Here is a 114783-nt window from a genome sequence, read left to right on the forward strand (position 1 = left end):
AGAGGGAGCAAGAGATTGAAACTCAAAGCTTCCAACTCTTTCATATTAGTATTTCTCCATTCATGAGCTAGAATACTACTAACCTAACACTGCAATTAGGCACTCCCTTCCCAACACTATTGTACTGGGGATTAAGTTTCCAACACAGGTTTTGGGGGGAATGAATTTGGAATATAGCAAGAAGATAATCAGTTGTATGGAGTCATGCAATTCAATAAATTCAACAACTGGACATTGAAAGCCTCCTTATGTCACCACTGCTTTTGCTGTAAAAAGAAATTTTTTTAAAAATCCCTTATCTAAATGGAGCATTTTAGAAAGAGAAAACAGACTAGAAAAGGCAAAATAAATAATTGTGGCAGAATTTAGAAACTTCTTAGTGCTATGGAAATAAAAAGAATGAGAAAGAGGTAGCAAACATACAGAGGTGACCATTTTAAAAGGAATACTAAGGGGCTGAGAATATGGCTTAGTGGTAGAGTGCTTGCCTAGCATGCATGAAGTCCTGGGTTTGATTCCTCAGTACGACATAAACAGAAAAAGTCAGAAGTGGTTCTATGACTCAAGTAGTAGAGTACTAGCCCTTCAGTAAAAGAAGCTCAGGGACAATGTCCAGGCCCTGAGTTCAAGCTCTAGGACTAATAGTAATAATAATAATAATAATAAATTGATTAATTAATTAAAATAAAAAGAATACTCAAAGAAAGCTTCAAGTAAAAGGTAATCTTTGAGCAAAAATTAAAATTACAAGGGCTGAACAAGCTTGGTGAAACAGAGCACTTACACAAGTAAGAAACAAAGAAGAATTAGCATCCACAGACACACACAGCAAGAATGAACAGAAGCCAACAACCCATCATGCATCTCTGCTCCCGGTCTCAGGAATGTTGACTGAGGCAGAGGCCCTCATGCCTGTATGTGCTCCTTGATGCACCTGTATGTGCACCCTGAAAGCACAATCCTGAGTTTTCTGGTCCCCTTTGCACCTTACTGCTAGGGACTGAACTCAGGGCAAGTACTACACCACTTGAGCCACACACTCCAGGCCTCTCCTGAGTTTTATACTTTGGGAGCCACTTGGATCACTGAGTTCAAGTCCTGTTCTAACAGAAGAAAGGACATAGCCTTGGCTGTTCCAGACAAATGGACATTTTATCTTGGTAGATCTTAGGCATTCTGATAACTATAAGAAGGAGAGTAGGAGAGCTAGTTTGGTGCAAGCCATCCAGGCCTGGTATGCTATCAAGAGGTGAGTATACAGGTACATATCTGAGGATATTGGAAGCCAACTTCAGTTTCTGTATTCCAGACCTACAAAGAAGCCAGTGTAGCTAAAATGGAGTCAGCAAGTGGAAGAGACACGTAATATCAGAGAGAAGCACTGATGCTTTAGAGCATGTAGAAAGGTCACTATAAGGACTTCAAACATTTATTCACAGCATCATAGGAAGGGAGACAATGGCTTTGAGAAGAGATGGTTATCTGATGATTACCTGATTTCACTGGAAATATAAATGCATTACATCTACATAACAAAAGTCAAATATAAAATAGAATTGAGATTTCTCAATCAGTATATTCGTCATTTGACCCACAAATATTTAAATAACCAAATGTAACTAACCACAAGTGTTTAAGTAACCAAACATAAACCTAAATTCTTGAGATAGAACCAGGACATAACGCATAGAGACATATAACAAGAATATAGAACTAGCCACAGGAGTTTAAGATTTAGTGGAAGAAAGACATGAGGGAAAAGTCACACATCAGATGTGATTTTCCATATTGCTTTACATAACTTTCTCAATAGCAGAAGAAAACACTTTGTTACTATTTGTAATAATTTATATGTGTTTACACAACACAAACTCTTCTTCCATTTTACTTCAGTCTTCACAGAAAGTTATAATTATTCATTTCAATCCTGATAATTGTTCATTTGAATCTTGAAAATTAATGTTTAAAACAAGTACTCTCAATCATTTTGCCTGAAGCTACAGGTCCTTGTAAATCATTTATAAGAACATACTGACCAAACACTCAAATCTGAAGTGCCCTCAGTAGCTGTCTGTCCTGTCCATTACTCAGGTAAAAACTTTCTCCTGTGGAAAAGTGACTTGTCTAACACACAAATCGAGCAAAAACACTTTTCCCAAGGCAATTATGATACATTCAAAAATATACTTATAGAGATGCAATTTGCCATTTAAACTATATAATTATTTTAGCATAACCACAGAATTGTACATGTACATCATAAGGAAAATCAATTTTATATCATATAGAAATCCCACACCATCGATCTTTCAATTCCTCCTTTCTCCTCACATACCCACTAATCTATCTCCATAGATTTATCTGTTCCAGACATTAATACAAATTAAGCCATGTGGTGTTTTATGACAGGCTTCTTTCACTTCACGTGTTCTCAATTCTGTTCAAGCTGTAGCATAAAACCAATGCTTCATGTAAGATTGCAGCCAATGTAAACCCTGTGATTACCCATAGAATGGAATATTATTTGACCAGAAATTAAACTACTTATTTTGCTTCCATTTTGAAGATTGTAATGAAGTAGTCTGTGCAATTTAGCAATGGCTTCTCAGCTTTTTGTGAAAGCAGCTCCCGCCTTTTTTTTAAAGGTATAACTTAGTTGTACAGGGTCTTTCATTTTAATATGTTCATTTATGGATACCATGCATCTTGATTGGAGTTACACCCATCCTTCTCTTTCCTCTCCTCTCTCCCATACCACTTTCATTGCATTTCTTTGTTGAATTTTCATGAATGTATATGTTATTATGACATATTTGCCCCCCATCCTCCTCTCTGTTCATCCACACCCCTCATTACTACTCACACTCCAGTCCAGACATGTTTTAATATCCTAATATTCTTTTGGTTAAACATTGTGTTAATCATTTGAAGGGATTTTACCATTGTATCTCATACCTGCAAATGTCATATTTTATTTTTTTGGGGTCCGGTTGTGGGGCTTGAACTCTGGGCCGGGGTGCTGTCCCTCAACTCTTCAGCTCAAGGCTAGCACTCTACCACTTGAGCCATAGCGTTACTTCCGGCTTTTTTTTTCTTTTTGCTTATGTGGTGCTGAGGAATCGAACCCAGGGCCTCATGCATGCAAGGCAAGCACTCTACCACTGAGCCACCTTCCCAGCCCAAATGTCATGTTTTAATCAGATTATATATATGTGTGTGTGGGGCTGGGAAGGTGGCTCAGTGGTAGAGTGCTTGCCTTGCATGCTCAAGGCCCTGGGTTCGATTCCTCAGCACCACATAATCAAAAAGAAAAACGCCGGAAGTGGCGCTGTGGCTCAAGTGGTAGAGCACTAGCCTTGAGCTGAAGAGCTGAGGGACAGTGCCCAGGCCCAGAGTTCAGGCCCCATGACCGGACCCCCAAAAAAAAAAAAAAAAAAAAAAAGAAAGCATATATATGTGTGTGTGTATGCATGTATTTATATATAAATATGTACATATACATTATATACTACATAATATACATATTACATATAATGCATATATATTATCTTGTATATATGCACACACATATATGATAGTTTATGTGTTTATAAATCTTTATATTTTAGGTTTGACATCCACATATGAGAGAGAATACACAATCTTGGTCATAAGTCTGTCCTAAGTCTGGCTTACTTTGTTTAATATGTTTTTCAGGTTTATCCTACATTAGGTGGTGAGTAGAGCAGGAATTAATTGTCTCAAATTAATCGTCTCCTACTATTGAGCTTAGATCCTTCTGAGAACCAAGCATTGCAGAGCATGCCTGCTATCCCAGTATTCTGATGGCTAAGAATTGCGGGTTTGAGGCCTACCTGGACTACATAGCAAGACCTTGGGAACATGGAATGACGTAGGGAACATGGTGGGAGAATGGGGGAGATGATGTATTGTAGTCCTAAATTAATATGTTGAATTAAGTCTATTTGTACAACTACTTAAAGATAATTTCTGAAAGTTTTTTAAATGGATCCTGTCTCAAAAGCCAAATACAAACAAAAGGTCCTTTGAACTCTTTCATTAATGTTCCCTATGCCATGAGGTTTTCCTGTGTGGCTAAGTAAGAGAAGCTATCATCCCTAGTCTAGATTTACCTCCAGGCAGTCTTCCCTAGTCCTCTCAATTATTCCCTACCTGTGTGGTCTTCTCGCAAAGCACAAGCCAATCTAAGAGAACTCTCCCCATACATGTTTGAGGTTTTCTCTATCAGCTCTCTTCAGCACTATATACTCTAAAATGTGGCTAGTATGCTCTTCCCAGACATGCAAGTCAGATTGTTCTCAATTTCTTCTTTGACCATATCCTGGATATTCTCTCATGAGAAAAAAAAACTGTACTCCATTGGATTATAATCTACTATTTTATGTATAATAAACTTTGAGGGTCGTTTCAAAGATAAATCAACCCATTTTTATGTACAAGATGCTATGTCAAATAATGAACTTTACAACTTTGGCAGGTGGGGATGGGGGGGGTGAGCGGGTAGGGATATTAAGGGAAAACAAAGGAGGAGGCAACAATGCTTGATAAAAAATGTACTCAATACCTTATGTAATTGTAACCCCTCTGTACGGTAATTTCACAATAAAAAAAACTTACTAACAAAAAAAACTAACAAACTCTTTGCTAGATCTCCAGTCCTCAAAGACTGCTTGGCAGATTTCAGACTTGGAAAGTCCTTGAAATCAATATCTCCTCCACTTCGGAGTCACAGAAAAAAGGTTATACATGAAATGTATAACCTTCTATTGGTTCTGTTTCTCTGGAGAACATATCTAATGTTGTTGGATATGTGTTTTTCATGAGAAATTCAAACTAGTAGAGCTCTTAACTCAATAACAATGCTATCTTGAGTTCTTTATAGTACTTCTAAATTTAATATATTAAGGTCTATATAATCCAATTTATCTCTGTAAATAGTGAGCCTAGTAATGACTGGAAATATTGAGTAGTCAAACCTTGAACAAAATGGTTTGCAAGTTTGCTTCTCTGCTGGATGTTGGTGACAAACAAGCAAGTGTAAAACTTTAAGATCGATTCTACTTTGTGTGCTATGTCTAGGATATCCGTTACACTTAAATGGTATTCTCATCCACAGTCCTCCTTCATACTACGGCCCATATTCCTCTTCCCACTACAGCACTACTGGGTTTGTGGCAAAAGAGAATCATTCCCTATACTTCTCTGAAAGATATATTAAGGGAAATGGCCATTTGCTTCACAATATGACTAGAAAAATGTAAAGCCAGAAATGCTTGTAGCTATCTTCTTCAGTTATTGTATGAGAGAAGGAAAGTCACACAAGAAGAGACAAAAGAAAGATCTGAGAGTATCTGTCAGAGTCAGATCTCTATTTCAAGCTTTGAGTTTTGGTTTTCTGAAAGTTGGAGTTCTTTCTTCTTTTATATCTTTTTTTGGTTTGTTTGATTTGCATTTTATTTCATTGTTGCCAGTACTCGGGTTTGAACTCAGGGCCCCTCACTTGCTAGATAACTGTTTTACCACTGTGCCAGTCATTTTGTCTTTATTATTAGAAAAGTATAAGTATTTCTGCCTAGGCTGTCCTCAGACCAACCATATAATTTTTTAATTTTATTAATTTTTTATTAATTTTATTTTATAATTTTAAATGCTGTACAGAGGTTACAGTTACAGTTTCATGAGTAAGGTAATTAGTATATTTCTTGTAGAGCCTTCCTTCCCTATCTCCACCACCCTTCCCCCCCCCAAAGTTGTAAAGTTCATTTCCAATATAGTGTCTTGTAAGTATCATTGTTGCAATGGGTCATCCTGTGTCCTTGTTTCAGCATTTTGTTATTCCCCTTCCCCTCCCCAAATTAGAAAAATATATATACAAGATGCGAGGTACCAAAATCAAATACAGTGACAACAGGGAATATACCATAGGAGGAAGAACATACAAAAGAAACAAACAAAAAAATCACAAAGTACATTAAAAAACAACAACAACAAAGAAAAACCTCTTGTGTCCATATCTCAGGGTTCATTTCACTTAGCATCATCTTATATGGTCATAAGTACATACATAGCTTTTGAGCTTTTCTGCTCATGTGATAAGATTATCCTAGACATACACTAATTTCTACAATGCCTTCCACATAGCTGGGATTATATGCATATGCTACTATGTTCAGATAGGGATCTTACTAAATCTTGTCTCTACTTGGCCTTGAACCATGCTTCTTCTAGTATATTCCTCCTCTGTAGCTGAGATTATAGGTATGGACCACCACTCCTGGACAGTTTTTCTTCTTATAATCCTTCCCAATATTAGAAAGTAAATTATTTCTCCTTCTTCTATCAGAATTGAGTTGATGGGTCAATTCTTTAGTGATTTCTTAATATGAGAGCACACTAGTGGAACTGGGCACCAGAAAAAATTGGGCTGTACCAGTGCAGAAGATGTGTGTTAATATGATAGAGAAATTGTATATGTGATTTGTCAGTGAGTTGGTATGTTCCAAAAGCTAATATTCTGATGAATAAAGTTGTCATACTTAATTACCGTAAAGAAGAAAAGTACCCTAAAATGCCAAACATTGAAAAGATATGATGAAATTTCTCATGAAAGTATGGGTATAGCTCCTGTGGAAAACAGTCTGAGGATTTCTCAAAAAGTTGAGCAGTGGATCTAAGGCACTGATAGAGCACTTGCCTAAAGACAAAAAGAAATTAAAAATATTACCACATGCCCCAGCATCCATATGGATATATTTATATATTTGTAATGTATATTTGTACATAGAATTGAAGCAAAGACTCAAACACGTATTACATTCCCCACTGTTTATAGCAGCCTTATTCATAGTAGCCAAAAAGTAAGGAGGGAAAAGCAAGGTTCTATGAATAGTTGAAAGGATGAACATTAAGTGCTAAATTCTCATCCATAAAAAGAAATATCATTTGATGTATGCCATACCATGAATGAACCCTGAAACTATGTTAAGTAAAAAAAAAAAAATGCAGTCAGGACAAATGTTGTAAATAAAGTATCTAGAATAGGCAAATTCAGACTTAGATCAGGGGAATGAGAATAGATATTGTTTAACAAGTATAGTTTCTAAAACCCAGAACAGCCAACATTACATTACAACCTATACCTTCTTGTCCAGCATTTATTGTACATGGTAGCAGGACACGGATCCTCAAGGGCTCTGTAATCTCTATCCCTATAACCTTGCTGGACTGAAGCCCAAATAGCTTCTCTCTTAAGCTGCTTTACTTGTTGCTTCCATTGCCCTGTACCACTTAACATTCTGCATTACTTTAAAGCCAGCATTACATAGATGGTGACATTTGCTTGAGCTCTGTTTGGCCACTTTCAACAACAGTGGTAATGACCTTTCAACGCCTAGACAGTTGAAGTTGAAGAAACAAATCCAGGTACTCTAAGCAAACAGGGCACTTCAGGACTACTGTCTTCTCAAAATGAAGTTTTTTGTTTTTTGGTTTCTTTTTTTTTTTTTTTTTGGTCGGTCATGGGGCCTGAACTCTGAGCCTGGGCGCTGTCCCTTAGCTCTACAGCCCAAGGTTAGCGCTCTACCACTTGAGCCACAGCGCCACCTCTGGCTTCTCCTGCTTATGTGGTACTGAGGACTCGAACCCAGGGCCTCATGCATGTAAGGGAAGCACTCTACCACTGAGCCACTCTACCACTGAGGGCCTCCCAGCACTCAAACTTAAGTATTTTATTGAAGCCTTTGCTATAATCACCAAGATGTCCTCATGACATCTTTTGTATGATGGTTCAGTTCACAGTCACCTGGCTCAATTGTTTCTAGACTGTGGTAAGGCAGACCATTATGGTAAACATATGGAATGCAGAGCTTCTCAGCTCGTAGCTGCCAGGAAGCAGAGAGCAAATAAGAAAGGAGGGTCTAGAAACCAAATATACCCTTCAATAAAACTCCCCTATGGAATACTTCCTCCAACCAGGCCCCATTTCCTAACTTTCATCGCCTCCCAATAACATTAATATTTAACTCCGTAAGTGGCTTAATCCATTGATATAAGTCAGACTATACATGATCTAATCACTTCTCAACAATTGGACCACCAGCTTGTGGCTAAGTCTTACATAAATATCCTCACTATAACACAGACTGTTAATAAAGATCAACTTTCATTATTATTACTATAGTTTACTTTTTCTTCTTTTTTTATGGTTTTTGGAAAGCGTCCTGCTTTGCAGTAGAGGCTGGCCTGATATTCACTAAAGTGTACCAGCATGTCCTTGAATAAAAGGCCCTCCTGCTTCTCTCTACCAAGTACTGCAAATACAGGTATGTAACCACCATGCTCAACTCTACCATGCCCAACTCTATTATGTTGTCTTATTTCAGTAATATTATTCAAAAGTTTTTTGGTTTTTTTTGGGTCCGGTCATGGGGCCTGAACTCTGGGCCTGGGCGCTGTCCCTCAGCTCTTCAGCTCAAGGCTAGTGCTCTACCACTTGAGCCACAGCGCCACTTCTGGGTTTTTTCTTTTTGCTTATGTGGTGCTGAGGAATCGAACCCAGGGCCTCGAGCATGCAAGGCAAGCGCTCTACCACTGAGCCACTTCCCAGCCCTGTTCAAAAGTATTAATAACCTTTAAAACTTAATAATGGTCCCTAAAGCACCATCATGGTGATACTAGTAATTTGACTATACCAAACAGTGATTCCTTAAGTGTAAAAGTGAAAGTTCTTAACAGAATATAGAATTTGGTACTATCCACTAAGGTTCTAGTACTGTATCTCCTTTGACGATTGGAGAACCATTATATTGTATATTTCAAAGTGACTTATAATGTAGTTAAATCTAATACTGACATCATTAAAGAGAAGTTACGTTATATTTTATTTTCTATCATTTCAAGTTAGTCTAGACTCAGTACCTTAGGTAGTAAAGCAAAAAGATTTGAGGGGCTAGGAAGGTGGCTCAGTCGTGGAGTGCTTGCCTACATGCATGAAGCCCTGGGTTCCTCAGCACCACATAAGCAGAAAAGGCCAGAAGTGGTGCTGTGGCTCAAATGGTAGAGTGCTAGCCTTGAGCTGAAGAGCAGCACCCAGGCCCAGAGTTCAGGACCCACAATCGACAAAAAAAAAAAAAAAAAAAAATGATTTGAGTCTGAGGCTAGCCTAGGTTGCATAGCAAGACTCTGTCTCAATAAATAAAGTCCATATATTTTAAATTAGCTTTACTAATAAAATTTTACCCTCACATATGCAAAGATTATCAATGAAGGAATGTGGTGGTAGTGGAAACAAAGAGTCTAACAGTGAAGGAAGTGGCACTGTGGCTCAAGTAGTAGAGCGCTCGCCTTGAGTTGAAGAGCTGAGGGACAACACCCAGGCCCAGAGTTCAAGCCCCACGACCGACAAAAAAAAAAAAAAAAAAAGAGTCTAACAGTGAAGTACTAGGTCTAGGTTTCATCAGAACTAATGACAATAATATTCTATACAGAATACTGATTCTTGATTTTTTTTGGGGGGGGAGGGGTCCTGTCGTGGGGCCTGAACTCTGCCTGGGCGCTGTCCCTCAGCTCTTCAGCTCAAGGCTAGAGCTCTACCACTTCAGCCACAGTGCCACTTCCGGCCTTTTTTTTTTTTAATTTATTTATTTATTCATTTATTTATTTACTTATTTTGCTTATGTGGTGATGAGGAATCGAACCCAGGGCCTCAGGCATGCAAGTCAAGCACTCTACCACTGAGCCACCTTCCCAGACCATGATTCTTGATTTTCTAGCTATTTTTCTACCATTGGTTAGTCTGGAAGATATTAATGCCAGTGCTATGATTTAATTAGAGAACTAGATGTAGATATTAACAGTTGTATATATACCAGGTATCTTCTCTGCAAACAGTAAGCTTAGTTGAACTTTGACCAACTATATTGATGTGGATAGTAAAATTAGAAATGGAACCTCATGTGGAAGTGTTTTAAAGTCTGTATTCTGTGAACAAATTCATAAAGCAGAGCTTGGGAACATCCATTATTCATCCGTTTCATCATTGTGAAAGTGTAAGAATCAAGTGGCTTGCCTATGGCTGGAGGGATCATTAATTTTCTGAGAGGCAATTTGTCAAGAAGCACAGGTTATGTCAACTGAGATTATCTAGGCCTTTTTTCCCTTTAATTCAGAAAGGAAACAAGATGAAAGTGTTATACTATCAACTGAAAGTGGAATTCTTAAAGGAAAGCCACATACTCTGGGGTACCCAGAGCTGACAGCTCGCATCTGTGCAAATGCTTTTTGGGCTGGTCGAGGCTGTGAAGAATTGGCATACAATGTAAGAAGACAATTTGAGTCTGTGGACAAAGGGGAAAAGAAGATTTTCTGTGTGACAACACATCACTTTTTCTCTCTTTCTCATTATATAGCACAGGCTGGCCTTGAACTCTAGATCAAGCTGGCTCAGCCTTCTCAAGTGGGATTACAGTTGTGTACCACCATGACTGGCACTAGAATGTATGTTTAGCGCATTTTTAAAATGCAAGGTTCCTATGGGTGAAGTCCATATTGAGCAGCTACGAATCTTTTGTTGGTACTTGGCTGTGCACTATTTTTCCATACATGCCTATATACATGTATACATTTCATACTTGTGAATATGATGCATATGATGTCTGCCAGTTTGCAATTGTACAGTAAGTAAATTTTTTTTTTGTTGGTCGTGGGGCTTGAACTCTGGGCCTGGGCGCTGTCCCTCAGCTCTTCAGCTCAAGGCGAGCGCTCTACCACTTGAGCTACAGCACCACTTCCGGTTTTCTGGTGGTTTATTGGAGATAGGAGTCTCACGGTCTCTCCTGCCCGGGCTGGCTTTGAACTGCGATCCTCAGATCTCAGCCTCTTCAGTAGCTAGGATTACAGGCGTGAGCCACCAGCACCTGGCCAGTAAGTAAATTTTTGCTAGTAGAAATTTGCCTTACTGCAAAAGATAGCAATGGTAATTAATAGATGATTAGACTGATGGAACATGTGGGAAAGCATACATACGATAAATAATTCCTCCCTTTAAGTTGTTCTCTCAGGCTGTTATAGAAATAAGGCTATGTTGTTCAATAGGAACTGTACCTATGCCTGTCTAAAAAAACAGCAATTTTGCAGTGATAGGCTAATTGGTGCAGAGTGGGAATATAAACCCAGAACTTGGTCTGAAGTGAAAAAAACAGGAATAATAGAAAACCTGTATTTATTAGCCAAAGGTTACAGGCCCAGTTATTGTAGAACAAAAGGCAGTCAGAAATTTAACAAAATTCTAGTAACAGGAAAGACGAAGTACTAAAATGGCTTTACAAACCTCCCTAACTAGCTCTAAAAGTATATATGTACAAATATAAAGACAGCATGGCTAAGACAGCCAAAGCCTGTGGGTGTGGAACAAGTGATAGAGCACCTGTGCAGCAAGTGCAAGGCCCTTGAGATCAAACCCCAGTGCCCTTTTTTAAAATACATAATTAAAAGCTACAGACATAGTGGCTACTCAAGAGGTTAAGATCAAGAAGATGGTGATTTGAGGCTAGTCTGAGCAAAACGTTCACAAGATTTTATCTCAATCAATATTTGGGTGTGTTAGTGTGTACCTGTCATCCCATCTGCTTGGGAAACATAAATATGATTGTAATCTAGTGAAGACCTATTAGGAAAAAGAATAAAAGCAGAAAGGATTGCGGATGGTGTTCAAGAAGTAGAATGCCTGCCTGACTAGCAAGCATTCAAATGCTAGTACCAGCTGGGTACCAATAGCTCACAAGAAAGAAAGAAAGAGAGAGAGAGAGAAAGAGAGAAAGAAAGAAAGAGAGAAAGAGAAAGAGAGAAAGAAAGAAAGAGAGAAAGAGAGAGAGAGAAAGAGAAAGAGAGAAAGAGAGAGAGAAAGAAAGAAAAAGAGAAAGAGAGAAAGAAAGAAAGAAAGAGAAAGAGAGAGAGAAAGAGAGAGAAAGGAAGGAAGGAAGGAAGAACGAGCTCAGACTTCCCAAGCAGAGCTTAAGCCCCAACACTAGCCAGTATCACATGTGAATGAAACAAGCAAGATATAGCATAACTGGTTCCAACACTGAATGAATGCATCCTTCCCTCATCACACACACACACACACACACACACACACACACACACACACACACACACACACACACACACACACACACACACACACACACACACACACACACACACACACACCAATCAGAAAGTAGAGGCTTAAAGACTAAACTTGTTTGAAATAAAACACTGTCCAGATCATTGTCACTGTCCATATCATTGGCTAACTATGAAGCTATGCAGACATAGGAAGACTACCAACAGGCAGACAGAATGAAAATGGAAACTAATAGTTTCTAAAACTGAGCAAAAACATCAACAGTTGAACACCTTAGAGGAGACAGAATCTACAATTTGAGTCTACTCAGGATGCTAAAATAAAAACAAAAACCCCTAAACATAAAAACAAATTGTCTAGAGTTGCTACAACATAGTAACTAGAATGTCTAGTAGTCAACTGGAAATTGCTATATAGTAAAGAAACATGAAATCCACCAAAGGAAATGAAGCAGCAGTCAATGGAGACTGGATCTGTATGGACCTATATATTAAATTAGCAAAACATCAATAAAACTTCTTAAATATGCTAAAATAATTAAAGGTAAATATATTTTAAAATATGAACACAAAATAGGAATCTCAAGAGAGAAATATGATCTATAATAAGGAGCTGAATATAAAGGCTAAAAAGCAAGGGCTGGAGATGTAGTCCAGTGGGTACAGCAAGTAGTTGGCCTAGTATTGCACAAAGCATGGGTTAAATCCTCAGCACTGTAAAATAACTAATACTCTAAAGCTAGAAGGCATAATAATTGAAAATTAAAAATAATTACTGTGTGAATTCAACAGCAAATCTGAGATTGTGGATTAGGGAATCAGTGTGTCAGTGAGGGAACATGGTAGAATAAACAGTACTTTACTTCAGTACAATCAAACAAAACACCAGATGTGTGGTTTCTGGAAAATGTGGGTGGCAAGGAAAGGCAAGGGAAGAACAATAATAAACAGCAGAGACCAGGGGAAACACAGAAATACTGGACTTTACAAAGAAATAAAGTCTTGATATAGTGTACTCAGGAAAATCCTACAGATTACTGAGAACCCCTTCATAGAAAGGAAAGCAAGGGAAGAGGAAAGCCTCAGGAAGCCTCCCTCCTCCTGTTCCTGGTACACAAGCTGGCATTCTATAAAACTAAAGCTTAATCTGAGTTCTACACTCCACACAGCAAGTAAACACCTTGCTGTTCCTAACTTACCAACTGTGTCATGTAAGAGAACCCTAAGAATTCTTACAGAAAAGCTCTGACAGAGCAGAACTCTCAAACTTCAAAGGCTAAGTAAGCAACCATCCCCAAGAACTTAGTGTAGACACAAGAAACTGACTTGCAATCAGATTCGGGGACAGATTAACTACGGTAAGAAGTACAGGAAGCTAGAAACAATCGCATGAAAGAAAAAAAAACATTTGAATACATATCTTAGGGTTCATTTCCCTAACATCACCTTATCTGACCTTTTCTGCTTGACTCAGACATATACTAGATATTGCAAATAAGGCACATTTATAAGATTATTTCTTTGTTGCTTTGTATGTCCCTCCCCCACAGTATAACCCCTGCTTTCGCTTTCACTGTATTTGATGTCAGTATAATTTGTGGAGGGGAAGGGGAAAAACAAATGGTTTAAATAGGGATACAGGTGGACCCATTGCAACAATGAGATGTACAAGTCGTTATGTTGAAAATGAACTTTACAACTTTGGTGCGGGGAGAGGGGGGGTGGAGAAGGGGGTAGCGGGGAGGATTGGGGGGGTGGGGGGAGGATGGGAAGGGGAAACAAAGGAGGCGGCTACAATGCTTGATAAGAAATGTACTCATTATCTTGCCCATGTAATTGTAAACCCTCTGTACAGTATTTTCACAATAAAAAAATAAAAATTTTTTTTAAAAGTACAGGAAGCTCAAATCATGCAGACTCAAAGGAAAGCTATAGGCAAAAACATAGTGGAAATGTCAGCTCAAACTCTATTGAGAGATAAACAACAGCTATTTGTGAATATAAGCAAAGATGCTAGAACAGAGAACACAGGCTTGGACCACTGTTGCTTACCCAACCAGTGTAGACCTCTTGATTAGCCACAAGGGAAAGGAACTACAAAGGACTCCAGTTCATTTTCTTCTGAAATGGTTCTTGATCAGGTTTGGTTCCCTGAACATGTTCCTCCCCCACAGTATAACCCCTGTTTTTTCTGTATTTGATGTTGGTATAATTTGGGGAGGGGAAGGGAAAAAACAAAATGCTTAAATAGGGATACAGGTTAACCCATTGTAACAATGAGATGTACAAGATACTCTGTTGAAAAATGAACTTTACAGTTTAGATGGGGGAGGGGGAGGAGGTAGTTGTGGAGGTGGGAAGAAAGGGATAGTAGGGGGAAAACAAAGGAGGAGGCAACAATGCTTGAAAGAAATGTACTCATTACCTTGTTCATGTACTTGTAACTCCTCTGTACAGTATTTTCACAAAACATTTTAAAAAAAGAAAGAAAATGAGCTACCACCCAGTAACTGTGAGAAACTACACCAAAACCCTGCCACTACACAATCCTGCCCAAAAGAGTGTAGGTGATTAAAACCAGGCTCAGAAAGACAAATACCATATTTTGGGGGTTTTTTGTTTGTTTGTTTGGGTTTTCTTTTTTTTTTTTTGCTTATATGTGGTATCTAGATTTGAAGAAAAAGAATACAAGAAAGAAAAGCAGGATTATTTGGGGAAGAAGGTGCTAATCAGACAGGGTGAGAGGGTGTAAATTATTTGATTAAGTACTTTAAGCATTTGGACTTATGTTAATATACAATTTCTCACATATACTTTTAAAGAAACTATGACCTAAAGGAAATTACAATGTCTAATGGATTAAGGATATACTTTATACTTGACTGAAGAAAACACTGAAGTCAGAGAATCCAATGAAAGCTGCTTAGATTACCTTTTGAAAAAGATCCCAAGTATTACTTACAATGTGGAAATAGTGCTTCTGTAGGGAGACGTATCAATGTTACTACATTTTGCAATAAAATGTCCATCTTAATTTTCTAGTTAAAAAAACTAATATAGCCGGATGCCGGTGGCTCACGGCTATAATCCTAGCTACTCAGGAGGCTGAGATCTGAGGATCACAGTTCAAAGCCAGCCCAGGCAGGAAAGTGTGTGAGACTCTTATCTCCCAATAAACCACTAGAAAACCAGACATGATGCTCTGGCTCAAGTGGTAGAGTGCTCACCTTGAACTGAAGAGCATAGGGACAGCACCCAACCCCAAAGTTCAAGCCTCACGACCAAAACAAAAACTATATAATATAAATATAGACAATATAACCAGACAATACAATACATGAACAGAAATCACGTCAATATCATATCACTACAGAAATCTTCATTAGAATAAATTAGTCAGCATGGGCAGGGATTGAAGGGTTATAGTTACAAACCAAGGAATGCCAAAGACTGCCAGCAAGCCAACAGAAATTAGAAAGAAAGAAGAAAGTTATCCTCTACAGGTTATCCTCTAAGACAACACTACCATGATGACATCTTGCTTTGAGACAAAACAATTTAAGTCATGAGTGGTGTTTTGTCAACTAAGTCCTAGGAAACTAATACAGACAGTCACTATATGCAGTTTTCTATTATTAGATTATTTAATTATCAATGGTCTTATATTTGGAATGGTTCTAAATGAACAGACAATTTCTTCTGGCAAGGATGTGTTCTATATTCACTGTGCGGATGATTTCATATTCCTTCTATGTTATTAAAATAGTACATCAACAGGGACATCACTACAGGCAATGTGGGTATTCATGGAAAAATTAGAAGGTACATATGGCAGTATGAAATGTTTACTAAAAATATGAAATGTTTAATCCAAATTTACATAAACTGAATAAAATTTTTATTTTAAAATGACAATTACAAAAACATCCCAATTATACAGTTATTTCATATATACGTATATACATTTATATATACACATGTGTGTAATATGTACATAATATATTTACACACACAAACACATTTAAACTTTGCCTTTTCATCTCTTTATTTGAGTAAAAAGAAGAACACTTTCTTCATTCAGGAGGTTTTTGATGTTGTAATAATTACCTAAAAGTGAAGCAATAAGAAAAAAAATTATTTCCATCTCCATAGGAGTCCAAGCATTCCATCACCATCTGAACACTGCAGAATGTAACAGAAAAACAATTCATCTAACTCTAAATCATTTCATTCAGTTCCATAAATTGGAAGATCTAAGTGTTAACCATTACCTCTTAATTTAGATAAAGCCTGAAAGAATATAAATTTCTCACCATTCTGTAGCAAATGTAGAAATAAATTAGACATGGTGCAAGAAAACCTCTGCCTGCAAGCAATCATCATGAGGTTTCCCTGAACTAGATCTATACATACATAAGGAAGTATAAAAAGTACAATGTTAAGTAAAACACAGATTTCAAAATTTTTTAAAGGCAAAACCTGTTCTTAACACTAAATTAGTTTCTATAACAGCAAAAGTGAAATGGACGGGGTCATTTGAGACGGTGATTACCATTACTTTGACTTTCCATGTATTAGAAATAACTACACATTATAATTAACTGAATTAATAAATATTAACAAACAACACTGTTAATACATAAGAAGTACATAAAAAGTGTTTCCTGGCATCAAAATGTAAGCTCTACAGGGATATTCTTCCCAAGCTCTTAGAGAATGGTGTAGCTATAAAAAAGAACTTATAAAGTAGTATGGAGGTTCCTCAAAAGACTCCACACAGAGTTCCCCTATGACCCAGCAATCCCACTTTTGGGCATTTACCCAAATTTCACAAACAAGACCACACTAAAGCTACCTGCACGACTAGGTTTATTGCAGCATTATTTACCATAGCTAAGATATGGAACCAACCCAGATGCCCCTCAGTAGATGAATGGATCAAGAAGATGTGGTATATATACACAATAGGATTCTATGCCTCCATCAGAAAGAATGACATTGCCCCATTTGTTAGGAAATGGAAAGACTTGGAAAAAATTATACTAAGTGAAGTAAGCCAGGCTGAAAGAAACATAGGTCCCATGGTTTCCCTTATTTGCAAAAACTAGTATATGACTGAGTCAAGCAGAAAAGGTCAGTTAAGTTGATGTTAGGGAAATGAACCGTTAGGGAAATGAACCCTAAGATATGTATTCAAATGTTTTTTTCTTTCATGCGATTGTTTCTAACACAATTATAAGATTATTTCTTTGTTGCTTTGTATGTCCCTCCCCCACGGTATAACCCCTGCTTTCACTCTATTAGATGTTGTTATAATTTGTGGAGGGGAAGGGAAAAAACAAAGGGATACAGGTGGACCCATTGCAACAATGAGATGTACAAGTTGTTATGTCGAAAACGAACTTTACAACTTTGGTGGGGGGGGGGGGGGGGAGGGTTGGGTGGGGGAGTGGGGGGAGGAGGGGAAGGGATGCGAAGGGGAAACAAAGGAGGAGGCTACAATGCTTGATAAGAAATGTACTCATTATCTTGCCCATGTAATTGTAACCCCTCTGTACAGTATTTTCACAATAAAAAAAAAGAACTTATAATTTGTTGGATGAATAAAAAAAGAAATGGGTCAATTAAAATACTCATACCCAATGATTGTGTTGTACAGAAGTACACTGATCTGTTTAAAATAAACCACTAAAAGCAGGCTATATACATGTCTTAGAGATAACAGAATAGTTTTTTCCCTATCCTAGAATGTGACATACTTTCTATTTAATATGTTCATATCCAACAATAATTCTTATTAAATTTAATGTATATTGGTGGTTCATACATGTCATCCTAGCTACTTGGGAGGCTCACAGTTCAAGGACAGCTCGGGCAGAAAATTTTGTGGGGCTTCTTCTCAAGCAGGGGCCACCAGGTCCAGTGGCATGCACTTGTTATCCCAACTAACATCATTATCCTAGCCTAAAATGGGTTGACTGAAGCCCAGGCACTGCCTAAATGGGTTGATTGAAGCCCAGGCACTAGAATGGACAAGATACAAAACTCTGTATATCAAAACTATAGCATAAAAAGGCTGAACGCAGAGGTCAGAGGTAAGAGTGCCTGCATAGCAAGCACAAAGCCTTAAGTTTAAAACCTAGCACTGGTTTTAGAATGCTTGCCTAGCATGCATGAAACCCAGGGTTCAATTCCTCAGTGCCACATCAACAGAAAAAGCTGGAAGTAGTGCTGTTGCTCAAGTGGAAGAGTGCTAGTCTTGAGCCAAAGCAGCTCAGGGAGTGCCCAAGCCCTGAGTATAAGCCCCAGGATTGGTTTAAAAAAAAAAAAAAAAACAACTAGCACTGTCCCAAAAAAAAGTCAGGTTCAAAAACACTATACATTTATCAAATGGTAAAATAAAAATATGTACCCAACTACTTTGACAGTACTTCTCCCTGCCTCCCCCATTCCAGGGGTTGAACTCAGGGTCATTCAAGTTCTTGTGCTTGCTCAGCTGGCATACTCTACCACTACAGGCAAGCCTTCAGCCCTGCTTTTTGCTGTTTTAAAAATGGAAGTCTTTCAGACTTTTCTGCCCAGACTGGCTGCAAAATGTGATCTCCTGTCTCACAGCCTTGTGAGTAACTAGGATTATAAGTGTGACCCACTGATGTCTGGCTAGTACTTCATTTTGTCCATTGTGGCTTCTTTAGTTTTCATGGTGTACATAAGCAACAAATATATATTTAAACTACATGAAATAAAATGTCTTTTGTTATTCTTACCTGAAGGAACATAAAATGAATCCCCAGTAGTTATTCTGTAAGGTGTTTCATGTAAGGTACACAAAAGATCACCAAAACTGACATAAAAAACCTACAAAATACATTAAATCACAATAATGACATTTCAGATTTCCTTACAGGAAATACAATATGCAGAATAATAACTCTCTTTGGATGACTCTCAAATCTTCAGAACCTATTTTGTTGACTTCATCCTTTCAGATTCCTAAGAGATTGCATATTAAACAATATTCCTGGGGCTGGGAAGTAGTGGTAGAGCGCTTGCCTTGCATGCCTGAGGCCCTGGGTTTGATTCCTCAGCACCACATAAGCAAAAAGAAAAAAGCCGGAAGTGGTGCTGTGGCTCAAGTGGTAGAGCGCTAGACTTGAGCTGAAGAGCTGAGGGACAGCGCCCAGGCCCAGAGTTCAGGCCCCACGACCAGACCCAAAAAAAAAAAAATATATATATATACATATATCCCTTAGCTATAATTTTTTTAAGTATGTTTTTTAAATGAAGGCACATTAGATACCTTAAAATTCTACAATTTTCATGTTCAGAATACAAGATTACACACATACACCCAAGATCAATGTTGCATGGATATGTCTCCAATGAGGAACAAAGGTGACTTTGAGTCTATTGCTAACCAGTTAAAAGACAATGTTGCTGTAATATTATCAGTACTTTGTGGTACTGAGGACTAAAACCAGAGCCTTATGATGGTTTAGTAAGCATTCCACCACTTGAACTATGCTCAAAGCCCTTTTGTTTCTAATATACTGTCTCCTCTTGCTAACTTTGCCCAGGTTGGCTTCAAACTCCAGATCTTTCTTCCTCTGCCTCCCAATTTATTAATAGGCACATACTACTGGTCCCTACTTAAAGAATTTTTGATGTCTTTTAATTTTGGCTTCTCAAATGCATGATCAGAGAAATATGATTAGACAATCTCTATAATGCTCTCCAGTTCTGAAATTCCAATGATTTGGAAATTTATAATCTAAAATCCTTTAAGTAAAGATCATGCCTTAAATCCCATAACCTAAGGTTATAGTGTAATACACAGAACTAGTATCTTTTTTTGTATCTAATAACTTTTTTTTATTACCTTTAAGTAGTTAAGTAGTTGAGTTGTCATTTAACAAGGCAGTTTATGAATATATCTTGATCAATGTCATTCCTTTCAATAATCTAGTATTTTTAAATAACCTTTCGCTAATTGACTCCAAAGAGTCAGTTAGATATTTTTTTTAAAAATTCTGTGCAATAACAGGATTCAGAGTAATATGACATCATAACGAAGAAAATAACACTTTAATGCCTCATCAAATTCAATAATTCACAAGTATACCTATAAAAAACAAGAAGCGGACAAAATCACGCCTGTAATCCTAGCTACCCAGGAGGCTGAGATCTGAAGATCACAGTTCAAAGGAAGCCCAGGCAAAAAAGACCTAGTGAGATTCTTGTCTACAATTAACCACACAAAAACCAGGAGTGGCACTATGGCCTTGAACACAAAAAGGCTCAGGGACAGCACCCAGGTCCTGAATTCTAACCTTGCAACCAACAAAAATTAAAGAATATTTAAAAAAATAACTCACCAATATATCTTGGCCAACATGCTGCTTTCCCTTTTCTTCACAGGGTCCTAGTATCAATTTCCCAGTAGAAAAAAATGGTGTATCCAATGTTTTATATACTCTCAACTCACCATGCTCAATAAAAAACTGGTATGTATCTCGGAGCCTTATAAGATCTAGGGGAAAAACAGTAATGCAAAGCAATAACAATGATGTTGATTAATATTATACATACGTTTTTTACAATAAAGTTATTTCTAGATATAAAACTTGCCTTACATAAATAAACATTGTTACCATTGATGACCTTTTATTCTGAAGCTGAAATACCAGAGGTCAAATTTCACACACAGCATAACTGAAGGCAAGTGAATTACATACCCAGGCATACAACTGTGCTTATGTGCTACCCTTCTCTTTTTTATCCCTTCCTCCCTTCCTCTGTACTTCAATTTCCCTTTCTGTAAAAAACGAATAATCGTTAAGCTACGTTAACCAGCTGCTGTGAACATCAGAGTTAATGTTTAAACTATTTAAAACAATGTCTGGCTCAAAGTAGGCACTGTTAGTTTTAGCATCATAATAATGGAATTATTGTTCTTTCTATTAAAGCTAAAATGGAAAATAAGTTGAAATACAAAAAAGAGTATATTTTTAAATAGTATAGCCTATAATACAAATAGCTCATCATCATGAAAATAAGTAATTAAATAAGTCTTCATTTAATCAATTTAAGACTATACTTGTTCACTATTTTACTTTCAAAAAATTCCCAATGACTGGCAAACCATTCCAGTCCTTATAATTAACACATTATTTAATTATCAGCTTTGTTTAATCATCAGCTTCTGCCAAAATAATAACTTAAGATGTAAAGTGAAACCTATTTCAAAACCAAAATTCTAAAAGGAAATATCATTGCTACCATTGTGTTTGACCTATTCATACTCTGACTTAGGATAAATAATCCTTTTTACTAACAGGCACAGTCCTAACAATTGATGAGATATTTTACCTATTTACTGTATGTAAATATTGACTGGTAAATAGACAAGTCCCTATGTCCTAAGCCTCTACCCATCTATAATCTACCACTTGGGATCTTGATCTATGGGCATCCCAGAAACTAAGCAAGAGGCTTCTAGGATTTCTGCCCGGCTTACTAATTGAGGCTGATATTGGTATAGCTAACTGATGTCCTTGATGGTCACCCTCACAAAGGATTTGTCTTCAGTACTATGATAGATCCACAGATTCAAAAAAATGCCTGGCTCTGCCACAATCCATGCCTGGCCCCATAATGAGTATATCCTGGGGTCTTCGAACTAACTTGATATTTTTATCCATGAACAACTCCTGTTCTCATATTATTTTCTAGTAAAAAAAAAAAAAGACCCAGACTCTGTTGGGTAAGGGGTAATACTTATTCTTTGGCTGTCCTGCTATTTGAACTCAAGGCTTTGTGCACGCTAAAATAGCACTATATCATTTGAGCCACACTCCCAGAACTTTTCTTCCCCAGGCCAGCTCTTAGCCTTCCAAATAGCTAGGAGTTCACAAATGAGCCATCAGTGCCTAGCTAAGATAATCTTCCTGATTGCAATGTTAACACCTGCAGTCTAGAGAACAGTAAGTCCCTGATAGAATGATATCCATATTTCTCCACAGTTCTTCTCATATAGGATGCTTATTGGAATTAAGCCATCAGTGCTAAAACAGTGAAGAAAGTAGGCATATGAATCATAAAGTCACCAGTTTGTTATCATTAAAAATCTTCCATATCATTCTTGAATTTACCCATATGAATAATCTCTCTTGTTTCTGGATCCTTTACTTCTGTTGGCTGCAAAGGATCTCCTACAGGTATATCCAAAGTTACTTTAACTTGATTTTCTGTGAAAGAGATACCATTAAAATATAAACTTACTTAAAATTCTTCTCAGTTATATTTAAAAAGTCCAATACAAAATACAGTTAGAGAAGTTATGCAAGAAAACTGACAGAGATCACTTTTTGTTTATAAACAGTCACTCTAATACACAAAAATTCAAAAACATTCAAAAAACATCCCACAATGATTTAATATAGAAGCACATATCTGAAACTTCCTATTTTTCTGTAAACCAATATAACATATGAACTCAAATGCTTATTTCATGAACAATCTAAATGGAATTTTACATACTGTGAAAAACAGAATTACACAATAAACTTTAGAAAAAAATTATTAAAATGTCTACTGTAACCATAGTATGGGTATGGAAAAAGAAAGTTCCATTTTGACTGTGTAATTTACTCAAGAGAAAATGTTTAAGAACATGCCATTAATGACACTTTTCTAAGAATAAAATTAGCTTACTTTAAAAACTTGACAAAAAAGTTGGACTTTTACTTAATTATATCAGAAATTCTTAAACAAAAATCTCAAATTTTGCAGTTTCTTCCCAAAGTATTGTTTTTTAAAATAAAATATAAAAGTTACTTTTAAGAATAAGTTCATACTTCTTTCATTGCTGTCAAGACAGATCCTTTTCCTATTAGTTATTTTGTTCACTTTGCCCACATTTTCTTTTGCTTTCCTTTTAGATGATACTATGTCTGGGGATAGTATTCCACCAATCACAAATCCTCCTGAAATTCAACAACAAAGAAGGTAAAAAATATCAAGCAAAAAAACTTGAAACAAAACTCTTTAAGTATGTTCCATTTCCAGGAAAGTTGGTATTTCTAGATTCTATAGCAAATAGCTCAATTTCGAACACAATACTAACCAGTTTTACTGTGTCTCTACTACTCTAAAAGTCTAGACACATTGATAAAATATGACTAAATAATTACTTACTTGAAATCAATAGTTTTCAGTGAAGTTGGTTAAAATAAAAAAAGCAGAAGCCAATAATGACTTAGTAGTAGGATATATATGTGTGTCCTCTGAAGTCTACTCACGAAAAAGAATTTTAAGATAACACTATAGTTTATTGCCTAATTGCTACTACTTTGTAGAAAAATATTAGAGAATGGTTGATAAATATAATTATGGAAAATACTTCAACTTAACCAGCTATTATATTCTTGTTCTAATCTAATGTTTCATTTGATGTAACTAGAAACCTTGTCAGAAAATAATAAAACACAACAAAGCGTACAATCAACTAGGTACCAAAGAGATTTTTTTTTTTAAATGATCACCTCTGCAGTAATCAGGTAAATCTGGATCCTAACCTACTCTTATCCTGTTTTTGGAAGGTAATGATTAAATGAGGTAATGTAAATATATAGGACAGTACCTGGTACATGAGTTATAGACCTAGTACATGTGTTATAGAACTTTTTAGTTTTTTTTTTTCTTCTTTTGGTGCCAGCTCTCAGCTTTTTCTCTCATAGCTGGCACTTTATTACTTGAACCACACATCTACTTCCAGCTTTTAACTGTTTAATTGGAGATAAAAGTCTCAAGCATTTATTTATTGGGCTGTTCTCAAATCTTGGTCTCCTGAGGATTATAGGCCTGAGCAACAGAGTGGTGCAAGGCTTAGTTTTCTATACCGTAAGGTAAAACTTCACCTGATGGTCTCTCATGATAATCTACTCGCTCCCCTCGCCAGTATTCCAAAGGTCTCAAACGTATTCTCTTGGTCCTTCGAACATTTGGTGTATGGGAAGGTAATACTGAAAAAGATTTTAGATAAAATGTAAATATTTAGTGAAGAGGATTGTTTAGTCATGGGATTCATATTATCTTTTAAATCATAAACGCTTCTAGAAAAAAAGCTAGAAAAACAAAATTTTAAGATATGATTTTGCAGATACAGAAAGAAGAGCCAATGCAAAATCAGGCTTCTAAGTGGGTCAAGACATATAACCTTGCTAATTCCCAGGGCTAACAATGTGGAAGACACTCATCTTCATCTAAACAATGCAAACCTGCATATATGAAATACTTTTTCATTATACTGTCAAATTCCTATATCCTTTTATGCTGTGTGTCCTAATGATTTCTAATTCTGAGAGCTCTCCATTATAATTATATTGTTTTAGTGAGTATCTTCTTGCTTTTTCAATTTATTTTTCTTTATTCATAGTCAGTTGCTAGGTTATTTGGCACACACAACTTTTATTTTTCTATCTTAATCATAAATGACTATCATTAAGTCCTTAACAACTTCAGCTTTAACCTTAATCAAGTTTTGTGTATGTGTGTGTATGGTGGTCCTAGGACTTGAACTTAGGGCCTGGGTACTATCTCTGAGTTTTTGTGCTCAAGACTAGCATTCTACCACTTGACTCACAACTTTACTTCTGGTTTTTGTTTTTTGGTGATTAGTTGGAAATAAAGAGTCTTCATGGACTTCTGTGGCCAGGCCTGGCTTTGAACCTTGGTCCTAGAATCTCAGCCTCCTGAGTAGCTAGGATTATAGGCATGAGCCTATAGGCACTCTGCCTAACCTTAATCAGTTTTAACTTTAAATTCTAATTTGTCTAAAACTTTCTAACATTTACCTTTCTGTTTACTAATTCTTCCATAATCTTTTATTTTATACCTACACTTTCATAAACTCCTTTCCTTTCCCATTCTTCCTCCCTCCCCTCTTCTCCCTCCTGCTATTTCTCCCTCCCTCCCTTCCTTCTCTTCCTTCTTCTTCCTCTCCTTGCCCTCCAAGAAACTGGTTCTTACTCTTCCTATTTGGTAACTTTCAGGCAACTTTTACCATAATTCTCTTTTGTCCTAACTTCCGCCCTCAAGACAGCAAGTTATTTTAAAAAGTAGTATGGATTCCAAACTAGTACTATGAAAATCCTTAAACAATTAATGTTTTCCAATTTAAATCAGCTTTATGTGGTAGACATATTATTCTCAAGGTAATGAGTGCCGTTATACAATCACCTCTCTAGAATGCAGCTGGTGACTGTGACTTGCCCCACCTACCAAAATAAACAAATGCTGGGATGTAGCTCAGTGATAAAACACCGGACTACGGGCTGGGAAGGTGGCTCAGTGGTAGAGCGCTTGCCTTGCATGCATGAGGCCCTGGGTTCGATTCCTCAGAACCTCATAAGAAAAAAGCCGGAAGTGGCACTGTGGCTCAACTAGTAGAGCGTTAGCCTTGAGCTAAAGAGCTGAGGGACAGCGCCCAGGCCCAGAGTTCAGGCCCCATGACCGGACCCCCAAAAAAAAACAAACACCGGACTAACATGCACAAAGCCCTGGGTTCAACCTACACCACTGCAATTTTTTTTTTTTTAGTTGAGACTTAGTAGCATTCCATTCTTCAGTGGAAATAATATACAAAAGACTTACCTAATTTATGATGTAATTTCTTATCTGGTGCTACTTTAGATCTTTTTACTGGTGAACCATCTGTAGAATGCAAATGATAATGTTATAACTAATGCCTTCATATTCCATATTGACCTACATTCACTTAAATTCCATGTTGACTTGGCCAAGTAAAGTGTATTTTAAGCAAAACTTGACAGGACAATACATTTTACTGCTTTTCTCTTTTTCATTGTAAAGGAAGGAAAACTAAGAAAAAACAATATAGTAATATAACATTTCTCTAGTTTTTTTTTTTTTGGGGGGGCGGGGGGTCCAGTCGTGGAGCCTGAACTCTGGGCCTGGGTGCTGTCCCTCAGCTCTTCAGCTCAAGGCTAGCGCTCTACCACTTGAACCACAGCGCCACTTCCGGCTTTTTTCTTTTTGCTTGTGTGGTGCTGAGGAATCCAACCCAGGGCCTCATGCATGCAAGGCAAGTGCTCTACCACTGAGCCACCTTCCCAGCCCCGACATTTCTCTAGTTTTTGACACAATGAATAAACTTAAATAACATTACCAGTTAAATATAACAAACACAATTTTTCTATTGTTCACTAACAGGAGAAATAAATCACTGATGAATTCTGTAGAATTAATGTAACCTATGATCCACTCAAAAATATAAGTGTAAACTTAATTGTTCAGACATTCAGCTTTAATTGTGGTGAAGGATTTAAAAATAGCAGTCCTCAGTTCCCTTTCTATGAAGAATTCTTCCCTATCATGAAACAATGTTTCACCAGATACTGGTGGCTCTTGCCAGTAATCCTAGTTAATCAAAAAGCTGAGATTTGAGGATCTAGGTTCAAAGTCAATCCAGGCAGGAAAGACTAAGAAATTCTTATCTCTTATTTCCCAGCAAGAAGGCAGAAGTAGATCTAGGGAAGGCGAGGAGAGGAGGAGGGGAGGGGAGAACAGGGAATATCTCCTGCCTGTAGTAACTTGCAATGCAACAAAATGACTTCCTAGGATTTGGAAGGCTAGCAGGTTCCACTAGGGAATCTCACTTTGGGGGAGACAACAATGATACAAAGATTAACCATCTGAGATTGTCATGCTGTGAGAAAACCAAAGATGGTCATGAGTAAAAGCCATGTATAAATGAGATTCTGAACTTGCCCTATGCTTTCCTGTCATTCTAGATGAGTACCAAAAACAAAATTGAGAAAGTCATTTTAGATGTCTAGCCCAGCTGAACTTCTGTATGACTGCACTCAAAAGCTTGTAGCCAACTATAAAACCATGAAAACACCATTAAGGACTATCTAGTAAAACCAACTTGACAGAACCACACAATCAACAACTGTCCAAAGACCCTGAATTTAGGGTTGTTATGCCATGATACATAACTGGAACATTTCATGCTGTATAAAATATGCATATTTTACTGAAAAGTAAGTCAAAGCTTTTATTCTATTCTCAGGTGCGACATAGAAGAAAATTTTTCAATAGCAGTGGCCCTTGGAGGCAGTTGGTGGTAACATAGAAGAAATTGAACAAATAAGCAATTGTTCTGGGAATTTGGGATTTGTACTGGAATTATGGGAATCAAGTTTCTCACTACTTGAGAAGAATTTTATTTTTTTAAAAAGTAGGGGAGAAGTCTATGTTGGAATGGTATTATTTTAAATTCATGGATTCTAAATAGAAATAATGATATGTATTCCCAAGTTACTGTGTGTGTGTCTGTGTATGTGTGTGTGTGTGTGTGTCTGTCTGTCTGTCTGTCTGTCTGTCTGTCTGTCTGTCTGTCTATCTGTATTTCTTATCTAGGTTCACTGAAAAAGCAAAGAAGCAGATAGCAACCAATACTCAGATCTGGGATTCTAGATGGCATTTACTTTAAAAAGAAATAGGTTCCTTCAAAGAAATAACTAATTCCAAAGCTAGTCAGGGAGAAAAGCCCACAATATCTTATGTGATTTTTCCCACCATCACGCCCCTGCTCCCCGAAAAAGTAGACAGCATTCAAGAATGATAGAAATATGACCAAAAAACTCACCAAGACCAGATGAAAGAACACCGCCTGCATATACCTGGCATAACATGAGTGTTAGAATAAATGATAGTTTAACATTAAAACCCCATCAAATAAAAGAAAAAACCAGTAGTCCACACTGATGTAAATAAATGGGGTCAAAAATTTCTTACAAGCCAGGTGCTGGTGCCTCATGCCTGTAATCCTAGCTACTCAGGAGGCTGAGATATGAAGATTGTGGTTAAAATCCAGCCCAGGCAGGAAACTCTGTGAGACTCCTATCTCCAATTTAATTACCAGAAAATCAGAAGTAATACTGTGGTTCAAGTGGTAGAGTGCTCACCTTGAGCTGAAGAGTTCAGGGACAGCACTCAGGCCCAGAGTTCAAGCCCCACAACCGACACACACACACACACACACACACATACAGTAGGCAACCAAGTAATTAATGAAGTAAAAGTGAATAAAATATGGATCCTATGGCTTATAAATGGAAGGGTAAAATGTTGTTCTCCCTATTGTATAACCCATTGTCACTGTATTTGATTCTGCTGTCCTACATCTTGTATATACATTTTTCTAACTTGGGGAGGGGAAAGGAAAGAACAAAATGCTGAAACAAGGATACAGGTAGACCAATTGTAAGAATGAGACGTACAAGACACTATATTGAAAACGAACTTTACAACTTGGGGGGAGGGGAGAGTACGGGAAAAACAAAGGATGGGGGTAACAATGCTCGATAGGAAATGTACTTATTACCTTACTCATGTAACTGTAACCCATCTGTACAACAACTTTATAATAAAAAAATTTAAATAAAAAATAAAAAGAGCCGGGCGCCAGTGGCTCACGGCTGTAATCCTAGCTACTTAAGAGGCTGAGATCTGAGGATCGCAGTTCAAAGCCAGCCCAGGCAGGAAAGTCCATGAAACTCTTATCTCTAATAAACCACTCAGAAAACCAGAAGTGGCACTGTGGCTCAAGTGATAAGAGTGCTCGCCTTGAACTGAAGAGTTGAAGGAGAGCGCCCAAGCCCAGAGTTCAAGTCCCACAACCGACCAAAAAAAAAAAAAAGAAACCAGTAGTCCACACTGATGTAAATGGGGTCAAAAATATTTCTTACAGTAGGCAGGCAACCAAGTAGTTAATGAAGTAAAAGTGAATATGGATCCTATGGTTGATAAATAAAAGGGTAAAATAGGATAGGATATAGAAACATCAAAATATCACTCCACAAAGAAAAAAGGAACACATATTACAGAAGTGAAAAACTTGGCAGACAGTAACTTGAGACTAGATTAAAACCATCAGAAGTAGATCAGTTAACACCATACCACCTCTCCCACTGTGATGCACAAAGAAAAGAATCATTCTTTAATACTCCTGTCAAATACTTTTGTCATTGCTTTGATCATGAAGAAACATCAGAGATACTCAGGTTGAAGATCACCCTAAAGAATGAAAGCCTATATTCTTCAAAAATGTCAAGGTTAGGTTAGAAAAAGGCTACAGAACAATTCCAAGACAAAGAAAACTAAGAGACATAGCAATTTAAATGCAATCCATGATTCAGGACTGGATTGTAAACCACAGGGAAGTTTGGATAGGCTGCTGCTAAAATTTAAATGAAAACAAAATGATTAACAGTGTTGTATTAATGTTCATTTCTCATCTAAAGAGAATAGTTCTGAACTCCAGAATATTCAAGAATAATAGTTCATCACGTACGCAGCTGCTCTCACAAACAGTTCACAGACAATAATATGTAAACATATAGAGACATATGTAAACATAGAAGAGACAAGGCTCTACCACTGAGCCACCTTCCCAGCCCACAATTCTTGAACATTGTTACCCCATCCCTACTTTTCTCCCGCTTTCCCTCCTCCCTGACTCATCCCGCTCCCATTCCCACCACAAGTTGTAAAGCTCATTTCCAACATAGTGTCTTGGGAGTATCACTGTTGCAATGGTTCACCCTTTGTCCTTTGTCTCACCATTTCTGTGATTTCCCTTCCCTTCCCCAAACCAGATAACCTTATAAACAAGACAAAGGGTACCTAAATCAAAATCAGTGACAACAGGGTATAAACCAAAGGGGGAAATAACTGCAAACAGTACACTTTAAAATTACAATGTTAATTTTTGGGCTTGCTTTTGACCTTCCCAATGGGGCACTATTTCATCAGCAGCATGGTTCTCTAACTCATCTTGTCTGTGTCTGTACTGATAGTTATGAACCAGAAAGTCCTATTAATATAAATATATAAATAAGTATTGGATTCTTTTTAAAAGAATCCTTCCCTCATTTTCTCCCACTTACCCTACCCTCTCCACTCCTCTCCTCAACAAATTATAAAGTTCATTGCCAACATAGTGTCTAGTAAGTATCATTGTTGCATTAGTTTATCCTTTGTCCTGCTGTTTCTGTGATTCCCTTTCCCTTCCACAGATCAGTTATACTGTGTGATTTTTTTTTTTTGTTTCTTTTGTATGTTCTTCCCCTATAATCCCTGTTTTCACTGTATTTGATTAGGGTGCCCTGCATCTTGTATACACATTTTTTTAACTTGGGGAGGGAAAGGGAAATAACAAAATGCTGAAATAAGGATACAGGTTGACCCATTGTAGCAATGAGATGTAAAAGACTGTTGAAAATGAATTTTACAAATTCGAGGGGTGGGGGGAAGACGAGTTGGGGAGGTGATGAGGGAAAGGATGGTAGGAGAAAAACAAAAGAGGGAGTAACAATACTCGATAGGAAATGTACTTATTATCTTACTCATGTAACTGTACTCCTTCTGTACAGTATCTTTACAATAAAAAATATATTTTTAAAAATTCGAAAATAATTTAAAAAATTCCCTTTTTAAAGTTACTATGGAAAATTTATAAAAAAGTAAGCATACATTTGAATTCCAAACAATGTAATTCAAACAAGTAATACAGAGCTGGGAGAAGTGACCAATGTCTATAATCCTAGCCATCTGGTAGGCTGGAAGGATATTGGTTCAAGGCCTAGCCAAAGTATGTAAGATGTCATCTCAGCAGAAAATACTGAATATGTTGACATGTGCCTGTCAAAGCAACTACAATGAGAAGTATAAATAGGAGGATCATGACAGTGAGTTGCCAGGGGAAAAAAAAACAGACTCTATCTCAAAAGTAATCAGCAGAGCAAATGAGGCTGGAGGAATGGCTGGAGTAGAAGAGTAACTGTCTAGAAAGCTTGAGGCTCTGAGTTCTAACATTCATAAATAAATAAATTTACCCATTTACGCATGCATATATAAATATATACATGTGTACATACACACACACCCCACAGGGAAAACTCTCTACAACAGTGAAACTAAATATGAAAATACTAACAAAAGAACAAAACTACTTAAAATAACAGCCAACATTAGCTAATTACCACACACTAGGTTTATTAAGCTATGCAATTAGAATATCACAATTTTACAGATAAGCAAAGGTAATGAAGTCATAAAATTCAATGCATATTCTATAAACCTAAGAAAACTGAAGAGGAGAAGTTGGGAGGGATGGGGGAGAAGGATGAAAGGGAATATACAGATCAAGATGTATTGTGTTCATAAGCACTTTGTCGAATGGCAACTCCTTTGTACCATTACTTAAAGGTAAAAAAAAATATATTTTTTAAAAAGTAGGGCATTGTTGGATCATGCCTGTAATCCTAGATACTCAGAAGGCTGACAATGGTTTAAAGCTAGTCCAGACAGGAAGCCCATGAGATTCTTATCTTCAAATAATCACCAAAAAAGCCAGAAGTGGAGCTGTGGCTCAAGTGCTAGAGCACTAGCCCAGAGCAAAAAGAGCTGAGACAGCCAAGTGCCAGTGGCTCACGCCTATAATCCTAGCTACTCAGGAGGTTGAAATCTGAGGACCGTGGTTCAAAGGCAGCCCAGGCAGGAAAGTCCATGAGACTCTGATCTCCAATTAACCACCAGAAAACTGTAAGTGGTGGCTCAACTGGTAGAACGATCACCTTGAGCTGAACGGACAGCACCCAGACCCAGAGTTCAAGTCCCATGGACGACAAAAAAAAAAAAAAAAAAAAGCTGAGACAGCAATCAGGCCCTGAGTTCAGGCCCCAGGACTGGCGCACACGCGCGCGCACACACACACACACACACACACACACATGCATATATGTATCACATATACATACATATATTTTGCATAGATACACATAGATATACATTCATATATAAATATACACAAAAATATAAAAGGACAGCTAGTAAAGTCACAAATTAAGCCTAAGTCAGTATGAAGGATTTAAAAACAATTCTACCATATAATTCAACTATATTGCTCCTGATCATATACACAAAGGTATTAAAGCCAGTATACAATAGATACCATATACTATACTACATACTATCCATTATATGTACTATATATTACTTCTAGCAATATATATTTAGATATATTTCTAGGAACCAGTCTAGGTGTCATTAATGGATCAATGGAAAAAGAAATTATGGTATAAATACATAGCAATATTATTCAGCCATAAAAATAAATACAATCTTAGCTGGGCACCAGTGGCTCACATCTGTAATCCTAGCTACTCAGGAGGCTGACATCTGAGGCTCACAGTTCAAAGCCAGCCCAGGCAGGAAAGTCTGTGAGACTCTTCTCTCCAATAAACCACTAGAAAACCAGAAGTAGAGCTTTGGCTCAAGCGGCAGAACACTCGCCTTGAACTGAAGAGCTAAGGGACAGTGCCCAAGCCTGGAGTTCAACCCCACGACTGACAAAAAAAAATACACTCTTGTCATCTGCAGGAAAACTGATGTTAAGCAAAATGAGCTGGACTCACAAAGACAAATACTACATGCTTGGTCCCATTATGTGGAATCTAAATTGAAAAAAAAATTAATATCAAAGAAGATTTACTTTTAGTATGGTGAGAGGGGCGCACCAGAGAAAGTGAGTAGGGAGATAAGAAAGAATGAAGGAGTAAGATCTCAGTATATTTGATACACAGATGAGAATAGCATAATGAAAAACTATTTTGTGCAAAAAGATCATAATAACTTTATCTATAAAGTCTAAAAAAAAAAGCTAAAATTGTACTCAGAAAAAATTTCTTCCTGGTCCATAATTACCAGGTGCCATAATCTTGTGTCATTATGATTCCTTTTAGAGTTAAGTGTTGAGTAAAATAGCTTTTAAACTGTAGAGACATACATTTTAAATTTTCCTAGAATTTATTCCTATTTTTCTCCCTATGTGAAGTTATGTGAGTTATTTGTAATTTAATACGGAGATATTGATATATTTAAATAAGGCATATGATTTGTCTGGTAAATAAATAATTCTATCCTAAAAAAAAAAGAAAAAATTTCTTCCTTAATAATTATACAAAATGTTTAAGAATTTAAAAAGAGGAAAAACATACATCTAAAGACAAGAGAAAAAGGAATTAAAAAGGAAAGATATTAGTGAGTTAGGAAAGGAAAAAGTAATGTAACAAATCATACTTAAGCACACATTCTGTGGGAGAATGAAATAAATTATGCCTCTCTTTAAGCATTTAAAAAAAAACTTTCACATGGGAATAAATTATGGCCTCTCTTTAAACATTTAAAAAAAGGGGGCTGGGAAGGTGGCTCAGTGGTAGAGTGCTTGCCTGGCATGTATGAGGCCCTGGGTTCGATTCCCCAGCACCACATAAGCAAAAAGAAAAAAAGCCGGAAGTGGTGCTGTGGCTCAAGTGGTAGAGTGCTAGCCTTGAGCTGAAGAGCTGAAGGACAGCACCTAGGCCCAGAGTTCAGGTCCCACGATCGGACCCCAAAAAAAAAAAAAAAATTAAAAAAAAAACTTTCACATGGGAAGTTTTATTTCAAACAAAGAAAAAATATATACTATAACCCAAGACTACTGACATCCATCAGTAGATGGTTAAACCTGCTCTATGTATCCCTTAATATTTGTATTAGCTGAACATGTTTACACACTGGAGTACATACTTAAGTATGAGTATTTTATTATGTTCTACTTAAAAGAAAGAACTGTCAGTCACTATATTCTTTTAATTTTCCCACTAAAAAGTAAGGATCTCACAATTAAGTAGTCAATATACATTTGTGATTAGTAAAAATGTAAGTAAACAAAACACAACAGAATTTATTATATACCTATAATGTCATAAAAAAGTAAAACAATAGAATAAACAGTAATTTACCTGAACTTTCCTGAACTTTGTCATCCATATCAGAATTATTCTTTCCAGGCATTAAATGATTCTTGAACTGAGATGGTCCACTTAAGATAAACAAACATCATAAAAGGTAAGCTTAATGATCATTTTTACCCTAAAACTATCAGATTTTGTTCTTATAAAACTAATAATGAGCTATAGATCACCAAGAATATACTTACATATATGCTGCATACAACAATAATAATAATTATATGCTGCATACAACAAAATTATATATTTATATGCTGCATATAATTATATAATATAATTATATATATTATATGCTGCATACAACAAAAATTTTACAAGTATGGTAACTGATGATAACACATAGTAACCTTTACATAAAACTAACTTAGGGATCACTTATAAATTTAGTCAACTCTAACGTCAAAATTATTTAATAGCCGGGTGCTGGTGGCTCCCACCTATAATCCTAGCTACTCAGGAGGCTGAGATCTGAGGAGCTCGGTTCAAAGCCAGCGTAGGCAGAAAAGTCCATGAGATTCTTATTTCCAATAAATCTGCAAGTGGTGCTGTGGCTCAAGTGTTAGAGCACTAGCATTGAGCTGAAGAGCTCAGAGACAGTGCCCTGGCACAGAGTTCAAGCCCCACAACCGAAAAAAAAAAATTAATGAAAATCAAAATATAAGAAAAATGAAAAATAAATCAGCAAATCTTCACTTGAATAAAACATAGCCTTTATTTTTTTTAATGGACTATAAAATATAGCCTAGAAATTGTCAGAAATAATACAAGTTATTCTAGTTCAAGATCTTTCTTCTTTTTAAGAATCCAAGCTTGGGGCTAGGAAGGTGGCTCAAGTGGTAGAGCGCTAGCCTTGAGCTGAAGAGCTGAGGGACAGCGCCCAGGCCCAGAGTTCAGGCCCCACGACCAGACCCCCCCCCCCAAAAAAAAAAAATCCAAGCTATAGCCAGGCACTGGTAGCTCACACCTATAATCTTAGCAACTCAGGAGGGTGACCATGGTTCAAAGCCAGCCTGGGCAGCAAAGTCCATGAGACTCTTATCTCCAATAAACTACAAAAAAAGAAAAGAAAAAAAAGAAGAAAAAAAAGCTGGTTCAAGTGGTGGAGCACTTCATGAACCAAAACAGGAACAGGAACAGCACCTGATTTCAAGCCCCAGGAGGGAAGAATTTAAAAAAAAAAAAAGAATCCAAGATATGGTAGTTGAAAATCCCAAAGAATAAAGAAAACTGTCATTCTTAAAAGCTCTAAAGGTTTGCTATAAATTATCTTTCATTCCCTTTGTGAAAGGTTTATAAAGTGAAGTCAGATAAAATACAAGTAGATTAACTTGAGCTGTTTTATCTATTAGTTGTTTGATATTATTTTCCTTTCAAAAGATAGAATCCTCCTTCATGAATGTAGTCTGGACTTGTGGTGAATTATTGCTAAGGAACAGAATACAATAGCAGGGAGTATAAGCCAGGAACCGCTAGTTCATACTTTAATCCCAGTTACTCAGGAGGCTGACATCTGAGGATCATGGTTCAAAGGCAAACTGGGCAGGCAAATTTGGGAGATTCTTATCTCCACTTAAACAGCAAAAAGAGAGAAGTCAAGGTGTGGCTCAAGTGTTAAAAGTGCCTTGTTTTGGGCATTCACCCAGATGATCACAAACAAGGCCATACTAAAGCTACCAGCACAACTATGTTTATCACAGCATTATATATATATATAATATATATATATATAATAAAATATATATAGCTCTAGTCAACAGCCATGAGATCCAGCTAAGGGGGTTCTTTAGACTCATTAACTCTTAGAGGACTTATAAAACTGAAAGATGTCTTGATTGCTCTCTTGTAAAAATATCTAAGCTAGAAATAACTAAGACTCTACCAGATTTCTGACCCACAAAAACTATAAACAATAAAATTTAAAAAGCTTACAAAATAGCTTACACAGTAATGGATAATTAATATAAAAAGTAAATCCTATTATCCTTAGAAAATATGCATACCTTTCTTCCAAATCTGAAACTTTAGAATTTCCAGCATCCAAATTAGACACTAATGGTATGTTGCATGGATATTCACTGGTAGGAGATTTTAGATGAACATTCAGTGCATCTTGATCCTTGGAATATCCAGTAGTTCTGTGAAAATAAAAAGTTTGAAACAGTTCATAATTCTGCAAAAACTCTCTTCCAGAAACAATATGCAGGTGAGTACATATAAACAATGTATGTAATATTGGCTAGAACTAATATCAGCTCACCATGTTCAGGTCCTAACATTCAACTAGTTCTGAAACAAAACAGACTCTGGGAACCTACCAAAATTTCTAATTTGCAACTTTCTGTTGAGAGAAATGGTGCAAACCTAGACTTAAAGAAAGTAGTGAGGAAAGGACAGTGGGTAACATTACTAGATGCAGCTTATGATATACTTAATCTATTACAGTTCACTATGAAATCAATAAATAACTAAAATTGTTTTCACTGATATTCATACTCTGTCTACTTTAGAGGACAATAGGGTCCACAGAGGAACACAGCTCATCTCTGTCTAGTTTTTTTTGTGTGTATACGTGCACACATGTGTGTGTGTGTGTGCATGCGCGTGCATGCACATGTGTCTGTGCTGGGGCTTGAACTCAGGGCCGACCAGCTAACCCTAAGCTTTTTTGCTCAAGGCTAGCACTCATCCTCTTGAGCCACAGCTCTATCTGGTGTTTTGGTGGCTTATTTGGAGACAAGAATCTCACAGACTCATGCCTCCACTGGCTTTAAAAAGCAATTCTTAGATCTCAGTTTCCTGAGTAGCCAGGATTATAAGCATGAGCGATAGGCACCAGCTTTAACAATCATCTTTTGTTTTATTTTTTATTTTAATTTTATCTTCAAGGTGATGTACAGAGGGGTTACACTTACATAAGTAAGGTAGTGATTACATTTCTTATCTAATTTGTTACCCCTTCCCTCATTTTTCTCCCACCCCAATCCTCCTCCCAAGTTGTCAAGATCATTTCCAACATATTGTCTTGTATCACTATTGCATAGGTGTCCTTTATCTCACCATTTTGTTATCTTTCCCTTCCCTAATTCAGATAAATTATACAATGCCTGATAACAGGGCGTAAACCATAGGAGGAAAAAAAATGCAAAAGAAAAAAAGAAATCTCATAGTACATTGAGAACAACAACAAAGAAACTGCTTGTGTCCATATCTTGGAGATCATTTCGCTTAGCATCATCTTTTTTTCCCATTATTAAAATTTTTAATATTTAGATTTTCACTTAACTATGAAGAGCTAGAAACAAAAGCAAAGCATAACATAATGTAGGCAAGGGGTTGAAGAACAGCTGTGCAGATTAGAGAAACTGGCCTTTAGTTTTGATTTCTGGTTACCTGTTTTGGGGCCTCTGGCTCTGCGACCTGGGCCATGTGAATTTTAGGGTTCCTTCCAGCATGAACTTTTTGTAATATTCTAGGCAATATCCTTTTTTAAAAAAATAATATTTTCATCAAGTATTACAAGCATGTATAAGCATTTAAAGCATCCTATAATAAAAAGCTTGTATCCATCATCAAATGTTTTCAAATCTTAGCCTATTTGATATATGTGTCTTTCATCAACAGCTATAGGTAGAACTGGAGAGCCTCTATAGCTGTATTAGTTATTTTTGTATTGCTTCTGGTAAGTAAGGCTCATATTCATAGTATGAGACTTGTTTTTCCTTCCAAGATTCAGGACCTGCTCTTGGCAGGTCACATCAGCACAAGTCTGTACCTTTAGGGCCTGTTCCAGTTCTGAACTACAGAAAGTTAAACTTCTTGCCTTTCCTATAGAATTGATGTGATATGCCAATGAAATCATTTGAGCTCTTATATTATTAGCAGAGGTACTAATGAAATGTAATCTCTTGTTACAATTTAGCTTACATATTTCAAATGGACCTGTTAGATAATACATCAAATATGGGTATGAGAAAAGATAAAATATAATAGTTGAACTACTAGATCACTGGAAAACCTGTTAGGGATAATAGGTAGTATAAAAGATTGATACTGAGTAATAAGCTTTTCCTTTTTAAGTAATCTATTTACACAGCCTTTCTTTCCTATTTATGCAGTAACAAGTACGTTTTATTAATTCCAAATCCCAGAGTCGTGTGTGATTTTTTAATTGCAACCTTTGCTTACTGTCTGACTGTAAGCACAACAGTATTTATTTAATTAACTGAAAATGAAATGGCAGCCTTACATATTTGGTCAGGATTATAATTATCATAGTTTCCCTAAAACACATTTTGAGTGCTTTAGAAGGCATATTAGTTTTCAGCAAGTGGAATGACTGAGTTCTCATTGTAATATTTGCTAATGATTAGATTTTTTGAAAATATTTATCATGAATTTTGATTAAATATACATTTAAACAGGTTATTTCAGACACAAAAGTAAGACTTTTTGCCTTGTTTGTTTAAAACATATTCCTCTATTTAAGTCAGTAGTTCATTAAGGGTGTACGGTGTGTATGTGGATGTGTGTGATGTAAAGTGAACATTAAACTATGATTTCATTAGTAATTATCACTATTTCTCTTTCAAAATCATATAGCAATAGGAATTGCTATATAATTTTATTTTTATGTTCATATTTTTTCAGATGACTCACTTTATAGTGACATTATTTTCAAAACAGGGTTCCTGTGGAGATTTTATGAAGCAGAGATTTACTTATATTTGATACCAGAGCATAGCAGACTTCTATATAAACAGATATTTTTGTCGACAAGCTCCATCAAATCAAGCATCATCGCTTAGCATCATCTTATATGGTCATATGCACATAGCTAATGAGCTATTCTGTTCGTCTGCAAAGATTATCCTTGATGTATACTAATTATTACAAATAAGGGAAACCACGGAACCTATGTTTCTTTGGATCTGGCTTACTTCATGGAAGAGCTCTATGTGTAATCTTTTGAGGAACCTCCATACTGCTTTCCAGAGTATTTCAGTATATTTCTAGCATACCAGGTATAAAATATTTGTTGAATGCATGTTATAGCAAAAAACAAGAAAATATAAAACAGTACTTAATAAGGATAAGACTATTAAGAATTCACTAAAAGCATCTATCATTTAGCAAATACCTGGCATATTATAAGAACTCAAAAATTGAACCAAGCAGAATGTCTCATGTATAAGCCCAACTATTTATAAGTCAGATGTCAGCAGGATCCTGGTTGGAAGTCAGCCCGGGAAAAAAAGTTAGTTGAGACCCCCATCTCAACAATGATGGGAAATGCAGCATGTACCTACAATTCTAGGTATATAGGAGGGTAGGTAAGATAACAGTATAAGGTTTTATATGCTCTAGCAAAAATACTAGACCCTCTATAAAAAAGAACCGAAACAAAAAAGCTGGGAGAACAGACAGCTCTACACATAAAAGTTATTAAGAAGGCTGGGAAGGTGGCTCAGTGGTAGAGCGCTTGCCTTGCATGCATGAGGCTCTCAGTTCGATTCCTCAGCACCACATAAGCAAAAAGAAAAAAGCCGGAAGTGGCACTGTGGCTCAAGTGGTAGAGTGCTAGCCTTGAGCTGAAGAGCTGAGGGACAGTGCCCAGGCCCAGAGTTCAAGCCCCATGACCGGACCCAAAAAAAAAAAAAAAAAAGTTATTAAGACAATTACTTTTTTTCCCCCAGTCCTGAGGCTTGATCTCTGGGCTTGGGTGCTGAATAAATTTTATATCATGCATTTTTTATATTTTTTTTAAAAAAAAGCAACTTGGGGCTGGGAAGATGGCTCAGTGGTAGAGTGCTTGCCTTGCATGTATTGAGGCCCTGGGTTCAATTCCTCAGCATCACATAAGCAAAAAGAAAAAAGCGGGAAGTGGCGCTGTGGCTCAAGTGGTAGAGGGCTGAAGAGTTGAGGGACAGTGTCCAGGCCCAGAGTTCAGGTCCCACGATGGGATCAAAAAAAAAAAAAGCAACTCTGAGGTAACAATACCCTATTAAAATACAACACTCAATTCTACGTGCTATTAATTGTTCCCCATTTTAAACCGAGAAATTAAGTTCAGAACAGCACTTTGACGAAGTGTCACTCAATATATGGCAGAGCTCACTATATATGATGTTGGTATATGTGGAGGGGAAGAGAAAAAACAAATTGTTAAAACAGGGATACAGGAGGACCCATTGCAACAATGAGATGTACAAGTCGTTATGTCGAAAAACGAACTTTACAACTTTGGGCGGGGGGGACTAGGGTGGGTGGAGGATATGAAGGGATGGGAAGGGGAAACAAAGCAGGAGGCTACAATGCTTGATAAGAAATGTGCTCATTATCTTACCCATGTAATTGTAACCCCTCTGTACAGTATTTTCACAATAAAAATATATTAAAATATATATATATATATATATATATATATATGGCAGAGGATGCATTAATATAATAATAGCTCTATAGAAAAAAGTGTTCTTATACTCTGTTGTAAATGATTAAATAACAGACAAAAGTAACTACCCAGGGCAATCAAGATTTTTCTTCTTAGCCAGTTCTGCCTTGTCAGTTTCCAATGGCTCATCTTGAGAAGAACCAGAAATTTCATCATGGCTTCCAGAATCTTTAATCTTTAAAGACTTCTGTACTTTTGAGGTTCCTTGAGTAGATTTCTTCTGCTTTTTTGATGAAACAGATTTTTTACCAACATTTTTAGATGACTGATTTGTTTTTTTAGCAGGTTTTTGTCTACTGCTGTAATTCAGTGATAATTCATTTCTTATTGGAGAATTTCCATGAATGGGACCTAAAAGATTCAATGATAATTTGAAGTTATCAAAATATTTGTCAAGATGATCTAGCTCAATGAACTACCATCATCACATTTACATGTAACCACTTATACCCAGAACACTCTCACAGACTCAATTTGTTTCCACATTTGATCCTAGATCGTTCACGAGCTTCCTAAATAACAGTTTCTAGCTCTGCTCATACTCTTTCTTCTGACCATCCTTAACATCTGGTACTCCTCAAAGTTCCAGCTCAGATTTTTTTACTCTGTAACCTTTGTTTGGAATAATGCCTTAGTTTTAATAAATATCTGTATGTTGATATCATAAAACTTAACAATTATTCTTCTCTAAATCTGTTTCCTATCTTAACAAACTATCCAGTTTCCTAAATCACAAATCTGAGTCATCAAAGGACTCTTGCCCATATTTACAATCAATTCTTAAATTGTTAGCACTGGTCTCTTAATGGATTTTAAATCTGATTATTTTAAGTTCTCTTGTGTGTCATCAGAAAAGGTCATCATTTCATTTCTGGATTATTAAAACAGTTTCCTAACCATTTCTGTATCACTGTTAACTCATTCTTCATTGTATTTCAATTGTACTTTAAGAATATCATCTTTGGAAAATGAAACCTGAATCATTACAATTCTGCTTTAAAATCATGTAGTGAGAAGCCAAGACACTGTAGCCTGTGATCACCTGAATTCACAAACCTGAAATCAGCCTTAGCAATATTAAGAACCTAATTCAAAAACAAAAAAACCTTTCAATATCTATAGCTTCACAATTAAGTCTAAAATACCTCAACATCTAGAATTCACTTATTTCATTAATCATAACTCAACACCTTCTTTCAAACTCAGAAAAGTATTAACTATGACAGGTCCTCTAAAGCACTGGCTCTCTATAAAGGCAATCCTTAGACCATTAAGGACCACATCAGCCAGATGCCAGTGGCTCACACTTGTAATTCCAACTAATTGGGAGGTAGAGATTGGGAGGCCCATGGTTGAGGCTGCCATCTAGAGCAAAAAAGTCAGGAAGACATATATCTCAACAAAACAAGTTGAGCACAGGGACATAGACCTGTTGTTAGAGTTAAGCATGAGGTTACGTCTGATGACCTTGGTCTCAGGCCAGCTCTAAGCAAAAACTGAGACACTATTTGAAAAATAATCTAAAACAAAAAGGGAGAGACATGTAGCTCAAGTGGCTCAAGAGTACCTGCAAAGCAAGTGAGGCTGAAATCAAACTCCAAAACTGCCTCCAAATTAAATACAAATAGACATACAGACTGATATATAGATAGATACAAAGATCAAGGAGTACTGCAGACAATGAAGTAATACTTGCTGATGTCAATCAAGAATGTTTTGATTTAAATTCATGGCAAGTACTCACTTAGTGATCTAAAAATCTTCTCAATATACTTTGAAATTAAGAAACAAAAACTTCCTAAATATTCTTCTGGTATTACTTTATCTCACTAAATAATTTCATTCTTATATTTGTTCAGGAAAAAAGGGAGGAGAAGTAAAAGGCTATGAGTAATTGTAGGCTCTTGCCCTTCTAATCCACTAGTACTTCCTCTGGTTGCCTTCAAAAACCATCCTAAATCCTATCCAGGTATAGAACATACCAGAAATTCCAGGTATGTTCTATGAGAGGAAGAGGCAGATCATAATTTGAGCCTAAGCTATGAAGTAAGACTTTCTCAAAGAAAAATCCCAAAATCCTGAAACTAACAATTCTCAGCTTCTCTTCCACAATCTGCTGAATATACCACACTTTCTTTTTTATGCTTTCATCTTTCCTTTGTAGCAGTTAAGAATGATCCATCCCCTCCCCCACAGTATAACCCCTGTTTTCACTGTATTTGATCTTGGTATAATTTTGGGAGGGGAAGGGAAAAAACAAATTGTTTAAATAGGGATACAGGTTGACCCACTACAAGACGCTATGCTGAAAAATGAACCTTACAATTTAGGCGAGGGGGGGGATGCGTAGGCAGGGGTAGTTGAGGAGGTGGGAGGAAAGGGATGGTAGGGGAAAAACAAAGGAGGAGGCAACAATGCTTGATAAGAAATGTATTCATTACCTTGCTCATGTAACTGAAACCCCTCTGTACAGTATAAAAAACATTAAAAAAAAAAAAAAAGAATGATCCATCAAGAGATGACTCAATTATGTCACTTGGCTATTTAAATCCGCCAGTACTTCTAAATACATTTAATCTAATCTCTTTTTATCATGGCTTGTCTGACTTCTACTCTAGTTCAATCTGCTCCAACCACACTGGTGGTCTTGATATTATTCAGCTTGCCAAACACATTCCATCAAGACTATTATAAATACTATCCCCTTCGCTTGCAATGTTCCATTCCCTCAGTTATTGCTTTCTTTTTATTCATATATTGGCTTTCATAAGTCGTATTTATGAGTACATTTATAAAAACATTATCTAACTCTAGCTTCTCATCTACTCCCATCTTTGTAATCCCCTTCCTCCATCTCTATCCTTGTGTTTTATTTTTTCTTATCATCCCTTTATGAATTATTAATCTCCAGTCTTCTCCAACTACAATGTAAACTTCACAAGAACTTTCAGTTTGTAGCTTTGTTTTTCATAGCATATCTCCATATCTAGAACACTGTATATGCTGGAATATCAAAGAATCTTCAATTGCCTTACTATTTCTATTGATAATCCAATTTAATTTTGTCCTATCAAGATTTTCCTATATAATAGAAATATAAAGCTACACATAAAATCCTTTATAGAGAATACTTTGCACCTCTCAAAAAACATAATTTAAATAAAAATGTAAGTATCACCTGATGTGGAAGAAATAATTGTATTGTCAAAGCTCATAGAATTCACAAATGTTATAGACCATGAAAATGGCAATTTGCCTTGTGAAGGTTAAAATGTGTTTGTGACTTTAACAAAGTATCACTATTCCACACAATACTGTGAAATATGTGAAATTTGTGTAATTACCTAATCTCGATTAAAAAAAAGGGAGAGAAGAGGTGGGTTAGGAACAATGAGTGACAATCTTATTAGACACTTTGTATTCATATACTGTTTTACAAAATGGGAACTTCTTTGTACAACCACTTAAAGATAATGAATTTAAAAAAAAATACTTACTCTCCTCTGATTTTACCACCCACCAATTAGATGGACGTCTGGAAAGTCTTCGACTTCTTGTGATACTAAAGGTCACTTCTTCAGGAACAAATTTGTTCTTGGACCCTTTGGAATTACCTTTCTTTTCTGTTACTTCTTTATCTTTTTTGGTGCACCCTTTTTTTTTCTTGCTCCCTTAAATAAAGAAACCATAAAAACAATCCTAAATCTGTATGAGTTTTCAGACAATCATGACAGACAAAAAAATAATAATAATAAAACTATCAATATTAGGAATTTTTTACATTTATTTTCTGGGAATTTATTTTGGGTTTTTGTTTTGTTTTTTTCAGTACTGGGGGTTGAACTCAAGGCTTTTGTTAGCAATACTTCTAACACCTTTCTCTCCTGTTTAATTTTGAGGAAGATATCACTGCCTACACCTGCACTTCAATCCTCCTACTTGTGTTTTTCTGCATAGCTGGGGGGATGTAGAAGAACAATACCTCATCCAGCCATTGTTTGAGATGGAGTTTCACAAACTTCTTTTGCCTTGGTGGGCTTGACTGCAATCTTCCAGTTTACTTCCCAACTACCTAGGATTAGAGCCTTGTGCCACCATGCCTGGTTTTCTTTCCCTTTTTTTTTTTTTTTAGGTCACATTTCAACACAACCTCTCTAAATTTCTGCCAATTAAATGCAAACTTTATACACTACTTGATAACTCTAAAATATTCAAATATCTTCAGCAAGAAAAAAAATGTTTCTTTTTACTATTTACCAATGACATCAGTTAAAATACAGTATTACTGCTTTTTGTTTTAAAATAATTTTCAGCAATCTAATATTTGGAAAAGGATAAATGTGATTATATTATAAACTCTGAAATGAGATTATTTTGGGTTATCCAGATTGGCCCAATCTATGGGTCCTTAAAATTGCATGTATCCCTTTAAAAAAAAGTTAGGGAAAAATGGAATGATAGAAGAGGCAAAAGAAATTAAAAATGTGAGAAGACTGGCATGTTTGGCTTTCATGATAGAGGACCATCAGGCAAGGGACACAGGTGGCTCAAAAGTCTGGAAAAGAAAAAAGGATTCTCTAGTAGAGCCACCAGAAGAGACTACAACCACTGTCAGTGCTGTGAAAATTCTGACCTCTGCTAAGTTCCCATCTCAACCAATAAGCTGAGTCTGGTTGTAAGTACCTGCATTCCAGTCCGGGCCATCCCTGGAATAAATGGGATATGCTATTTGAAAAATAACTAAAGCAAAAGGAGTTAGTGGTAAAGTATCTGCCTAGAAAGAGCAAGGCCCTTAGTTGAAATCCCAGCTCTGCCAAAACAAAACAAAGATGTATATCTGAAATCTAAAGAGGAAGAGGTAGGAGGATTATGGTCCACAACTCATACCTGGCAAAAAGCAAGCCAAGGTTAAAAAAAGGGGGAAGAGGGGCTGAAATCATGGCTTAAATGATAGAGCAACTAGCTAGCAAGTGCCGACCCTGAATCAAAATCCCAGTACCAGGAGGTAGGAGGAAAAGATGGAGACAGAAGGAAGGGAGGAAGGAAGGAAGTTGATATGTGGTATATAGCAGGTACTCAATAAATGTTTCATACTTGTTAACAACATTCAAGTGTAAGTATCTTTAAGGCATAATATCCTTCATAGGTCTTTTTGTAAGAAATTATGAATCAAAATTTGCCTTTAAACATTGTGAGTTCATATGTCATGTAAGAAAGTAGTAGGAAAAACTTTTGCCACTATCACTCTCAGATTAGTCTAATTCTTTAGATTTTCTTAAAATGGCCAAAAACTAGGAACTAAAAAGAGTATAAGTAAGTAATAAATAGAATTAATTTTTAAAAATATGGGACAAGGTAGATACAAAAGCTTCTGAAAATAAAAGGTGCCTTTCTACATTTTAAAACAGAATACAAAGATATAAAAACTATCCACTCCTATTTCATCTTGTACATTTATCTGTCTATACACCCCACTAAAATGATCTAGTTAGCAACAGAAGTCCTGTCTTACTAACCAGTTTATTCATCTTTCTCTTTCACTTCTCCATATATGTTGCTATCTTAGAAACTAAACAAAAACCAAATGAGTTGGAATTGAACTACATGTAAAACAAAAAGAAAACAATCTATTAGGTTTTGAGGCATTTTGTAAACACAGGTTTGGTTTCCATACTTCCCAAAGATAAATAGTGGAATAATATTCACAGTAACATTTAATATAAACACTTACCCACAGGTAATGTCTGTTTTTCAGAAATGTGATCATTTTTTGTCTCTTCACAATCTTCCATATTTCTTCCTGAGTTTCTCTTTAACTTGTCTTGGGCAATATGTGACATGTTTCTATTTTCATCTTCACACTGTCCCATATCACATTGTTCTTCAACCACGCTGGCCTTTAATGATCTTCTCTCTTTCTGTTTTATAGTCTTTTTGCTACTAGGATGTTTTTCAACATTTTTAGAACACATTTTATATCTCATAGATGCATGATTATCTTCTAATTCATCTATCAAGGTATAACTCGGTCCCAGTATTTTTTCACCAGAGGGCTGAGATTTCTCTACTGAGGGAGCTTTACGGGAATGTCTGTCACTTGTCAAAGTCTTAGGTAATATACTCTTTTGTTTTCCTCTTGACTTGTTATCCTGAATGAGTGAAGAGTTCTCATTTGGAGATATTGTGTGATGTTTCAGAGGTACACCCTTTCTTGGTATTGTAATCCAAGATGGACTGGCCAAACTTCTATCTGAGTCATCAATTATAAATTCATCCTCTAACGTCTTATCACTTGGAGATGAAGGAGGTGGAGTAGTTACTAGATGCCTAACAATGGGACTAAAACAAGATATTATTTTAACAGATTAAAAAACAAAATTCCACCTTTGGAAGTAAAGAAAATACCCTATAGAGGAAATAAAATCTGTATTTTCTGTAAAAGAGAAATTCAAAGGTCTTTGAAATTTTCCTTAATCTTGTTAATCTTCACCTTTTTTATCTGATCACTGTCATTTATAACATTAATAGGTTCATAGAACTTTTTAAAACTGGGCCCTCTCCAAAACTTAGAACCCATAAATGTGTAAGTATAAAAACGAAATGAAAGCCAGGTATAGGTAGTTCATGCCTGTAATCCTAGCTGCTCAGGAGGCTGAGATCTGAGTATCATGGTTCAAAGCCAGCACAGGCAGGAAATTCCATGAGACTCTTATCTCCAATAAACCACTCAGAAAACCTGAAGTGGCTCTGTGGCTCAAGGTATAGAGCACTCGTCTTGAACTGAAGAGCCAAAGAATAGTGCCCAGGCCCAGAGTTCCAGCCCCACAACCAACGAAAGAAAAAAATGAAATAAAGGCTACTCTCGTAATATTAAATAATCTCTTTGTATAGATGCCTTTTGGGATCTGAATTTTAACTCTAATCCTGCAGTTTACAATGACACTAACTCTAATTCTCAGACAGTCATAAAACCATGTACATGTTAAGTACATACAAAACAATTCACATGATTACTGATGTAGAAACAAGACTAGTGCGCCAGTACTTCTCTAATTAGATAGAAAAGTTTCCTGAAGACAGAACTATGGTGACACACTCATTTTCCATTTTAATTTCCTTGGTTTTTTTTGACATGTTTAAACCACATATTGCAATGAGATACACAAATCAAAAAGTAAGACAAACATAAAAATTCCAACTAGTATATATATAATAGCTCTACCTTTTCCATTTAGGTAAAGAAAGATAATTAGTTTAGCCAGAATATAAGCAAAGGTAGAAGAGAAATATTTTAATCTTTTTCTTTCATGTATGAAGAGAAAGGATTGTGTATTATAAAACAATTTGAAAATGAAAATGCCTTTTTTACTTCTCTGGTCTCAAACTCTTGATAAATCTCATCATAAAAAGTAGTAAATATACTACAAAATAGACTATATTCTAATAAGTGCAACTTTCTATAATTTTGCGGTTTTATTTTAGAAAAGTGAAATCCAGAGCCAGGTGCCAGTAGCTCATGCCTGTAATCCTACCTACTCAGATGGATGAGATCTGAGGATCCTGGTGTAAAGCCATCCTGGGCAGAAAAATTCATAAGATTCTTATCTCCAATAAACTACTCAGAAAAGGCCGGAAGTGGTGCTATTGTTCAAGTGATAGAGCATTAGCCTAGCGTACACAGGATCAGGGACAGCACCCAGGCAGTGAGTTCAAGGCCCAGGACTGGCAGAAAAAAGAAACATAATTAAAATCTAATATACAACAAAAATGAATGCTTGCTGATGATACATTATTTTCAACATTTAAAGAAATAGCAACAGGACTGGGAATGTAGTTTAGTGGTAGAGTTCTTGCCTAGCATGCATGAAGCCCTGGGTTTGATTACTCAGTACCACATAAACAGAAAAAGCCAGAAGTGCTGCTGTGGGTCAAGTGGTAGAGTGCTAGCTTTGAGCAAAAGAACTAAGGCCCTAAACTCAAGCCCTAGGACTGGCAAAAAAGAAATAGCAAAATAGTTACAAATAAATCTAATTTGCTTTTGTTCATATTATTTGTATTAATTTATACCAAGGAATCAGTATTAATTTTTAAATGATGCTATCTCCAACAAAAGAACAAGAACTCTCTAAATCTGTTCAGAATAGAAAAAGAAAAAAGAACACTTCTGGATAGGCACAACAGAAAAAGGCCTTGTGAGGATGATGAAAAGGGTGACACTGATCAAGATGAACTATACTCACAAACTGCCATGTTGAACTGAAACTCCTTTTGTCAACTACTTAAATAAAAAACAAGCAAACATCTCATAATATCTGAGCTACATGGAATAAAAGTTGTTTCTGAGAAAATGCAAGAGACGTAAGTAAAAAGAAAATAAGCAAAAGAAAGCAATCATGCTACAAAGCACAAGAAATCATTTATTGCTACATATGGCTATAGTAATAAAATATCACATTAATTTTATTCACTAGTTTATAAAAAAATTACAGGCTCATGCCTGTAACCCTAGCTACTCAGAAGGCTGAGATCTGAGGATTGCGGTTCAAAGCCAGCCTGGGCAGAAAACTCCATAGACTCTTATCTCCAATAAACCACTAGAAAACCAGAAGTGGAGCTGTGGCTCAGGCAGTAGAGCCCTTGCCTGAGCTGAAGAGATGAGGGACAGCGCCCAGGCCCAGAATTCAAGCCCCATGACTCACAAAAAAAAAATTAAAAATATCTAGTAACTTCAGATATGGTATAATCAATTCTTAAGAAGAACTATGAGAAGCAGACACCAGTGGCTCACACATGTAATCCTAGGTACTCAGAAGGCTAAGATCTAAGAACAATGGTTAAAAACAAGCATAGGCAGGAAAGCCTGTGAGACTTTTATTCCAATTAACTATCAAAAAACTGGAAATGGAGCTGTGGCTTAAGTTGAAAACCACTAGCCTTGAGTGAGAAACAGCTAAGAGACTGTGCCCAAGCACTGAGTTCAAGTTCCAGGACCTACACAGGAAAAAAAACCACACATAAAAAAAGAATAACTATGAGAAATTAACGATGGGAACTGAGACAAAAGAATTTCATCCATTCACTCAACATGGTTTTACAGAAACACCCTAGTACGTTTACACTGTAACAAATATCACAGAAAATATATAAGAACTCCTTGAGAGAAGTACTTCCCTTAAGTCTTAAATTAGAAATATAAAAGAAAGCAAAACTGTAAGGCAATAAAATACTTTTAGAACACTGAAGAGAAACTTGAAAAAGACTAGAAACTGATTACAGACCTTAAAAAAGAATGATGGCTCACAGATGACAAGGGGAAAATGTTTTCCAAAGCAGACATGCGAATGTCCAAGTAGGAAGAAACTGGTGCCTAAGGAAAGTGAAAGCCTTAAAGATAAGCTGACAAAGCTAAAGCTTATTATACCAATAATTTGCTCATAACCCTCTCTGCCATTAATTCTAGTTAACTCTGAAATGTGCAGCCAGGATTGTTGTACAAAGATGAATGAATGGTGGCACTAATATGATAACAATGACATAACCTTATTTCAACATGCTTTTATTTCTTGGTATCACAAACTAGAAAACATGCCTGAGCTCATTTTCTTTCATTTCTAATTTAATATCAATTAAAGAGTGGCTTTGTGGGGTGGTTTACTAGATTATCCCTCTTTCTAGGTCAGGAAAAGTAGCTCTGTCAATGAAAAGTTTTCTAAGTTAAATAATACTAGTAATCCTTGGATATCATTCATAGATTAGAAAAAAACAAATATCTCAAAGACATTTTCCTGGTAACTCACCTAGATTCACTTTTTTTCCTTACAGTTTCTAAAAACAATGTTGAAAAACTCTTCTTAGCCTGTGGCTGAATTTCATTTTTTAAATCTTGTCTTTCTGTCTGAGATGTTTCTGCTGAGTTCCTTTCTTGTCCTTCTGAAATTTTATCTGTTGCTTCTGGTACTTTATTCTCTACTTCTACATTTTTCATATCTTTACCTTCAAAGGTTAACCTGAAAAGTTAAAAGCAAGACAAACTAAATGTTCCCATGGTGTGTTGAGTTATGGTTATTCCTTACTCTTTGACAGTGACTACATAGACCACTTATAAAAAATATACTTAACTCCTTGATCATGGATTTGTAAGACAAAAATGATCTTTATTTCCAAGGTCTCCAAAACAAAAGTATCTACTTTGTTGGGCACTGGTGGCCCATGCCTGTAATTCTAGCTACTCAGGAGGCTGAGATCTGAGGATCACGGTTCAAATCCAGCCCAGGCAAGAAAGTCCGTAAAACTCTTATCTCCAATAAACCACCAGAAATGGTACTGTGGCTCAAGTGGTAGAGTGCTAGCCTTGAGCTGAAGGGCTGAGGGACAGCGCCCAGGCCGAGTTCAAGCCCCACCACTGACAGAAAAAAAAAAAAAAGTTTTAAACAACAGAACCAGATTTACAACTCATTTGTATTTTTCTACCCTCAAATATTGATCCCTCCTTTCTATTACAAATAATAATGAAAATACTAATTATTTCATTTAAGAAATTATGGAGGGCTGGGAAGATGGCTCAGTGTTAAAGCGCTTGTCTTGCATGCCTGAGGCCCTGGGTTCGATTCCTCAGCACCACATAAGCAAAAAGAAAAAAGCCAGAAGTGGCGCTGTGGCTCAAGTGGTAGAGCGCTAGCCTTGAGCTGAAGAGCTGAGGGACAGCGCCCAGGCCCAGAGTTCAGGCCCCACGACTGGACCCAAAAAAAAAAAAAAAAAAGAAATTATGGAAAACAACTCTCATAAAGGAAATAAATTTCCCAGACTATAGAAAATATAACCCTCTAACTTCTCAGAAGTATACTTCAAAGCCCCCCTTACCAATTAAAAACTGAACATATACCCAAAGTGTATTTTTCTTATATTTATACCTTAATCTTCTACAAACTAAATTAAAAGACTGAGTTAACTATATAAAAGGTGAAAATATATATATATATATAAAAGGTGAAAATTAAAGTAGGATTATTACTATTGAAATTACCTTTTTTTGGTTTTAAGAGAAATTTCTGTACTTGAAGACGGCCTATTTACTGAATTTCTAAAATTGTAAGCACTTTGCACTGTAGATGTTTTTCCATCCAAAAGAACAACAGGTGAACCAACAGATATATAAAATTCTTCATTAGCTTTACTGTAATGATCACGTAGTTTCTTACTTGACTTCTTTTTTGAGTCAGGTGTATTTTTAGAACCAACATCAGCTGCCAACGTTTTCTGAACTTCATGCACATGAACTAGAAAATTATATAGATATTGTCAATTATAAAAATATCAAGATCAGTTTTATAAAATTCAGCAATAATTTAATCAGAAGTAGCTTTCAGACTACTACATTTAGAATCAAATATCTATGATTAAAATACATATATGCTTTTAAAGTTCTAATCTATCAAACCAATAAACTGAAACATGCATTTGGTCTATGTTAACAAGTTTTAGAAAGATAGAAATCCTTGACTACAGAAATCCCATAAACATACTGACACAGTATTGAGATGGGAATAAATTTGTACATTGCTAGAATGAAGAAAATAAAGAAATCATGAGATTCATCTATGTTTAGGCTAAGAACTGGTAAGTACGGTAGATATATAAATACAAATATACACAGATAGAGTTGATATATATATGCATATATATGTATACACACATACATACATGTATGTACCAAAACATGTATATCTAAGCAAAATAATATATTTATATGCTTATATAGTCTCTTAAGCCTAAGTCTTAAAGTGTCAAATGTCAAAAAAAAGAATGGCTAGCTATTCATATTAATTTATACATTTAAAAAGCAAAGACTATTAATATTAAATGAACCAAAAAGAGGGTATGGGTTCTTAAATGAAATGTCATTTCCTTGCTTGTTCCTCTGAGTACAAATAATTTTCTTAGAAATTACCTATCAATCAACAATCATAAGGCTCTGAAAGCTGGAAGGAAGAAAGGAGACTAGCCAGAAAGCTCAAGACTTAAGAGGAACAAACAGGCAATGTGATCTATTGGGTTTTCTCTTCATTTCCTACATTCCTGGGCTGAACACCTGCGAGGCCTGCAACATGTGAAGGTATGCGTCAGAACTTCATTACTTGCTAGAACTGAATACTGTACTTTCTGTACATACCATTGGTTGAGGGACATTTGAGTTGTCTCCACCTTTAGGGTATTGTGAATGAAGAGCCTATTAACATTACTATTCAGGTGTCTAACTCTTTTCTTTTAATTCTTTTGGGTATATACTAAAAAATAGAATTCTGGGTCCTATGTTTAACATTGCTAACCTGATTTTTCAAAGTGGCTAACAATGTCACATTCTCACCAAAAATTGCATGAGAGTTTTGATGTATCCACATCCTCAGCAATATGTTGTTATGTTTCCCTGTTTCCAGGTATCAGTTATCCCAGTGGGCAAAAAGTGAAATACCACTGGTTTCTTGATTTGTATTTCTTTTATGCAGGATGATTTTTGAGCATCTTTTCTGAAGTTCATTAACACTGATACATCTCCTTTGGAGAAATGTTTAGTCAAGTCCTTTGCCCATTTTTCAATTATTTCTTTTTTTAGTTGTAAAGTGAGAATAGCTCTTTAAATATTGAAGCTACAAATCTTTTTTATCTTTTTTTTTTTTTTTTTTTGGTGTCAGTTGTGAAGCCTGAACTCTGGGCCTGGATGCTGTCCCTCAGCTTTTCAGCTTAAGGCTAGTGCTCTACCACTTAAGCCACAGCACCACTTCCAGCTTTTTCTGCTTATGTGGTGCTGAGCAATCAAACCCAGGCCTCATGCATGCAGGGCAAGCACTCTACTACTGAACCACCTTACCAGCTACTGAAGCTATAAATCTCTTATCTGGTATTTTCCTACGTATAAGAATAGATTAGTTACTTTTACATAAGTACTGCATATCTGCAGCATAACAACATTGTACCGACACAGGGAGAAACAAACTGACCAAAATTTATTAAGCATATTGAATTATATGATATTCAATACATAGTAAAAATAGTACATTTAAAGGAGACCATATTACTAAGTTAATGAACAGATCTAATAAACCATCTAAAGAAAAATTTGGAAGATTTACATACATTATATACCAACACTCAGATAGACTAAAGGCTGAGGGGGAAAAAAAGATACAAAGAAGAAAGCTTGAGTTTTTACATATAACATTAGGGTAAAGAAGATTTTTAACCAAAATAGGAAACTCTGTGATACAAAATCACATATTTATCAGTTGAGATACAAAGTATTCATTATAAAAAGTTAAAAAACAAAATTTAATAGTGTTGTTATAATTTGGAAAAATGTCACACAAATTATGGACTTATAAATACATATATATTTACATATAAACACATCAATCCTTATATTTATATGCATATGTTTTCACTTATGAGCACTAAGGAACAAGATTATGCAGACAATTAGATTCTCCTTTTGAATTTCTGACTCTACTACTTTCAAATGGAATCCTTCTAATTTGAAAAGATAAAGTAACACATATTGACTAAAGGAATGCAGAAAATGGAAAGAGGAAAAAAACATTAACTATGAACTTGAAAATCAAAATATATTTTCATTAAATTCTCCTTAGGCTGGCCATGATTTTGCTACCTGAACCACCATAATCAGTTATAACTTTTTAAACTACATCTAGAAACCAGGTGCTTGTAATCCTAGCTACCCAGAAAGCTGAGATCTCATGAGGACTGTGGTTTGAAGCCAGCTTAGGCAGAAAAGCCTGTGAGACTCCTATCTCCAATGAACTACTCAAAAACAAGTTGGAAGTGGCACTGTGGCACAAGTGATAGAGCACTAGCCTTGAGCACAAAGAGGCTCAAGGACAACGTCCAGGCAGAGTTCAAGTCTAAGGACCAGCAAAAAAAATTACATCTAGACAATACATTTGAAAATACTACCAACCTGGTCTACTGGCAGCTTCGGTTGGTTCTACAATACCTTGAAGAGAGGCTTCTTTCTTCCTTGAGGAAACTGGAATTGACTTTGGATGTGGTGTCTCGCTCTGGGTATTAAGAAATTTATTAACTCTATTATCACTTCTGATTAAACACATTTTTAGCTGGTAGTATACACTAAGTAGTAATAGGAGATTAATAAACTTCGATACAGTTATATATACACACATATATATAAATACACATATATACATACACAAATATATATATGTTCATATAAAAATTATAAATACATAATATACTATATAACATATACTTATATATATACATATATATATATATATATATATATATATAAACCCCCATATAAGAGAGCCAACAGGTAATAAGACTGAAAAAAAAATCAAATACAAATAGAATTAGAAACACAAAAGCAAAATAGGTAGAAGTTGGGTGCTGGTGGCTTATGCCTGTAATCCTACCTACTCAGGAGACTGAGATCCAAGGATCACAGTTCAGAGCCATCTCAGGCAAAGAAGTCCCGTGAGACTCTTACCTCTACTCAAAAACCAGAAGTGGATCTGTGGCTCAAAGTGATAGGGCACTAGCCTTGAGTAAAAGAGTTCAGGGCCGGGTGCCGGTGGCTCATGCCTGTAATACTAACTGCAGGAGGCTGAGATCTGAGGATTGCGGTTCAAAGCCAGCCTAGGCATGAAAGTCCTTATCTCCAATAAACCACCAGAAAACCAGAAGTGGCGCTGTAGCTTAAAAGGTAAAGCACTAACCTTGAGCTGAAGAGCTGAGAGACAGCGCCCAGACCCAGAGTTCAAGCCGCATGACTGACAAAAAAAATAATAAAAGGGTAGAAGAAATAGCTAAAAGCCAAAAAGTCAAAACTTAGGAAAGTATAGAATAAAGTCTGTATTTCACAATACAGGCCTTAAGAAACTACTTGATCAGTCTGCACAGGAAGGGCAAACACTCAGGTGAGAAAGCAAAGCTGAGGATCTAGGAAGGTCAGAATTTACAGGGTAAAGCATAGAACAACAGAGAACACCACAAAGTGAAAAACTCCAAAGAGGTGTAGACCTTTCTCTCGAGCACTCAATATATACTGATCAGAGTATATGTAAGAGAAAACCATGGGAAGCCAGAGAAGGGCACAAATTAAGTCTATGGGGAAATAATTCTCTTAGTCACATAGAGTATTGCCTATGCTGCCAGTAAGAGTAGAAAATTTCCACAAGTTAGGGGACACTAAGATTAGGGTTCACAGAGAAATTTTGCCTCACAAGTGAAGAAAATTATATGCGGATAGTTTTTAGCTCAGTGTCTCAAACTGTTACAAGGAGGAGTGTTTCTGGCCTACTATGAACTTCTCTCAAAACACTGATACTAAATACCTATGATATACTTCAAGAAGCAGAGAAAATATTGTGAATGAATATGGATGTATATATCTTAAATATTAGCAACCACATCAGAAAAGTTAATACTTTATGATCAGGTCAGATTATCCCAGAAATGAATTGATCACATTATAGGTCTTTCAATTCTGAAAGAAATGGCATTCTTCATTCCTTGGAGACACATGATACATATGTGGGCATACACACAAACAACACACACTCATACACATATGTGCACATCATATGGTAACTACATATTTACAAGTTTTTAGTAAATATTATTGCTAGCTGTACATGACTTTTCTAATAAACATTTCTACATTTAAATAATTTGTCTCTGTATCATTAGCTTTGAATACTTTGTAGCTAGGAATAGAGCTCAGTCATAGACTGGGTACTTAGTACGTGTAGGACCCTGGGTTCAAACTTAGCACTAAAAAAAAAGAATTCATTGAAAATTTACTCTTTTGTATACAAATGTATACAATGAGTTCTTTTTAAATCAACATTCTTTTAAGATATATACAATGAAAGATTGGTTTTCTAACACAGCAATATAGTTCCTTTATCTTCAGAAAATAACCAAACTTATCAACGAGAAACTTTAATAGTTTCCCATTTCCCTAAAACTCAGTTATCATTGTAGAGTAATGAAAATGATGGCTATAATTTGTAATTTTAATTCTCAACTCCCAATTTAAACCTATGTAACATCAAATCAAGATTTTTATACTATTCCTCCAAAGTTTATAGAAAATTAATGAGAATATAGTATTCTCTTTCAGGAACAAGACTAAAAATACATAAGTATTTTGTGTATAGTTTCACTTATTAAAATTTTAAACCTATATTCATTCTTCTTTTGGCTTACCTCTTTGCCTGGTGAACATATATAACTGCCTTTCACTTTGGTTGCTGAACAACAATGCATGGATTCTTTAGAATTTATAATAAAATCATTGACGAGACCTACAAGAAAATTAAGAAATTTTTAAAAATTAAATACTACATATTATCCAATGGCTAGAATTAAAAGTGACTTTATACAATGCATAAATAACTGCATAAAGAATCTGTTGCACTGGGATCTGGTAGCTATGCCTAGGATTCTAACTACTCAGGAAGCTGAGATGAGGACCATAGTTCAAAGCCAGTCCAGGCAAACAAATCTGAGACTCTTACACCCAATTAACCAACAAAAAAAAAGCCAGGAGGAGGTGTGGCTCAAGTGGTAGAGTGCCAGCCTTGAGTGAAAAAGCTAAAGAACAGCACCCAAGCACTGAGTATGTGCTCTACATGAGCACATGCAAACACAAAAACCTACTTTAAAATATGATATAAAAATATATACCATGTTAAATATTACATCAATATATAAAAACCTTTAAACAATTAACCTAAAAGCAAAATAAACAAGATTCTTGAAGAAACATATATGAGCTCTTATTTCAGAGCACTTTCTTCATTGGCCTTTTTCTGTGCTACTCTAAAAGGATACCTCATGCAAGGATAGCGATGTAATGCAGTGGAAATACTTGCCTAGTGACTGTAAATCCCTGGGTTTGATACTCAGTAGTTGAGTGTAATCCTAGTTACTCAGGAGACTAGGATATGAGTTAGCTAGCCATGAGCAAAAAATGCTCAGCACCTAGGCCTTGCCACAGGATCAGCCAAAAAAAAAAAAGCTTGAGACTTGCTGATTTACAAAAAATATGAATTTTTTTTGATTGTGTGGTCTGAACTAAGGGCCTTGTACTTACTTACTAGCAGGTATTCTATCTATCAAGTACCTTCTTGTTATGTCATACCAAGGCAGAGTGCTAAGACTGTGAGCAGCTGAGAGCCAGAGAACTCACAGCCTCAAGAACTTTGGTAACTGGCAATGGACCTCGCAAAATCTGACTTCTTAACCTTGGTGCATCAGAAATTAAATTTCCTTTTTTTTTTTTTTTGTCGTGGGGCTTGAACCATATATGGGCCTGGGCACTGTCCCTCAGCTCTTCAGCTCAAAGCAAGTGCTCTACCACTTGAGCCACAGCGCAACTTCCGGTTTTCTGGTAGTTTAGTGGAGATAAGATTCTCACGGGCTTTCCTGCCCAGGCTGGCTTTGAACTACAATCCTCAGATCTCAGCCTTCTGAGTAGCTAGGATTACAGGTGTGAGCCACTTACTCCCAGCTCCAATATGTTTTTGAGGGACAAATTCAAACAACAGTATTCACAATCTCTCCTTTATTTCTTTTGCTGGCCTACTCTCTTATTCCACTCTTTTCATGATGATCAGCACTTAGGAAAGTTTTTGCCATAATTAACTACTTCCTTAGAAAGGGATAGATGTAAGCTCAAAGATTACCTCAAGTGCTAATGATCCCAAAAAAATTCTACACATTTATCTTGTAGATAAGTCTAAACACAAAATCCATTTGTTCCATATATACCTTTTACATATTGCCTGGATGTAATTTTATACAATGTTTAATACTTTGTGCATGAAATAGGCTTATAGTTAGGAATTCCACTTGTAATATCATGTCTAAACTCAAAAAAGTTTGGATTTTGGAACATTTCAGATTTTGGATTTTCAATTAAGGATGCTCAAATTGTATATAAAATTCTTTCTGTTATATATAATAATTAAGAAACAGAGAACTAAAGATAACTAATAACTATCAAGCCAGGCACTGGTGTCTCATGCCTGTAATCCTAGCTACTCAGAAGGCTGAGATCTGAGGATCACGGTTCAAAGCCTGCCGGGGCAGGAAAGCCCTTGGTGACTCTTATCTCCAACTAACCACCAGAAAACTGCAAGTGGACTGTGGCTCAAGTGGTAAAGCACTAGCCTTGAGCTGTAGAGTGCAGAGACAGTACCCAAGCCAAGTTCAAGCTCTACAACCAACAACAACAACAAAAAATTACTATCAAATTATTATGGTTTTTAATCAGTATTCAGTAATATAAAAGGATTTCATATTTATACCCAAAATTACATGAAATCCTAGAACATATTTGTTACATTTGATACTAATTCACATGACAAATATATAGTTAGATTCATTGTATCCTCCAAAGCTATCTAATAATAAAGCCTTACTCTTTTCTTCAAAACAGTCTTGTAAGATTTCCAACATGTCCTGGCCTTGCTTCGCATGAATTTCAGGTACCCTAATAAGAAAAAAGAGAAAGTATGCCATACAGCTTCTGTAAGACATTAGTCATGTTACCCCTACTTGAAAGTTCCCGAACTCTTTATTATAAAATGTTGGTTTAATAGGAAAAAGTAGAGATCCACTGTTCATTTTCCCCAATTCTCCAATAGGACCATTTGGAAAAACTAAGATAATATCGCAACCAGGAGGCTAGTGATAAAAATCCAACATCCAGGTTTGTCCTGTTCTACAGGGACTCAACTGCTACATGACTTGTGACTCTAGTTTTTATAATTTCTACAAGCTCACCTAACAAAACAACCAGGGTTAAGATATTAAACAGTTTGACCATCATAAAGACCTTTATTGCCCTTTCATAAACACCTCCAGCTCACTCTAACTTCTATCTTGATTCCTCTCTCCTTTCCATGCCTAACCCATGGCAACCACTAATCAATCCTCCATTTAAAAGAAAAAAAAGTGCTATTTGAAAAAAATCTGTACAAATAATCACCTCGTATTTAAAACTTTAATTCTTGTATATTCATTATAAAACTCAGTTAATATGGAGACAGAAGAAAATCACATAGTATGTTAAAAATACCAACAAAGAAAGACCTCATGTCTACATCTTGGGGTTCATTTCGCTTAGCATCATTTTATATGGTAATATATATATAGCTTTTGAGCTTTTCTGCATCTGATAAGCTTATCCTAGATGTATACTAATTATTGTATTAAAAGGAAAACCATGGGACCTATATTTCTTTGGATCTGGCTTACTTCACTTAATATGATTTTTTCCAAGTCTTTCCATTTTCTAACAGTTTTTCGGTTTACTAGAGATGAGTCTCATGAACCTTCCTGCCCGGACTGGCTTTGAACTTCCATTGTCCTGAGTAGCCAGGACTACAGGTGTGAGTCACCAGCACCTGGCCTATAACCTTAATTTTTTTTTTTAAATTTTATATTATCGTAAAGATGCTGTACAGAGGGGTTACAGTTACATGAGTAAGGTAATGAGTACATTTCTTGTTGAACATTGTTACCCCCTGCTTTTTTTTTCCCACCATCCTTCCCTCTCCCACAAAAATGATGGGTCAAATGACCTGAGTTTATAAATCTAACTAGTATTAATGATAGATTAAGGTCAGATGGCAGATTGCCATTACAAATTCTAGACTGGACACTATCCTTAATACATGTATCAGTATACATACTGCCATTACAAACACAGCCCTGCTACTCCCTGGCTTATAGACAGGGCTTGAGTAGATGAAATAACTTGACAAAGGTAATTATGCAGAGTCAGTGTTAAAACACGGGTCAACAATATACTCTAGACTGATGGTAAAACAGAAAGTCTAACTGATAATAAAATAGGACATCTGACAGTTACCAAGTGATTGAGTAGTCTTTTCTAATTTTCAGAGGGGATATATATCATTTACTCACCAAGTCCTACAGGTTTTAACTTTATTTGTTTTATCTCTTCCTCTACTCATTTCTACCTTGGTATAAAAGCACCCTAACCATACTATGACAAGTCCTGCATTAAACTTTTATGATATTTTATAAAATATAGGAGGGAATACATCTTGTTGGCCTTATTCTCAAGAGGTCTTCAGACAACATAGTTAAGCCTACAGTAGATGCCTATATCAAGTACATCCATTTGCTTCATCTGATCTTGCTTTCTACAACTTCTATCATATTCACTCTTTTAAATCAGGTTTGTCTGATACTAACAAATATTAAGTATTCTTATTTGGGCACTTTTATGATACTATGTCTAGAATGTACTTAAAAGTTTAAATAGATTTGTAAAAAATCACCTGGAAGGCCGGCAAAACCTCCTCCTGTAGTCATTTTTGAGATAGTCCTGAAAGAAAAGTTAATTATTAATTTGGTATCTTTGTTTAAAATACAATCAAATATAATTTACCTTCAAAGGAATTTGTTTCCAATATGAACATATAAAATATTTCATTTTCTCATTTATTTATTTAGCAAAGCATCTGTGAAATGTCCATTTTAAACTTAATTAGAATACTTGTAGATCAAGTAAAAAATAAATGCATGTTATAAATACTAGAGCAAGAAAATAAAATTTTCTGAATACTAGGGATTAAACCCAGCACTACACACAGAACCACACTAAGCAAGTACTCTACCACTTACGCCATGCTTAGTTTTTGTTTTTGCTTTTGAGAACCTCTTACCACATTGCCCCAGCTAGCTTTGAGCTCATAATCCTCCTGCCAGAATCTAGTAAAAACCTGGGATTATAACTATGTATCACTATGTCCAACCAGAAAAATTATTAGCAATGGAAAACATGATTGCCTAAGATTGAAATAATTAAGAAAAACAATAAAGAACAAAAAGAAATTATAGTCTAACATAATATAAAATCAAATTTCTCAAATGTGTAAGGCACAAAGTACTGCACAATGAATTTGAAAAATCCTTATCTCTGAAAGTAATAGTAAAAACTGACAATAAAATAAAATCTGGAGTCTGTAGGAAGATGGCGGAGTTAATAAAAGGATTCCAGAATGCTTCCAAAAACAGTGAATGTATCCTTACTACCAACAAAGAGGCAGGAAATAGGGATAACAGGAAAAATAAAACACAAATAATTGTTGACATTTGAAATCAAAAGATCAGAAAATAGCTGATCTTCTATGCTATTATAAAATCTATAAAGGTTATTTCCTAATTGAAGATTGGGTAATTATAATATAAATAGTAGATGCTTTTTTAAAAAAAGCATTAGCAATACTGTGTGTATTGAGCCTCACTTTTACATAACTTAATGAATATATAAATATGTGAAATAATTTAGTAAAAAAATATACAATTTTTCTAGGTTTATCTTATACTCTATCCCAGCACTGAAAGTCAACATTTTCAATTAGATAACTAGGCTCCTTTTATTTATTTTTTTTCAGGTAAGGGGTAGGTTTATTCATCATGCCGGCTGGCACCGGGCCATCTTGGTCCTCCACACGGTGGGGAAGGGCCTGGGAAAGAGAGCTGGGAGATCTGGGAAAGAGAAAGAGCTGGGAAAGAGAGCGAAAAGAGCTAGAAAAGAGAGAAAGCTAGAAAAGAGAGCGTCTGGGAAAGGTTGGAAAGAGAGAGCTAGGAAAGAGAAGGGAGCTGGGAAAGAGAAGGAAAGAGCTGAGAAAGAGCTAGAAAAGAGCAGAGAGACTAGGCTCCTTTTAAAAGAATATTCCTTATAAGACAGGAACTGGTTGTGTACCCCATACTTCACAAAAGCTGCTGTCTATTCTCCAGCCTCTTAGAAAGTGAATGTATGTCTGCACATCCATATCACACATTTAAGCCTATATTTCTACATATCTATCATAAATACTGAAAGCTATGATTTCATAGTGATTCTTAACATTCCAATCTGAAAATATAAGTCCATTCTATTTTTTCCTTTCTCACATTTATAATTTCCTTCTCCACAGTATGGACACTGGCTTTCATAACTAACACAGTTGGGCATTTTTCAGACCTATCAATCCTATATCCTCCATCTTTACTTGTACCAAGGCACTGCCCTGTGAAGATGTCCTTGTGACACCAATCAGGTTCCAACTCATCATGTTGAATCAATACTTACCTTCCTTTATGGATTCCTCCTCACTCCACAACAGGTTGCTGCCTTTTCATTAGAACACCTACTTTTACCTCACTTGGACTCCAACATCTCATTTCCTATATGAATGTTTTCCCTTTCCCTGCTTAAGCTCACAGCATCCAAAGATATATAACAAGTTTCCATTTTATTATGAATCTCTCACCATACCCCCAGTACTAAAGACGAAAGCTAGAGCCCTAGACATGCAGGCAATGTACTGTATCACCATGCCATCCCTCCAACCTTGCTATCAAAATATTTATAATAGACTCCCTGTTTGTGTGATGAATTTTTTTATTCAAGCACATAGGATCTATGACCACTTTCATCATGGTGAAATACTGAAACAAACTCAACTCTGAGCATGTTAATTACACAAACTTCTAAAGCCTAATTTATGGTCATTCTTTAATTGAAGGAATCACAAATTTTGTACCGTGAAATGTCTTTGAACCTTAACACCCATAAAGTACTATCTCTTCCTCTTTTAAGAAATTGCTAAGGCTGAAAAATAGTTCATTTTTCAACAAATATTAAGCACCTACTAGAATGCCAAACATCATTTGGCACTCTAGAAAGGATGGCATGAACAAGACAAACAAGGTCACTTCATCTGAAAAGTTAGAACATAAAAATTTATAGCTTTAAAATAAATATATACTCCAACTTCAGCTTAGTCCTAAATTGATTTCAATTTGGGTTTTTTCCACTCATTCTGAGATTATGCTTCTCAAAAAATACATTTCACAATGCAGGTGGATTTGTCAATTCCAAGCTACTGATCTATGGAGAGAATAACTTTGTTGTTGTTGTTGTTATTGTGGGGGGTTGTATCAAGCAGTTAGAAAATTTAGCAGCATCTTTGGTTTACCGACTAGGTGCCATGTAGTAATCCTTCATCCTACCTCCCCCACCAATCCCATACCCTCCTTGGGAAAAACGTTTCCACAGACAGCACCATGTACCATCCTAGGCAGCAAAATTTCCACCTTGAGAACCACAGTACAGGAATAGTTGAGGATAACTCCCAACACCTTTTTCCCCTTGGTTTGTAAATGGATAACACAAACTCAGATATTAAAAGTAAAAGGCTCAAAAGGGTTAAGTAAGAAATGAACTGCAAGCATTTGGTAAGTTTTATTCTTTATAGCTTTGGGTTTTCTTTTTTCCTGATTGTACATAACAATATACTGTTCTCTGTACCAAGTGTCTGTTACACACTATTTCATCTTTTTATACATCTGGGCACACAAGCAACCTGCATATAAACTTTACATCTCTACAGATAAGCATACATACAGCACATAAAAGCAGATCATCGAAGCTGAAGTTTTTTTTTTTTAAATGAGAAGTGAATTAGAAAAGAAGTCGTAGATACGATAGAATATATAGCAATGAGGGGAACTTAGACAGACGAGTAAATACGAAGGTGCCAAGAAACACAGAAACAAAACTCGAGCTCTGGCCCTGTCCAGTCGTGCAAAGCCGGCACGAAGAGCTGCCTCTCCTAAGACTTTGCCAGTAAGCGATGCCCCCCCTCCACATGAGCCTCAAAAGCTGCACGCCATACTCAACCCTGTGACAACCAGATACTTGGAAACGTCCGTGTTTTCGTGATCAATCTGTTGTTACGTAGCAACCATCTCTTCAGAGCAGCAAGATCCAACCTAAGGTCTATCGCTAGTATTGGCGGGAACAATTGTTGGGCGTACAACAAAAAGTTGAGCCGGGTTAAAAAGTGGAAATCACCCACTTTCTTTAGAGGCAAAAGAAAAAACAGAAAAGCATGTACAGCCGCCATCACGTGCAACTGGGTGAGGAAAAACATACAGGCAGAAGGAGTCCGGTGAATTTCAAATTACCCGCCCAGCGCGGCCCACCCGCCTCCCCGGACCCAGCCACCTCCAGCCCCTCCGAGACACCGACGCGAGCCCGCCGCCGCCCCGACCGCGGCCCGCACTCACCAGTCCCGAAGCGGCCATGTTCAGGTCCCGTTCTGCCGGAGCAAGGGACGTGAAGAAGCAGAAACCCAAACCCACGAAGGGTTGAGCACTGCAAGTTCTAAGTCGTCTGACTGGCCGAAAAGCGAAGTTGCAATCGAAGACCGCCCCTCAGGCGCCCAACCCGGAAAAAGAGGTGCCAGAGTCTGGCGGGCACTTCCGGTCCCCCCCCTCCCCGTCCGGTGCCGCCCTCCACAAGCCCTCACGCCCGCGCGCCAGAGGATTTGAAACGCATAATACAGGACGCGCCACCCAATAAAAAGCAAGCTGTCGTTGGCCACGCCCCGTCGCCGCGAGAGGACCGTCATTTTCCCTGGCCCCGCCCCTTTTGCCTATCCCCGCCCAGCTCCCTCCGACTCTCCTTTCTGACCACGCCCACCTCCCTCCCTACTCCAGTCCACTCCTGTCCCCGCCCACCTTCCTCCTGACTCCGCCCACCTGCCGCTCAACTCTCCCTCCTGACCCCGCCCGCTTTCCTCCCTCCCACCTCTCCTTTTCCTTCTATAGCCCAGTTCTCCATCAAGTTCGCGCAACCCTTCTTGAATAGATGTCTTTTTTTTTAGAAGGCACTGCCTTAAGCACTATCTTTATCCAATATAAGATGTCTCCATTAGCTCTGTCGTGAAATAACAAGAACTATTGGAAAAGGTCAGAGAGGCAGGAGATTCAGAAGGCATTTTGAAGAGAACGATTACAATAGAGGTTGGTCAGCCACACAACTTATCTGTACCTGATCCTTGACAGTAAAATCGTGACCACGGCTTGTATACTATTTTTTTTAAGCATATGGACATTTTGTGTGTGAAACATCACCAACCAAATGGCCCGCTTAAAATATATAAATCATTAACCTGTCAACCCGCCCAAATCTGACAAGCATGATGAAATACAATTCTATCTTCATATTTTTTTGATGGAAAGAATTTTACTTTATAAGATTACGTGTTATTTCTTAAATAGAAGCTCATGAATGTTAGAATATACATGGATAAATAGTCGCTTCTGCAAAGGAAATATGGGTGTCACTGCAGTAGTATTTAAAAAAGAACTCCAGGGCTGGGAAGGTAGCTCAGTGGTAGAGCGCTTGCCTTGCATGCCTGAGACCCTGGGTACGATTCCTCAGCACCACATAAGCAAAAATAAAAAAGCCGGAAGTGGCGCTGTGGCTCAAGTGGTAGAGCGCTAGCCTTGAGCTGAAGAGCTGAGGGACAGCACCCAGGCCCAGAGTTCAGGCCCCACGACCGGACCCAAAAAAAAAAAAAAAAAGAACTCCATCCTGTACAGAGATTCGTGGACAGGATTAAAGAATACAAATCGAAGCAAGAGGCCTCTGGAGGATCTATTGATACTGGCCCAAAGAGAACTACACATGTTCCAAATTTAAAACCATAGGCAAGTGGTATGGGGAAAGCAATGCTGAAAAAATGATGTAAAAATCAATCTAGTTATTTGTCATGACAACTAATTAGAATACATATACATTTTACAAATGTCAAATATTTTATATAGTTTTTTTTGTTGTTGTTGTTGTTTTTTGTCGGTCGTGGGGCTTGAACTCTGGGCCTGGGCGTTGTCCCTCAGCTCTTCAACTCAAGGCGAGCGCTCTACCACTTGAGCTACAGCGCCACTTCCCAAATGTCAAATATTTTAAAGTGCTGATTCTAACCAAATATCTAGTTCATTAAACTAAAAACAAATCTGAGAAACCTCAAATTATCTATATCATATAAAACAATATTGTAGCACCATTCTGGATATGTCCTTAATGATAAAGCGCAAATTTAAATTAGATGGTCTGAATGCTTCCTGTTTGCTAACTAGTGTATGTATAACTCTATGAACTATTTCATAAATACAAGAAATTTTTCATCAGAAAATTGATTTTTTAAATTTTAAGACAAAGTCTTGCTGAGTTGTTCAGACTGAACTCATATGCTCCTGCCTCTGTCTCTGGTGCTGGGATTAGAGGCATGTACTACATTGTCAGATTAGAAAACTGATTTATTGAATAAATTTTTTTAGTTGGTCATGGGGCCTGCACTTGGCCTGGGCTCTGTCCCTGAGCTCTTCAGCTGTAGACTAGTGCTCTACCACTTGAGCCTCAGCCCCACTTCCGAATTTTTCTGCTTATGTGGTGCTGAGGAATCGAACCCAGGGCCTCATGCATGCAAGGCAAGCACTCTACCACTGAGCCACCTTCCCAGCCCTATTGAATAAATTTTCTAATCAAGAATTGAGCTAAGATAGATAAAGAAAGAGGGGGTTGTTTCATTTTTTGCTGTTTTATTTATTTATTGTTGAGGTTATGGGGGTTGAAATCAGAATTTTTGCACTCACTAGGCAAGCAAGCAGTCTTTCATTGAGCTATTCTCCCAGTCCTTCAGGTAGTAATTTTTTAAACATTATTTTTAAACTTTCTGCCATTTACTAAAATCCATTTTTATTATTTTTAAATTTCAAATGTTAATATATGTTCTATTTTATATTGAACATATGTATCTGGAACCCTCATTTGCAGCAAGTATCAAATCTAGATAAAAGGGGCAAATTTTATAAGATACCTCTTAAATATTCTTTTTCTTTTTTTTTTTTTTTTTGGGTCCAGTCATGGGGCCTGAACTCTGGACGTGGGCACTGTCCCTCAGCTCTTCAGCTCAAGGCTAACGCTCTACCACTTGAGCCACAGCGCCACTTCCGGCTTTTTTATTTTTGCTTATGTGGTGCTGAGGAATCGAACCCAGGGCCTATGGCATGCAAGGCAAGTGCTTTACCACTGAGCCACCTTCCCAGCCCCAAATAGTCTTTTTCTTATAAAATGATAAAACTTCAAATAAATATACTTTACACTAAACAATGTTTTAAAAAAGAAAATAAAGGTTGCATTTTACTGTAACTGTACAATATACATGAAGTCCAAAGGGAAATCAATCTTGCATTAGAGGCTTTCTAGAAGACAAAATAAAATCTAAAAATACACTGAAAATCTATTTATTTAAGTTTACCTTTTTCTTCTTTGGTACAAAAGAGTGATTACAAACTAGAGTTATGAGGCCTGTGTTTTGCACTAATTCTGTTATAATGGACAAGTTAATTACATTATCTAATCTTCAATCTCCTGACTGTAAAATGGAAATAATTTTCAAGTTGTTGAGATGTTAGAACTAAATAATTCCTCTTAAGATTGTAAGCATCGGAAGTGGCGCTGTAGCTCAAGTGGTAGAGCGCTCGCCTTGAGCTGAAGAGCTGAGGGACAGGGCCCAGGCCCAGAGTTCAAGCCCCACGGCCGACCAAAATAAAAAAAAGATTGTAAGCATCGGTGGTGCCTCATACCTCTAATTTTAGATACTGTAGAAGCTCAGATCTGAGGATCAAAACCAGCAAAGTGGAAAAGTCCTTAAGACTTCTATCTCCAATTAATCAGCAAAACACTAATTAATTTGTGCTTAAGTGATAGAGCACAAATCTCAAGAGAAAAACTCAAGAAAGAGCACAAGGCCCTGAGTCCAAGCCCTAGAAATGGCACAAAAAGATGTAAAGATCATGAAAAGTTTTTAAATGTTTAGCATTTTTTTCCAGGTTACATCACATAAAATTTAGTGCTAATGCATTAGAAATACATAATTAAATTAACATTCATTAGTTCACATGCATCTTAAGCATTTGAAACATTCCAATGAAAGAAAAATTGATGTCCTTGTTTCACAGAAAAGGGCACTAGAATGCGGAGACTTGTCTAACACTCCACCACCACCAATGGCAGAGCAGTATATTAATCCAAGAATTTCACTTCCAAGACTGGGCCTTTACACTCTTCACTACAAGTGAGAAAGTCTAACCAGCAAAATTATAAATGTAAAATTATATCTCCTAGCTTATCACTAGTGGCTCTCACCTGTAATCCTAGCTACTCAAGAGGCCAACCCAAGAAGGAAAGTCTGTGGGAGTCTTTTTCTTTTTTGGTGGTGGGGGGTCGGGGTCTGGTCGGTCATGGGGCCTGAACTCTGGGCCTGGGTGCTGTCCCTCAGCTCTTCAGCTCAAGGCTAGCGCTCTACCACTTGAGCAACAGCGTCACTTCTGGCTTTTTTATTTTTGCTTATGTGGTGCTGAGGAATCGAACCCAGGGCCTCATGCATGCAAGACAAGCACTCTACCACTGAGCCACCTTCCCAGCCCCCGGGAGTCTTTTATTTCCAATCAACCAACAAAACACTGAAAGTGGAGCTGTGGCTCAACAGGAGAGGGTACAGTGCTAACCTTGAACAAAAAAGCTCATGGACAGTGTCTAGGTCCTGAGACATTAAGTTCAAGCCTCAGGACTAGTACACACACACACACACACACACACACACACACACACACACACACACACACACACACACACACACACACACACACACACACACACTATATTCCCTGCTTCCACTTGGAAACAAGAACTTGCATAGTTATTTTGAGAAACTTGAAAACAATTCTTCCTTTTTTTGGGGGGGGTCCAGTCATGGGGCCTGAACTCTGGGCCTGGGCGCTGTCACTCAGCTCTTCAGCTCAAGGCTAGCGCTCTACCACTTTAGCCACAGCGCCACTTCCGGCTTTTTTTTTTTCATTTTGCTTCTGTGGTGCTGAGGAATCGATCCCAGGGCCTCAGGCATGCAAGGCAAGCGCTCTACCCCTGAGCCATCTTCCCAGCCCTTGAAAAACAATTCTTGTGCCAAGATAAAATGCAGGACACAGAGGATATTGGGGATGAACTGTTTCTAGAGAGAAAATCGAAAAATACCCATATGAAGATTAAGTAACAGTCCACAGTTTCTAAACAAACTTTCCAGTTCTATCTGTGCTCTTTTCAGAACAGTAATTAACAGCTCCAGAATGATTTTTGTACCCTAAAATGGAGTTGCTAGTTGATGAAGACATATTTGTTTAAAAAAAAACAAATTTGTGGGACTGGGAAGGTGGCTCAGTGGTAAAGTGCTTGTATTGCATGCATGAGACCCTGGGTTCCATTCCTCAGCATCAGGTAAGCAGAAAAAGCCAGAGTGGTGTTGTGGCTCAGGTGGTGGTAGAGCGTTAGCCTTGAGCTGAAGAGCTGAGGGGCAGTGTCCAGGCCCAGAGTTCAGGCCCACAACTGACAAAAAAAAAAATGGTATCTACCATCAGGTAGGAATTATTGGGAGGAATGAAGAAACTGTACTTTGAGCTTTGAATAGGTCCCAAAGACATACTGCAAAATTAAGCCCCTGGTTCTACAGCCAAATTGAATAACTGGGAAGTTGATGTTAATGTTGATAACTCTAAGACCACACTAGCACTGCAATCAGGAAACCACCACAATTACAAAACTCCCATGTCATGGAAAACATCACAAATAAGAACTGTATAGTGAGTAGCAGCCTTCTTCTTGTTTCTGGATCCAGAATCCACAATACCTAATGTGATATGCACCAACAAACCAATCAATGTCCCATGGCTTGGCTATTAACATTCTTAGAACTGGTGATCAGACACACTGAGTCTTCTAATAATATTACCACAGAAAAAATCAGATGCCTAAAAAGCATTGTTGTCTTTTCTTTTGTTAGAAAAACCAAAGGCAGTGTAAGGATGAATTCTGCCTTGCCAGTCATTATTGATGTTTCCCAATTTCAAATGGAAAGACTTCTGGAAATTGTAGTTTTTAGTCATTTAGCTTCTACCATGAAGATAGATGTACTTGAAGGAATGTAAATGAATGTTAAGTACCAATTCAACTTATTTCCTAAAGAAGCATTAAAAGATCATAAAACTGAAGAAAAATACATATTTATACATATATGTGTGTGATTTTGAAATTGTAGAACAAATTTCAAATGCATTTATTTGAAACAAAATAGTTAGTACAAATCCATTATGCCTCTACCCTCAAACTATATCATTATTCTGACTTTCTGTATTCTAGTAAAGCTATCATTTTTCCATTTATCTAGTTTGGAAACTAGTGTTAGTCAGACTTTTTGTTGATGTGACAGAACACCTAGGGATATAATTTAAGAGGAGGAAAAATGTATTTTAAGCACAGCTTTAGCTTCAGTCCATCATGGCAGTGAAAGAGGGCATAGCATGCTGGTCAAGAAGAAGAGAGAGAGAATGTCTGTACAACCTGACTTTCTCCTTTTTTAAAAAATTCCAGCTGAGCCCCTAGCCAATATGATGGTTCCATTAACATTCGGACAAAGTCTGTCCCCCTTAGTCAATTCTCTCTGGAAATGCTTTCACTGACACAGCCAAAGGTATATTATACTATATCTGAGGTACTTCTTTATCTAATCAAAGTGACAATCAAGATTATCTTCTACAATCCCCCCCCAAAGTATTTCCAAATACTATGAATAAAGCCCTATACACAAAAATAGAAGGAATACATGACAAGGAAAGAAAACCTCTGATCATCCCAGGAGCAACTCTTCATACTATGTTGAAAAATATAATGTCAGCAAATTTAACTACTCCACAGAGCTATTAATAATTTTGTTTGTAGATTTTTGACAAAACTGGGTTTGAACTCAGGGCCTTGAGCTTGCTCAGCAGGCCCTGTACTACAAAGACCATGTCCAGCCTCTAATATCACATCTATAGCAGTGACTACATTTTTTTCTGTCCTAAAAGATGTTAGGAAAGCATGTTTTGAGTAATAACGGCTCACCATGTCAGTAATTCTTAGGCAAAGAGGGTAGAAATCCCCATGTTGAATACCTAAAAATTTCTGTGATTCTGTTATTACACTTGAATTTTCTCTGTTGAAAATACTATTTTCTTCTACCAAGAGTAATAAAAAGTTGACCTATATTAAAAACTGTATGAGGGCTGGGAAGGTGGCTCAGTGGTAGAGTGCTTGCTTTGCATGCATGAGGTCCTGGGTTCAATTCCTCAGCACTACATAAGCAGCAAAAGCTGGAAGTGGCACTGTGGCTCAACTGGTAGAGTGTTAGCCTTGAGCTGAAGAGCTAAAGGACAGCACCCAGGCCCAGAGTTCAGGCCCACAACCAAAAAAAAAAAAAAAAAGAACACTAAGATTGTTGTTTTTTATATTAACCTTATATTCCTCCAAAATCACTGAGTTTGCTACATCATCTAATTTATAACATTTCTGTGACACAAATGTTGCTGATAAACATGGCAGTTGGGCTCTGATGAATTTCCAATCATTTGGCAGCAACACAATTGTTCTACATGGCAATACAAGAACCATATGTCAGCCATGACCATATATATTTAGGGAACAGGAAACTCTTGTCACAATGTCAGCTAACAGATCTCCAAGTGAGAATCATATGTTTTGAGTGAGGAATTATTCGTAAACAAATTATATTGCAATCTACTTTTCACCAACCTCGAGTTGGAACACAATTTGTTCCTTTGGTAAATAGTTTCTTGTTGACACAGAATATAAACCAATAAATAATACACAAAAGGTAAATATAATAGAGACCTATGAAAAGGGCTATAAGAATACAAAAGTGGGAGTAATAAATTCTATTCCCTGAGGTGGAGAAGACTGGTGATTAGGAATTCTTTATAGACACCTTGAAGGATGGATAGGATATCATGTCATATATAAAAAAAGTGTGCAGTCATTCTATACTGTAGTTGAAAGCTATGAAATGATATGAAAGATCAACAGTGTACTGAAACAACTTTGAGTAGAGAAAAATTACTGGAGCAAGGCTACTTGATTTTAGAAGTCCTGTTATGAAAGATTTGTATACTGTGATTGGATACATTTTTGTTACATCATACATATTTAATGTTCTTTGAGGAAAAAAAAGAAAGAAGGATTTTCCAAAGCAATGTGAATCATTAAAGTGTATTAAAGAAGAAAGTGTCTTGATTAGGTTGCATTTTTAAATTTAAAATAATGAGGATTATGAGACTATTTTTGAGATATCTGTAAGAGGATTTCCTTTTTTCCTTTATAATGATGTAGACACATGATGATGTAGGAATTGCTGACAGATCTGACTCATAAGGTTTAATCCAAATGCTTACATTTTATAGTTTTTAGCGGGGGGAGGGGTACAGAAACATAATTTGATACTTGGTATATAAAGACCAAAGTGGAAGTGGCACTGTGATTTAAAGTGATAGAGTACTAGCCTTGAGCAGAAAAGCTCAGAGATAGCACCCAGGCCCCCAAGTTCAAGCCAAAAAATGGACCAAAGTAACCTACAATGGCTGGTGGAACTGGGCGTGAAAATTTTTGCTTTTTCCAAAAAAGACATAATTAATGAAATGGCTATGTCAAAAATTATTTCTACCTCCATTTTTCAGGAGGCAGTCTTTCTACTCCCCCGCAAAACTCTATGACCATACAATCAGTGACTACTTTTCTCATTTTCCAACTGTGATATATTCCTCTGTCTTCATCTTTTCATTGGCTCATTCTCATGTCTCTTTTCTCTTCCTCCCTGTATATTACAACAGCTATCAGCTTCCAAAAAAAAGAGGATGTCATTCATTAAAACAGAATGTTTTCCTATGTCATTCAATTCATTTTATTAGAATGTTGAAATTTTAAAAATAGCTGTTATGAGCTGGGAAGGTGGCTCAGTGATAGAGCTCTTGACTTGCATGCATGAGGCCCTGTGTTCGATTCCCCAGCACCACATACGCAAAAAGAAAAAAAAAAGCTGGAAGTGGCGCTGTGGCTCAAGTGGTAGAGCTCTAGCCTTGAGCTGAAGAGCTGAGCGACAGCACTCAGGCCCCGAGTTCAGCCCCCACGACCGGACCCAAAAAATAAAATAAAATAAATAAAAATAGCTGTTATTTTTATCTTAAAAAAAAAAACAAAACAGTTGGAGCTGGGTTCACACCTGTAATCCTAGCTTACTCAGGAGACTGAAATCTGAGGGTCTTGTTTCAAAGCCAGCCTGTGCAGAAAATGCCATGGGACTCATCTCCAATAAACTACTCAAAAAGTCTGGAAGTGGTGTTATGGCTCAAGTGGTAGAGCGCTCTCCTTGAGCAAAAGAAGCTCAGGGACAGTGCCTAGGCCCAGAGGTCAAGCTCAGAACAGGAAAATTTTGAAATTTTGTTTATCATTTGAAGGCTTGGGTACCAAGCAGGTCTAGATACACCGGCAAGGCAATGCTCCCCGTCTCTCCCCCATCTTCCTCCCCATTTCTTTCTCACATTACTGTGGGTTAAACTCAGAACTTCAAGCTTGCTAGGCAAGTGATCTACCACTTGAGCCACACCCTCCCATTTCTTTTTGCTTTAGTCTTTCAGTTAGGGCTTCATGATGTTTTTGTCCAGGCCAGCCTCCAGTCTAATCCTTTGGGCTCTTTTCTCCTGAGTAGCTGGGATTGCAAGTGTGCTCCACCATGTCCAGCTTGTTTATGAGACAGGATCTTGCTGTTTTCCAGACTGACCTTGGACTGAGTTCCTCTGTCTCTGCCCCCCAAGTGTGTAGGAATATAGGTACTTGCCACTAGGCCCTAATAATTTTGGATATTCAACTCCTAATTTCTGTTTCAAGCTGCTTTTTTCCCTTCATTAAGGCAGTAGCACACCCTTTCCTAATTTACTGTTAATTTGTATTGTTCCAGCTCAATTGCAAACCATTTGACTTCCTATACCCACAGCTATAGTTTTAGCAGGACTCATCTTGGGTAGAGAAATCATGTGATTTCTCCATTAGAAAATGAGGATGCACCTGATTTGCTTTAAATTCTTCTTACTTTGATTTCTAATAGCTTGCTCGAACTGGCCTCAGATTATCTTAAATTTAGAGTATACTGAAATAGGCAGCGGTGAAAGTACTCAGGACTCATCTAAGACAAATTAGAATTCTTCTAATTCTCTTTCCTATAACTCCCTGCACAATACTTGGCCAAATGCAATCTCTCCAGGGACATTTTTTCTCATGAATTTTGTCCCAATGTTCTATGTTATCTAAATACTTTCAGGATCCTGTCATGCATGACAGTGTCAGTGGTCCACAACTTAGAAATCTGAAAGAACAAATAAAAGTTAGAAAATACACAGCCTTCTTTGTAATTATTATTAACTTTTTGGCCAAATACCTACTGGTCTTCCTCATTCTGTTGATTAAAAGGTGAAAAATTTGTATTTGGTGAGGCACAAAAATAGGCATGGGATAAATTTAGATCATTTTAAAATTTAAACAAAGCTTGGCCATGAAATGTTTAACCAACAGAATTAGTCCTAACTAACTTGCTGTTGGAAGTAATTTTCATGAGTTAATTATTTTTAAGACTTTATTCAAATCATATCCTTTGGAAATAAAAATGAGCAGCAACAAACAAACCCCCCTAAAAACGGTGGAAAAAACAAATGTGTCCTTCATGTCTCCTCTTGGGTCCCCATCTCCACACACCTGTGCTTTTATCTTCAGGTGATGTTAATCTCTGTTTATATAGCTTATTGCATGTTTACTCAGAGACTGACCTCTAAAAGACTGTGCCTGTTCTTTCTTCACAAAAAGGAAAAGGAAAAAAAAAAGTGGTGTGTGTGTGTGTGTGTGTCCTGAAGGTGGTTGGTGGTTTAAAAGCAAGTAGGGACTTCCTCTTTGAACAGTTGCCTTTTCCTCTCACACAAAGGAGATTTCATTTTGTTGTGACTGTATACAGTGGAAAGCAACGAACACACCGGAGAGAAGGTATGATGGCCAAGAAGCCCCCCAAACCAGCACCTCGAAGAATCTTCCAGGAAAGGCTTAAGATGACTGCTCTGCCCTTGTATTTTGAAGGATTTTTATTAGTCAAACGGTCAGAATACCAGGTACGTCTCTAGGAGATAATGTTAGACCTGTGTCTTTGGTCCTTTTTTTTTTAACTTTTGAAAATTTAGTCTTAACATTTATTTCGTGGCAATGTGATGTGATAAAAACCTTATTCTTTATATTTTGATTATCCCTGTTTCTGTTCCCTGTAGTTTCACATAACTGAAATACATAATGTATCATAAGCATCTAAAGATAAACCCCTAACATCAAATATTCAGTAAATTTCTGAAGAATTTATTTGAACTTTAGGGAAGGTTTTTGCCCAATTTAAGCTTCAATGAAGATGTACATCATCAAATAAAATATTGATTAATATTAAACTTTCTACTACAATACCTCAGGTATATTGAAGTGTTTAATGATCAAATTATAAAAATGGTAAGCTACCACAAAAATTGTGAAAATCATAAAATTGATGATGTTAACCATTGTCTTCAGTAATACATTTTAACAACATTTTTGAAAATAGTGACTTTAAAAAGCTACCAGATAGAGACTACTTTGAGTAGTAAATACACTAGATTACAAAAATACATTTGATCTAAAATATTAACAAAGCACTTCCTATACTTGGAATGTGAAATTTAAAACCCGTAGTTAGTTAAAATCACTCCTCTAAAAATTGTAATTATGAATAATTTAACAGTAGAGAAATAAAGACAAACACTTGCATACTAAAAAGAAGACAAGTCCTTAAGCCAAATTTTATATTTTAATATTGTCTGAAACTTTTGGAAATGTTTGGAGTGTTTAATAATGATAATAAAAATAACTTGTCTTAGGATTTATTAATACTTATGAGGAAATTGTGTATATAAAACTATCATATAAATAATATGTTCATATTTTCTATATGTATAGACCATTCACTATTAGCAAAAATATGCTAATATCTATTGTTATGAGTATCAAATAGGCATTAGTCAGTGATGTTGGAATTTTTTGGTCACTTCTATATGCTCATAAATGCAATCTTTTCACCACTGTTTATGGAAATGAAAGAATTGCCAAAACATTAATAATTTGTAACTTAAATTTGTTTAGGCATCAAATGTTTGTCCAAAGTATTTGTAGTAACTGTTTCTGATAGCAAGCTCTTTTTAATGTTTAAAACATGCATCCCTTAGTATAGTTAACACACAGAACAAAAATCTTAGGGTATCAGTAAAACGTCTCTACCTAATGGTTTTGTCAGTTTGTAACCTTGTAAAATTAAATACTTTCCTTCAGACTCAGTTTCCTCAAATATAATATAAAGAGTCTACAGATTACTTCCTCGAATACAATTTTTCACTTACAATGCATTATTTATTATGTTTGGGATAAGTAAGTGCTGAATCACTTTATTCATTTCAGCAACATTTCTTTTTGTCTCTCTTACATCAAGCCCCACCTTGAGTAAAAGACCCTAACATCAAAGAGGCTTAGCTTGGTAGTGATGACTTTTGCTTGACTCCTAGTCTGTTTTTTTCTTAGAAAACATGCTCTGAAACAAAATAAATACACCACAGGAATAAATAGTTCTTATGAGGATATGTAGCTCAGTGATACAGCATTTAGGTAGCATTTGTGAAGCTGAAGTCTACATTCTATCTTCAGCACTACAACACACACACACACACACACACACACACTTTGGGTGAAATTAACTTGCTTTTCCACTTGAATTCATAACAAAGTACCTTCTCCTTGTATGTCAGGAAGGAGAATCAGAGGATGACAATAATGCCTACTTCACATTAAAGGATAGACTCATTCTCTTCCCCATTCATATTCATCATATTTCTGTAACAATAAGGTTGGAGTCTACAAATATGGTTCAAAGAAAACCATGGAGATGACAGAGGCTTGACAATAGAAACTATAAGGGAAAGTAAGGAAGCTAAGTGGAAGCTGGACTCCGGTGGCTCATGCCTATTATCCTAGCTACTCAGGAGGCTGAAATCTGAGGATTGACATTTAAAGCCAGTCCAGGCAGAAAAGTTTTTGTGAGATTTATCTCCAATTAACCACTCAAAAACCAGAAGTGGCTTTGTGGCTCAAAGTGGTAGACCAGACTTGCCTTAAGCAAAAAAGAGCTTAGGGATAGTGCCCAGGCCCTGAATTCAAGCCACAGGACCTACAAAGTAAAAGAAGAAAGAAAGAAAGAAAGAAAGAAAAAAAAGAAAGAAAGAAAGAAAGAAAGAAAGAAAGAAAGAAAGAAAGAAAGAAAGAAGAAAGAAGAAAGAAAGAAAGAAAGAAAGAAAGAAAGAAAGAAAGAAAGAAAGAAAGAAAGAAAGAAAGAAAGAAAGAAAGAAAGAAAGGAAGGAAGGAAGGAAAGGAAGGAAGGAAGGAAGGAAGGGAGGGAAAGAAAGAAAGAAAGGAGGGAGGGATGGAGGGACGGAGGAGAGAGAGAAAGGAAGGGAGAAAGGAAGGAAGGAGAGGGAGAAAAAGAAAAGAAAAGAAAAGAAAGAAAGAAAGGAAAGAAAGAAAGGGAGGCAGGGAGGCAGGAAGGAAGGAAGGAAGGAAGGAAGAAAGAAAGAAAGAAAGAAAGAAAGAAAGAAAGAAAGAAAGAAAGAAAGAAAGAAAGAAAGGAAGGAAGGAAGGAAGGAAGGAAGGAAGGAAGGAAGGAAGGAAGGAAGGAAGGAAGGAAGGGAGGAGGGAGGCAGGAAGGAAGGAAGGAAGAAAGAAAAGAAAGAAAGAAAGAAAGAGAAAGAAAGAAAAGAAGGAAGAAAGAGGGAGGAAGGGACAGGAGAGAAAAGTGGCATTTCTATGAAACTAGCAACAAAGTGCCAGGGAATTTTTGGAAAACAGGAGAGCCAAAGGTACTACAGCTAAGTCATCTTTTCAGCTAATGGGCTAACAGAATTGAGGGGCTATGCAGAAGTTGAGGATATTTAAATTACAAAGAATACAACTAAAGGGTAACATGGTCAAGAAAAGGATTACATATTGAGAGGCTCTTTTTTTAAGTTCTACATTGGGCATTTTAAGGAATTTAAAGATGTTTGCCCCAGGAAAATATGTCAACATATAACATTTTCTATGAAATTCAAGAAGGGCTCTGAATTTCATATCAAGAATTCATAAATAGAACAAAGTCTCCTTGGAAAAGATAGTGTGGGAAAATTTGCTTAAGTAACATCACTAGAATTCTTGATTGACCAGGAAGATGTACTTGATTAAAAAAAAAAAGGTATTAAATGCTATATTGAATACCAAAATCAATGTAGCTCTTCTTACAAGTGGACAAAGAAGTCTAACTTTACTAGAACTGTGAAAATAAAAGTTTGGGCAACAACTCAACATACTTCAATCTGTGATGTGCTAACATTAAAAAATGCGGGTTACACCTTATTAACCCAAACATAAGCATGTCATCATAAATGCATCAATGTACTATTTCTTTGACTGGTCTTTTATCCACTTCTATCTAGTGTAGCAAAATTTTAAAGTCATCTCAGTTGTGTTCTCAAACACAATCCTCTACACTAGAAAGCTCCAAAAGTTTAAAATAACACCTTCCCTTTTTTTTTTTGCCAGTCATGGTGCCTGAACTCTGGGCCTGGGCGCTGTCCCTCAGCTCTTCAGCTCAAGGCTAGTGCTCTACCACTTGAGCCAAAGCACCACTTCCAGCTTTTTCTGCTTATGTGGTGCTGAGGAATCGAACCCAGGGCCTCATACATGCAAGGCAAGCACTCTACCACTGAGCCACCTTCCCAGCCCCAAATAACACCCCTTTTTGAGGAAATTATTTGAACACAGATTACTTATATAAGACATTTAATTTAGTTAGAAATTATGTGTACTCATCTGGTACTAATACTCTAAGTTATTTAATATGTGTACAGAGCCATTGAGATGAAATAATGAAACATAAGTAGACATTCTGCAAGTTTCCTGATGGATCAGCTTGTACATCTTGGGGTTTTATATAATTGAGAACTACTATGTAACATCTTTTCATGGGCATGTACACTTTCCTTGCCCCTCCAGGGTTATATAAAGGCATTTAACTGGAAAGCCCAATCTTCCTAGTTACAATGGTTTGCATGGCAATCTATTTCTAGGTTATACTAATTAATTTTTAAAAAATATTGGGGAGTCAACAAATGAAAGTATCAGTCTGGCATGTATGCAATTCCTTTAAACACTCAAATTTGTTTCTTCCTCTGTAAGAAGGATAGTTTCTCTTGTATATATTGAATGGATTTGTGTGATGATTGAACTGGGCATATAATCGGTGGATTTTCTTAAGGTGTGACGCATATAAACATCATGCTAAGGCTATTAATACTTCTGTTCCTCACAATAACTTTTCTGTTTAGAAATCATTTTGTCTAGTTCACTGACAAAGATGCAGCTAATGTTTAAAGTTGTTCAAACATTAGGGAGTCTGGCTTGAATTTCATTGTGATTATGCTTCTCCAATTCAATTTCTAATCCATTTGATTGTAGGCTTTTACAGGTTAGAGATACTCACTTGCTGGATATTTTATCATATTGAACTCAACAGTAAACTTAGACTTTCAATGTCATTAGAACAAAAATGAGACAGTGACCTTAAATTATAAATACAAGGTTATCTAGTGGTTATAAGCTAGTATTAAATTCAGAAGACTTACCTCACTGAATTTTTTTATTTCAGTGATTTAACAAAAATAATTGTTTTAAAAAATAAGTACTAAATGTATGTCATCTAAAGATGTGTGGTGGTTCAAAATTCTTTTTGATATGTTTAAATATCTCTATAGTTGAAAATTGTATGCCTAGATACTACTTATTTAAAATAATACAGATAACTCAGGTTATGCTGATATTCCTATGGTCATATCAGTAACTAGATGAAATCTATGATGTAAAGCTCTCTTCACACCAACTACGAGTTTGTTCTGTCTTTAGGCTGTGTCTATGGTTGCAGTTCACAGAGCTTTCTGCTCTTTGTAAACTTGGTTTTCCTCTTTTTGTGCTTTGCCCTCTACTCAGGGCTTCTACACTTGCTCCTACCCTCATCTCATAAATTTCTCATAATTTGTTCCATGAATTTATAGATTTGCTTATCTCCCAAGCTCCTATTTGTCCCTGATTAACTCTATCCAATTCATATGATTCTTTTTGTGAATGAATAACTCTTAAATTTTTAGGAGCACAAATGAATGTCTGCATGTATTTATGTGGAGGCGGGGGTAGGGAGGGGGACTCAATAAATACTATTACTGATACTAGGTTTAACTAAACTTAAGAGATTAGGTAAGCAAATGAATAAACTTTACCTTCTTGGTTTTATCTCTTGCTTTACCTTTTCTCAAATAATCAGTCTTTGACAAGTCTAAAAGGCAATAGTAGTAGGCTAAATTTCTTCTTTTCTTGATCCTCAATACTGAACTCTCAGACAGGAGACACAATAGTAAAAATTGTTATTACAGCTATTACTGGTTTTGAACATATCCACAAATCTGTAAAACCATCACCACCATGATTAGCAGAACGTTTTAAACATTCAGAAAAAAAATCTCCATGAACAGTCAGCCCTATTTCTCCCCTCAGCATTATATTTTTTTGGGGGGTAGGGAGTAAGTCCTGGGCTTGAACTCTGGACTTGGGCGCTGTCCTGGAGCTCTTCAGCTCAAGGCGAGCACTCTACTGCTTGAGCTACAGCACCACTTCCAGTTTTCTGCTTTATTGGACTAAATGAATCTCTTTGTCCAGTTTCACATGCTGTATTGGAGACTGTCTATTGGCTGCTCCCCACTCATGTGCTCTTTTGAATGATTCTTTTCTATGGTATTTTGTTCTTGGTTCACAAGGTATTGGCAACTCTATTGTCAATGTTATAGTCACCTCTCAATTAGAATGGAATGGAGAATCTACAAAGTTGGACAAAGATACCTTGAAATTTCAATTCTGTCCCTGAGATGGATTACTGTGGTAATGCTATCAATATTGAAACTGAAAGAATAAAAATATCACAATAGAATGTTTATTTATATTCACAAAAGGGAGAAAATTTATTTTGCGAAGTTCTTTCATTAATCTTCAATATCTGAGCCATAATGTTTGAATGAATTGTAAACATCCAGCTTGTTAAGCACTAAAGGAAGGATCGATCAATCAACATGTCTGTTAAACTGACTGGGATTTAAAATCCCAGTTATATCCCTTTGGAAAAGCTAGTATGAAGGTAAGTCTTTAGAATGCAAAACAGATTTTATTCTGTAAACTCATTTGCTATTCTTCTGTAATGTAGGCTATGTTCCAATTTATTTAAATAGACTTATTTGGGTAAAATGTGATTAAGTTTTTTTAATTTTAAACTTAAAACATATTTCTAGAGAATCCACAGTAATGTAAATATAAATAAATATTTACCACACAAATGAAATCTAATCTTCAAGTTAGCTTTGATGGTATAATTTTTCTCAGTATCAATTTGTCACTTTCTTTAATCAATATCACTACTCTATACTATTTACTGAATCTGAACTATGAGCCATTATACTCAGCTAAGTGATTCAATCTGGATCTGTTTTAGACAGTAGCTATCATAACTTTTCCTGACTTAGGCCTTTATTTGGCCTCCTTACATGTGTAAACTTCCATTGAAGTTGTGTAAGAAGTCTTAAATCAATCACGAAAGTTTGGAAAATGATCTACTTATGAACAAATCAGACATGCTAAAGATAAAATCAGACAGCATTTAATCAAGGATTAACTACAAAGGGAAGCTATAAGACTTATATAAATTGTTCATGATAAAGAAGAAACATACAAACTATTAGGAAAGTTCAAAAAGAAAATGAAAAGAAAAATAGTTGAATGTAAACTAACAATGCTTATGATTTCTTTCCAACAGGAGTATAAACATTATTGGACAGAGTTGAGAGGAACTACACTTTTCTTTTATACCGACAAAAAAAGTACAATAGTAAGTAGATAAGTAAGAAGACCTTAAATAATCTAAAAAGTAGTTAAATAAGTAAGCAGCTAATTCCATTTTTTCCAATATGATTTTGTCACATCATCTATTTTCTGACATCCTAGAATAAAGATAAAACCAATTCAACTGAGAAAATTTAAATCAGTGAAGGCCATTATTTATGACAGGATCAATGGTAAAATTAATTGGACAGTTCAGAAGAAAATATTAACTCAGCTTTCTTACTTTGCATTCTTTTCTTTCTGATCTTGAGAATTAAACTTAGTTTAAAAGTAGAAGTCTTAGATATCTGGATATTATTTATTTATTTATTAGCTTGAACTTGGGCCTAGGGGCTATCCCAGAGCTTCTTTTGCTCAAGGCAAGTGATTACCACTGAGCCACAGCGCACTTCTGGCTTCTTTGAGTAATTAGTTAGAGATAAGAGTTTCACAGTGTTTCCTATATAGACTGGCTTCAAACAGGATCCTGGAATCTCAACCTCCTGAGTAGCCACCTGTGCCCAGCTTACACTATTTAATTCTAAGTAATAACTTCAATTTTCTCTACTTGTTATCATGCCTCAGCTTGTAGTATTGATGATGATGATGATGCTGACAATGACAACAATGACTTGAGTTGGTTTTACTATGTAGCCCAAGATAACTTAAAACTCATTATATAGTAGGCTAACCGTCAATTTGTGTTATACCTGCCTCAGCCTTCTCGGTGATGGGATTATAGGCGTGTGCCCTCACTCCTGACCAAGAATCAGCTAAGTAACAGAAAAGAAGCTTTTTGATTATTTCCTTGTGTTTCTGGGAATCAGATGCAGAGCCTTAGCTTGCTAGGTATATCTTCTACTATTGAGCTGTATCTCCGGCCTGGCCTACATTTGTAATATGTACGGGAACAAGATGATTCTCAGAGCATCATAACATATATAATGTAACAATTTAATTTTCCTAGAAAAGTCAAAACACACCCCACAAAGCGGTTCTCTTAAGAGCATAAACATGAATAACAGCAAGGTGATTCTGAGACTTATTTGCTTTAATTTAATTTGATTGTGTTTCTTTTTTTCATGACTAAGAGATAACATTTTAGTATAAATATTTATGTCCCTTGGAATACTTACCAGTGAATTTATGAGTCAGTAGTCTGTTTATATAGAAACATTCTAGATCATGAAAACATTAACCTATTTTGAGCATCATTATTAGAACAACCATACTCAGCTCTAATGAACAAAATAGAGAAAGAGCCTTGTACCATATTGTACAGAGTGGGATCAAGCAGCATTCATGGTGAGTTATTGAGAAGCCATTAGAAAAAAAGCAAATTATCAATTGTCATCTTTCACCAGAGTTCTGAGAAGACAAGGATTTTTTTTCAAATATCACAATACATTTTTTAAAAAACCAAATTATTTGTTGTGCATTCCAGCTTCCCACTGATACCAGTAAATCAGAATCGATTCTACATACTGTATAGTAAATGAGAAAGATTAAGAATCGCCACTCACTACATGGAAAGCACTCAGTGAGTGAAAGCCTAGTGTGTTCAGACTGATTGCTTGGTATTTTTTTATGCAGGTGCTGCCATTATAACTGGTGTTTTGAGTTAATTATATCATCTGTCTGTGTCTCAGTTATCAAAGAATGGGATAGTCAAAACCATAAAATGTCTTAAATTGAGAAATTTGAAGAAAGTCTAATAAAGTTCAATGAACAGTGGGAAGAATGAAAGGATAGCATTCGATCACAAGGCTAGTGTATAATAATGTTACTAAGAGTGACCTTTTGCCAGATGTAGGAGTGAGAGGAAATAGTGGGAGAAATGATATAGAAGGGAAATGTGATCTTTGATTAAGAGTTCAACTATATCCAATTTCACTTTCTTCACTCCTCCGTTCTCCTGCCAGAGTTCTACAGTGGTCCAACCCAATAGGAAAACAAAAGGTATCAGGAGGCTTTGATGTTGTCCAGAGTAGTCCCTCTCTTGGTGTACAGTGTTGAGTGATAAAAGGATAAAAAGTGAATCTAGAGGAGTAGCCAACACAAACAGATGTTGAAGAAATCTCCAAATTTCAAAATTTAGAATGAAATTCATAGCTCATTTCCTGTAGGGTCTGTAAGTTCTCAAGAGAGTAGACTGTATAGAGTAAGCCCTCATATTCACACTAATGCTACAGAATGGGTACTGTTCTAATCTCTAACTATACAGAGATAAATTGTGAAGGTTAAGGACTAAGAAATTATGTAGATCACAAATAGCAAATAAAACGGGTCTAATCCAGGTCCTCTTGATGGGCCAGCCTTCTTAGCCACTATGCCATAAAGAGGTTGTTACAAAGAAATACTGCAGAATTGCTCATCTACTAATTTTGATAAAAGAGGATAGAGATCATTGGGAAGTTTGGGGGGAGAGGGAATTAAAGCAGTTTGGGGAGTAAAGTTTAGGGAAAGCACTGGACCAGAACAGGTAAAAACTGAGATATTTAGTCTATAGCAAGGAGGAATTTAAAGCTATCTTTATATATTTGAAAGACTAGAAGGAAGGAAATCATATGAAAGAATAATTGAATTTGTTTAGTGTTTTTCCAGAGAACAGGAACTAGGACTAGTGGATGGATATTAACCTGGGGAAAAAAAGCAGTGGCTCAATTTAAGAAAATAAACACACACACACACACACACACACACACACACACACACACACACACACACACACACACACACACACACACACACACACACACACACACACACACACACACACACACACACACACACACACACACACACACACACACACACACACACACACACACACACACACACACACACACACACACACACACGTCACAGCTGTTTAAAGCAGTGGCTCAATTTAAGAAAATAAACTAACACACACACACACACACACACACACGTCACAGCTGTTTAGGAGCAGGCCTGCATTCCACCTTTTTAGAGATATGCAAGCATAAGCTGAAGTCTACACCGAGGATGCCCAGAGAAGACCGATAACCTTTAGGGTTCTTTACAACCTTGCAATTAGAAACAAAGATGTAGCTTCCTTTTCCTCTAATCTATGGATCACCCACAGTCCTCTATCTAATTTAGCCACCTCTTCCTCTTCTGCTTCCTCTTTGTTGTAGCAAAACTCACCCAGCCTGATCTAGGCAGTCTATCAGAAAAAGATATGTATTTAATTTTGAATTCTCTCTTCATTCTCTTGTACCTCTCCTTCCAGTTTTAAATAATAGATAGTTCATGGAAAACAAACAGGCAAGTTAAACATTAAACATCAATGTAGAAATGACTTCAGAAAAAAAAATTTTTTTTTTTTGGTCGTGGGGCCTGAACTCTGGGCCTGGGTGCTGTCCTTCAGCAATTCAGCTCAAGGCTAGTGCTCTACCACTTGAGCCACAACACCACTTCCAGCTTTTTCTGCTTATGTGGTGCTGAGGAATCAAACCCAGGGCCTCATGCATGCAAGGCAAGCACTTTACCACTGAGCTACCTTCCTAGTCCTAAAAAAAGAATTTTTTATTTGCCCATTTTTATGCCCTGTACCTTCTTCAGAAAAAAAAAAAGAAAAAATTGGGAGAATTTACAAGAGTACAATAAATGGGAATTGGAGGCATGGCTCAGTTGGTAAAGCACTAGCCAGTGAACGAAAGTGTCAACTACAGAGTTCGAGTCCTGGTCTCAGACCAGAACAGAAAAAATATAATAAATGAATTATATTAGGCATAATCAGGAGAAGACAAAAGGACTGCAGTCCTTTGCTAATTTAGCAGAAAAACAACAACAACAAGAAGTAAACAAACTGTAAAACAGTAAGTAGAGGTGGTTCCTTCTAGTACTACTGAGCAAGTCTGCTCTGTTGTATACAGATCAGTTGTTACAAACCAATATTTTTATTCAGGAAGGGTGAGGTGACTCATGCCTGGTATTCCCAGCCACTGTAGAGTTAGAGATAGGAAGAATTCTGGTTTGAGGTCAGCCCAGGGGAAAAAGTCAGTGAGATTCTGCCTGAACTCATAAAGCTAGCAGTAGTGCTGAATGCTTGTCATCCTACTACAAGGGAAGAATAAGTAGGAGAATCATGGTCCAGGCAGGCAGGGCATAAATGGGAGACCTTAGACAAAGAACAGAAGCAATACGGATTGGGGGGTAGGTGATAGAGTGCTATATATATATTCATGTACATAGATACACACACATACGAAACTTGCATGAGATGCATTTTGTCTTGTATTTGTCAGTATTGAAGTTTGGATTTGCAGCTTCATGCTTGCTAGGCCAGTGCTCCCACACCTCCTGCTTTAAAATAGAATTTTTTTTTTTTTTTTTTTGTCTGTTGTGGGGCCTGAACAGCCTGGGTGCTGTCCCTCAGCTCTCACTTCCACCTCCATGATTTAATTTTTAATAATGATTCTTTGCAACAATTAACTTGCAGAATTCATGGAAACTTAACAAGTCTGTATGAGTCGGGAAGCGGGATGTCATGCAAAGTAAAAATTCGTTGAAAATATTCTTTTCCATCCTGCTAGAACAAAGGTATATTAACCATGAAATAACTCAATGAGATTTTCCTTTACCTTTGCAGTACGTCGACAAATTAGACATAATAGACCTCGTATGCCTTACTGATCAGATTTCAACTGAAAAGAATTGTGCAAAATTCACCCTTGTTTTGCCAAAAGAGGAAGTTCAATTGAAGGTGAGTGAAGACAATAATGTTCTGAGGGCAGTTGTGGTTGTAATTGGCATGCACCTCTTAAAACTCTGTAGTTGAAATAAAGATGAATTACAGGAAGGTCAAAGTCTTGTATTTTGTTAATATTTATTGTTTCTTGCCAAGACTTCATTTTTGGATTTGGATTTTAAATGCTCATTTATTTAGTATACAAGCACCATGAAACCTTATATTTCCATTGTCTGACAAAAGCAGGGATCCCACCTGGTGTTTTTGAAAAGTTGTTCCTTAATTAGTACACAAAGTGACTTAGTTAAATTCAACCCAGAAACTGCAGCAATAACAAAAAGAGAACAATGTGGAATTGATAAAGATGATATTGGAAACATTACCAGAAGATTACTCTACTTTTTTTTCTTAGTGTTCAATTCAGGTCTTTGTGCTTGTTCAGCTTGTTTACTTGGCTGGCATTCTACCATTTGAACCCTGCATACAGCCCTGATTTTTGCTGGCTATCTTGAAGCTAGGATCTATCTGAAGGACATTTCTGCCCTGCCTGACTTCAAACCTCCATGTGCTGGATTTCAGCCACCTGAGTAGCTAGGATTACAGGCATGAGCCACCAGTGCCAGGCTCAGAACATATTTTTTCAGGTGGGGGGGAAGGTAGGGTTAGTCAGGGGGCTTGAACTCTGGGCCTGGGTACTCTCCCTGAGCTTTTCAGCTTAAGGCAAGCACTCTACCACTTGAGCCACAGAGCCACTTCCAGTTTTCTGGTGGTTAATTGGAGATAAGAGTCTCACAAGCTTTCCTGCCAGGGCTGGCTTTGAACCATGATCCTCAGCTCTCAGCCTCTTGAGTAGCTAGTATTACAGGCGTGAGCCACTGGCACCAGGTTCAGATTCTAAATTTTAAGCAAGTTCCTCAGTTGATTACTAGGTACACTGGTGAAGAACACAGGTTTAAATGTAGCTAATGCTGTGGGATTGTAGGCAAGTTACTTAACCTGTGTGCCTTTGTTTTTTCACTCAGGAAAAAAAATGTTTTTGAATAGTTTTAATCCCTTCACTGGGGCCTACCTAGACCACCTTATTAGAATTGCAAACTTATTCCTCTTTTCTGCCCTCTATCATACTACCAATCGGGCTTGCCCTGCTCTGTGTTTTATTTTCCAATTTATTTCCTTTTGGCATTATCAGGTGCATTCACTATTAAGTTTTGTACTCATTCTTACTTGCTAGATGCTAAAAACCATGACAGCATGAATTTTTGTCTTGTCAACAACTAGAAACATACTTAGTATGATCATTTTAAATGAACAACTCTATAATAATAAAAAGTAGTTTTAAGGACAAAATTATAACAAGTTCATTTAAAAATCTTAATTGGCTTCATTTTCTATTTTAGAAAAAATAGTAATTGTTTCAATGGGCTAAACAGAAAATTCTGGTCAGTTTCGCAGAGAGAAATGCTAAAAATAAAATACAAATAATAAAAACTGAATGGGTCACTTTCTTTTTCTCCTAGTAATGAAAGGATAGTAAGACAATAGAAAAATAACATCAGATTATATCAGGCTCTTTTTTGTGTGTAAAGATAGGTTATACCAACTGAAATTGGCCTATATGAGAAATTTGGCTGTTGTCTCTGGAGGTCTCAGGAAGGACTGATAATTTTTGTTTGTTGATATGGAATTTTAGCATGAATATCTCCCTTGGAGTTCTTTGTATAGTAGCTGTTATTATAAACTCTCAAAAGAGGTTGGCTGACATAATTATTAGGAGTAGTAGGAGTAATAGGATTACTAATAGTATTTGAGAAAAGATTTGGAAGTTAAGCTGGCTGCTGGTGGCTCATGACTTTAATCCTAGCTACTCAGAAGGCTGAGATCTGAGGATACATAAAAGAAAAAATTCCATAAAAGAAAAAATTATTAAATTGTTTCATAGCAAATGCATGTTAACAGTCCTAGGCAAAAAGGAAAATCAATCACAGATAATTTTAAGTAGTTGAAAAGTTACATATGACTTTTTCTAAATGCAAGATGCTTCAACAAAAGAATATTTTGTCAGTCTTGCTACGTTTAGATACTTCTTATGTCTTGGTATAAAATACCATATGAAATTCTAAAGTAATTTGGAGTTAATAAAAATAATAGTCTTATGTGTTTTTTTCTTTGTCTTTATCTGGTTTTGTTTCCTCTTTAGACAGAGAACACAGAAAGTGGAGAAGAATGGAGAGGCTTCATTCTTACAGTAACAGAGGTAGGAGGGTAATTACAGTTTAATTTTTTTCTGATTATATCAAAAGAAACTTGAAGACAGAGTCTTAGTAGGTATCTGACCTTGCCTTGAACTTGAGATTCCTTCTGAGAGTTGCAATTTGAAGTGTGTACCACCAGATCATTATATTTGATTTATTGATTCATTCAACAAACATTTGCTCAAATTGGCTGAAGATACAGCCATTGAGAAAAGACACCTTAAACCCTTGCATTTTAATCATGTGAGTGGAAAGGGAAAAAGTAAACAAGTAAATGAACAAGGTTATTTCAAATAGTGATACAGAAAATAAACTAGTGATATACAATATTAAAACAAAAACAAAAACAGGTGGTCAGGAATATTGATTTTTACCATCATGTCTTTTTGACCTAGCTCTCTTTGTATATTCTGGTATCTGCAACTTATAAGCCATCTTAAAAAATAATATCCAATCCTTTTTAATTCATTTATACTCACAAAATGAACTTAAGATGGGTTTTATGAAGAACACAGACTATCTAAGGGAGAGACTATCAAAATGAAAACTCACCTTTCAACATTTGTATAGTGAGATTTAAAAAAGAGATATGTGGGCTGGGAAGATAGCTCAGTGGTAGAGTGCTTGCCTTGCATGCATGAGGCCCTGGGTTCGATTCCTCAGCACCACATAAACAGAAAAGCTGGAAGTGGCACTGTGGCTCAACTGGTAGAGCACTAGCATTGAGCTGAAGAGCTGAGGACAGTGCCCAGGCCAAGTTCAGGCCCCATGACTGACAAAAAAAAAAAGAAAGAAAGAAGATATTTATCTCTTTGACTAGTGGCATCTTACCAGAGGAAAATAGCAAGATCTATTACTTATGAGTTAATTGCTGCAGCAGATAACTGCCATTAATTAATTAGAACAAAGCTAGTGGAGCAACTTGAAAACATGAGCTATGTTGACAACCAACACCCCCCCCAAAGCATCGTGTTCTCTCATATTTTTAAAGGATGTAAAACTTTTCCAGTTTTGCTATGGTCAAACAGACTCTATCCAAAGCTAACTCCTAAATAAACCCTTCACAGTTACATGAAATACACCCCAGACTTTAACCAAGTTATTGGATGTTGGTTCTTTATGTCAACCAATAACAGGTAAAGATTACCAGTTCAACATCCATGTAGGGAAGTTGTAGGAGGTTTAGAAACAGCCCTCTTGAAAGTATGGAGGACATGTTGAGTGGTGAGGGACAGGGGAAGAATCTTTCTGTTAGAGAAATTGTACTTTCTCTTTTTTGTGCAAAAATATCCTATGTGCTACTTTGTTTCTCTACTGGGTCCAAGTATAACAATGTTATGACACTAAACTTCAAGAACATTAAATCCACTGGAAGAAAACATGATGCCTCTTCCTAATATGCTAAGTGTACATGAAGTTTTGCCCAAACATTTTGTTTTTAGTCTTTTCCTTGAGGTTAAGGAAAATAAGACTTCTTTTGTTGTTGTTGTTGTTCTTAAAACATACAGATTTACAAGGCACTGGTGGCTTATCCCTATAATCCTAGTTACTCCGGAGGCTGGGATCTGAGGATCCTGTTTTGAAGCCAGTTCAGACAGGGACGTCTGTGAGACTTTTATCTCCAATTAACCAGCAAAAAGCCAGAAGTGGACGTGTAGCTCAAGTGGTATAGCACTAGCCTTTCGGGAGGGGGAAAAAAGCTCAAGTACAATGCCCAGGGCAGGACTGCTTCCAAAAGAAAAAAAGAAAAGAAAAAAACAACCCCCCCCCACAGATTTATACTGAATATGAAATTAAATAAATTCATGTGAATTTTCCAGATAGGACAAGTCATCTCAAATTTTGAGCAGTACAAGTGTGTTGTGCTATGTTTCCAAATCACCTTATAGTGTTGCTGTAACTTTAGTTGAGTGTAAAAAGCACAGACTACTGTTTAAAGAGCTGACTCTTTGTTTACAAATCAAATAATCTGAGTTGTTTTCTCAACTACCTATGCAACTATGCACAACTTCTTTGCCTTTTTGAGTATATTATCTGGTTATTTAGATTGTTTTTATTTGCAAAATGAAGACAAAATACCTCTTTTAGACCATTGCTATACCTATTTTCAATAACACATATAAATGCTAAAAATAATAATAGGCAATTAATGAGAAGTTGTTGAAAGAACAAAGTACAATAAATAAAAGATTAACTGTCTTACTAGTTTTTCCACCATCATTTTATTTCTTCTTGTTTAGTGTATATTGATATACTCATATTAGTAATTTTTTTCAAATGTATATAAAATATATGAAATATATACATATAAAATAAAACATATATAAAACAAAAAATATACATAAATAAGATATACATAAAGCAAACACTATTAGGAATAATGAAATAGTAACTAAACAGCAAAATTCTATTGTTTTCTTCTCACACTTCTTGCATTTACCCTTAGTGATAAAGACTATCAACAGATATGGCTCCCTCTGAATATAGACTAGCTAGTGTCATGTCTAGAAAAATATTCTAGCATTCAGACTACACCTGCCAAGAGAACATAGCTAGTCAAACTGAGGGACAAAGTTGGGAATATTCAAGAGGGCACAGGCAGGCAATTCAATCCAAAATATGTTTCTAGAGAACTAATAACAGTAACAATAAATATGACTAATATGTAGGGAAGTATCATGATTGTAACATGTAAATGAAAGTTACAAACATACCAAAATATAAACCTCTAATTACTAACCTCTGCCACTGAAAATCCATGTTAATAGCTCATTTTGCTATAATAAAGTGGAAAATATTCCCAGTTTCCTTGTGAATGAGACACCTCACCGGGATTGATGAACAATTGAGCTCAGGATAAAACGTGAGAGGTTTGCCATTCTTCTAGTTACCTGGAGACAGAAGGTAGGTGTACTTTGCTTTGGGAACATATCAAAAGGGAAATGTTGGAAGAAAGGTAGGCAACCTTTACAGACTGGTTGGTTCAGAGGTGGTTCTAAGACATCTACTATAGACAGAGATCATCTCTTGATGACTCTACCCATCCGTGTTGGGTAACTAAAGCTCGATAGGGCAACTAAATCAGTACATTGTTTAGTTATCTTTTTTGTCTGCCTACTATCTTACCTGGTTTCAGCTATCAGTTCCCCAACATGTATCACTTCTGCCTGGGCAAGTAATTAGACTGCATGAAGTCCTAGAGAAAGAAAAGAAAAGGAGAATTGGGACAGAACAAGTGCCGATCACGTCTGTGGAAAAAGAGAAGGAACTAATTGAAGACTATGTGGATGTCCTGAACCCTAGGCCAGCGTAAGTGTGCAATGAATGCCAGGATCCTCATTCAATTGTGAAGATTTAATTTGGAGTTGAGTATCATAGTAGCACTAGCACTTGACCTTATTAAATCAAGGACACTAAACAGTCTTAGGAGAAACATTTTATCTCTGAGTAGCTGCCACATTTCCTCTTCTGTCATGATTAACATAATGCACATTAGAACCAACTCTCTTACCACACAGGAAATCCTCTTCTACCCACTGCTTTAGACCAAATATGTATTTTTTCTGGGGCTTAGACCTAAATACGTTTGTATGAAGAAGGAAGGAAAAGATTTTTTTTTAAATAAAGCTATATATTTGACTGATTTTCCTTTTATACTTTTTACCAAAGAATTTTAAACACTTAGAATGTTCTATTCATTTGGTCAATCAGTGGGCAGTCATTGAAGTTATTCTTTAAAAATATGTGGCATAAAGCATATAAGAGAGAACATGCTGAATTCAGCAACATTGTACACTAACGGCTATGTTGTTGAAAAGATTATGGGTCCTTTCCTCCTAGAATCTTGTGTTCTTATCCATGAAATTTACTCTGGTGCCATCTTTGACATTAGCTTCTGATTCACAGTCTCTGTGGTACAATCCCAGAAACCTGACAGTCATTGATTTAGTTAAACAAACACAACTGATGAATCAATGGAACAAAACTTACCAGATTGCTGCTGAAATCTTAGGACTTGGGAGCGAGGCTGAGACGAGACATGAGGCTTCATAGCCTGGGCTACAAAGGGAAACCTAGTCTCAAAACAAACAAACAAGTAAAAAACAGAATAGGGTCTTTGGAAGAATGAAGATGGGGAGGATTTCCTTGACATTAGCATAGTTACAATGTCACAAGCTCTTAATAACAGATATTAACAATTATATAATGGTTACCATAAAGCTTGAAGTGTTAACAAAACAATTATACCTCTCAAAGGTGTTTTGCTTTTTGAGACAAGATTTCACTATATAGCTGAAGCTGGCACCAAAATCACAACTCTCTTACCTTGGCCCTCTCTTACACACCTGGCTTGTTAATGGTATTTTCTTTGCAGTATTTTCAAGAAATGATCTTTATTAGTTAAAAATATTTTTTAATCTTACCTCTGTAGATGTTTTTATGAAGTTTCCCGGAAAGAGGCAACTGAGATGCTGGAGAAGAATCCTTCTTTGGGCAATATGATCCTGAGACCTGGTAGTGACAGTAGAAACTACTCCATCACTGTCCGGCAGGAGATAGAGTATGTTTAATTAAAACATGTATAGAATTGTTAAAATCGTTACATCACCTCAAAAATCCAAGGCACAGACACTCAGATCTGTATGTGTTTTATTGGGGGCTAAATATATAAATACAATAATAGGGAAAACCGTATAAGCATAAACCTATATGTGTATGTATATTATATAGATGGATATATATATATATATATATATATATATATATATATATATATATATATATCACCAAGGGTGGTGTTTGCAGTAAGACAAAATTACTCTGGTTCTGGATATAGTTGTTTGGTTTAGCCATTGAATTCAACAAATACTTACTGAGCAGTTATTTTATGACAAGTATTTCTCTAGGAACTGGGGATACAGAACTCAAATAGTGTAAATCCTTAGAAAGGCAAAAGTCCAAGTTCAGCTAAATAAAACACCAGGAAGTAGGTAATCAGAAGGGGTGGGGTAGAGTCAAGGGGTAAGGGGTGGATGGATAAAGAGAAGGGGAGAATGCAGTTAGGAATCCAATGTATATCCTACAAAATTAAGAAGAGTGAGGAAAAGGGTGGAGAGGGAGGGATAGGTGAGAATGTTGAAAAGGGTGAGATTGATTATGATATATTATTAATCAACTGCTTTGTTAAATGACAACTCCTTTGTAAAGATAATAATCAAAAAAGAGAGGGTAATCAGACAAACCCAATAGAGTGGGTATTGAGGCGTTCTCATGCTCGTAAAACTACACAGAGAACAGGTAGATATATAATAAAAATCAAATATATGGTGATTTTATCTCATAAAATAGAGCAGGTAAGAAGAGGTGTTTGCTATTATTGGAAGACCTACTTTTTGAGTCACTTGTCTTCCTATGTAACCCATGTGGCTCAGTTTCCCAAATGCTGGGATTATAAGCGTGTACCAATATGCCTGGCTGATTAGTGTCTAAAGAAAGACCCGAAGAGAGTGAGGGAACAAACCGTGCCAGCATCTGGGACAAGAACTTTTCAGACAGCAAGTGCCTATGCCCAGAACTAGAACAAGAAACAGAAAGAGGCCATTGGGTTTGAGGCAGAGTGCAGGAGCAAACTTGTAGGAGATGATTCTAGATACACGTAGGAACAGAGCACTCAGAATCCTTCCAGACACTACAGGCAAGAGATTGGGCTCTGAGTTACATGAGAGCCCCCTGGAGTGTTGATAAAATGATAAAATGATAAAATGAGTTAACTTTGATAAAGTCAGTGCAAAAGTTAGAGGCACTCCAGTTTTCAAAGTCCATGAACCCTTGTGTTTTAGTAGGGATTCTGGTTCAGTGACCACTTGCATAACTGATTATTTAATTGAAATATAGAGGCTTTTGTACTTTTATATTAAATATTGAATAAACACCTCAAAAAGAAGCATAAAAAGCACTTCAACTCTTTTTTTTTCTGGTCCTGGGGCTTGAACTCAGGACCTGGGTGCTGTCCCTGAGCTTCTACTCAAGGCTAGCACTCTACCATTTGAGCCACAGTACCACTTCTGGCTTTTTCTGTGTATATGGTGCTGAGGAATTGAACTCAGGGCCTTAAGCATGCTAGGAGAGCATTCTACCACTAGGCCACGTTCCCAGCCCAGCACTTTAACTCTTGAGTTGCTATTCTTTGTGGGGATAGCATGCAACTTATTTATTATAACATATCTACCAATAAATCAATCTACTCCATAAATATTTGTCACTCTAAATAGACTAAATATGAAAATTTTGAGAGTCGATAAAAAGCAGTAAGAAAATAATTGTTTTAGAAAAAAATTAAACTTGTGGCTCAATGTACTAGCCACTATAGCTAGTAAGAGTTACAGTCCAAGAAACTTCATTGATTTAGCAATTATACCATATAAACAGACATTTGTCTTTATATAGTAGCTATGTGCATTGTATCGGGTGCCAAGAATGTTAGATGGTTAAATCAGATTGTGGTTCTGTATGCATGTGTGTCTCTCTGGGTGTATTTTTCTGCAGTGAATATCTGTCAATCTTCTTGTGGCTTCCTTTTACAAAATTATTATTGTTCTTCTTATTACCATGAAGTAGCTGCACCAAAAACTTTCAGTTGGATGAGTACAATATATCTCAATCAATGCTACACCTTCCACCATTCTCCTCCATCTCTCCCACCAAATCCATCCACTCAAGTCACCTGGTCTTATAGCTTCCTTACCTTTCCTGTTTTCATTAGCTTTTAGTACATGTAACAACATCTTAATATAGTAAACATTCATGGTGAATTTTTCAACTCCACTGACATAATGTAGAATATAATTTTTTTCTTAGTTAATTGATTCATAACTTACTTTACTATCTTGAAACAAACACCAAAAAATAGAAGTTATGAATGCCATTAATCAGTGAGCTAAAAGCTTCTTAGAGAAGAGTACATTTTTCTTTTTCTGATTTGTATTCCTTGTTAGGGAGTTGAAAGGCTTGAGAGTAAAAGGATTGTGGTTTGAGACTAGCCTGGGCAGAAAAGTTGTAAAAGCCACTCTCAATGCACAAATTATGTACAATGGTATACCTATGAGAAAAGCAAAAGAGACTCCATTTCTGTGAAGGGAATGTGGATATAGTGGGTTTTGCCCAAGAAACTAGCAATGATAGAAAGACGGCAACTAAAATGACCATGGCTCAAGGTCTATGCCTGGATGAGAAGCAACACCCTTTCTCAAAAAATAACCAGCAAAAATAAAAAAAAATGAAGGGCTGGGAAGGTGGCTCAGTAGTAGAGCGCTTGCCTTGAATGCCTGAAGCCCTGGGTTTGATTCCTCAGCACCACATAAGAAAAAAGAAAAAAGCCAGAAGGGCGCTGTGGCTCAAGTGGTAGAGCACTACCCTTGAGCTGAAGAGCTGAGGGACAGCGCCTAGGCCCAGAGTTCAGACCGGACCCCCCAAAAAATAAAAATAAAAAAATAACCATCTGGAAATATGGCTCAAGTAGTAGAATGCTTGTTACTGAGGCTCAAAACCAGTTCCACTCCTAAAAAAAAAAAAAAAAGACATAAAACTGAGTTCTCTTAAGTTTTACTTTTTGGTAGTACTGAAGATTGAACTCTGGGCCTTGTGCTTGCTAGGCAAATTACTGAATGCATCTTGTCTTTTGATTTAGTGTTTTTGAAATAGGTGCTTATATTTTTTCCAGGAGAAATTGTTTTTCCTTCCTTCCTTCCTTTCTTCCTTCCTTCTTTCTTACCTTCCTTCCTTCCTTCCTTTCTCTCTTTCTCTCTTTCTTTCATTGGTCATGGGACCTGATCTCTGGGTCTGGGCACTGGGCGCTGTCCCTCAGCACTTCAGCTTAAGGCTGGTGCTACCAGCAACATCACCTGAGGAATCGAACCCAGGGCCTCATGCATGCAAGGCAAGCACCCTACCACTGAGCCACCTTCCCAGCCCTTCTTTCTTTCTTAAAAATATTTTTCATTATCGTTAGCTAGCTGTTCAAAGAAGTTGTCATTCAATAAAGCAGTTTACAAGTATACTATGTCTTGCATTGCCATCCCTTGCAACTTTCTCTCCTAACACTCTCAATCTACCCCTTCCCTCACTTTTAATTTTGTAGGATATGTATTGATTTTTTTGTTTGTATACAGTTTATGCAGACAATGCATCTTTATCTGTGCCACCCCTTCAGTATTTTCACACACACCCCTTTGGTCTGCTCCTTCCATTTTTTAAAAATTCATATACTTATATTTAATTATATATATATATAGTGAATTCTTCACTGTATATATTATTGGCCATCACTCTCTTCATTGGCTATCTCTCCCCTTTGCCCTCCCCCCACTCTTGCAAATACCTATTTCCTGATACTTATTTTAATGGAACTTTACTTATCCAATAGATAGAATTATATTGTACCATTTGTAAGGAAGTGGAAAGACTTTGGAAAAATTACATTAAGTAAACTAGACTCATAGAAACAAAGGTTGCATGGCTTTCCTCATCTGTAGTAGCTAGAGTGTGTCTATCAGTCTATAAGTAAACACACTGGGTGATAATGCAAGTGATTATAAATGAATTAATTAAAGTATAATAGACTCTATGGAGAGCTCAAACAGAGACTGTTCTTAAAACATGATCCTTTCACCTCTACTTTCTGAGGTGAGAGTACATGTTGCACCATCATGTACAACTTTTTTTCCAGTACTTAAAAATTTTATTGTTATTATAAGGGTGACCTATAGAGGGGTTATAGTTACATAAGTCAGGTAAAGCATACAATCCTTTTTAGTTAGTGTCACCCCTTCCCTTGCTCTCTCCCAGCGTTTCCCTCCCATCCCCACCAACAAGTTGTGTAGTTCATTTTCAACCTACTCTTCAGTGAACAACATTTTTTTTAAAAAAGAATTTGTGTGAAAGCAAAATTAGGTGAGACATAAGAGTGACTAAGTCTACCTCCCCTTCCCATGCATTCCTTTCTTGGTCTGTGTCCAATCTGTTTGGATGTGAATTCTGCGTTACTACTCTGTGTGAAATGAACAACTCTCAAGAGTTTAGGACAAGTTAAAGATGGCCTTTAAAATTCTGTATGCATTTTTGCACAATACTTTTTTCTCTTTATTCTCTGCAAAGCTTTACTTCTGCAGAAAGATGTGCCATCAGCCAAAATCCAGCAAAGCTTGCTCTTTTAAGAAGGTAGTCTAAATTTGTTTAATACTACATTTCATTTTGCATACAATTAAGCTTAAGAGAAACACTAGTGGTTTCTGCTACATATTCGGAGATTAATTTAAGATCCAACTTTTAGTTTCATTTATATTGTATTTTAAGCTCCTGGGAAAAATGTAGCAAAGGAATTCGTATCAAATTTCCATCATTCCAATTTTAGTAAGCTCACATCTATATTAATGTCTGCTGATGGTCTTAACGTTGTGTAATATTTTATTAAAATAACCCCTTAGTTCATATTTAGAAAGAAATGAGGATAATGGCCAAATAAAAGTCCTCTCACACTGTGGTCAGTATTAACAATTTAGGTTTTGGTGAAGAGTTTATATGTGGAAGTAGCTTAGAAATTCTAACTTATTACTTAACTCAATTTTTTCTAGTAAGCCAAATATAGCCATAATGGTAAGGATAATAATCTGTTTTCTCTTGATGCACCAAGAGGCCTTTTTTGAATGTCTATATTTTATATCTTCTATGGACTGGCTCACTTAATTTTTAAGGATAGCACTGTAAGAGTCTGTTAAGATATAACATTTAATGTTAAGAGCTTGATAGAAATCTAAACTACTAGAAAGCACCTGTGTTTCCCACAAAGCCAATTCATCCTCTTTCATCATTGCTTATAGGAGAAATGTTCAACCATGCAAGTTAGGTGAGTGTGTCTGGTAAAACAATAGCTGAAAAGGACAAGTTGGTTTACAAAGCAGTACTTGAAAGTAAAACTTTGTGTGTGCTAACAGATCAACTGTGGGAGAGAGATTATTCTCAGGGATAAACAAAACTTAACCAATGCCAAATTATCAAGTGACTCCTGTCTTGGTCAAAGAATGTTATCTATCTTTATGTCCCCTGGCACATAAAAATGTTCTTACAACAAAATCACATTGTGTTGATATTTTTATGATTAAGTGCCATAATAGCATTACAGACATTTTTGGAAAGCCATTGGCTAAGGAAGAAGTAGATTGTTATTTACCCAAAATAGATTCTTCTGCAAAAATGAAGGACAAAAGAATAAGTACTTATAACCACAGTTAAGGCCACACAACATTGACTACATTTTTTTTTTTTGTTGGTCATGGGTCTTGAAATCTGGGCCTGGGCGCTGACTCTGAGCTCTTTCAGCTCAATGCGAGTGCTCTACTACTTGAGCCACAGCACCACTTCCGATTTTCTGGTGGTTAATTGGAGATAAGAGTCTCATGGACTTTTCTTGTCCTGGCTGGCTTTGAGCCCCGATCCTCAGATCTCAGCCTCCTGAGTAGCTAGGATTACAGGTGTGAGCCACCAGCGCCCAGCTTGAATTCATTTTTGAGAACATCAGCAGAAAACTTCAAAGTAGCAACTTTTTCCTATCTTGATGCTGAATCTCTGTTTATTCCTTTGGAAAACCAAAGTATGAAAGAATAAAGTTCAAAATGAGAATCAAAGCCAAAGTGATTTTAATAGAATTTTTTTTTCTGCCACCGTTTTTGCTTCAGAATTTAAGTCCATTCATGGAAAACTTGCAAGAGACTTTATCACTTTTCCTCCAACAGCTTCCCTATAAAGGATGATGGTGATGATGATGATGAAGATGAAGTGTCCCCCCTACCTTATATAAAACCATGTGTGGGCCCTGTCTTGGGTGTTAACAAACATTTCTATCAAGTACAATTTAAAAAGCTAGATTGGCAGTATTTTTGATGTTTTACAAATGAAGTGGCTGAGACTCATAAGATCGACCAAATTCACACTATACATTTAAAATGTAGTAAAAGGTCTTTGGAATTCAGTGAGTGCTTACGTGTGTCAGAGGCTGTGTTAAGGGTTTTTTTGCAATCATTAACTCACCTCAACCATGTGAGGTAAGCCATCACATCGCCATTTCGTAGATTTAAAAATGGAGGCTCAGAGAACATACAAAATAGAACCAGAAATTTGAGTCTGTAATCCTTGCTACTTGGGAGGCCGAGATTGAGAGGCCAGCCCAGACAGAAGGTTAGCAAGATCCCATCTCAACAAACTGTGGTGCCTCCCTGTCAGAATGTCAGCACAGGTAGGCGAATAGTCAGAGACTAGGCAAGACAGAAAGTGTACTCATTACCTTACTCATGTAACTGTAACCCCTCTATACAGCATCTTTACAATAAAATAAAATATGAAAAAAACTTGATCTGAAAAACAACCTAAAGCAAATAGGGCTGGAACCTTGGCTCAAGTGATAACGTCTTACCTAGCATGTATGAGGCCCTGAGTTCACCCCCCCCCCCCCCATGGGGAAACAAACCAGAACTTTTGGATTTAGAGGATACAGGAATTGTTTTAGAGGATATGGAAATTGGACAGTTTATGAATGGTAATGGTCTGATTGCAACGATCTTTTCATAGTAAGGGAAAAGATAAAGCCAGATCCATTGGCCATGATAGGGTACATGTAAAACCCTTTCTGTCCAAAGATGTTTATTTCACCAGTTTCTAACTGATTCTTGAAGTTTTGGGTTTAAGGAACAATTTATTTTAGGAAGGGTTTAAACTCATGTTTTGGATGGAGACTATTAGAATTAGCTCCAATTATTCCCCAACAGGATATGCAGTTGAGAGGATGTTGGTGGATGAGGAGAGAGCCTATTAGGTAGAAGTGTTCCATATAATTCAGCTCTAGTGTAATATGAAGTGAAAATGGAGAAAACTTTTTCTTTAAGAAATAGGAGAAGAGGGCTGGGAAGGTGGCTCAGTGGTAGAGCGCTTGCCTTGCATGCAGGAGGCCCTGGGTTCGATTCCTTAGCACCACATATGCAAAAAGAGAAAAGCCGGAAGTGGCGCTGTGGCTCAAAGTGGTCGAGCGCTAGCCTTGAGCTGAAGAGCTGAGGGACAGCGCCCAGGCCCAGAGTTCAGGCCCCATGACTGGACCCCCCCCCCCCAAAAAAAAAAAAAAAGAAATAGGAGAAGAAATGAAAAGGCCCTGTCCATCACCTTAACCCTTAACCTTAACTTAATTTTGCTTTTGAAAGTTTCTGAAACATAAGACAAGAGTGAATTTGTCATTCAAACAAATGGTGTCAAAATAAAGCCTATTAGACAAAGTTTTCATGCTAAACTTTCTTGCTATCTAAATCAAAGTAATTTAAGACAAATGTACTGTTTTTTCAAAGCTGAATGGCATGAAACTGATTTCAGTATAAATTTCTTTAGTTCTGGTCAATACCACTACAAGATGAGCTGTCCATAATTTCATAAATTGTGTGCTTAATGCTGGGATGTAAATATGAATAGAATATGCTCCTTTTTACTTAAGCAGGTTAAAATCAGTAAGATGCCATGTGTTTAGGGTGATAAAATGAAGAGCTATGGAACTGTACAAGAGGAAGATGTTAATATTCATCTACCATATTTATTTTCCCACCTGTATGTTATATAGTGCCTAACATTATTCTTATCACTGAGTGTTGAGGTTTAGCAGTGATGAAGGGTGGTACATAAGACATCAGTAACAACAGACATAGAATGATGTCTGGTTGGATGAGTTATAGAGTAGAAAACATTTTTCTTTTCTTTTCTTTTTTTTGGTCGTGGAGCCTGAACTGTGGGCCTGGGCGCTGTCCCTCAGCTCTTCAGCTCAAGGCTAGCACACTACCACTTGAGCCACAGCACCACTTCCAGATTTTTCTGCTTATGTGGTGCTAAGGAATCGAACCCAGGGCCTCATGCATGCAAGGCAAGCACTCTACCACTGAGCCACCTTCCCAGGCCTGAAAACATTTTTCTTTAAAATGATTTTTTTCACTTTCTATATTTATATGCTATAAGTATATGATATATACTATATATAATGTACTATATTATACAGTATATAATATGTAATATATATAGCTACATGCAATATGTTATCTATTATATATATAATTTGATTTGCATATCCCTATGTGAAATTTTATGAAAATTATTTCTTCCTGAAAGATCTTTAGGTCTTTATTTTTTCTCTTTTTATATTTTTTTTCATTCATCTACTCAGTGATCTAGATATCCTATAGCCCTAGTGGGTAATCACCATTCCCTCTAAAGAGACTACTCCCTCCCAACAGCCACGAAGGATTTTATTTAGTCAAACTATAGTCATAAGCACACCGTCTTACTATGTAGATCCAATTTCTGCTTCCTTTAACTTATATTCTGGTTTCATTTTAGTATGCCAAGAATCAAGCACTACAAAGTGATGAGCATAGGAAAAAACTATACTATTGAACTGGAAAAACCTGTAAGTAACTATTTCTTTGTTGATGAACCTTCTGTTTCTGGCAAAAACTGGAAGTAGAGGCCTGATTCAAGTGGTAAAGCAGTGTCCTTGAGCAAAACAAGGCTTTGAGTTCAAGCTCCAGTATCAGAACAACAACAACAAATATAGCTTGTGATATCAGGTGCAGTTTTAAAATTGAACCAAGAAAGATGTTCCTGAATGGAACTTACATAGAACTAGTGGGTGTTGAAGGTACCTATAATATTTCTTTAAAACTGGGCACCTGGTTCCTCTATCTCTCTAGGCCCATTGTGGCAATCAAACAGGAAAAATGATATAGTATGGCTGAATTTCTTATATTTCAACTTTAACCCTGGAAAGTGGCTGATTCTTCACCTCACTTCTGGCTTTGTCAGGAATGCCTTTCAAAGCTTCTCAGGTCTTTTCTCCATCCCCATTAGAACAAGGTTCAAATGAAGGAGGCAGAGAACAAGATGCTAAAGGATCATCCAAATAATCAAGTGTCTAGAAGTAACATCAAAGAGGAATGATATAATTGCTACTCCTTTTATAACTGGTGAACTGGGCTCATTTCTGTAAACCATGGAAAGAAAATTAACCCTTCACTTTTTACTGTCCCTAACACAAGCTCTCTACTCGATCGCATTTTAATGACATTTTTCCTTTACATAGTTGAAAAGGAAAAAGTCATTAAAGTGACTTATCTTTAGGTTTAACTAAATTTCACTTTTATAAAAATATTGGTGGGAAAGACTTTTCAATTACTCTTAGACTTGTAAATTACCTTGTTTGAAATATTAAAATGGATACATTGTCTTGCCTTCAGGGTTCTTTGGCTTTTGGCAGAGGAACTCAACTATGCCTAACTTAAGCTAAAATGAATTGCGTCTAAGAATGCTGAATGTTCATATAATAAACATTCTGGAAATGATAGCAAATCTTCAGGGACTAGGAAGCAATTACAATACCAACAATCATTTGATCATGAAGCTGCTATCCTTTCTTGCTTCTATATTCTGTATTCAGACTTCAGGGAGGGAGCACTTTCTAGCTTGACTTGAATCATTCTTACGATTTACCTTGGGTGGGGGGGATAAGTAAGGTACCTAAATTCTGTCCACTAGCTCAAACCCAGTGGAAAAGGAATAATTCCATATAAGAGAAATGACAAAGTCTCTGTTAGAAGAAATCAGATACATGGATATATAAAAGTATAGTCATTCATAAGTCAACTACATGACTTTCTTTTCTTGACGTCAGGAAACACACAATAATCTGCATTTGATTAAAACCAGTTGAGGTATGTCTACTCTTTTAAACTCAGGACCTCATGCTTGCCCGTCAATTGTTCTACCACTTGAGCCATAGCCCCAGTTCTTTTGTTTTTAATTTGTTTTTCAGATAGGGTCTTACATTTTTGCCTGGGGTGGACTTGGACTGTGTTCCTCCCATTTCTACCTTCAAAGTAACTGAGATAATAGGCAGGTACTACCATACTTTTTGTTTTATTTTATTTTTGGCTTGGGCTGGCAGTAAGCCACCATTTTATCTCCACTTGCCTAGTTGCTGGAGTTACTGGTATGATCTTCTATCTTTACCCAGATGACACTCAGCCTTTCATTTTGTGTGCAGGTAACACTCCCAAACCTGTTCAGTGTCATCGATTATTTTGTGAAGGAGACTGGAGGAAATTTAAGACCATTTATATATACAACTGATGAAAATTTTGGTAAGTTCTTCCTTTGACAGGTATGCTTAGAGAAACAAAACAATCCCCCTCACCTCTGAGATAACACCAACCACATGGGAACTGTAATGAAGTTTTTAAATATCCATTTAGAAATCATTTTGTCATTGAAGCAGGGAAAGTAAGGGAGTGCCAAGATATTCTTGTGAATATACAGCATCAGGCATGTATTCCAGCATTTTCTTGGCATTATCAAACAAGTTCAGAGATAAGAGAAAACCAAATTCATATAGTCATGGAAACTGAACAGGAAATATAAAGGATGTTTGTCAACTGTATGGGATGCTTCAGACAGAATAAAATGGGTGAGGATTAAGGAGAGACTATTGAATTAGTTCTTAGGTTTTAGTTGACCTGTGAAAGAATTTTATTCTACTATAAAGATAAAATATAGCAAGGAAGGAGCAATAAAGAGCTAGTTAGGATCAACTACAAAATTTGTGAGTCTTTTGGTTATAAATTAATAATTTCAAAAAATTATAGCAAACCATTAAGCTGAACACAGGATGTTATGCAGCTGCACAGTTGACAGATCCATGATATTGGTTGTTTGCATTCCAGTTTTGGACTGGAGCAAGGCTGACTGAAATAGTTTCTCATTATTCTTTTCAACAATCCCTACTGCACACGGTCATTGGGCAAGCTGTAAGGAGGAGAGATAAGATATCTCCAGCTTGTTTAGACTTCAGTTTTAAAGTAGTTTCTGTTCCTACATATTATGAGGAGAAACAAGTTTGTTTGGTGACTTGCACTAGGGATTTATCTGAAAAGTCTCATTAAAGCAATGAGTTTAAAAGTCTAATTTCTTAAAACATATTATTAATCTTGTGAAGTCACATAACAAAAATACAAAACCACAAAGCCCAGAATCTGCAAGAATTTCAGAAAATGATCAAATACAGTGTATTACTCATATAGGGCCTACTCATCCGTTCAGTGCAGGAAACACCACTAAGACATGACCATTTGTCTTGTTTATAATTTTCTAATGTTTGAGGCCTATTGATTTCTGAAGCAGCAAAGTTCACTTCTGGTCAGATCATGCATGTGAGAATTCTTATTGAGTCTGAAACATTTATTCATTTAACTTCTGCATATGAATCTTCTGGCTTTTAAACTATTTAAAAATGACCAGGGGGCTGGGAAGGTGGCTCAGTGGTAGAGTGCTTGCCTTGCGTGCATGAGGCCCTGGGTTCGATTCCTCAGCACCTCATAAGCAAAAAGAAAATAGCTGGAAGTGGCGCTGTGGTTCAGGTGGTAGAGCGCTAGCCTTGAGCTGAAGAGCTGAGGGACAGCGCCCAGGTCCAGAATTCAGGCCCACGACCAGACCCTCCCTCCCCCCCCCCAAAAAAAAGAAAAAAAATGACCAGGGTATTCTGTTAGTATATTCTATTACTTAAATACTTGTTTTTTCAGCCTAAGTCTTTGATCTACTCTGTATTGTCTCATTTCTGACTAATGACTTAATGGGTTTAAACTCAGTGTCTTGTATTTGGTTATTTCTCTAGTACTTTAGCCATGCCTGAAGCCACTTTTTAGATGGTTACTTTTGAGATAGGGCCTTGCTTCATGCCTAGCAGATGCCAATCCTCCTAGATCATGGCTTTCCATACTTGTCAGGATCACAGGTGTGTATGTGCCTCTATGTTCAGTTTTGATTGATGAAGATAGATTCTCAGATTTTTCTGCCCTGTATGGTCTCAAACTACCAAGTTCTGGCTTGAAACCCACTTTTTGCTGTATAGACTTCTAAATTAGGTGAAAATCAACACAAGCAAGATATATGGTAACAAATAAAAGCTCACTGAACACTTGTGGCTCACACTTGTAATCCAAGTGTGTCAAGAAGACAGATTTGATGCTTGCAGGTCAAAGCCAACATGGGCAGGAAAGTCAGTGAGACTCAATCTGAAATTAAACAAACAGAAAAAGCTAGAAGTAGAGCTGTGATTGAAGTGCCTTGAGCAAAAATTCTCAGGGACAGCACCCAGGTCCTGAGTTCAAGGCTCATGTCCTTTTGTATTCCATTTTTCTCTCTAGCCAACAATCTCTCTATAAATACTGCTTATTCCAGAATATAGATGGGATCTATATTACATTATAACCTATATTATATTCCTGTGGATAGGTCTTTTTCCACTCAGCATGTTACTGTGATTCATACAAGTATGCTCATTATTTCCTTATTCTTGTTTTAATAGCAAAATAGTGTTTCACTGTCTGAAGGTATCTTTTGTTTATATATTCACCAATTTGAATATATTACAGTTTTCAGTTTGGGAAAATTATTAAACCCAAACTTTATTGTGTAAACTTAAGCATTCAACTATGTAAAAAAAATCTAGACATATCAAAAGATTGCTGGCTTACATGGTAAATGAATGTCTACTTTCGTAAGAAATGATTAAACCTGTTTTCAAAAGGGTCATTTTTCTTTTGTGCCAGGAGTGGGGCTTGAACTCAGGGCCTGGGCACTGACAGCTCTTTAGCTCAAGGTGGTGCTTTACCAATTGAGCTCATTTTGGCTAGTGTTCTACCACAGGGGCCATGTCTTCAGTGCACAGTGAGTCTTTTTAGAGCACTTAAATTTGCCTTGAATTGTGAAATCACAATGAATTACAGAGCACCTAATGGTTCAAATCTTGAGATGTGGAAAAAAATAATGTGCTTGCATAAAATTCTTAGTAAAAGAAGTTTTTGGTCCTTGTTAACAGATGTTGGTATTCGGCTTTCTCTGACAACACAAAGTAAGAGCAGTGACGGAATTAGGATTATCAGAGACATTTTCTCAATTTATTTTTCTTAACTTCAGATTTTAGTGGCTTAAAGGACACTTCAAAAGATAAAGAAAACATTCATCTAAAGAACGAGAAAAGGAACCCAGGTCCAGGATAAAATACAAATGAAAACAAATATGAATATTCAGCATTTAATCATTTAACATTTATTACACCCACCACCATGTCCTAGGCACAAATGAGAAATCAATTCCCATTGAAAACAAAGAACCATTTGTCCTTGTATTATTACTAATTAATCCAGTTTTTTCAACTCATAATTTCTAGGCCAAGAATCCAATACAGAAGTGAGAAGTTGAAGAAAAATCCATACATCATGTGAAATAAAACATGGAAAATTACTTATGTATTTTGGTAATTTATATTGCAGTTACTTCTATTCTCCTAATCTTAATTTGAGTAATTTGCTGGGACACCAGAAATAATGTGGCATACAAATTTATCAGAATGAAACCAATTCACTGGGAAACCATAGACTATGACTGTGGGGATGATAAATTCACTCCCAAATAAAATGAACACTTTCTAAACAGATTTTTTTGTTTCCTGGGTTAACTAAATATTTCTTCTGTCCAATTTCCACTTGAACATTCTTTAGTTTTCCTAAATCCTATCAGTTCCTAAAAAGCCTTAGTAGGATTTTGTTGAAATTTGATTTGACCAATATATCAAATATGTCATTTAAACTAGCCCTAGTGGCTAGATCAATGAAATGCGCTGAGATATGCTTTTCCAATAGAAATACTATATGTCATCTATGTTGATATTGGAAGTAATGAATTTTCATATTCTTTACTGATATTACTCTTTAGGTAGTTCAAATCTTGTTTTTATTGGTGCCAGTCACAGGGTTTGAACTTAGGTGCTGGGTTATGTCCCTGAGCTTTTATGCTTAAGCCTAGCGCTCTACCACTTGAGCCACAGCTACATTTCCAGCTTTTTGGTGGTTAATTGGAGGTAAGAGTTGTATAGACTCTCCTGCCAAGGAGGCTTCAAATCCTGATCCTCAGATATCGGCCAAGTAGCTAGGATTACAGGTGTGCACCACTGGTGACCTTTTAAAGGACAGTGAAAGGTTATATATCAATTTCCTTCACAAATATGATGTTGTACATTGTACCTGTAATCAGTCCCACCCATACTAGATCTAGTGAAACAAAGTCTCAGATATCATTTCATCATTTCTTTTATTTGGAAAAAAAACTTCAATATCTATTTTGATGACCACATAATCTGGGAATCATTTATGCAATTAAGAATTAAAAGATGCAGCCTGTCCTCTACTCTTGGTTCTAATTACTTGGATGTTGGGCTTTTTTTTTTCATCTGAAAAAAATAAACGGCTAGAATAGATTCCTAATATTCTTTAGCTTCAATGTCTTATAAAGATGCTGAAAGGGCTGGGTGTAGTAGCACATACCTGTAATGTCAGAATTTGTGAGGCTGAGGCAGGAGGATGGTGAATTTGAGGTTACTGTCAGCTATATAGTGAGAAACTCTCCTAACATCCAACATACACACCCCCTCCCCCCAATTCAGGATAGGATACAGACACATACAAAGGAAAGGTATGTGAGACAGAGGAAGATTACCATCTACAAGTAGAGAGGCCTGGGTTGGGGGTGGGGGTGGGCAGTGAAATCAACCTGACCTGTCTCAATTAAGATCTAGCCTGAAACTTTTTTTTGTTGTTGTTGTTGCTTAAGCCACAAAGCATACTTGCTATAGCAGCTGTAGTAACTAGTTCAATGAGCTACTTGTGATTCCTAAAAATACTGAGTCTTCTATTCTTACTCAATGAATTAGTTTCTTAGGGTTGGTTCAGAAATCTACCTTTTTAGTATGTGCCACAAGTAAATGCTGTATGAAGTCTAAGAACCATTACTTTAATATCTACTGTTATTAAGATAAATTATCTCTTTAAAATATCTAAGTAAGGCTTTCTCTTAAATAGGAAGGCAATGTTAACTAATCAGGAATCTTAAATATGATGAAAGTTGGGGCATAAATCCTCCAGCCTTAGGGCTGGAGGCATGGCTCAAGTGATGACAGCTGAGAAAACAAGTGCATGAATGAGGTGTTGAGTTCAAGCTCAAAAAGTTATTTATTGAACACTTATATACACTTCCTTGTGCTGATATTCAAAGTAGATAAGAGACTAGTGAGTATCAATCTTAGTACCTCTGAATGTTGAATGTTGACATTCTATCAAAAATATATACTGGAGGAAGTTCTAAAAGCTAAATTGAAATTCTATACTCAATATCTACACATCTCATAGTGGATTATAATTATTTTTACCTTTTGTTCCAGTACTAGGGCATGAACTCAGGGCCTTACACTTTTACTCAGTTTTTGCTCATGGCTATTGTTCTACCACTTGATCCACACCTGCAATGTGGAGATGCATATTTGCTGGTTAAATGGGAGTTAGTCTTACAGATTTCTGCTTGGGCTGACTTCAAACATGATTCTTAGATATCACCTTCCTTGAATAGGTAGGATTATAGGCGTGAGCAATAGGCACTGGGCAACATAATGGATAATTTTTAATACACCCCTTTCTGTGATTGACATAATAGGTTTATTAAAAATCAGTAAGGAATTAGAAAATTTGTTATACAATTAACAAACATAATTAATATGTACAGCATACTGCCCCTAATGACTAGTTTTCAAATGCATAAAATTACCATATTCCAGGCTACAAAGCGAGTCTGAAGCAGATTCAAATGATTAAAAGATCATTTTTTTCTCATCAAAATTCAAATAAACAGAAAATAAATAAAAAAAAAAAACCAAGATTTAAAAAAGGTCATTACAAAAGTCATGTTTGGTAAATAAATATTTGCCAAAATAAACAGGGGTTTGAATAAGTACTAATAAAAATGAAAACATTTACTTATTTATGTTGTCAGTTGTGGGCTCGAACTCTGGGCTTGGGCGCTGTCCCTCAGCTTTTCAGCTCAAGGTGAGCGCTCTACCACTTGAGCCATAACACCACTTCCATAAAAACATTTTAATTAAATATTACTGTTAAAACCCAAACTAGAGATGACAGAGGTAGGGTAATGTAATCATATTACAGTACAATAGTAATTTTTCAAGTGCATAAAGATGAAAATGAATGAAGTAACTCATTTCTAATTAATAGAAAAAGTAACTAAAATTGGGAAGGATGGAAATTATGACTGGGATAACATAAAGATTGACAAAACCAAAATTTGAACGTTAGGAATGACTGGATTGTTATGTTTAAAGTTAAAACTATTCACCATCCTAATCCCCAAATATGAAAGCATCACTGCTTTGTTTCTAGATGCAACAGCAACATGAAAAAGCCAACTATATTTCACACACAATTAGAGAACTGTAAAAACTTGGTGTAATTGTGTATTTTTTTAAAAAATTTAAGTAAGCATCAGCTAACCGATGGTAGCAAATAAATTACCTGGCTGACATGTGGGAGAAAACAGAAAACTCAGCACAGTAAACTTTACCTGTGACCACTGCATCTGGGACCATTTATAGACGTATCTGCAAGGGGTCACTGAGAAGCTGTCTAAGCTAACAGGGTAGGAATTCAAAGGTAGAGTCTACAGTTAGTTACCACACTTTGCAACCTTAAAGGGCTGAACCTTAAGAGTAAGGTGAACAGTCTAGCACAGTCTATAGCTCAGTGCTGACTCACATAGAAGGCCCAGAAGAGTTTCTGAAATTTGATCAAAATAATCCTAAAATTACTAGTGTCTAGAACCTGGCACAAGAAAATGAAAAATCTCTGGAGGAAGGATATCCATGGCAATTTTCCTTAAGTTTTCAAATATAACAGTGGCAAGGAGGGGCTGGGAAGGTGGCTCAGTGGTAGAGCGCTTGCCTTGCAAGCCTGAGGCCCTGGGTTCGATTCCTCAGCACCACATAAGCAAAAAGAAAAAAAAGCCGGAAGTGGCGCTGTGGCTCAAGTGGTAGAGCGCTAGCCTTGAGCTAAAGAGCTGAGGGTCAGCGCCCAGGCCCAGAGTTCAAGCCCCATGACCGGACCCCCAAAAAAAAAATAGTGGCAAGGAATTAAAGATTACCAGACATACAGGAGGCAAGACAGAAGAATGAGGATAAGAAACAACAAAATAGATGCACAGGAGGGTCTATTATTAGACCCAGATTACAAAATAAGTATGTTTTCTATGTTCAAGTAAATTAAAGCTAAATAATTTGGGACATCTAGAATCTACAATAATGACAGATTTGTATGATTACAATTAGAAATTTGAGAACTGAAAATAAGAATAACAAAGACTCAGAATACAGCTGGACTAGTTTTTAACCAAGTAACAAAAACATATCTGCTATGATGAAAACAGCATATAGAAGTATATACTGTTTTGTTTTTTTTTTTGTTGGCCGTGGGGCTTGAACTCTGGGGTTGGGCGCTGTCCCTGCACTCTTCAGCTTAAGGCAAGTGCTCTACTGCTTGAGCTACAGCACCACTTCTGGTTTTCCAGTGGTTAATTGGAGATAAGAGTCTCACAAACTTTCCTGCCTGGGATGGCTTTGAACCGTGATCCTAAGATCTCAGCCTCCTTAGTAGCTAGGATTACGGGCATGAGCCACCAGCACCCAGCCAAGATAAATACTTTTATTTTTTTTTAAAATTCAGAGATATAGTCAGTCAAGAGAATATGGGTTTTAGTACCACTTGATAGTGCTTCTGGAAAAAAAAAAGAGGAAAAGAAAGACCAGTAATGAGTGGTAAGCATTATCCATCATACATAGGATTAATTACTAAAGAATTAAAAAAGTTGGGGTTGCAGGTGTGGCTGAAGTTGGTAGAACACCAGCCTAGAAACTGTGAGGCCTTGAGTTCAAAAAAACATAACTAAAAAGTGTAAAAGGAGAAACTCAGGCTTTTAGAAGAGATCAAACAAAAGACTGATATTACTTCACTGTGTACCTAACCTTTAATAAACTTGTTTTTAATCAAATAATATGAGGGAAAGATAACTACAACTATAGATCTATAACTAAAGATTTTTCATGCATTGGTAAGAAAAAAAACTGCCAATACAAAAGAAGAAGATGTGTAATAGAATTGACATTTTCACTGGTAATTAGAAAAATATAGAGTAAAACTAGTAATACATAATGGCACATCCACTTCTTATCTAGTGCTTAGAAAAACATTTATAGTAATCTATTAAATTTTTTTGTGCCAGTCCAGGGACTTGAACTTGGATTGGGTGCTGTCCCTAAGCTGATTTACTTAAGACTAGTGCTCTACCACTTGAACTATAGCTTTACTTCCAGCTGTAGATCAACTGTAAATAAGTATCTCATAGACTTTGCTGCCCAGGCTGGCTTTCAAACCATTGTCCTCAGATCTCAGACTCCTGAGTAGCGGGCATTACAGACATGCACCACTGGTAGCTATCTAAAAAGTTTAAGATACAATACATACCTTATAACCAAGAAACCATATTTGCAATAGAAGACTTAAAATAATTCTCACTTGCCGGGTGCTGGTGGCTCATACCTGTAATCCTAGCTACTCAGGAGATCTGAGGATCTGAGGTTCAAAGCCAGCCAGGGCAGGAAAGTCCGAGACACTCTAATCTCCAATAAACCATTAGAAAAACCGTGGCTCAAGCAGTAAATTGCTCGCCTTGAGCGAGCTGAAGAGTACAGGGACAGCTCACAGGCCCCGAGTTCAAGCCCTATGACCGGAAAAAAAAAAAATCTCACTGTGAAACTGGAATTATTCCAAACTAAAAACATCCATTGTCAATACAATGAATAAAGTGGGCATGGGAACGGAACACAAAGGTAAATTACGCAGCAGTGATGACGAATGTATTACAGCTATAACATGGATGAATCACATGCTGAATGAAAGAAGCAACAGAAGAATGCATCATTCTTTTACTAAGCTCCAAAACAGACAAAACTAAACTATGTTTTTTAGATTTACACACAGAGGTAGTAATAACATAAGAACAAGGAGAGAGCTACCACCAAAGTTGAGAGTAGTAATTACCAGAGGGTATGTGTAAGATGGTTGTGACCGGGGTGTTCATCATGGGTAGTTTTTGGGTTCCTGTCAATTTTTTTTATTAATTTGAGTTCTCATTATGTGAGTTGTACCTTTAAAATTATACCTAATTCTGCATATTTATAAAGGTAAATATTTCTAAGTTATAATTTATGTATTTCTCAATTAGAAACAAAGCTTTTAAAGGAAAAGTGAATACAAATCACCTCATACTTCCTGATTCCTAAGACTTCACCTTCCTGATTTGTTCTTGAAATTATGAAAAACAGAATACCCCTACCTAGTGATGTCATACAAAATGATTAGCTATTAGCAGTCATAATGAGATTATGATTTATTCACTATTGTTGAAAAAATCAGGTCAAAAGGTATTTTTCCCCTCAAAATTCCAAGAGAACAATTTTCTTTCTGTCCTCATTTTAAATTGTGGACTCTAAATATAGCTGAATGTTTTATGCTTTGACACTATTACCACCAGTATGTGCAGTAACAGATAAAATGCAAACACACACGTTTCCAAGTCCTTGAAACAATTTATAAAGAACTTGCAAACAAGCATACCAAAATTCTAAAATGGAATGATTTTAGAAATCTTTAACCTATGGTTTGTCATTTACCAATCTATTTTACATGATGACAATTATTTCTACCTGTTGCATTTATTTTTACTGCTGCTGTTTAATAAATTCATTACTGTATTACTAAACTATATCACTAAGTTCATCTCCAGGTGTTTGTTGAAATATAGTTTCCAAGAGACAAAAACATTTTTACATACTATTCCTCCACACTCAATGAATGCTGAAACATGATTTCAAAGCAGGAAAACTAGAAAATACAAAAGCAACATTACACATTAAAATGAGTAGCAGAATCACAATGTTTGGAGCTAACTATGGAACATGGCTATACAGATATATGAAATTTTAATTTATTTTTGTTAAAAAATATCACCCAATGAAATTTTTACAAAATGACTTTTGCACCTGGGATTTCAATCGCCAACAGTGATCTTATGGAACTGAAATAAAAAAAGTAAGAGTAATTGCTATTAACTTTACTCTGGCTTTTTAGAAGTGAGGGCAATAATCATTATCTTTAGGCAAAAAAATAATGATAAAATTCTTGCAAGTTTTACTCAGGAGACAGAGGCAGAAGAACTGAGGTATGAGGCTGACCTGGACAATGTGCAAGAATCTACCTGAAAAACTAAGAAGCAAAAGGATATGGGGGCAAGGCTCAAGTGATATAGCATACCTAGCGTATTTCTAAATTTGCTATCAGAGATGTGAGACTCCTATTTTAAGACTGCTGAAGGGATACCTGGAAAATATCACTTGCTGTGAAAGAGCACATGACAAAATGAAAAGTGGGGGGAAAAAGTCTTGTTGTATAAAAGTCCTTTCTGTTATCTGTACC

The 114783-nt window shown here is 36.5% G+C and overlaps 2 protein-coding genes across 4 annotated transcripts; one reads left to right on the top strand and one right to left on the bottom strand.

Moving 5' to 3' along the window:
- Positions 1 to 15971: 15971 nt before the first annotated feature.
- On the bottom strand, positions 15972 to 64767 carry Cenpc (centromere protein C). 2 transcript variants are annotated; one of them, XM_042678315.1, is made up of 19 exons: positions 64609 to 64767; positions 60828 to 60874; positions 58938 to 59008; positions 56719 to 56816; positions 54446 to 54545; positions 51500 to 51752; positions 50274 to 50483; positions 46208 to 46815; positions 43974 to 44147; positions 40545 to 40827; positions 36026 to 36160; positions 34017 to 34096; positions 25798 to 25857; positions 24063 to 24167; positions 23001 to 23129; positions 22296 to 22391; positions 20520 to 20674; positions 18912 to 19002; positions 15972 to 16251 (listed from the first exon to the last, which is right to left on the bottom strand). In XM_042678315.1, exons 1-19 carry the CDS (start codon positions 64624 to 64626, stop codon positions 16181 to 16183), a joined length of 2784 nt encoding a protein of 927 aa, XP_042534249.1. In that variant the 5' UTR covers positions 64627 to 64767; the 3' UTR covers positions 15972 to 16180. The 2 variants fall into 2 exon arrangements, with proteins under 2 accessions (XP_042534249.1, XP_042534250.1); XM_042678316.1 differs by lacking the exon at positions 23001 to 23129.
- Positions 64768 to 75196: 10429 nt separating this feature from the next.
- On the top strand, positions 75197 to 107855 carry Stap1 (signal transducing adaptor family member 1). 2 transcript variants are annotated; one of them, XM_042678292.1, is made up of 10 exons: positions 75197 to 75420; positions 82257 to 82328; positions 86940 to 87053; positions 89236 to 89292; positions 92427 to 92599; positions 93723 to 93851; positions 102707 to 102776; positions 104409 to 104509; positions 104650 to 104652; positions 107589 to 107855. In XM_042678292.1, exons 1-10 carry the CDS (start codon positions 75301 to 75303, stop codon positions 107641 to 107643), a joined length of 894 nt encoding a protein of 297 aa, XP_042534226.1. In that variant the 5' UTR covers positions 75197 to 75300; the 3' UTR covers positions 107644 to 107855. The 2 variants fall into 2 exon arrangements, with proteins under 2 accessions (XP_042534226.1, XP_042534225.1); XM_042678291.1 differs by lacking the exon at positions 104650 to 104652 and having other exon boundaries at positions 75198 to 75420; positions 104409 to 104505.
- The last annotated feature ends 6928 nt before the right edge of the window (positions 107856 to 114783 follow it).

The sequence above is a fragment of the Dipodomys spectabilis genome, unplaced genomic scaffold, assembly GCF_019054845.1.
Source record: "Dipodomys spectabilis isolate Male_0828 unplaced genomic scaffold, ASM1905484v1 ptg000043l, whole genome shotgun sequence".
Lineage (NCBI taxonomy): Eukaryota > Metazoa > Chordata > Mammalia > Rodentia > Heteromyidae > Dipodomys > Dipodomys spectabilis.

Bases quoted from the DNA above. Each gene is read 5' to 3' on its own strand.
- Cenpc (XM_042678315.1), bottom strand. The intron at 56,817-58,937 runs GTAAGGCTTTAT...ATTTTCTTGTAG, and splicing joins AGACTGTTTTGAAGAAAAGA to GTCTCGTCAATGATTTTATT. The intron at 44,148-46,207 runs GTAAGTGTTTAT...TCTTTATTTAAG, and splicing joins AAAACAGACATTACCTGTGG to GGAGCAAGAAAAAAAAAGGG.
- Stap1 (XM_042678292.1), top strand. From the start codon at position 75,301: ATGATGGCCAAGAAGCCCCCCAAACCAGCACCTCGAAGAATCTTCCAG. The intron at 82,329-86,939 runs GTAAGTAGATAA...TTACCTTTGCAG, and splicing joins CCGACAAAAAAAGTACAATA to TACGTCGACAAATTAGACAT. The intron at 102,777-104,408 runs GTAAGTAACTAT...TTTTGTGTGCAG, and splicing joins CTATTGAACTGGAAAAACCT to GTAACACTCCCAAACCTGTT.